General features: G+C 36.6%; 1 pseudogene; it reads left to right on the top strand.

The window, feature by feature from the left end:
- Positions 1-114,389: 114,389 nt before the first annotated feature.
- LOC150008681 (HCLS1-associated protein X-1 pseudogene) lies at positions 114,390-115,194 on the top strand (annotated as a pseudogene).
- Positions 115,195-144,179: the final 28,985 nt, after the last annotated feature.

Here is a 144,179-nt window from a genome sequence, read left to right as displayed (position 1 = left end):
ACTGATCTGTGGTCCCTGGGACTTGAAACTCTCTAATATAAGTCTTTGATCCACTTCTTGATGACAAAAGTGTTTAATAAATTTCTCTAAATCTCAGAAAATGCTTGCAAAGCTTAAACATATTACCACACATTTATTTCCTTACTATATCAACTAAATATTTTAAACAAGCCTTCAAAGAGTGCTTACTAACTTGTATAAATATTCTAGGTGCCAGGAAGATGGAGATAAAAGACACAGTCTGTGCCTTTAAGGATCACGCGGACTAGAGCTGACTGATGTGTAGCATATAATGTAATATGGAGTGATGCCGTGTGATATAGTGCAGTAAGTGCTATGATAGAGACATAAATAGGATATGATTGGTGCACAGAAGAGGAGCACTTAACTCTCTTATTGGATGTAGAAAAATATTGAGGGAAAGTAGTTTTGGGTTTTTTATTTATTATTATTAATGAAATCTAAACTGAGTCTTAAAGATGGAGAAAGCCAGGTGGACAAAGTGATGTTATTCAAGGCTTAGAGGTATGAAACTGTATGGAGTGACAAGTCATTTTATTTTGCTAGAGGAGACATATTTAGAAGCTGCTGCAGGTAAATTAAGTAGATAGCGAAAGTGAGATTATGTAGGGTCATCTCTGCTGAGTTAAGGACATTTTATTTTATCCTAAAAATTATAGAGGACCTTCAAAGGCTTTAGGGGGATGACATGAACAGACGTGCATTTTGTGGAATACATTGTGGCCAAAGCATATAGTGTGGTACAGATGTGCGTGATGAACAGCAGAAAAAATAAGTAAGTGTCTCTTTGTAGTAATTTAGATTTAGAAATAGACTAGTGACATTGGAAGAAGAGCAAGAGATAGATCTGAGATAATTAAGTAGCCTGTGACCAAGGTTTAATAATTGGAGATTGAGGGAAAGCTAGAGAAAGAGTAAAGGATTACACCCAGGTTTCTGGCTTGGGAGACTGGTTGCAAGTGCTATTGCTTTGCATTGCTTAGAATCATTACTTTTTTTTAAGCTGTCCCTCCATAAATTTGTTCCTTTAATATCACACTTCCCTTGTCCTCACCAGTAAGCAGCTGGAACTGTAAAGTGCCATGAACTATTCTACTTCATTCCAGCTAACTATGTACTTTTCACTAACACTTCACCAGTTACTACATTGAGAGACTTTTTATTTACCCGTCATTCTTAAATATAGTAACAATTTTCAACTCATAGAAAAACAAACCAGTGACAAATTGTGTTATATGGACGTATCACATTCGAACATTTTATTTAGACACACTGATTAATATAATCAAATACTGAAATATTAAAATAAGTTGTGTAATTTTCTAGAAATTCCAAATAAGCAGATTTCCAACTAACAAACTAAACTTTTTCTTCCTCATTCAGAAAACTAGAAATTTAAGATACATATTCAGTATGAACTAGAGATGCATCTCTGAAATAATTGATAAACGTTGAATATTTCACATACATTTTAGTTCCCTAAGTCTGTGTACCAAAAATTGTTATTCCTGGTTCAAATATGAAAGGACAATATTTTATCTGTAGAACTTCACCTGATTTTTTATTAAATTATTTTACCTAACAGTCTCCTATAGTATAAACCACATTATGCTCATCTATTCTATTCTATTCTATTTAGTATAGTAATATAGCTCAGTTGCTTAGGATATGGTCATTATAGTAGAGGTTGTTAATTTCTCATATTATCAATTATACTTTTTTTTTCTTTTGTAATATGCCCTTACTGAATGGTTACCCAGCTGTATTCTCCATTACCTAGCATCCTTTCTAGCTACTTGCATCTTATAATTAAGTTGTTCTCAGTAAGATATGAGTACAAATATATAAAACTTTCAGGTTTTGTCCTTATGAATAATTTGTCTTAGTCACTCTTTTGTCTTCTCCCATTGGTAGGCAAAAGTCAAGAACAGGATCTTTGTTTTGACTCAAAGGTAGAAGCTACATGGTAAAGAAAGCCATGTCAGCCCAACAGCTTGGGTCCTGGATTACCATGTTGAGTCTTCCCACACTGACCATGTTTTCCTACAGAGTTATATGAGAGAGAAAAAAAATACACACCTGTCTCTTTTAAGGCACTATGCATTTTGTCTCTGTGTTATAGAAGCTTATTCTATATCCAGACTCATAAGAGTGATAATGACAACAAGGTTTTCAGTCCCACACCCAGCGATCTTCACACACGAGCAACTGTATCAAACATGTCATAAAAGAAATAGGTTTTGCAAAGGAACTGGGCAGGGTTGAGGGCAGATGGACAAGGAATGTGCATAGATTGTAGCAAAGTGATTCTCCCAGACTTGAAAAATAATGATGAATCATTGTTCTTGTTCTAACTTTCCCCCACCAGCCACTTCCAAACTTTCTGTAACTCCAAGCTCAACAATTAGGAATTGCATATGTGCAGGGTGGGCCATCGAAACAATATTCTAACTGGAGTTGGAGATTGGCTCAAGATTCTTATTACACTGACAATGACCATGGTGAAACCACTCTATGGCTGATGAACCACTAAGTATGTATGTATTAAAAAAAAAAAACAACACTAAATTGGCATGCCTTTCTTGCACTGTGAGTGAAACTTACAAACAGGGACACAACTGGTCAGCAATCTGGACTTTCCATTCTGAAAAAAACATTCCTTACTCATTTTCACTTTTTGCCTGCCTCCTACAAAATACATTTGGATTTTACACCTCAGACTATGACATCTTACTTCTGAAAGCTAAAATGTAAAGGTTTGGGCGGTGTTATTCATCAGCTTGTTTAAAAAGTCATTTGAATTCATATTTATAGCATCATGCAAATATAAATATCATGAAATAAGAATAAATACTGCACCTTAAAGTATTTCATTCCAAGATTTTGCGGAAACCTTTAGAAGTGGGCAATAGAAAATCACGCTGCCTGATTTTATTTATGACCTAACCCTTGAGGCGTGGGCAGACCAGAACATTTGTACATTTCTTCAGAAGTCCCCTTCATCTGGGAATAGGACAAGGTGTGAAACTGAGAGTAAAGTCTCTACGTAATGTGGTTGACAGTGGAATGTGAATTAGTGTAACATAGATGATTTTTCCTTTAGCTCACAGAACCTTCAGAGCTACCAGAAAAACTCCTACTAGAACTGCTTCCAAAATCCCAGAATTAGACATTTTTGCAAAAGTTGAATGAAAGCGTGTGCTTTGAGAGGCTGATGTTGACTTTAACAAAGAAACTGTAGTAGAATATAATTGAGTAAAGCATGCAAAGAAAATTATATGACTTAAAAAAAATCATATGAGTTAATACATCTAGGTAATTTATCACAGGTTTTACTGAGCATTAAAAAAAAAAGTCTGAGAAAGAATTTCACTTTTCATAGAGGAAGAAAGCACTCATTGGTAATTCTTTACAAAGACTTGTTGGAGACTTATCTATCAATTTCAAATAAATATACTTATCATCACAAAGAAAATATTCTTGCATCACTTAAGATTTATTTAATATAAACTTTAATTTCTCCATCAGTATTTTTATTATTCTATACTGGTGTTGCTTCTTAAAAAATCACTGAGTGATTTACTTAATCTTCAGAATCTTATTAATGTTAAAATTTTTGAATTTATTTTTCTACTTTTTTATTGCAGTATAAGTGAGGTGATTAGATAAGGAGAGAAATATAGTGTACTACTATATTTAGAAAATACCTTTCGAAATGTTATTTGTTTTTCAGAACAAACATTCTTATTAAAAGGTCACCACATGCAATTATAGGGGAAGAGCTACAGGAAAAAACATAGAATTGGCTGTAGGTGTAGTTTTATTGGTCCAAAAGACTGTCAATGTAGGGGAAAATTTTTACTTTGATTTAGTTTGAATCAAGTATCAGGAATGATAAACAAATAAGCCTATTTGGCTAAAAGGACAGATAACAAAATAAATTAATATATCCAGAAACTGAGTGATAAAAATTAATGCTTTCTTGCTAGTACATTTTTTCAAAGAATCTAAGAATGTTTATAATGACCATCTTTACATGGAAACCTCTTTATCTACATGACAAAAATTCAACCTAAATTAAATATACAACATTTATATCTCTTACTTGTGGTCAAGTTTTAAATATTTTAACATAGAATCATCCTTTGTTGGCATGCAACAAAATTCAGAAAAGAAAGAGGTAAAATATAATGTTTATTATTACTATTATTATTACTATTTGCATTTTTTGGCAAAATACAGATGTACCAATATCAAATTTAAGAGTAAAATATTCTTTAAACTTATTGAGAGACACATTTAAGTCATTCAGTCCAGTAAAAGGTTTGGGGGATGAAAAAGATTAGAAAAGACCAACATTTTTCCCCTAATAAGTAAACATTTTAACATGGCCTTAGAATCTCCCGTGCCTGATAAATGAGCACAATATGACATCGATAAGAATTAAGCTATTTCAATAACTGTAAATATCATAGTACTGGAGACACATTTATTATATACTATATTTTTAAACCACATATTCCAGTTCCCATATCATCAACAAGGGACTGTTCAACTCATACATGTATACTAAGTCTTCAATTTAAAGATTATGCTTTCTTCTTACTTTATGCATTTTTATGTTAAAATGCTTTTCTTATTTAGAGTACATTATGAATGAGTATGTATGTGTCATTTAACCTTCTTACTTAGTCCAGTAAAACATTTGAAAACTTATACTACATATTTTCATTATTTTTATTCAGGTTTTATTAATGAATTTTCTGTTCTTCATTGTTAATTTTTCAGAAGGGCTTATTTGTTTTATTTTCATTTTTGTTTTGGGAAAACCAGTTTCTAGATTCTCAACTTATTTTTTTTTAATTGAGACAAAATTGACATATAACATTATTTTTAGTTTCGGGTATACACATAATGATATTTGTATGCAAAATTATCACCATAATAAGTCTAGCTACCATATATTATCATAAATAGTTACAAATTTTTTTATATTTACATTCTTAGCAATTTTTTAAACTTTACTTTTATTATTTACACTATAACAGTTGTCCCCACTTTTCCCTATTTACCTACCTCCACCCAGTCCTCACCCTCACTTTTCTCAGGCCATCACCGCACTGCTGTCTGTGTCCATGGGTTACGCGTGTATGTTCTTTGGCTAATCCCTCCACCTTCTTTCATCCAGTCCCCCCTCCCCTCTAACAGATTGACTATTATCTTAGCAACTTTTAAATATTTAATGCTGCATTATTAACTATAGTCACCATGCTGTATATTACATGGCTATGGCATAATATAGTAACAGTGCTCAAACTTAGCTGTGTAGAATAGTCCCCTGCTCTATCATTATTTTCCATCTGCCTACCTCTCCTACATTCTTCATCCTTTTCTACTTTGTCCTGTGCCCCAGAAAAATAAACTCCACAGTGTGTACTGCTCTAGGTTCCCTTGCCCACTGGTTTCTCCCAGGATTCAGCCAATGAGAGGCAATGAGAGGAAACAGGTGGACAGGAGGAGAGAGGTCAGAATATTTTTTCTGTTTGTGAATCAAATCTCTAGCAGTAGTTTTATCCTTCTGTGACTATAGCTCCTCCCAAGAGACCAAATGGATTCCAGATGTTACCAATTTCTGGGCACTTTCGCTTTAACACTGGGCTTGTTGCATTAACATTGCCCACACTTTTGCAAATTGTCCCTTCACTCAACTCTCTCTATTTGAATCATTTTTCTGGGATCCTGATCAATATATGTGAAGATATTATTTTTAAATACCAAAGCTCAGATTTCACTCCAGAGCAATAAGAACAGAAACTTTGGGTGTGGTTCCTGGGTAGACATACTTTATAAAAGCTCCTCCTGGTAGTAAAGGTCAAACATTTTCTATATTATTAAAGGTTATGTGGAATCTGATACCAATCAATCTTTCCAGCCAAGCAAATATAGAAGAAAATCTCTCACAACAAAATTTGGCTATTTACTAATTTCGCCAATAGGCTAATTTAAAGAATCATGAGCAAGAAACATAAGTAAGTATCAATAATACAAACTGGACCCACTACTTACATGCTAAAAAATGTTTCCTAAATGGAGAAATAATAAGAGTTAGGACAAGTTATTGGGACAAAAAATATGGAAAGAAGTGACGTTAGAGTTAATGAAATATATTACAAAAGGGAGATCTTTCAGTGTATCATATGCTTCTTGGCTATCTCACATACTTGAAATGTGAAGTCTCAAAACATTATTTTCATGATTTTCTAGGCAGGTATGTTTCCCTCTTCATTTAATCGGTTATTAAGAAATCTCATGTCGGACTTTAATATTCTCCAACTTGCTTTGATTATGACTCTAACAATCAGGGAATTGGACCAATAATTTGGTTGCCAGGGTGAAAGAAAGAAATACCACTCTTCTTCACTGACACAAGAACTGGGGTGTTTGGAGTGAACACATAATGGTTAGTATCATTAGTTATTTACAGACCTAGGATTCTGGGATGCTTTTAAGTCTTGATTGTTTGACAAATAACATCTTCCCTTGTGCCTGTCATAAAGATCTGTTTCAACTCTTTTGATCTTAGCGAGGTGACCACTGTTAACTGCTATTGGGAAGCATTTTCAAATCAGCAGGTCAACCCAATCTTTTGAAGAGAGAGCCATTTATTCAATAGTCAGAGCACCAACCACAAGCAACCAGAACAGCATAAATTTGATGTCTGGAGCTGGTCATTAAAACAGAGCTTTACTGGATGTGGTCTTCAGTTGAGTCAGTAACATCACTAGTAAAATGAAATGATAAATGTGCATTTGTGGCAGCTGTATAATTTATTTATTCTAGATCTATATACAAAATAGCTGCTTGGGGATTGAATGTTTGATTATAACTTGTTCTGGCACTATTGTCTGTATCTATGTTTTGTTTAGGGGTGGGGCAGGGAATAAGATGGTGATGAGAGCTCTGAGTAATTTACCTGGAGCCCAGCATCTAATATCACCATTGGTTTTTATTGTTCACAGACAGGACAGATCTAAGCTGAAGAGCTCTGTACTTTAATTTCAGTGTTTTAAAAAAAGGCAAATGGATGTCAATTTTAGTTATAAGATTTTGTCAGAAGAAATAAATTATTCCAGTTAATGAGATATTTCCTAGAGAGACCAGATCTTGCATAAAGGAAAAAAAAGATGATAACGTTTGATTAATTAGGCCTGAAATTTTTAACCTTAGCCAGTTTGGTCAAGTGTAAAAATGTAAAACACTTCTCAGAAAAAGAATTATTTTGATTCATAAAGAATCTTTTCTCTAACATGAAAATTAGTTTCCTATTCATCAGGTTTATTAATTTGTCATCATGGTCAGCCAGTGACTTTGAGGTGACGTAAATATTCTTTGATGACGTCAGTTCCTCTGGCTACAGTCAGATGTGCAAAAAACTGCATTCTCTCTCTAATCAGTTCCGTGGTCCACATTATGTAGTGTTTAAGTAAAGTTGTGTCCTGAGGAAAGATATTCCTTCATGCTAAATTTACTGTTTAATACACTGGAAGATTACAAGACCATGTAAATGAGCAGAGAAAAAAAAGCCTTTCTCAGGCAGCCAGGATGTACGTTTACACTACAGTCAAGACACTTGAGCCACCTTAGAATGAAACAAAATCTTGCAGGTATTGTGGGTCTTGGAAGGGCTTGCATGACTATGTCATTAGAAAGCTTCATATTTTTTTTCACTTGCTGAATTCTTTAAGAATAAAATGACTTCTGGCAGAGAGAAGAATAGTATGTCTTCTAAACACTAAGAAATTCTCTCAGAGGCCTTTCCAAGATGTTTTGGACGGCTTTCTGCCTCTTGCTCTCTGGCAGCACACTCTTCCATCAACGTTTGGAGAAGGTCAATAAACCCCATGCAGGCGGGCACTGTGAAGTGCATATGTGAGAAAACCTGCCGTTGTTGCGGTAAATGCAGTGTCCACACATTCATTAGGAATGCATTTGTTCCTGGAAGTGCTAGCTATTCCGGTAACTGGCTGCCGCCAATGTTTTTAACCATATTCTTTACTTTCATGCAGATGTTACAGGGCAGAAAACCAGTCTTCTGTTCTCACTGCCTGCATCAATTTGTAGTTTGTTACTTGATCGCCTAGTTTTACTTTTCGTCTAGCGAAAGGGCAGTCTGGGACACTGTAGTTATGTCTGGGCCTTCTTATTAGACTTTATGATGAAAAGGGTGTCTCTAGGGTAAGGAAAATTCTGAATCTACTTATTCGGCTCTAAAGAAAATAACGGGCGTATAAAAGAGCTGACAAATTGTAGGCAGTGTGAAAATTGGAGGAAAATAACTTCTACCTGCCAGATTTTCTCATACACACAACAGAAAAGATTGTATGTTGTAATCTCACTCACATGTTAATATTTATTTTATTAAGGACTCTTTCTTTTCTCTCTGAGAAAATGACAAAATATTTCCATTCTTTATAAGCAACACTTTTGTAAGCTAGCCCTTCTGAACATCAACAATACTAATATTCCATGGAATCTATCAGGAGAAACTGGAAAATGCAAAATGAAGTTTTATGTGAAAATGGCCAGGCATACACACCAAATCAAGTATCACTACCTTTAACCTGATCTGACTGCCAAGGTGGGAGGACAACTCGGCTCTCACTTTCTTAAAATAATGTCACCTTAAGGGGGTGACAGCATTGAACTTCCTGTGATAACAGTATCTGACGTAACATGACCTCAACTTACTTGTAACTGGCACGTTAGAACTTGTGAGACGTGCAAGGCCCTTCCATCACAAATGAAACACATCTGTCCAGGAAATACACTTCACTGTGCCAAAATGCTTTTAGTGTATCTGCCCCCCGAGTGCCCTCTCAAGCTACAATTCCCTGTCAGCAAGTACCTTGTAATTCCTTTCCTTTTATGTTGATGAAAGTCTTGATCTATTATGCCAATATTGCATACTTTCCACAGTCTCCCAGAAACTATTACTCAGTCATGTGCATAGTAGATTGGACTCTGTTACTTAGACAACCAACCTGCTAAGAGTATCAGCCCTTGTAGAAAAACAGTAGCTAGATGATCAGATTTTTAAATATGGCTGAAGTTCTGCTTTAGGAAGGAAAACAAAAGTAAAAAAAAAAAAAAGGAGAGGGGGCTGGTGGGAGGGAAAGGAAAGAAGTGAAAAGGAATGGAAAGGGAGAGAAGGGAGGGAAGGGGAAGAGGGAGGTGGGGGGGAAAAGAAAATTAGACACTAAAAAAGATGATGCACTGCTTTTAGAGTGAGTCGAGAGGAGTCAAGGAGGTATTTGACTTGCTTCATTCCCCAACCTAGCAGGTTCTAACTGTATTCAGTGAGTTCAGGTTAGGATGAATCAGAGCTGGAAGTCCCCCTGGGGTTCCACTTAACATCAGCAGTAGCAACAGAGCCTCAGAATGACCCCCATTCTTGAGAAAGTCACAGGATCTCAGGTTGCCTCTATGCTTTAAGTCACTCAGGCATTAGGAAGTGCATCATATTCATCAAACTCCTGAATTCTTAACTTTGGGAGTTTTGGGTTTGGCACAGAGAAGGTTCCCAGGAAGGGATCCAGGTTAGAGCAATTCTACCTGCATTGATGTTCACCCAGACCAAAAAGTCAGGAAAAATAAACTAGATTCAGGAGTTTAGTAAGTAGAAAATCATTTAACCCACCGTAGTTGATTCCTTTTGACAGTTTCTGGATGAATCATGGTATCATTAACTTCTGAGAATTAATTGAGTGTTTAACATGTGCCAGCCACCATGTTTGGTGCTGAGGCTAGAGAGTAAGTAATAATAAGCACATCTGACGCTGCTCATTCTAATGTTAACTCATTCAGTCTTCACAATGATCTTCAAAGAAAAGAATTACTATTATACCAATTTTGTAGGTAAGGAAACTGATTCAGAGGTTGAACAACTTGCATCAGGTTATAGAACTATCAGGTGTCAGAATAGTGATTCAAACCAGGCAGCCTTACTCTGAGTCCGTGCTTCTAACTAATCACTGTGCTCCATCAGTCCATGATCATTAAACACAAGCAGACACACTGTTGGTAAAAATGACCACTAAGGTCATAGCGCATTGATGATGAAAGCAAGAAGGCAGTCCATCCACTTCTGAATCCCTGACCACTTGTGGTCAGGCCTCTGAAATATAGCTAAAGGGGAACTGAGAAATATCCATCAGCTCTTCTACAGCCCAAGCAATCTGGGACAAAATCCAGCCCTTTGAATGTGGCTTCTTTTAGGTTAATTATTTAATCTTTTGTTCTTGAACTATTCGATGAAAACAAAACCGCATGTTCCAAATTCACTAAATTGATTTCTCAGATCCTATATTTTATATCTAAAACCCACTCAAAAGGAAGGTGATATTTTGAAGGTAGCACTAAAGTTTCATCAGCATTTTTCTTATTTCTGATAGATGGCACACTGAAGAAACCTGCCTCATTATAGAAGTCCTCAACAGTTACAAAAGTTTCAAGTCATGGTCCTCAGTGGAAGTTTCTCAATGAATAATACAGGATTTGCAATAGACCTTTTAATCTCCATATCCCAGGTGCCATGAAAGAAGGATAATAAATCCCATGGCATAGGTATAATTTAGATTTTCAACTCCATATTCATATGATTGTTTAATATTTATTGACAAGCACTATTTGTTAGAGGCCCAAGCTGGTCAAACATTTAAAGTAATTTCCCTCAGTAGAAACTTTGGTTTATAAAAATAACTTGGCAAATAATTTGCCATCTAAGGAAACGCTTAAGTTTATATACTATTTTAAAGAAAAAAAGCACAAAAGTTTTCAATACAAGTTACTATGAGACAAAATTGTATGTGGAAAAAAATCCTTAATATAATTCTTTGCTCTCAGAGAAGGAAAACTCTGATTCTAAAAAACCTCCGCTGCCTTGCAGCATACCTCTTCAGGGGAAAGGCTAAGGGAGTAAACTCCGACAGAAAATCCGGAGCCGGAGTCCCTAAGGCGGTTTGACGTTGTAGTCAACACCGGCAACTCCTGCAGCGCACCTGAAGCCAAGCTGTATTGACTCTGTCTTTCCCCTTGGATCCTTCAGCTGCGAAGAGAGGGGGGGTCTGCTGCATGGGCAACAGCTGGCCCTCCATATCACCCTGCCCAGGCTTTGTAGCTTCACTGGAGAGGACACTCCAGCGTCATCGCAAGATGTCGACTCAACACGGGAGGAGACAGATACCGGTTATAAGCTCATCCGATTGGCGAAGGAAATGAGCGCCAGGGGTCTCCTCTGACGGTGGGAGAGGTCATTGCACCTCACTGGACAGCTACCGCCCGCCTCAAGCTGGGCAGCCCCCAGCCAATTAGGTGCCGTCTCGCCATGGCTCGCCTGCCCCACTGGGTGCGTGGGGATCAGAGAGGCATCTCTCGAAAAGTGGGCCACAAAACACTCACACCAGGCAATTCCAAGCAAAAAACAAGAAAGAAGCCTCCAGCTCTTCGCCTCGCTAGCTGGAACATCAGGACCATGTGTCCCGGACTTACTGCAGACCTTCCGTGGATCAATGATGCCAGGAAAACCGCCATCATTGACAGGGAACTGGCACGACTAAACATCGACATTGCGGCTCTACAGGAGACCCAGTTGGCCAACAACGGAACTATCAGAGAAACCAACTACACCTTCTACTGGCAAGGGAAGTCTCCGGACCAACCAAGACAACACGGTGTTAGGTTCGCTGTGAAGAACACGCTTGTTAACTCCATAGAGCCACCCACAGGAGGCACAGAGAGATTACTTACCCTCCGATTGTCAACAACTTTCGGCCCAGTCAGCATTCTTAGCGCGTATGCCCCAACCCTCTGCGCCACCACCAAAGAGAAAGAACAGTTCTACCATGCACTGGACGAAGCGTTATCCAAGATCCCCAGAAGTAACGCTCTTTATCTCCTTGGAGACTTCAACGCAAGAGTAGGAGCCGACCACATGGCCTGGCCCACCTGCCTCGGAAACTTTGGGAGAGGAAAGATCAATGAGAATGGTCAGCGACTGCTTGAGCTTTCGTGTCACCACGGCCTGTGCATGACAAACACATTCTTCAAGTGCAAAGAGATCCACCAGGTGTCATGGAGGCACCCCCGCTCCCGCCACTGGCACCAGCTTGACCTCGTCATCACCAGAAGAACGGATATTGGCAGCACCCTCCTCACCCGCAGCTACCACAGTGCAGACTGCGACACGGACCATGCCCTCGTGGTAAGCAAGGTGCGCATAATGCCGAAGAGGTTGCACCACTCCAAGATGAAGGGTCGCCCACGCATCAACACCAGTTGTGCCAGCAACCCAGTTAAGACCCAGCAATTCATCAACAGGATGGAAGATGCACTCGGCGAGGGAATGGCGGAAGATGACATTATCGAATCCAATTGGTCACGTCTCCGCGACGCCATAAACAACTCCGCCATTATTGCTTACGGGAAGAAAGAGTGGAAGAACGCTGACTGGTACGAGGCTCACTGGGAAGAAATGGAACCCGTGATCGAGGCTAAGAGGAAGGCCCTACTGGCTTACAAGGCCACGCCCACTCCCAGTACACTTCAAGCTCTACGGGCTGCCAGGAACAAAGTCCAGAAGACCGCCCGCCACTGTGTCAACACCTATTGGCTAAACCTGTGCAGAAGCATCCAGGAAGCCACCGATATAGGCAATGCACGAGGAATGTATGAGGGTATCAAGAAGGCAACAGGCACAATCCCCTCCAAGATCGCCCCCCTTAAGTCCAAGACAGGTGAGGTCATCACTGACCAGGAACAGCAAATGCGGCGGTGGACCGAGCACTACCTCGAGCTGTACGCAACGAGGAACACCGTAACAGACACTGCTCTTAACGCCATCCCAGACCTACCAGTCATGGAGGAGCTAGACACCCCACCTACTGCAGCAGAGCTCAGAAAAGCCATCGACCGCCTCGCTTGTGGGAAAGCACCAGGAAGCGACGGAATCCCTCCAGAAATCCTAAAGAGCGGGAAACCAGTCCTGCTACAGCCGCTCCATCATCTACTCTGTCTCTGCTGGAAGGAGGGTTACATCCCCCAGGATATGAGAGACGCCAACATTATCACCATGTACAAGAACAAAGGAGACCGCAGCGACTGCAACAACTACCGGGGCATCTCTCTCCTCAGCGTCGTCGGCAAAGTATTCGCCCGGGTCGCTCTTGCCCGCCTGCAGACCCTTGCTTCCTGCGTCTACCCAGAGTCCCAGTGTGGCTTCAGAGCTGGCCGATCAACAGTGGACATGATCTTCTCCCTACGCCAGCTGCAGGAGAAGTGTCACGAGCAGCATAAACCACTCTACCTCGCCTTTATCGACCTCACGAAGGCGTTTGATCTAGTCAGTCGAAGCGGACTCTTCAGCTTGCTACGGAAGATTGGCTGTCCACCACATCTGCTTGCTGTGGTCATGTCCTTTCACGACAACATGCACAGCATGGTGTCCTACAACGGTGCAACTTCTGAGGCCTTCCCAGTCAGCAGTGGAGTAAAGCAGGGCTGCGTCCTCGCGCCTACGCTGTTCGGAATCTTCTTCTCCATGCTCCTCCAATACGCCTTTAAGGACTGCAGCGAGGGTGTCTTCATTCACACCAGATCCGATGGCAAGCTCTACAACCTGTCCCATCTACGAGCCAAGACCAAAGTCAAAGAGGTGCTCATCCGTGAGATGCTCTTCGCCGACGACGCAGCCTTGACATCACACTCCGAAGAGGACTTTAAGGACTGCAGCGAGGGTGTCTTCATTCACACCAGATCCGATGGCAAGCTCTACAACCTGGCCCGTCTACGAGCCAAGACCAAAGTCAAAGAGGTGCTCATCCGTGAGATGCTCTTCGCCAACGACGCAGCCTTGACATCACACTCCGAAGAGGAACTCCAGCAGTTAGTCACTTGCCTTTCCCACGCATGCAAGGAGTTCGGACTAGCCATCAGCCTGACGAAGACGAACGTTATGGCTCAAGGCACGGGACTCCCCCATGCATCACCATCGACGGATACACCCTGGAGGTTGTCAACGATTTCACTTACCTCGGGTCCACCATCTCGAGCTCTCTGTCAGTCGACTTGGAGGTCAATCGGAGAATCGCCAGGGCAGCCACAGTTATGGCCAAACTGAACCGGCGAGCGTGGAACAATTCCAGCCTCACTGAGAAAACCAGACTGCACATCTACCAAGCCTGCGTACTCAGCACTCTCCTCTATGGCAGCGAGACGTGGACCACCTACGCAAGGCACGAAAGGAAACTCAACAGCTTCCACATGAGGTGCCTGCGACGCGTCCTGCATGTCGCCTGGCAGGATAAGGTTCCCAACACCGAGGTGCTGAAGCGAGCCAACATGAGCAGTTTGCATGCAGTTCTTAGTGAGAGACGCCTCAGGTGGCTCGGCCATGTCAAAAGAATGGATGCAGGCCGTATTCCCAAAGACCTCCTCTACGGCGAGCTAGCAGAAGGCCAGAGGACGACAGGGCACCCAAAACTGCGGTTCAAAGACATCTGCAAAAAGGACATGACACAATGCTCCATCAATCTCAACACATGGGAAGTTCAAGCAGACGACCGCCTAGCCTGGAGGCTCTCGGTCAGGCAAGGTACGACACGCGCAGAGACTGCGCGCAACGAGGAGGCGGTCCAGAAAAGATCGAGGCGGAAGCAGCGTCAACAGCAGCAACAACAGCCATCTGCCTTCACCTGTACCAAGTGCGGCAGGGATTGTCACTCCCGAGTCGGACTGCACAGCCATTCTCGGCGGTGCAGATAGACTCTCAAGAAGCTACGCCATCGTCTCTCGAGAGGGACGGCTGCCGCCGCCGCCGCTGACGACGAGATATAACAAATGAAAAGCACATCTTTTAAAACATTTTACTGTGGAAGTGACTTAATTATTCATTTTGACTTCTGAATCATGTGTTCAAGCTTTGTCACTTTTTGGTTTAAAAAAGCTCCCATTTACATTGTAGTTTGAGGGCTATTTTTAATATGTAGAAAAAGGAAATAAAATGAAAAATTAAGTCACTACCTCTGTCATAAAGTAGGACGTGGCCCCTTTCTTTTTGCTGTGACTCTAACCCTTTTATATACTTAACTCAAATATGTATAAATACATATGTAACTAGAAATGCAATTATATAATCTGTAGCTATACAGACAATTACAATCCAGTATACTATTTCAAGCACTGCAGGTTGAATAAAGCATAGTCCAAGATCTTTAGACATTTATAGCTTAACAGGAAAAATATAAGATGTACAAGAGTAACTCTTATAAAAGAAGTGAGTGATAATTGACAGGTGATAATGTCAACTATATAGTATTTGAAGAATTCAAAAGAAGGAACAGGCACACCTATTTTGAGACACTGAAAAGCTTCAGGTAGACAATGCACCTGAAAAGGGCTTTGAGCAATGATGGGTAGCAGTGGGCTTGGGTAGAAGTCACAGGAAGGAGAGAAATAGGCCTAGGCATGTACATGAAAAAGAAACACCCAAAAGCAAAAAATTAAGCATGGCATCAATAGAAAAACAATGGATAGACACATTTAGCTGGAGTATAGTGCACCTAAAAAGTTTAAGTCAGGAAAAGTGAGTTAAACATCAAAATGAAGAGTTAGCTTAGACTTCCTCTCATATGGTAGAAGACCTTTTGAAGAGGGGCATTGAGTAATTGGAGTTACCCTTTATGCAAGTATGTCAGGCAGTGATTTGCCATATGGATAAATTAGAAGACTAGAAATGGTAAACCAGGAGTGTAGGGTAGGGGTGAATTGGGGTAATATGATGAACTCACAGAGCCTAGGAGGGCAAGTAAAAGAATCATGCAAGAGAGGATTTGTGATTCATTATTGAGGGAGAATTTCTAGAATCTGTCATCTGATTACATTTTCAACCTGGGTTAAGAACTTTAAATTCCTAAAACTTTTTTTTAAGCCTTGATGAGTAGGAGGAACAATCCAAGGAGAAGTATTGGTGAAAAAAAAAAAAAAAAAAAAGAGCCTAATACTCAGCATCTAATTATCAGAGGCTGCAGGTTGTTTAACATGTGTGAGTCTGTTAAGAGAACTCCTGAAACCCCCACAGGATGTTCCCAAAGTAAATCTGCAGCTTCAAATCACCAGAGCAGATGCATTTTCTATGACCAGGACTCTTACTAAAAATATCCTCCAGGTTTTTTTGTTTCAGATGAAAGTGCTACTTGGGTAAATGAAGCTTTCAAGTTAAAGGTGCTACTATTGTTGCTTAGATGTGTTCTTTTTATTTGAGTGTTACTTCCTGTGGCATGAGTGCTCCCCTGATAACAATAGCCCATTCTGCACCCCTCCCAGAGACTGGGGGCAAGAGTCTTACAGTCAACACTGACAAGGCGGGTGGCTTCCCAAGTTAAGGTCAAAGAGAGTGCAGCATTTTGTTGTGTCACTCTCCCCAAAAAGTCTCCACAGAGCAGACCATCATGGTCACTTACTGTTGTCACTTCTGAGAGATTGACAGCTGTATCACTCGGTTCTGTGTAACAATTCCAGTATGGTCTAGTGCAAATGTGGGTGACTTTGTATCCCACAAACTTGGACTTTATTTCCATTTTAATCATGTTGGTCACATACTCATTTAATCTAAGGTGGGGTAATTTCTACTCTAGAAATCTAGGCTTCATCAGTTCTACCATCGGTAGCTATTTGGTTGTATAAACTTAAATTGAATTTTTGGCCACTATTAAAATGAACATTCAAAAGTAGAGCTATGTCCTAATCTCCTTTCCCTTTTGCTATCCATCTTAATAATTAATAACAGTTAATTTCCCCCCAACATAACACATTGGTAATAGATTTGATGTTTCCACAGATTGATTCCAAAATATACTTGAGTACCTGTTGAGTTCTAAGCGATGTAGCCAGCTCTGAGGACTCGTGAAAAATATAAAGTACAGTTTACCCTCAAGTGGCTTATTATCTAGACATGAAAACAGAAAAACACAGTATTTTGAGAATCTTTTTGCCCACAACCTTTAGAAGATAACTTATCTATTCAAGTGTTTAGTGAAGCCTTAAGACAATATAGGTTGCCTTACAACAAACTCATGGATGGACTTCTTAAGTATTATTTATCTTAGTATTTTTGATAGCCTTTAGACAGACTTCTAATGGTTTATTCATTTGCTCTCAGAAATCCCCACAAAATTGAAGCATCAGTTCTTGTACAGTTTGTGGAGTTTGTGTTCTCCCATTGAAATATAGGAAGATAAATAGTAGTACAAAAAAAAAAAAAAAAAGAAAGGCAAAGCTGGTCACATATGTGTCTTAAAGATACTCTGCTTTTGGCATGGAGTGAATTAATAAAGTGGTCATAATCTCTTATTATTTTATTAGAACACAAATATAGAGCTTCTTCAGAAATAAAAATTTGTGTTCACTACTGAAATTGTGACAAGGACTCAAGACAGCTCAGCAAAAGACCTGTCATTACGCCATCTATGAGATCAAAAATAAAATGGAGCTAGACCTCTGTCAACCAATAGTCTACTTTCTGGGCTTTGTTCCTATGGCACTTTGTCCACACTTACGAACTCTGAAGATATTGCACTCAAAAGTTATATTTTTATCATTAATTATTTATCTGTAATTGACTATCTTCTAGCTAATGGGTTTGGTTTAAGCAATTATAAAATGTTCTTTTTTTTTCGCTTACTATTTTATAAGAATTAGAGCTGAGGATATTAAATTGTTCTGAGGGTACAATCAGGAAATGACTTTATTGTTCTTCAGCCATTGCCTTTTAATATACCATAATAGATCTACTTTCTTTGCTCCTGGACAACAACTTGGGCATAGTTTAGATTTCCAATCACTTTCAGTTATGAGAACACACACATTGTGGTGATAATGATGGTGATGATGATAGAGATGATAGATAAATAGGCAGATGATAGATATTGAACTTTAGAAGTCTAGCTTCTACTAAATAAAAGCATCAACTTCATGGCTCTTTTCCCCACTCCCTTAAGTATTAGATTTCCTGAAAAGATAGGGAAGATTAAGCTTCAAGTTTCTGAACTTTCAGGGGCCCATTATAAAGCCTGTACCTAATATTGGGTTAGCCACAAAGTCTGCTTAGTGTTTTCCATAAAATAAAAGACACATTTTCACCAATAATTTTATTGATTTGGATATTTTGAGTATATCAATTATCTGTTGCATGGTATAATGTTGATTGTTCTCAATTAATGTCTTGATTTTATCACTATAATTGTGGACCATCATCCTACAATAAATCTCTAGCACGAAACTTCGCAAACTACTTTCGACAAGTTCAATCAGTCACAGTACTTGATCCATATACTGCACAAAAATTTCTTTCTTGCATTTTGGTTGTGTTTTCTTTTTCTTGAAGTGATAAAGCATAATATGCTAAAAATGTTGTGTATTTTCTTCCATTTTCAATGGTAAAATGGCTATACATAAATTCACCAATTTTGATAATTTTTTAAAAAATGCACACTGACATTACAGCTGTCACAGTACAATCTAACAATTAAAAAAAAATAAAGTTAGACTACTAAGTGCTACTAGAGTTATCTCATGGGAAAAATTAACTTTTTGGCCAACCCCAAATTTTCTTTGTAATTCTGTATTTTACTTCTTAAAGAGGTTCCCTGAATTATATAAGGCCCCACAAAACCTATATTCCCCTATCCAAGGAAGTTAGCCCTGTAAGGTATGTTGAAAGAAATGAGGAAGCTAATCCACTCTTTTATTTTCCTCTTCTCCTTCACTTAACTTCTACTCTTCACTCCTCTAGACTTAGAGCAGAAGAGGGGAAGCTTAGAAGGAAGAAGCATTTAATAGCAACTGTTGGTAGTTCAGTCTTGGCTGTAGATGTCTTCTCTGAGATAAGCAAGTAGATGCTGGCTGTTTGTTGAGGTAGAGTTGCTTCACATGGGCAAAGCTCTCTCTACATGACCTCAGATGACTTTCTACAAACCACCTCTGTCCTGGTTCTTGGCCCCTAAAGTCCATACCACACTCTGTTCTCCACAGCTCTCAGACCAGCCTCCTGGGTAGGGGACCTTTAGATAACTCAAGTCTGATCACCTGTATGGTACCCCCTGACTCACAAAAATCCCCCAGACCCTTGCCTAATAGCAGCACTACAGGTTGTATGGCTGCTGCCCTCCCTCCCTCTCCTTGTCATCTCTTCGGTTGTCCTCTGTATCTACTCAGATAACATCAAGGTGCTGATCAGCCTGTTTGCTGCATAGTCAAATATCCATACAATAAATGAAATGCCAGTCTCTCCCTTTAACCCCAGTCGCAATCTCTTAAAGTCAGTTTCTTTGGTGCTCCTTTCATTTGACTGAGTGAGGAGAGAGTATGCAATTTCTTCCCAGAGTTAAAACACTTTTACTCTCACAGATTCTACTACTTCAACATTCTTCTTGTATTTTAGTCTCATCTTTATAATGCCTGGTTGATAATAGGAGGGAACATGAAGGACAAATCTGGCTGTTTTTTAGTGAGTCTTAGAGATGGTATTTGGTAGCTACTTATTTCATCCTTTAGATTATAATGTTGTTTATCAATTGTCAGCCTTGAGATTTTAACTCAAATACTGAGATAATAGGAAAAGTGTCACTCAAATGCTCATTATAAATGCCTATTTAAATAAAAATGTAATTTAAAAGTTTATAAACCTTTAAAAACATACAGCAGAGTTGGGACCATTTGGCAGAAGGCATAACGACTCACTCAGCCACTTACTGATTAGCTCCTCCATGGACACCAATGAGGGTATTCACTGTATCAGATACTTGGAGTAACACACATTTCCTTGTCCACATGGATCATCCCAAGTCCTGTCATTTCCTGCTCTCAGGTTATCAAAGTCCAGAAAGGACCTAGTTAAGTGAAACATTGTACTTTGCTGTCTGAAATGGTGTAAATGACGCCAGAAACTAAAATTAGGAATACAGAAAGAGGAGTAAGTTACAGGCGACAGTGATAATGACAATGACCAACACTCTCATGTAGAAAGATATACAAATAGAATGATTCATTCAGTCATTGAAGAAATATAGTTTATTGAACATTTTCTTTGTACCAGATACTATGCTAGATACTCATATTATTCCCTCACAGCAATTTAAAATGTTATTTATGGTTAACACAGACACGCATTACTTTTAGTATATAACAAACATCACACTTCATGTATCATCGATTGCAGGCATAAAGAACAGAACTAGACAAGTTCTGTATGTGTACCATCTGGAGATTTCACAAAGTATGTAGCATTAGGAAATTTGAACAATACAATGAACAAAAAATAGTTCAGACAACTCATTCTCTGTGGTAATTCTGATAAACAAGTCAAATGAAGTTAACTATGACCAAATAATTTTACAAGAAATTTTGTTAAGATCCTACCCAGTAAATTAGACATCAGTTTTTGAAGTATTGTAATTTGGTTCAAGTAACTGTATCTAGTTCTATCTATATTGTGTACCATTCTCCAGGCTTATACTGTTTGTGGCATATAATAGATGCTCATTAAATATTTGATGACTGAATGAATGAATGAATGAGTGAATGGAAATACCTACCCCCAATTCATTCATCATGCAGGGAAAACCTGAGTTTTTTTTTTAAGATTTTATTTATTTTTTCTTAGAGAGAGGAGAATGGAAGGGGATAGAGAAGGAGAGAAACACTGTTGTGTGAGAGATACATCGATTGGTTGCCTCTCACACACTCACACCTGGGGCATTGGCCCACAACCCAGGCATGTGCCCTGAGTGGGAATCAAACCTGTGACCTTTTGGTCTGTAGGCCAGCACTCAATCCATTAAGCCATACCAGCCAGGTCCAAATTTGAATTTTTATTGGTAAAGTAAATAGAGAGGGACTTTAACATAACCTCACAGTGGTATACTTTTTATTTCTTGGCACACTTGACCCTATGCACAGGGATTACATATATATATTTCATTTAATTCTCAGATACCTCTGAGGCTTGTGACTCTACGGGGCAATAGAGTTTTTTTTTTTCTTTCCAAGTGGATCGGTAACATTACTGGGAAAAAAAAATGTAACAGAGCAAAGAAAACTCTCTCTACTCTTAAGAAGTGAATCCCTTTCGAACATAAAAAATCTACCTACAATTACTTGTGTTTTTTATTCTTTTCTCACATGATTTGTTTCAGCACAAGTATATCAATAATAACTCAATTAAAAATTAAAAATTGGAATAGCTGCAATCTGCTCTGGAAATTAGCTCTAAGATTGAACCCACCTTCTAGCTTTCATTAGGAATTAATAATCCATTTGTTTTAAAAAACATAATAAAATTAAGCAATACTTTTACTGATTTCTGGCAGAATGTAATGATGCAAGAAAGAGAGAAATTTTTTCATCAGATTGATATCTTAATACTGTGGGATGTCCTAGATATTTTTGTAGCTTATTCTTTATCTTTTAAACAGCACAAGAATCACAGTGTTTTTAAATGGAAACTCTCAAAAATAAATCTATAGTACCACATATGTAATGCTTATGCCATTATGTCTACACTTTAAAATTATTTTTATGATGATATCACCAATATGTAAATAGAATAAGGGAAAAAATAACAAGTGGATTTCACTTGAGGACCATGCAGCTTGCTCTTTGGTAAGTAGTAGAGGTAAAACCCTTTAACCTTTTAGAACCTTTCTTTTCTTCTCATAAACTGATGAATTTTCCTAAATAAGCTACATTATTACCATAGGGCTTCTATGGCAGACTTTCCAGAGTCACCATTCAGGCCATTCTGCCTGAAATGATGACATAAATCCGTATTGTTTTCCTCCTTTCATGAACAACACCTGTCCTTTTAAGTGTGCAACATTATTTTTCATTTCAGAAGCAGCTTTGTTAGTGGCATTCCCTTTAAAATTCTACTACTGGACATGAATAAAAATCAATCAGTTTTTTGCCTTTTCACTTTATTGGGACTGCACTCGAGCCATTATTCATTTAAGTATAAAAATAAAATCTGAATATTCAAAGTGAAAGTCTTGAGTATATTTTAGAATTTTTTTAACCTCAATCAAATTGCTAAATGTATTAATTCTCCATTTTACTTAGTATTGTTTAACCTATGGAGAAGAGGGCTACTTCAAGAGAGTTTTATAGTAATGAAGGCAAGAAAAATGTATTGACAAAGAGAAGATTTCCATGTGATGAAATTTGCTAACCTCAGTAAATGCAGTGGTAACCATAGGCTTAAGGTATTTAAAAAGAAACTACAGAGTAATTTTTTTGTAAATACACAAGAGTAAACTAAAATTGTATTATCAATGAAACATTTTAGATCATGTTTTTAAGGTTTCCTGTATTTGAACTGCCTCAGGTAGTTTCCGGGAAAACGACATCCTTTGTCACCCTCTGAAGCTGGCCAGACACATAGAGCTGACTTTCTAATGGTGTGAGAAGGATTTCCCTCCTCATGACAAGTATGATTTTGAAACCAAGAAACTTTAGTTTGCCCTTCAAGAAAAGTGATTTATAGAAGTCAGTGTGAGGAGTAAAAAAGGAACCCTGCTTTACCCAAAAAGGAGACGAAAACCTTGCCCAAGGCAACATTGTGACATTGCCAATGTGAGAGGGTTGTGAAATCCTGAGTATGTTTTTGTGGTGATGTCTGAAAATACTGGTTACGGCACTGATGTCTTGCTATCATGCATCTCTATTTCGGGATCTACTTCCTTAAAACTGCTAATAAAAATGGGGCAAAAAGCAGAGCAGTGCCTAGGTCTCGGCTTTGATTTTTCTTCTGTTGTTTTCATTGATAGATGACTTCTTCTGAAAGTTCCACTTCCACTTTTAAGACAGAAAATAAATCCTATCTTTTCCTATTTAAAGAAATACACTATATTTGTTAAGATTATTTAATCTTTTGTCCTATCAACTGTCAATTTCTTCATAGGTCTAAGCCTAAGCATCCATTGAAACCTGTCTCTCATTATTAATGTTCATCTTGCAAATAATCAACAGGCTAAATCACAGTAACTGAGCAAAATCAGGACAAACCTAATAGTGGCCAAGCTCTAAATGGGACTTTAAAATAAAACTAGAACATGCAACTCAGCATACAGTACTAGTTCATTTTACAGATGTCCCCAGTCATTAGCGCAGGCTATGACACTATGACACTAATAGACGGTTAAAAATTTGGGGAGAATAATAGTTTTTTTTTCAGATGCTCTTCCTATTACCTCATATTACTTCATGTTTTACAGAATGCACAGAAACCTTTGTCTACTCATTTTTTAGTTGCCTTAATAGCAGGCTTTCAGTGAGCCTTAAATTAGTAACAGAATGACCTCTCTCTTCTAATGACATTTTAGGTTTACAAAACATATCTTAGGAAACAAGTGTCTGGTTTTAGTTACCTGCTAGCTAAGTGTTGTCACCTCATGAAACAAAATTTACCAATGATTTCTGTCATGACATACTGTGCAGAGGACCAACCCGACAGGAAAGACAGCATCTCTGTCCATGAAAGGGACACAACAGATACGCTGTCATGATATTTATATCCCACCTACTCAGAAGACCAATTGAGAAACTCCATATGGACTCCAGTTTGCTACTAGCCCACAAAATTGAAATTTTTTAACTGCATTGAACTAAGAATTTGGGGATAAGTATAAAACTTTTTAAGTATTTATTTTCATAATTCTAGACAGTTTATTCTCATATAGTTCTTCTCATTTTACCCAATCCTCCTTTAGTTGAAATATTAGGCAAAGGAAATGCATTCTTAGAAAGCTTATAAGAGAATAGAAGGCCAAGTATAATCAGAAAAAAAAATTAAAGAATGTTGATAAATAACTAAGTTGCATTAATGGGAGAAAGGGTGTCTATATCTAGTTTAAGACAAGAAAAAGAAGCTAGGCTACATGGAGGTAGATTAGCTGATTTGAATTATAATAGAGGACTGAAAGCCCCTCCTCTCACTTCTGAACATTGGCCAAATGGCAGGTGGTACAAGTCCAGTTCCCCAGTAAGTTCCTGTAAACAAAACTACTTATTTATAGACAGCTTCTCAGTACTGTTTTCAGGAGCTCAGTCAGACTGCAACTCAGTCATGTATCAATTGGAGAGAGAGAGAGAGAGAGAGAGAGAGAGAGAGAGAGAGAGAGAGAGAGAGAGAGGGAGAAAGGAAGAAAGAAAGAAAGAAAAATAAAGACATAAAATCCTGTTTTCAAAAATTTGCTTCACAGTTGGAACCAGGTAATCTGACACTCTATGTATTTAGAGGACCATCAGAATCATGACTGAGAACTGGTGTAAAAAAAATAGAAAGAACCCATGAACCTCTGCTTTGGAACAATGAGAAAATTAGGCTGACATCATGGAAACCTCCCAGCAGACCTAAGCAAAACTTGATGTATCTACTTCTCCTTTCTATTCTTTTTTCTTTCTGTTGGGCATTCACGGGAATCAGCCTTGATGGGGGAATCACTAAGCCTCAGTATATGGGTGTATCATAAAGTGAAGAATTGAGATTACTGAAATTTCAAAGGCTTCCAAGAGACACTTTACCAGATATATTTATGTCAGTCAAATTAAAATAATAATAATTCAAATAATAATGCCTTTTTTACATACATTGTTTTTCAATGCATTTTTATTTATTCTCATAATTCTCTTTAGGATATGTTCAGATGTCTACAGATTAACCCAGCATATGTTTCAGAAGGTAAAGTCTTCACTTGTTGTAATCCAGACTTGTGTTACATATAGAAAATAATAGAAAGAAGTATAGCTGCTTAGAAGGATTATCACTATGGCAGTCTTTAATGTGATGGCTAAATGAAATCACTTAACACATTCACCAGTTTTTATTCATCAACCGTCAAATTTAAGGCATCTTGTTTGTTCTGAAGTGGATATAATTGCAAAGGCACACATATAATCTTACTCTTCAGGAACTAAATTTCACCAAAGGAAATGCAAGTGTCATTAAAGCAGAGATATATTTGCTCATTGCTGGCACACAATAGACATTTATTGCATATTGAATGAATAAGTATATAAAACATAAATTCAAATAATTTCACTATAATGAAAGAATTTCAAAGGAAGGAGGAATCCTTTTGAGCTGAATAATCTGTGAAGAATTCAAGGAGTTGTACAAACTGATAAGAATTTAAATTAGGAAATAGTTCAAAATGGGGAATCAGGAAGAAATAAGAAAGAAAGTCCCAGGCAGAAAGAAAAAGGTAACTAGATCATATGTGGATGGAGCAGAACATAGCACGACAATAAATGCCATTCAGGAAATCTATCTAGTATGACTAAGTGGGGAAGTAATAAAACAAAATGGTTTACAAGACCTTTGTTGTTATATTGAGGACTTCAGGCCTTATTCTGGACCAGTGGCTGCTAGGTCTCCCAGAGTGCTAAATTTTTTGAGCACTCACCACAATATATGTATCTTATTATTAGGATTTTATAAATTAAACACATTAGATTATCTACTTATTTATTTATATACATATACACATTACAGGTAGAAACTGTTGTGTCCTGTAACTATTATACTTTTTAACAATACATTACAACTGTAATGAAATAATTATTTTGTACAGTACATATTTGCTTAATATGTCATCTCTGTGTCACCTGCTAAATTGTAATCTCTGGATCAGCAGAAAAATTGTCATTTTTGCCCTCTCTATATTGCAGGTGACTAGTACAGTATTTGGCATGATGTAGATGCTCATTAATTATTTGTTTAATGAAGGAATAAAGTGGGCACTTGACTGACTTATTAATTTATTTTAAAGTGTAAATACACTAATCTGAAATAATCAAATATGCTTCACATTTCCCACCAGAGACTGACTATTTTCTTAAGAACACAAATCTTCAGTCTTTAAGTTATCAATGACAGACACCATATTAAAAAGAAAAGATGGAAGAAACAAGACTATCTCATCTTGATGTATAACTGAAATGTTCTTAATATAATTGCACATTTCTACAAACTGAAGAAACAGCTGGTCTACCTTGGGCAGTTTTCTATTTATTTTTCCCCCACAGAAGATGAATTAACAAAAAAATACAGAATTTGATCCATAAATTCCTCATAAATACAAAGTTATTCAAAGTGGGTTCCTTGGATCCCAGGTATTCCCAGTAAGGTCTTTTGTGTTTTAAACTATGAGGGTTAGAAAGAGAAGTCAGAGTTGGGGGACTCCACGCTGTTACTACAACCAGCCATCCAAATTTTCTCTATTAAAATGGGTACTTTTTACGAGATGCTGTTTGAAAAAAGGGGTTCAGGAAATTAACACAATAATTTAAAAAACATTGATTTAAAGTTGTTCAAATTCTGTAAAAATCTAATAGATCCAATTAATTACTGTGTAAAACCCTGAATCTTAATGGTTTTGTTATATTGGTTTGATTATATTACAGTACACCTACCCTTTCCTCTAAGGTATTGCTGCTGAATCCAGAATAAAATAAATTAATAAAATTAACACTATAATAACCAAAGAGTAGCTTTACCCTTATTAGCTTTGGGTATTTTTTCTGTTCACCTTTCCAGGTATACTCCTCTCTTCTACTTCCTGCCGGTCATCAGGACTCACTTATTGTTGGCTTCTGACTGGGGGTCAACCAGAGAGATTAGAGTGTGGGAGGAGAAGCGGTCATGGTTAACTTTTTACTCCCTGCCTGCTTTAGCACTGCATCGCTGACAGTAGCTACATCTTTCTATGGCTCCCACTGGACTCTAGAAATACTGTTTCCTTCTCTTCAGTTCCAGAGGGTAAGAACTTCTCACTGTTGCTAGTCTTGAGTCCTGACCAGGTTTTGTTTGTTCCCTTAATCCTCTCACATCTCTGTAACTAATACCTTGTCTATTTATTTGAACCATCTGGTGAATTATGTTTTCTACCATGGCCTTAACTGATATAAAGCTTAAGCTTATTACATAGCAAGATCTAAAGTACAGAAAATAAAAATTTTGATTATTAAAATATTTTAATATTGACTCATCCTTCTTTATCATGTTTCCAATATATCATACCATACAATTTATTTTTGCCAAAACAATGACTACCTTATTCTTATAGACTATGAGCAAATAAAAACTATTAAAGGAGTTATTTTAATGTCACATGAATAAATGTCCAGAAAAAATGCTTACTTCATTGAAAATGAAGGTTTGGAATTTCCCACTTTCTGCCTGCATGCAAGCCAATAGGTGACAATGTCACGCAACTCATTTGACAATTCCAGGGAAAATTCAGGAAAAATCCCTGAAAAAATGCAAAGAGTAACGTTCATACCTTATATGCATTTAGTATACATTTTCTATACTGAAACAGACTGCTGTTGTCAGAGTTCTGACAGATGGCTAGTAGCAAACATTTTCGTCCAGGTGTAAGTGTCAGTACCTCTTGAATTTCAGTGAAAAGTATAGCGGTACATCTTGATAAACATATTTAGCATTTAATTCTAAAAATATTGTCTCCAGAAACCCTGAGAGAGAAAAAATCAATGACATGAACATGAAGAAACTTTAACAAGACTAAACAAATGAAGAACATAACTGTATGTTTTGAACATATTCTTGAGAAGACATCATGGAGAGAAAGTTTCCATAGAGCTTTTCTGAAAACATTGACTGGCTATTTTTATATAGCTGTAAAAAATAGCATGCTCTTTACAAAAGAATAAAGAGAAAATTCTTGTGATGAGTTTTTGAGAAAATCTTGTTTTGAGAGAAACATTCGACAGTTCACTCTATTACTTTAGGCATCTTGAATAAATAGCTACAAAAATAAAATAGATATTAAAAACAAAAATGATAAATAGGTACTTGTAGTTAAGTAATTATGGCACAGCCATCCTTGAAAATAAGAAGGGGGTCTCACCTAGGTCTACACTGGTGAATATAAAGGACATTGTTTCGGGTCAAAGAATTAAAGAAAACTAGGTTATTGGTTGCTGTCTGCCTTGAATTTACAGAATCTACAGCAAAGAATACAAAACAAAATAAAAGGTGTCCCCCTGCCCCAGACAGTTTAGGGCAATTATTTTTCTCTGTCAAGTAGAACCACAGCACTGAAATCACAGGATGGTTCTGTGTGGTTTCTTCAGCGATGCATGTGAAAATTGTCTGTGATTACAAAAAAAATCATGAAAAAGTAGCAATATCCCTACCACCACAACCTACCTAAAATAAAGGATAGAACTGGGATTAGAGGTGAACTTACCTTTCCCAAGTCTGAATGGCAGAGTGATCAGGCCACCATGACTCTATGTGTACATGAGGTGGCAAACTGCTTATCCTACATGTGTCACCAAATCCAGAAAAGCAGCAGTGGGTAATCAAGTTACCTTATAAGTCAAATTTTGTATTTGGATATTAAGAAGATTGATAAACAGAAGAAGAACTCCTACATGAATAACTAAATACTTCTTAAAACAAAATTATTTACAGAAATAAATCTCATGGGATATTAAAACCATAGAGTCTTTTTGCAATTTGATCCAGCTATGTTCTTTTAATACTGCCGTAACAGTTTTCCACATATATGATGAATTCATTAAGGTAATTTATGCTACTTCCTAATTATAACATGATCCCTAGGTATTTTAATCTGGCTATTACTATCATCAATCATTTGAAAATCCTTAGAAATGCCTTCAAATTTTCTTTGCAATATTCCACATGATTACCTCCACTTCCTTCTTATATTGTTTTCTCCATTGGGATTAATGACACAGGAGGCCTTGGTTTTCCTCCTATCTCCTCAACTATGCTTTCTCTGGCAACATTCCTCTGTTCATCCCCCAGATGTCAATACGTCTACAGAAGAGACTTTTTAATTGTAAAGTCAACTGTACATTTTGGGTGTTGAGAAGTGAGAGGAAATACTCTGCTTTACATTATCAAAACTCCATCATCAAATAATTCTTCAACTTATCATTAGGATGGTTCTTAGATTTCCTAAGTCAGTCAAAATAAAACATTGCTTATAATGTTCTTCCTTAAGAAGCATTTGGTTTGGTTTGTTGTGGAGTGTGTTTGTGTGTGCACACATGCACCCATGCATGCACACAAAAATAGTATGGGCAGACTCAGTCACACCAATCAGTTTACCAATTCAGAATATGCCTTTGTTGCATAATTCATTGTAAAATTATATACTGAGCAATAACATGGAAATTTGTTGAATATGGTAGGAATAATATTCACTTTCTAAGAGTTTTCAATTTCTTACCTGGGAAATAGTTAAGTAACAGTACAAGATTAGTGAAAGATTATGATTGTCAGAAGTTAAGAGTGCAGCAATCAAATAGCATTAATAAGAAGCCATCATTTTCAATACGCTGGCTTGTCTTGCAAGATTAAGTAGTGTAGTTTTTATGAATAATTGAGATATTAATTTGTGTATATTTCTTTTTTCACACGTAGAGGAAACATAAAATAATGTCCTAAATTACTTCACTACCCAGTTACACCTGCCATCAGCTACAAACTTGTTTACATGCTTTCAAAGTTATTATGAACCCTGGTCCTGCTTCCCCCATTCTTCACCTTGTAAGTTCGTTGGGGGATCTGAAACTCTCTATTTATTTGTCCTCCTCTGAGTTCTAGTTGCTGAGTAAACCCACCGAGTGTATGCTGTTATATAAAGTTCTATATTATTATTAGAAGGAACCAATTGATCATGAAGACATGAGCCTCTAAGAGCTCAGAAATTTGTTCAGCTCACACAGGACGTGAAAGAGTTGACTGAAGCATTGTCTCTTGACAGACAACAGGTGTAGAGCATCTTTAGCCATCATGAATTATTAAGCTAAAAAATGTCTAAAACTAAAGGGTCATGCTAAATCAGATAATAGTTTTATTTTATTCTTATATAGATAAATAGTAGCAGCAAAAATCCTTAAAAAAACATTTAATTGCAAAATAGAATATCTATTTTTCCCAGAGAATTGGGAAAAATACTAACTTTAACAGTAAACATATTAATATAGCTCGAGGAAAACTTTCTAGGGAGAAGCTTGCAAACTTCTGTGTTAGGTCACTGAGTAATAAAGCCATAGACTGTAAAATATGGCACATGGCTTATACATTATTTATCCTAACCCTTTAATTTTTCAGATGTGAAAAATGAGGCTCAGATAATTTGGGTGAATTTCCAGATTATATAATTAGATATAACAGAACCAGGATTCAAGAACATTCAGCACAATTTTCTTTACTCAACAGTATTTTCTGCCTTCCACATGGATTTTTTTTTTTCTGAAAACATCCAAAAAGTATGAAAGGTATTTTAGATTTCATGATAAAAATGTTGAAGTTCAGAATTGTCACTAATAGATACTCAATTTATTTTTTTAATGGACTTTAGTTAGTTTCCCCAATAAACTTTATTGAAAGAAAATAAAAATTGTTGCTCAGTAATGATCTTTAAAATTCAGTGACTTGAAATACTTCAGGATTTTACTAAAAATTACTTAAACAAAACTCTTTTAATAGCTTTCAAAAACACCATTTGAACAAATAATTCATTGAGCTATTATACGACCTACAGGCTAACAGTAAATATTTGGTATTCAAGAAGCAATAATTTAAGTTGAAATTATACATGTATTTTAGAAAATCTGATTTCTTGCAATTTAGTATCCATTAATTTTTTGCCATTTTTGTGTATTTCAAATGCCCCCAAATTAATGGTAGTATTCACAAACTTATTTACTTGCAGTTCTGCCTTTCCTTGAGGCATTTTTAAGTGCCCGAAACTATTAATAAGGATGAATAAATAGACACAAATGAGCTTCTTTTCAGTCATTTACAATTTAGTCCACTATGTGCTAATCCTGTGTCCTCCATTAATCTACCCCAAAAAACAAGTCTTCCATTGTGCTCAGTAGAGATGAAGCGTATGTGGTGGAATTCAGTCAAAATATTACTTTAGACATTTGAGAACCATCACCTTCTTGGGAAAACTATCAGGTAAAATACAGTCATTTTCAGCCAAGTTAAATTCCCATGTCCATGAATTGCACAACCCTGTTAAAGTCAGTAAGTGTCAAAGTCTGAGCTATGGACTAGACAACATTGCCCAATAACCACAATTAGGGTTTCCTGAATCTGCTGTTCCTCTTTTAAAAATCTGAATTCTTCTTCCTATGCTATCTCTAATGTACATTATTCATGCTGATGTTGAAATACCGACAATTTATGGGGAGAGTTCAGGAGTTTTGTGCAGCACTGAAAACCACTGCCCAAATAACAGAAGGAAAACTTACCTCAGGAAATGAGCTCATAAACATTCTTAAAACCCCATTTTATCATGACGTGCTTTTTAAAAAAATTATACAATAGTATTTTGTTAAATATTTGGTTTGTTCTGAACTCTAAACCTAGACTTGAATCCTGAGTGTCACATTCTTTCACTGACTCTCCCTGATTTTACTTCTCTTTTTCCCTCTCTCCATATTTGTCCTTTACTCAGTTGTCTACCTACATTGCAATCATCTATCTTACTCTTCACCTTCATTCATACTTACACTTGAAATAGTTTACCAGTATTCAGAACCATCATTTCCCCCTCATTCACAGAACTCTTAAGATACAAAATTTTAATATAGTTTATATTTGAAGGCAATTATTATTATTTACACAAATCCACTCTATATTCTTCAGGAAAATTAATTCATTTTCTCCTTTGCTTTTTATAATGTTAAGAGTGTGTGTGTGAGAGAGAGAGAACCCAGTGAGATTCAAAAAGGGGAACTGAAACAAAAATTTTATAATATTTCTATTTATTAAGAACATCTGTTTGGTTTTGATGGAAATCTGAGTTTTTATAAAACTAAACATTATGGTTTTGAGCAATACAATGTCTTCTCTGATTTAAGAATCAATCAGATTTTTGGGTTACCAAGAAGAAAATTAGACGTGGAAAAGGCCAATTTTGCAGAGCAAATTGAAGCTTGGAGCAGAATAGATTTTTGAAAATTAAGGAAACATGATATAATTATTTATTTACATTATACATTCAATTAATATTTTAAAATATGCAAAACTCTTTTTAGAAGAGATAGAAAGTTCAGGTACAGATTATCATTTTTTAGTTAACTATTGTGCATACATCTTTCATCACTCTTAATAAAAGACAAATTATCCAATGGGCAACCCAACATCTATGGCTGAACCAAAGTGTCTCCATAATGCATTTTCTTGAGGCTTTTAGCAAATGAACTTTTGACTTGAGGGAGAAGTTGAGTTGTTGATTCACTGATTTATTTCTAAAGCTAACTACCAGGGAATCTCTAAAAATAGTTTAGCATAAACTTAGCAAAGTTTAGAAAGCATTCTAACGTTTTCATTCACTCCTTCTATGCAGACCACATTTGTTTTCTGCATAATCCTTTTCCCCTCTCAACAACAGCTGTAGCACTGCTTAGCGCCCATTAGTCTAATGCTATTCTTAACTAAAACTTATAAATTGCTTCTAAGGGAAACATTAGGAGGGGGCCAAAGTGTACATCATGTAGGCTGTTCCATTGGCCTGCCAAACATTTTATCCATCCACTGCTTTCTATAATACACATACTTAGAGTAATCAATCAGATAATCAACCAACCTGAAAGATCATTGATAATCTACTATATAAAAGGCATTGTAGGAGACAATATTTTGAGATTACAAAGAAATATGTCATTGATAGGATTTAACATTACTACTTTGACTACCCTCAAGCAATAGTCAGGGATTCATGACATGCAGCAATTTGTAATTTTGCTGAGGCATGAAATTGGATTACATGTGGCAAGAGACAGGTCTCTAATAGGAATCCTTTAATGAGAGTGAGCCTGAATGGACTGGCCCACATATCTTCTCACAGTGGTTTAGATATTCTCTACTTGTGGTCAAGTTACTATGTAGTAATTCTCATGACATGATAAAAACCTGTTTTCTTTGTGAATACTTTCCCTGAAAATAAAAGTCAGCTGCTAGTGCTGGTGCATGAAAGTAAAGTGGAAACAAAACTATCCAAGAAAGTGATGGTTCTAATCCAGAAAGTAGAAATTTTATGGATACAATTACATGCTGATATTCATAAATTTGGGAGTGTGGTATCCCTCACGAATATTGAGGGTCTGCCATATAAAATAAAGTTCTTATCATCAAGGAACATTTAGAAAAACATAAAATCCATTGTCATAGTTACCTTCTTAGATGCCACACTGTCTTTAGATCATTGCAGACACAAGTTCCATTTTAATTACATTTTAGATCACGGCATCCACGTTATTTATAGCTTCTTAATATGGTGCACAAAATCAGCACAGTGTCTACTGTTCCACTACACAAAATCTGAGGTATAACCAAAACTACAGTTGTTATTTTTGAGGAGTTTTGAAGTGTTTTGTGTTTTTGTTTTCTTGTTTTTTTTTTGTGTGTGTATGTGTGTGGTTTTGTTTGTTTGTTTGTTTTAGTCTTAGGTACTAGTTAATATAGCTTAGGTTAAAATAAAGCTAAGAATCAGAGATGCCTATTCCAATTAATTGCAGCAACAGAATAAGACTGGAAATAGTTTTTGAAGCCCAGAACATGGCGATGATAACATGATGTTGCACAATGGAAGTATGTGGCATATCTTGGCCACCTGTCCTTGATGAAGATCAAGGTCCATCATTTCAGCTATGGCAGCTGTTTTTTTACATCCTCCTTTTCTCCTGCTGCTGGTTGTATATCCAGTCTTCCAGGGTCTCCTAAACTTAGGCTGCTACTGTTTGTGGTTCTTGCCCTTGCTGTTTTCACTTTATTTAGGCTGTTTCTATCTAAGTTGTAAGAATCGTGCTCCTAATAAGGATTGAAAATCCAACTCTTGACTTCTTGAATGTAAAGCTTTCTTTTTCCCTGGACAAGCACACAACAGAATGGGGAGCAATGGAGACAAGGAAAATAGGACAGAAACCAGTTATTTATCTCTTCAAGTTTGCAAAGTACTTTTTGAAGATGAGAATTCTTTGTATTTTTAAAATCCTCTCCACCCATTAGCCTCAACACTACATTGCTGCTATACTTACACCTCGCTCATTATGTATTTACTTTTTATATAACTAAGCAGCACCCTGTCATAAATGAAATATTCATGCAGAAAAAACCTGCTCAAAATGCATTTATAAAAAGAACACATAAAAACTACCATCTGCTCCCACTCTTTGCAAGCCCTTAGATACCCAAGTGTAAGCCCTCTGATTCCACAGAGAAGTAAGGTAACATGTCCATGATGTATTCCTGAAAGCCAAAGCTTCAGACTTTTTATTAAGACAGATCTATGAGCTCTGGCCATCAAAATGCTTAGATCAACATTGATGGGCTTAGATATTGCACATAATGAATTCACGTGCTAGCATATTGTAATGGGTAGTCATACCCAGTCAAGTTGTGCTGAAATGAGCTGAAATTCTTCTGGGAAGTTGCGAAAGCATTTTGTAGTCAGTTGATAACATAGTACTTTGTGATGTGCTTTCCTTTAAAGAACGTTGTCCAGACATTCTAGGACTCCAAGCTAAAGTGTGGGCACTTGGATACTGTATTGTTTTTAATTCAGCTAAGAAAGCTAGGGATACTTCTGATACGCACAGGGCATTTTACTGCTTACCCTTGGAGTATCATCATTACTACACATAATAAGATACATAATTTTCTCAGTAGTTTAACATGTTCCAAGCAGTAAATCGCATCTTTATAAGTTCTATGAACACTATAAAGAAATTCTCCCTTTCTGTATCCTTCCCTTCCCAACACATTCCAAACTTTCCTCGATGTTCAGTGTGTCAACCTATGGTTGTTGACACCAACTGATTGCCAACAAGAATCCAAATTTGGGGTGTGGTGAGTGAAAACTTTATTTAGTACAAAAGAATTCAATTATGATACAGCACATCTGTAAGACAGCCCTGTGCACTTGGGCCAAACCATTCTCTGACTAGGCAGCTCTGTCCTCCTTCTCACTGGTCTGCTCTGCTCTGGTGAGACACCTTTGGTATTGCAGCTCAGCCAGGTAAACACAATCTTCGGTGGAAAGGAAGAGTGCACTCCCAGGGCCAAAGGAGAGCCAGCTTACATGGACAGAAGTTCCAGCCCCTGCTTCCTAATTGGTCTGTCCTCATGCAGATGAGGACTCCAAATACTCATAATTTGATTGGTGCAATTAGCACTGTTCTGATTGGACAGAATAAAGTTACTCTGGTTGGTTGGAACTGTGCAGCTTCTATTGGATGAGGGAAACCTCAGTCCTATTGATTAAAACAGCATTCCAGAAACCACTTTATAAGGGCTAGATCAGATGGTAGAAACACAGTGTGAGTAGGCAATTCAGTGCAGAGGCAGATAGTTCAGTGCAGACTTCTCCATGAAGTGCAGTTTGTGTAAAAGGCCCTTGTGCAGAAATAGCTGCTAACCTCTGTTTTGTTGTTCTTCCATTTTTTTTGTTTGTTCGTTTGTTTTTATTTGAGTTCAGTTAATCACCCGGAGCCCTTCTTAGTAGGTATCTTCTATCTCAGGGTCCACAAGTACTATCCACTCTTAACTCTGTATATGAAAATGTCATTATTTTTCCTGAGTTAATGAGAATTTTTTGCTTACAAGTGACCCTAAAGCAAAATAACAATGGATTAAAAAGAAAAAAGTTCATTTTCTCTCATTCGGAAAATATCAAGAGGTAAGAAGTCTATAACGAACATAGTGGTTCCAGAATTATCAGGAAACAAAGCTTTGTTCTGTGGCTATTCCACTACCTTTGTGCATTAACTTGTGGTTAAAGACGACTTTAGTTCCAGTCATTTTATTCATTCCACATAGCAAGAAGAAGAATGTTCTGCTCCCTTTTGTCTTAATAAGACTTCTGGGAAGTACCACACACTTTGAATATAACTTTTTTGACCATAGCTTAGTCACACAATTCACTCAAAATATTGGGTTGGCCAAAAACTCTGCATGGTTTTTTTCCATAAAAGAAAAGATATTTTTCATTTTCGCCAATAATTTTATTGATTTGGATATTTTGAGTATGTCAGCTATCTTCTGTGTGGCAAAATGTTGATTGTTCTCAATGTCTCAATTTGATTGCTATTAACTTCAAGTGGTCTACCTGACAGTGGAGCATCATCCAGTAAGAATTTTCTAGCACCAAACTTTGCAAACCACTTTTGACACCTTTTATCAGTCACAGGACCTTCTCCATACACTGCACACAACTTTTTTTGTTTGTTTGTTTGTTTGTTTTCTTGCATTTCAGTTGCTTTTTTTACCTTTCTAGTAAAGCATAATATGCTGAAATTGTTGCATATTTTCTTCTATCTTCAATATTAAAAGGGCTACAAAAATATTCACCTATTTTGATGGTTTTTTTAATGCATGCTGACATGACAGCTGTCACAATACAATCTAATAAAATTCTTTTGAATGAATTTAGAGACAAGTAAGCACTACTAGAACCATCTTACAGAAAAAAAAAAGCAAATGAGCTTTTTGATCAACTCAATATATTCAGAGTTCTTGCACTAAAAGGAGAGGGGAAGAATAAATGTTGAGACAGCCAGCCCATAATCTTGGCTTCACCAAATCAGTCATAACTTGCTGTTAAATATCATTTGTACAGGTTTAAATTTATAATTGTCTTAACTGGTTAAATTAAATGATTCAAATGCTCATTAGTCAATAATCAAATTATAGATAAAATAAAAATAGAGAAAAATTCCGAGGTACTGCAGTAAGACACTTGGCTCATTACACTTTGTTTTTGTGTAAAGAAAGTTCTAAGGTTATCTTGAAATAACTGATTATATTTCGTTACCTAAATGAATATAGATTCAGGCCTATAATTCCATGGCTTTTCTCATCAGTAAAATGAGCATATATTTTATGAACCAAATGAGAACACTTTTGAGGGCATGAAATGGGAGGTTATTAATAATTATATTGGAACATCAAGAGTAAATCAGGATTGTCCAGAGAAAACTGGAGTGTATGATTGGTTACCCAACTCCTCTTTCATACTGGATCCCTTCACAGACCTTGTATAGGTATTAATTTACTATTACTAATTTACCAGTCATTTCTCCCTAGAAATGAAGAACACGTGGCAGAATTCGACTATTAGCATACAGATCATATCTCTGAATTTGATATTGAAGAGAAGAAACCCTAATTAAAGAGTCCAGATTAACTGAGAAATAATGTTAATGAACTATTTCCAGATATTCATGGTACTGTAAAACAAAATTATTCCAGGAAATAGATATGAGAGATGAACTGTTATTGGTCTCTCTGAATTTGTATTATTTTTATCCACCATTCTGAATACTTGGATACTTTAATCTATAACCTGTGACAGTTGACAGCTGTTTGTTGGGAGGTTTTGCTCTGTCTAAAGTCTAACCATAAAGAATAAGGCTGAATGTGAGAGCCCCAGCTGACAAAGTACTCCAGCTTTTTTCATGGGCAATAACATAATCTTCTTAAAAATTGCCTTTGTCTGTGACAAAATCTAATACCAGATCCTACCTTTTTCATTATTTTCATATATTTTGTATAATTTTTCTGAATCATAGTTCTACCTAAAAAAAAAAAAAATTACTATTAATTTGCATCTTATTGTTCTGGAAACTTCCAAAAATGCTTAATGGTTAACTAAGGAAAAATAAAGCCACTTGGTGAATTTGGATTAGTAATAATTATTAGGAATATTTGTAAGTATCTACAATCTACATTATACTTTCATGCTAGTTCAAAACATAGATATTTGAGTCAAACTTCTGAAGTTAAAATATCTGCCATGCTGTTTCTTAACTGTGTAACTCTGAATATACTACTATTTGTAAAATGAAGACAATATTAGTAATTAGTTCATGGTTGCTGGAATATTTTTTGAGTTAATAATAATGTTTAAAGTGCTCGGAGTAGTGCCTGGCATAAATTAAGTGTTTTAGGTGTTTGCTGTTTACAACCTAAAGAGGGACCAAGATAATAAACTTGTCTCTGTATATAAATCCAATCAAACTCAAGGAGTTCACAATTCAAATCAACCTCCATAAAAACACATGCCTGTTCATGGCATATCAATATTTGTTAAGGTTATCACTTTCTTTCATTCACCTGGTTTCTAAATCTTAGTCTTCATTCTTCCTTCCCTTTCTCTTCTCCCTCACATCAGAAAGTATTGACTTCTCCTCCCAAAATTTGTTATTATTTTTCTCATCTGTTATTGTCTTAATTTAGACTCTCTTTATTTATTGCCCAAATAAATTCAATAATTTTCTTAAATTGTCTTTGTACCTCCAGGCTAATCCCTTCAAAACCGTTTTCATATAGTTTATAGAATATCTGTGTTAAAAATCCTCTTGCTCAAAATAATCTCTCACTTACCCATCATAACACTTAACAACTTTACCATAAGGTTCCAACATAGTTTTCTATTCTCATCTTTCTGCACCCTCATGCCCCAGATAAACCAGAGAATTAACTGTGCATTTTGGCACCCTAATATTTTTTCCCACATCCTTCCAACTAACCAGAATGTTCTTGTGATCTCCATTTTCTAAATAGTAAAACCTTACCTACTTTAAAAGTCTAACAGAGATGCAAATTTCTACCTAAAAGTTTTTTCCTGAGTTATAAGTACTCTTTCCTTCCTTGGAAGTTCTGTGACTTGTAAATTCATGGTAGTTCTTTGAATTGCTCTACAGGTTATAGTTTCTTATTAATACTTCCTTTAAGTCTTAATCCATGTGTCTTTCATCTTTATACCTCTTAGTAGAGTCCTTCTTACTCACTGAACACTCCCAGACCACTGAATATGATTGTGAAATTTTTACACTGTTCTAAGGAGTGGGCCTAACCCAGAGATGTCCAAAAGTGCTGCCTCATTCTTTCTACTTCCTGCAATAGGCAGGCCATACATCCTCTAAGAGGAGCATCTTTTTTTAAACAGGAGCAGTTTCAACTAGCAGCACCCCTGGACACTCATAGCAGGTCCTTAAAGAAACAAAGCAAGATCGTCACAGACTTGTGACAGAAGATGTTAGTGAAGCTATAGCAGGAAACTAAAACCTCACAGACTCAAACTCCTCTACTGCAGACATCCTCCTTCACCAAGTAGATCACCTCGGATAGTGATGATTAACAAGAAGGTGGCATGATCATGCAAGCAACTGCATCTCATGGTTGTAAAGTCCCTGAGTTAGTTACGACAGTACTGCATAGAGTAGCAAAAAGACTCAACACCATATAATGGCTCAAATATGAAAGAAGTTTATCTCTAGCTCACATAATATTCCAAAGAGGGTGCTGTTGGTTGGCAGGCAACTCTCCCCCACATGGTGATTCTGAGACAAATTTGCAAGGTTTAGAGAATTTCAAATAGTTTCATCTGGCTAGTATGCTAGAAGCATGAGGGAGTGCGGCAGGAGTTGAAGTTAGCAAGACAGGCAGGGTCCAGAATGTGAATGTGTTTGAAAGTCCTGTAAAAAATTGGACTTTGTCCTTCAAGTGATAGGAAGACACTGGAGTTAGTTTCTTGCTTTGTTGTTGTTGACATTATTGTTTTTTTGTTATTTAGATAGTTATTGTAATTTGATAGAAAATGTTAGAAAATTAGCACTGTCCTTAGTGTGTAAGCTGACTTGGATCGCTGTGAACAGAAAGACAGAATCTCCACAGCCAAAATGACATTCCAGAAAAGATGATGAAAGCTCACAGTAAGGCAGTGGCAGTGGTGATGGAGCAGAAGGGAGAAGCAAAAGAGCAATTTAGGAGGTGAGTCAGAGTAAGCTTGCTGATTATTTAAAATTCAGGAGATTAGAAAGAAAAAGTTGAGTATACCCCAGCTTTCTGGCTGAATTGAAGTCTGCTTGTGCTTACTAAAATCAAGTTTTTCATTTCTGCTTTAACACTGAATTTAGTTGTGCTATTTAATAAGATTTTTTTTTCTTTTTTGGTCACTAGTAAACAAATTGAATGAAAATAAATGTCTTTTGTACCACTAATCCCTCTGGAGGCCATGTGGATAAGACCTTTCAAGGTAGAATGTAAGAATCCATCACATTGTCATCATAAAGTGTCCAGGATTCCTGTTGGTTAAGTAGGAAAATAACTGGCAAGAACTGACTGTAGCCTTTTAACAATGGGAGATTGACCTAAACATCACAAACAAGGAAAAGAAAAAAAAGAAAAAGAAAAGGAAAAAAAGCTCCACATATGGAAACCTCAAAATAGAGTTATCTTTGTCTATTCTGAAGTTGTTATTCATTACGCATTGTCTTACTTTGTTTTTAAAAGATATGGAATGTGAAAATTTGCAGTCCTCAATAACAATCAACACATATTAGAAGATTACTTGCCGCTTATAGTTGTTGTGCATTATAAAGCATAGAAGCAATCATGGAGACTTGAGCTTGCTACTTTGTTTTCCCAGCAATGTGGAAAAGCATACTGGCCTCTTGAATCCATCTCCCAGGGATTAAAGAAAATTGGAAATGGTTTGACTCTTCACTAAATCTTACTGCCATGTAAAGCTGGCTGGGTGAACACGACATTCTGAGTTAAATTGGCACAGCTCTGCAATATTGGAATGGTATCTTTGACAGGGTTGGATGGCATATGTAGTTTTGTGTATTGTTCTGGTGCTTCTTAAATCAAGTTGCCCAATTTAAGTCAAACAAATGTTCTCCATTTCCACTGTCCCTTCAGATGATACCAGTTTCTTTGCTTGGTCAAATCATAGCTCCCCAACTATGATCTGCAAATTTCCCATGGTGCTGAAAAAGGACTTTCATTATAATAAACATTGATAAAATAATACACTCAAGTGTACTTTAAATGATATAATATTTTATTTTAACTTATCGTTTCTATAATAACTGTTTACATTTTTTGTGAGTAAAAGCTTATAAACCTGTGTAAAATAAATGACTACAATTGAAAATAAAAATCGTTCTCAGATCTTAAATAAGTTTCCAGATTGCTTTAATTTTTGAAGATAGTTTACCTGCATTGTTATATTCAATGTTTAGAAGACTTCAGTCAGGATGAAGGCATAGGTAAAGACAGCTCACCTCAAACACTGCAAAAATTACAATTAGACTACAAAACAAATATCACCAAGAATTGTCAGAAAATTAAGCTGTATGGAAGTCTGACAACCAAGGAATTAAAGAAGTCACATTCATTCAGACAGGTAGGAGTGGCAGAGACTCAGAGATGTGCATAGAGGCACAGAGGTGTAGAGATGCAGAACAGGTGATCCCACACCCATGTTTGGTGGATAAAAATTGGGAGAGATACCCCAGGAGAGAGGGATCCCAGCCCCATACAAGACTATTCAGCCCAGGGTTCCAGTGCCAGATAAGTCCCCATAACTATTGGCATAAAAACCAGTGGGGGTTGGGGTGGCAGAAGAAACTGTGGAATTCTCAGGAATCTCCTCTTAAGGGGCCCATGATGGTCTTAGGACTTGTGCAGACTCACTCCTGGGCTTCAGCACCAGGTCGGCAGTGGCATACAGGGAGAAACTGAAGTCTCTGGCATCAGGGCAAGTGCCAGGGAACAGCTTCCTTCTGAAAAAAAATTCCAGAGACCAGGCAGCATCATTGTCCTTTTTCTGAGTCCTCCCCTACACAGCCACAGTGTGGCAACACCATATCAGAGACTACATCAACCTGGTTCACATGGGTTGCCCTGCCCTGGCAATTACCTAAGGCCCCACCCCATCCAACTTACCAGTGTGCTTTTCTATGATAGACCACACTACTAAGACAGGGAGTCAAAGCAGCTCTACTTAATACATAGAAACACACACAGGGAGGCCGCCAAAATGAGAAGACAAAGAAATGTGGCCCACATAAAAGAACAGAACAGAACTCCAGAAAAAGAACTAAACAAAATGGAGATAAGCAATCAATCAGAGGCAGAGTTCAAAACACTGGTTATTAGGATGCTCAAGGAACTCATTGGGTACTTCAACAGCATAAAAAAGACCCAGGCAGAAATGAAGGTTATACTAAGTGAAATATAGAAGACTACAGGGAACCAACAGTGGAGTAGATGAAGCTGAGAATCAAATCAATGATTTGGAACATAAGCAAGAAAAAAAAAAAATCAGCTAGAACAGCAAGAAAAAATAATCCAAAAACAGAAGAGTAAAGATTGTCAGCTGATTTCTCAAAAGAAGCTTTGTAGGCTAGAAGGGACTGGCCAGAAATATTCAAAGTGATGAAAAACAAGGACTTACAACCTAGATTACTCTATTCAGCAAAGCTATCATTTAGAATGGAAGGGCAGATAAAGTGCTCCTCAAACAAGGTAAATCTAAAGGAGTTCATCAATACCAAGCCATTATTATATAAAATGTTAAAGGGATTTATTTAAGAAAAGGAAGAAGATCAAAAATATTAACATTAAAATGGTAATAAATTTACAACTATCAACAATTGGATCTAAAAAAACAAACTAAGCTAATAAGCAAAACATGAACAGAATTATAAATATGGAGATCACCTGGAGGATTACCAGTTGGGAGGGGGAAGAGCAAGAATGGGGGTAAAGGTACAGGATTAAAAAGTACAAATTGGTAGGTACAAAATAGACAAGGGGGTGAGTTTAAGAACAGTATAGGAAATAGAGTAGCCAAAGAACTTATATACATGACCCATGGACATGAACTGAGTGGGGAGCAATTGCTGCATGGAATGGAATATACTGGGCAGAGGGACACAAAGGGGGAAAATTGGGACAACTGTGGTTGCATAATAAATAAATATATTTTTAAAAATTTATATCCAACATTTAATCAAAGAATATCTATGTCATCACTGAATTTTGTGTTAAGAGACGAACTTGAAAAGAACACTGAGTGTAGGGTGTTTCCTGCAATACGATGAGTAGGCAGCACCTAAAATTTCTTTTGGGTTATTCTTTATTGAAATCAGATTTACAAATTTGAGGATGATATGGATACATTTGTCTTATAATTTTAATCTTTTATCTCATAAAGGTACATAATGATTATCATTACTGATCCATATACATTCTAAGATTTTCCACCAATCACTCAAATGCATGTCCATGGTTATGCCTTATTTCTCCTGTGTTCCTGGACCTCAGTCCCCCAGGCCTACCAGGAAAATTTGGGGGAAAATTTTTTGGAAAAATTTGGCTCATGGCTGATAATTCGTAGTGACAACAAAGGAAATAGCTGCATAGATAGTGACATGGGGTGACTTATGCAAGTTACTGACATCTCTCAATCAGACAAGCTGGGTGACATCTAAGGGTACTTGAAGTCATGCAGGAAGGCAAAACATGCAATGTAAAGAATACCTGGTGTATAACAAATTTTAACGGGTAATCTAGATGTCTGTAGAGTTTCAATATGTGGAAAAGTAAAGTTCTGATTGAGGAATTAAAACTTAATGAAATGGTTAAAGCTGGTGTATACAGTGAATGTTTGTGCCCTTCCTTCAAATTCTAACCCCTAATGCGATGGTATTAGAAAATGGGCCTTTGGGAGGTAATTAGGTCACTGGTGAAGCCCATGAATGGGATTAGCACTCATTAAAAAAAGACCCCAGAGAGCTCTCTTGCCCCTTCAGCCATGTGAGGGCACAGTGAGAAGACAACTAGTTGTCTATGAAGCAGGAAAAGAGTCTTTATCAGACACCAAATGTGCTATAGTCTTGATCTTGGACCTCCAAGCCTCTAGAACCATGAGAAATAAATGTTTGTTGTTTAAGCCACCCTGCCTATAGCATTGTTGTTATAGCAACCTGAACAGACCAAGTTACTGTTAAAACCCCGGGAAACACCCGAGCTGGAGTCCTCTCCCTGAGAGTCCATGGCTTGTTTTCCTTTCCCTGGACATTTAGGGAGGTTTCTATTATAAAGCCCAAGATTCGGACTTCAAGGCCTTCAACTACTTATATTTTCTGGTGCAGACCCACCCCAGCTGTACCATCACACCACCACATGTTCCGGATCTCTAGCAATTGCTCAGCAGATCTTTACCCCGTACCAGGATAAACTGGGCTTAAGGACTATTTACGTAGACAAAGCTCTGTCTCTTCTTATCATAATGCTTGCTGCCGCTTTCTGGCCTCCAGAAGTTTGCTTCAAGTAATTCTTGATGTCACGTTCCTTTTTTCAGGTCTCCCTCTGAGCCCTGACCCTTGGACTGTTTGGAGAACATTAGCCTCCTTCCATCCTGTTTTAATATGTGCTCTCTTTCCAGCTCCTTAGGTCATCAAGAGAAGTAGGTGGGGGAAGGAAGAGGCTTGTTTGTTTTTCATTGCAGGCCCCTGGTCCGGTTCCTTTGGAAACAGATGAAAATTCTTCACAGTCACTGGATCAGCTTGCTTGGCCTCAGATAAACCTCCTTGCATCTGAGAAACAAGCCTTTTCTTCATTAAAAAAAAAAAAAAAAAGTTTCGTTTCCTTTTCTGTGGTCAGTGTTGTTTAGCTTCATTTTCTTCTCTTTATTCCTCTCTTTGCTTTTATTCCTTCTCTGTAGCTCTGCTGCCAACCCCTGTCCCTACAGCCAGTTTAACCCTCTGAGCCAATGGTGTCAAAACAGAATGCATAGGGGTACTGTCAATCTTACATGGTGCGATTCAGAATTAATTTCTGATGCCTACCACATATTTAACCCATGAGCAGAGTAAAATTTGGGTGGCCCTGCAGTCTCTAAATTAAAGTGCTCTCTCCTTAACTCTGCATTCTCTTCCTTGCTATTTTAGCTGATCTCGGGGTCAGCCTAGAGCGTGCCTTCGGCCTTTTTCCCAGCTTGTTACCTAGCTGTCTTCTAGGTCCTGGGCCCACCCGTGCATTCCAGCCTCACTTTTTCTCAGCTCCTGCTAACCCCTTGCTTCCTATTCCCTCAGTCACTATTTACTCTGGCCCAGACCTAAACCAGAGACTATCTTCAAACCCCAACGCAGCAGTCATGTCAGAAAGTTCTCCAGCGTTCCCTGTGCACACCATGACTGGCTCTCATATCCTCTGGGACCCAACATGAGCTTGGACAATATCCTCTAAACACTGCATTTACCCTAGCCAGATGCTCAAGCCAACCTAGCCAGTGCCCTTTGTTCTCATGAATGAGACTGTGTGATTCAAGCTCATTCTCCCCACAGATGACCCTCAGATTAATCCCTCAGGCCAAAGCCCATGTCATATCCCTGCATTCAATCTAGATCTTATGTGTTCTCTCAGTTGATTTCACTTTTCTCTAGATATTAGCTGGCAACCTGTTTATTTCTGCTTTACTCCTAATCTCTTTTTGAAATGCATCTTCCCAGCTCCCCTTACAACACAACACAGTCCAGCTCAGTAGAGAACATATTAAAGAAACCTTTATTTTCTTGTTGTTGAAAAACTAGTTAGCTAGCTTTTTAATTGTATTACTATGACTTTGGAAGATGTTGATGTTTCGTCTCCTTAGAGCTCAAACCAGACTTAAATACAATTAATATTTATTGACAACTCACTATTTGCTAGCCACTGGCCTCATAATTCAGTACTTGTTTAACCTTTGCCAACGTCTGTATGAGGAAGATATCATTTTAACTCCAAATTCTCTAGAAGAGCAGTAGACTTGGAGAGATTAAGTAATTTTCCTTGGGTCTGCCAGATAATCAGTGATAGAGTTGAGATTTGGACACAGAGTTCTTGCTTTCATCCAGTGTTACACTCACTACTGTGAGCTCTGAAATGCCTGCTCCTTATCCTTTACAGCCTTTTAAGTTCCATTTAGGTAACAGTTTCCCAGGAGAAAATTATTTTACTCATTCACCAAAGATTTTCTGAGCACTTAGTAAGTGGCAATGACTGTACCAAGCCCTGGGAACATGTGAATTAACTAAAGAGGAGGAGCCACTCAGAAACAGCTGTGCTCAGGGATAGATGTGCCTGTCCTAGTTTAAGAAGAACCATGTCCCCCCAAAGGAGCTGTTCAGTGCCTGCAGAAAGGTTAGGCCCCTCCAAGGTAGGCTCCAAACACAGATGGCTATATTGTTGTTCTTTGTGACTAGAGCATTCAACACAATTTCTACATTTGTTCACGAATGGAGCATTTTAAGTTAACCCACTGAGACTATGGAATGTCAGAATGAGAAAGAACAATTGAGGTCATCTGATTTAATGGTCTTGCTGTAGAAATGAAAAACAAATAAATAACATGCTGAGAAGTTAACTTTTTCAAGATGACATGGATGTGTAGTGAAAGGATCATTTCTTAAATACAGTTGTCCCAATTCTCCATCCAGTGCACTCATGTAGTCTCCCAAGGAATGGGTAGGGTACTTGTTGAAACCAAAATTTACCATGGCTTCAGGCAAAAATCTCGCAACTGTGGATCAATTTCTCAGAACAAAGACCCTTCATTTAAGTCATTGCCCATGAAACATTTCTAGAGTTGTTCTTTTTCTTAAAGTGGTATCTAAAAATTAGGCAATGGTGGCTATGTAGATTTGTAGGACTAGCACATACTACTACTGATTATATGTAATGGTGTGTGGTCTTAGTGCTGTCTCATGCTAGATGTGGGAAAAACCAGAAAACTTAGAGAACTCCATCATTCTTATGGAACCTGTTTATTAATCAACATCACCACTAGTTTCTGTCTTTTCTCCAGACCCATTCATCCATACTGGTCTAGGGTACATTCTTTGGTTTTCTTTGCCACTGAGGATATTGGGTTAGTATGACTCAGTTCTATATACTCGCCACATACTACTCTTATCAGTTTACCACCTTTGCAGTTTATCCTTACATTTAAGGGTATAATCTCCTTGTCTCCACCACCCCTACCCTTGCAGTGTGAAGTTAGTTGTTTTTTTTTTTTTCCCCCTTCTGACACACTTGCTTTGTGCTATATTTAATTCCGGAACCTTAGCATTAATATCCAGCCACACAAGTGAAGTTGCTGCTGTATATTACTTTCACCAGGTACAGTAGGGGTTTATTCTGCTAATTCATTTTGGGGATAGGAAAACAGATGCAAACACAATAAGAAAAGGGCTGAAACTTCTCTCAGTATATTGAATACAAGTCTCTATAAGGAGTTTATGTGCATGATTTTGTTCTTTTGCTTTTTACCTACTTTTTGCCTTTGGCTAGCACACAAAGCAACTTACAAAAAGAGAGGCTGACAAAATAAAAGAATATTCCCCTGGAACGGGCTTGCTTTTAACATAAAAAGAAACATAGAAGATCAGCAACATAAAGTATTTTTATAAAATTCTCAACTGCTTAGAACAATGCCTAGTACATAGTGGATACTCAAAAAATAATAAACAGATGCGATTTCTTCCCTTCTACCTAATCTCGCTTTGGCTGGATAGGAATTTAACTTATGATGTCCAATTTCTTTTTCCTTTTCTTCCTTTTTAACTTTTCTTCTATGAAGTTGTCTTCTCCCTCTCTGCTTTTCTCTTAATATTAGTCTCTCCTTTGATTTTCCTTTTTTAGTTGTTTAAGCACTTAGGTCACATTAGGGTTTTCTTTTTTATTTAAAATTCAGTAAATCACTGCTCCTTTAGAACAACAAAAAAGAAGTATTGAAGGTTTGTTAGCTAAATAAAAAAGCCGCCTTTTGTCATGGTTTAACTGTTTTTGTGAGAAAGAGACTCAAAAAGCAATATTTGATTGCACCTTGGTCTTCCAGCTAAAATCAAGTAAAAAAGCAATATTTATTTGATTCTTAGGTGATAAAAATTTATTTAATGAATGTATTAAATATGTAAAATTACAATTATGTTCAATTAATAAAGTGGGGACCATTTGTGGGAGAGGCAGAAACACTGAAAAATAACAGAAAAAAGTGAGAAAAAAAGACAAGTAGAATGACAGGAAAGTGGGCTTGAGACTTAAAAATTCATGTAAAGCTAATGGCTTAAAAAGAGAGGAGCTCTGTGTATCCCTAAAGGTCTTTCTGCAGAAATTTCATGGGGAGAGCAGGACAAATGTGGAGTGTGGTATTCCTATCTGAATCACATCCGCTGGGAACACAGGGGCTGTTTTCGTCTTCTTTTTTTTTAAGCATATTTTATTATGTTGTTACAGTAGTTCCAATTTTTTCCCCCTTTGCTCCCCCCTTCCCAGTACCCCCCTTCCCTCCAGCAATTCTACCCCCCTTAGTTCATGTCCACGGGTCGTGCATATAAGATCTTTGGCTTCACCCTTTCCTATATTATTCTTAACATCCCCCTGTCTATTTTGTACCAACTGATTATGCTGATTATGCTTCTTAGTCCCTGCATCGTTTCCCCATTTCTCCCCCTCCCCACTCCGAGCTGATAACCCTCCAAATGATCCCCATACCTATGATTCTGTTCCTATTCTGGTTTGCTTAGTTGGATTTTGTTCTTACTTTTTAGATTCAGTTGTTGATAGTTGTGAGTTTGTTGTCATTTTAGTGTTCATAGTTTTGATCTTCTTTTTCTTAAGTCCTCTTGCCATTTCATATAATAATGGCTTGGTGATGATGAACTCCTTTAGTTTTACCTTGTCTGGGAAGCACTTCATCTGCCCTTTCATTCTAAATGATAGCTTTGTTGGATAGAGTAATCTTGGTTGTACACTGCCTTTTATCACATTGAATACTGCTTGCCAGTCCCTTTCTGCCAGCAAAATGTCCTCTGAGAAATCAGCTGATAGTCCTATAGGCATCCCCCCTGTAGGCAACTCTCCACCTCTCTCTTGCTGCCCCCAGGACTCTGTCTTTATCTTTCACCTTTGGCATCTCAGTCATTATGCATCCTGGTGTGGTCCCTTCAGGGTCCAGCCTGCCTGGGACCCTCCGTGCTTCCTGTACCGGTATGTCCATCTTCTTCGCAAAATTTGGGAAGTTTTCCTCATTTTTTTTCAATTCTTGCTTCCTCATTCTGCACTGGTTGACTGTTGTTTTCTTCCTTATGTTCCAAATAATTTATTTGAACCCCAGTTTCCTTTCATTCATCTTTGGTTTTGTGTAGATTTTCCTTTGTTTCACTTAGCATAGCCTTCACTTCTTCTCTTATGCATTTGCTGTACTCAAGCATATATGTCAAGCCTGTGAGCATCTTTATCACCAGTGTTTTGAATTCTACATCTGTTAGGTTGTCTATCTCCTTGTCGCTTAGTTCTCTCACTGGAACCTTTATCTGCTTCCCCTTTTGGGCCACACTTCTCCATCTCTTCATTCTGGCAGGCTCCTGTGTTTGTTTGCCTCCGTGTCCCAGGTAGAGCTGTTGTTCTTGTTATGTTTAAGGGGCGGAGCCTTAGGGATTCGTCAGTACAGGGAGACTTGTTTCACCACATGTGGAACTGTATGTTGGGAAGGGGTCTGAGAGGGAACAATGCCACCTGCCCAGCACTTGTCCCCTTTTCAGGCACCTCTACCACTTCTGTGCCAGACTGGTGCCCCTCTAGCTGCTGTCCTTGCCGTCATTCCCAGAGTGGATGTGTCTGTGGACGTTCCAGGACTGTGGGGCCCTTTAAATAAGTGGACTCTGCTGAGACTGGCAATTCCTGCTTCCACCCAACCCCCACTGGTTTGCACAGTCAGAAGCAATGAGGCTTGATTTTCCCCGGTGCTGGCACAGTGAGCTGAGAGGTCCAGTGAGGAGCTGGGAATGCTCCCCACGTGTCCCTCCTGACTTTTTAAAATGTGTGACTGTGCTTTCTGCTGGCCTGCCGCTGCTGCTGCTGCTGTCTCCACTGCTGCCGCCACCACACCACGTCCTCTCCACCCTTCCTACCTGTCTGGATGAATATTTCTTCTTTATATCTTTGTTTACTGGACTTCCATGCAGTTTGATTTCCTGGAATTTCTGGTTGTTTTTAGTTTTGAGGCAGTTGTATTCCTTCTTAGTTATGGAGGGAGATGCAGCGTGTCTGTCTACACCTCCATCTTGGCCAGAAGTCCAGGGGCTATTTTCTTCTTAATGACCCAGATCCCATCTATGAATCTTATTTGATACTCTTAGTCCTTCATCTGCTTTAAACAAGAAGTCGACTAGAGCTGGATCTAAGAGATTTCTAAGATGATGCCCAAAGTCAGAGAATTCTTGTAGAAGCCCTTCTGCCTAGTGTAGATGAGAGGTCACTCAACTGAAGGGGCTTCAAGGTAATAAAATACCTATCCCCTAAAGAAAAGTCCAACTGGAATCAATAGTCTGCATGTACAGTGACACCCAGCCCATGCTCATTCTAATTGGTCAATGCTATTGCTTTGTGTATAAATATCTGAGTATCACTAGGTGCCTTGGGATAACAACTGAAGAAAATGAAGATATTATTTTAGATTGCACGAAGCTCTAATTCTTTTAAATACATCAGTGTAAGCAAGTTAGCATCATTCATCCATCAAATGTTTATTGAGTGCTTACTCTTGTCAGGCAACTTGCTAAGCAATGGGAAATAAGTTTTGAGATAAAATTAGTAGCTTGATTTAGGTTACTTGTAGGTCATTCTTAGAAAATTGTATTTTGTTCTGTTTTTAATATGGGGCCAATGAAAAATTTTAGACAGAGGAGTACTATAATCAGATTTCTACTCAGAAATATCAGTCTGATAATCCAAATGTAGTTAAAAACTAGTCAAAATACTGTGCAATAATATAGGCAAAATTGATTATCACTAATTAAACCTGCAACAGAAATACATACTTAGAAATGAAAACAACTGAACATGGAAATACTTTTAGTGATGAGAATTAGAAGAGCAGAGGCAAGTAGGAAGATTTCTCAGATTCCTGAATGGGGCATGTGGAATATGTGGGTTTGCTCCAGAAGAAGTGATCTTGTCGAGGAGGAGAGATGGCCATGAGAGTAGGGGAGAAGAGTAGCATGTTGAAGGGAGAATTATAAGAAATAGAAAGAATATAGAAGGAAGCTTAAGATGTGCAGCAGGAGAGAATGAAAATGTTAGGAAGAGAATCTGGGGAATACAATGAAGTTTTGAGTAATTAAAAGTGGAGACTGAAAGTGGATACTTCATTTTTAAGATATTGAAATAGGAGACAAGATGATATGATATGAAAGGGTATGGAGTTCAACTGATGTAAAATTAAAACAGCTGTCAGTCATTTACTTGCTCTAAGATTTTGGGCACATTACTTAATAATTCCCGAATTCTTTTTAACCTCTAAAATCAAGATGATATCTTGTACATACAACTGTACTGAGTTTTGAAGTTTATAATATGTTTACTGTCCAACACTATGCCAGAAGATTCCTTCACTGACCCTTTTCCCTTTAGTTTTACCTCCAGGCCATCAACTTCTAAACTCAGTCTCAAAAAAGTGGTTGGATTAGAACAGCACCCTGCTTATCATCCCTCATGGTATGCTTTTACCTGCAGAATAGGGCCATGGGTAGTCTCTTTGTGGTCTGATTCCTGCTTACCCATTTACCCTGTCTCTCATCACTTCAGCCACTTCACTCTAGCTATACCATATTGAATGCTCTATCATACCTTCAAGTCTTTAAACAAACAGCTTCCTCTTCATAAGGTTGTTCTCACCTACTTTGACTGCATAACTCTTAACCAACTTTTCACAACATTAGTTCAAGGATCTAATTCTTCATGTAGATGTCCTTAGCCTGCCCCAAACTCTGCACTAATCCCCAGCATCACCCACACTAAAATTTTTTTCCTTGCTGCCATATTTTTTGTAGGCTCTTCCAATCATTTATTTTGTTTGATTGTTAAGCAACATTTTAACCATTTGTGTGTTTATGTTTCCCCCACCCAATGGACAGATATATCCATGAAAGTCAAATGGTTTCTTATTGTATCCTTAGTAATTTTACATAATAGACCCTCAATAAATGTCTATTTAATGAATACATGGTTTTGGTTTAAGGCTGCCAGTTCCACAGATTAAGTATGCACTACATTAAACACTTGAAAGTCACATAAACAAAGAATACTTTTAGCACAATACTTTCTTGGGGGTCTTGTGGTCAGTTGCTTACTTTAGGACTAGATTTAGATTTGAGATTCAATAGATCATTCCTGTATTGGCATGATCCAAGCCCTAAAATCACATTATCCTAAAGGTTTGTTCTCATCCCTGAGTTTTAATCCAGTCTCGAAATGATAGGTAGTTTGAGAGAGAGCAGACATAGTGTGGTGATTATGAACATGAATGCTGGAGTAGGACCGCCCAAATTCAAATCCCTTTCACTGGTCATTACTAACTGAGTCATCTGGGCTATTTACTTAGCCTCTCCATTACTCAGCTTCTTCATTTATAAACCAGTGCTGATAACAATGGGACATACCTCTGAAAGATGTTATGGGAATTGAGTGAGCTAATACAAATGAGAATATTAGAACAGTGCTTGCCCCATAATGATAAATCTTAGCATCTATGATGTGACTTCTTCTAAGGATGTTAGTAACTGAAGTTATACATGTCATAAATCACTTGTGCATATACTCAGTTAGCAGAATATGCACCATAGGCCAACACAATTTCATGAAGGAAAGGGAGATCCAGATGCTATACTGGCACTGAAATAGACATGTTCTTCTTATCATCTTCTGTCTGAGCTGCTTCTCCACCAAACTGCCCTTTTGCAACAAGTACTAAGAAAGAATAAAGGCATGGCAGAATGATCTAGGATGAAGCTTTGTTTTTAAACAAAAAAAAATTTGAGAAGAATATATACTGATATAAATCAACAAATATTTTTTAAATACCTACTATAGTTGAGGCATTTTTTTAGGTACAATGAGGCCAATCTCTTTTACTCGGGGCTATTTAAAAGACCTCTAAAGTCCTGGAGAGGTCTTATGATTTTTATAAAAGATTCTTATACTAGAACAAGGAAAAACCTGAGGTTGTTCTTTTCCCCTGCATTGTGCTTTTTATTTTTTTCTAAAATAGCACTCTTACCAATGTTTGTAGGTACTATGATGATAGCTGCTGTATAAGTCCAAGAATAACAAAGAAGAGAGGAAGGAGAGGTAATTAATTCAATTGTATAATGCTTTCTTTAAGAAACAGAAGAAAGGTTCTCCATAATTTTATTCCTATTTCCAAAGAGGCAGAAGAGGGTATTATGAGAGAGAGAGATGTCCTCACACTCAGCCCTAAAGCACAATGCTCTCTCCAAGATAGAGTCCACTTGATTTTTCCACCTGACTGTGCAAAGCAATCCAATTTATCTGCTGCTTTTTCCCTTCTATGTAAATGCTTCTTTATAAATGGGAAAGTGGAGAGCAAGTCTTTCAAACAGTTGTCATAAATTAGAATAAATTGAATTAATTCAAAATGTAAAAGTAGAAGAGCAGGAGAACATGCAACATATTTTCCCCAAATAACGCTGTGAACAAGCACAAGTGTATACTTTGGGCATATGTATATCTTTCCTCTGACTGACAGCCTGAAGGGTAGTCCATGTGATTTTTGTATTGCTGAGGTAGAAACAATCTTTATTTGGATTGAATAGCAGAGTAAACAGGAATGAATAAGAGACACAAAAGTTGACAGTACAGATGGTTTTCTGATTCGTTTTGTAAAATGTATGCCTTATCAAATAAAGGTACACTTGCTTTTTGTTCTAGTCAACTGTCCTAGAGTCTTCTCATAGTTTTACAACAGAGAAATTAGAGGTGATTAGTGCATTTTTTCCTGGATTAAATAATGTCAAACAGACTATATGTAGCAGTAAAAGTTTGTCTTCTCTATTTTTTATCTGTAAAAATTAAGACATATTATAATTTATTTATGTAAGTTATTAAGAAAAGTAAAAACCTCAGTGATAAAAAAATTAAATGAGGATACATATATATTCACACACACACACACACACATTTATTGGGCGGGGAAAAGGTAAAAGATTTAGATGATTCAAGCAAAAAACTAAATGGTGTGCCAACGTTGGTCTCCAGAAACAAAGAAAACATCGATTAAACAATAATTACACCTACCTGTATGCAGGATACACCTGTGTACCTAAGCGCCTTCTTCCTGAAATTATAAGAACATTTCCTTCCCACAGAGTCATTTGGTTCTGTTATTCAAATGAATTGCCTGCAGTAGTGTGAGGAAGGGAGGACATAAACATCCATTTTCTGTCAACAAGACCCCCTTACCCATTCAGGGAAGCACAGGCTATTTGTGATAGAATTATTCACAACTTTATGACCATAATGTCAAAATGTAAAATAAAAAAGCACTGGCTAAATATTTTCCCAGAATTTTTAATTTAATATGATTATGACATAGAATCATAATTTGGCTTTTAATCTGTGTCAAATAGTGCCTTTATTCCCAACATTTTATACCACAGATGTAGGGCAGTTAAAAGATCTAATTGAGGGGCTCCTGAGAGATGAGTAGACAAACATACACGTTTAACTTCCAGGCTCGTCCTTGATTCTGCTGGCTCTTCTCACTGCCTTGAAAAGGCCAGTTATGGCTCTCGGGGGTGCTCTAATCTGGAACAATTCCCATGAAACAATCAATGGTGTATCATCATTTCTTTCCCTTTCCAAGAGAACAGGATGCACAGAAAATAATGCACATGTAGTAAAGAGTTTGAAAGCCTAATGCACATAGGAAACTTGCTCCCTCTCCAAATCAGCACATCAGGCCACCAGATACCAGTCTCAGGCAGGAGTTAGTCATCATTTTCTTACACAAGCCATGCTCTTCTCCCAGGATTGATGCATCTTCTTCCCTTCTACATAAAGAATTAGCTGAATAAAGTAAAAATAAGTGGACGCTGGGGCTGCAGATGGCTGACCAGCTGTTTCTGGGTGACTCCCCATGAATCAGTGCCTCATCTGAGCTTTAGTGCTTCCATGTTTTGGGGGCAAAATATTCTGCATTTTGGAAACTAGTTCATGGAAAATAATACAGCAAACTAACATTTATAGAAAACCACAGTAATCTTGCAACAAATGTCCTAAATTATGTATTCAAAAGCAGATCCAATTTTATCCAAGGTTCTCTGTCTTCAGAGTCTGTAGGACACTTTTTGTTGTTTATAATTCTGGCTCCTCCCAACCTAAATGCCTGTTTTTTAATGATATGCCACTTTATATACCTCACAGAAGACAAAATTTCATTTTGGAGAAAAGACAAGGGGGTGGAGCTGGAATATTCAACTTCACTTTTCTGTCCCCTTTGGCATTTCATCATGTATATTTTCCTTTAGTTTGATGGTAAGATTAATGCTTCTTTTGAAAGCCTCCTGATTCCCTTTTGAACAATATTCATTTTTCACTGGTTAAGTGCAATGTTGCGGGTATTGACAAAATAAAAGTAGAATGGAACTTTATATTTCAACATCTCCCACACTCTTGCAAGACTGAAGTTCCTAGCAAGACAAGAGTTTCACTGGTTGTCCCTTCCATTATAAATTATTGTTTGATGTGAATCTATCTAAGAAGATATATTTTAATACACAGAGGAACAGAGATACCTCCAAATGTCTATTATCAGGGGCAGGGGGAAAGGCATTTAACATGATAGGAGACTGAGAAAGCTTCTGTGATCATTTTTATTCAATGAAAGCCATTCTTTTAGGTGGGAGAGTCAAATGCTATTAACCACACATGCTGCATGCATACCAGCACGAGCCAGAGGAATGCAGATTTCTGTATCTGAGAGCAGCTGCTAAGTGAAATGGAACGTCCAACAGATGGCTACATTGTCATTGTTGGGGGAGGATGAGAGGGAAGGTGTGTGTGTGTGTGTGTGTGTGTGTGCGTGTGTGTGCGTGTGTGTGCGTGTGTGTGCGTGTGTGTGCGTGTGTGTGTGTGTGTTTAATAAGATGTGTTCCCCATTACCTGGATCTCTATGCTGTTATTAAGGGCTTTTATTCACCTGGAATCTTTGAACTAAAGCAAGCCTTAGAGATCATTTGGTCATTTGACATGTATTTGAGAGGGAGATCAAGGACGCACGGTTTTAATATTAGAGCCAAGACCAGAGCTCTTTCATCAGTCCATACTACATAGAAGTCACACATTCAATTTACTTGAGTATTGGGATTTAACACCAATACCAAAGCTCAAGAAAAGGAAACACTATAGCAATTGCAGTTCCATAGTTTGAAAAATACATGTATATTGTTTTTCTTTAAACTTTGTGATGGAATTGCTTGTAATTCTCATGTTGGAAGACAGAACTAAGACACTCAAGCAAAGTTATATTGGGTCTCTATTATATATTAGATTTTTGGAAAAGTAGGCCCAAATCAAAATAACATGCTATGGAATATTAAGATTTTATAGCAGTTTCATATTTCAGAACAAGGAGTTAAACTTATAAGTCAAAGCTTTCAAAGGCCATGGTTAAGAGGCAAACAGAAAAGTGTTGGGGTCCCATCATGACCTATGTGCAAAAGGTCTTTACCCCTTCTGAAGGGAGCTTTGGGTCAGTTGTACAGTCACATGGCTCACCCATTGGTTCAGGTTTTTTTTTTTTTTTCCAGAAATAGAATCAATAGAGAACAGACAAACCCACAGTTGCCAGTTTGCACAGTCTTGTGGTTTCTGTCAGGGGCTACGGACTCGAGCAGGTCTACCCGATAATGAAGGCAAACTATTTCAGTTCCTGTGGGTCCAGAGTGCCACAGCAGAGTTCTGGTTTTAAACAAATGAATAACAAATTAAAAGGTAGAGTAAAATAAAGGGTGGTTAAAATATATTAAATAAAATCAATGGAAGAGAATCGTAGTTAAAACCCCGCATTCTCAGCAATAGTTGGTGATGTAGTTTGTTAATCTCTTAAAATTTATGTTAAAAGCCTTTCAACAGAAAGTCAATATATTTGGCTGGTTGAGCAAGTATATCATCCTGTCCTGGGTGTTGCATTAAATATGACACAGAGGCTCCATTCCCTGTAAGAAATGAACAGAGGTCCATCCAACGGAAGTCCTGCCTCAGGAGGACCAGACGTTTTTCCCAAAACAGCCTGTGGAACCAAGCTGAGTCTCATGCTTTCCCCCTCTGTTTAGGTTCCCCGCTGACGTCAGTGAGAGTCCTGGAAATGAAGCAAGATCAGAATACCAGAAGCAGAGCCTAATAATAGAGCAAAAATGGGGAGCAGATGGAAAATAAAGCATCTCGATAAAGTGTGACCTAATGTCATAAATTTGTTCAGGGAAAGAAAACAAAAGCAGCAAAGCAAAAAAGCCTGTGAGCAGACTTATGGGCGCTAAAATTCTAGAATATGGCTACTAGAAAAACACCTAGATACTTGGAAACCTTCCAGAAAAAGACTGAACAATAAACAGGAGAACAAGAAAAATCAACTTTTGGATGAGTTCAAAAAACCACTAGTTAGTGTGCCTGGGGGTAAAATTCACAGAAAACCAGCAGTAGAAAACTAGAAACAGATTATTAGCAGCTTCCTTTACTCATGATTTGTGCAAAATTTTATCTATTGTATCTTCGTCCTTCCTGAAACAATCTGCTGTCCACATGGCTAAGGAATGCTGGGAGAACACAGGTATAAACATTGAGCATGGTGGTGAGAGCGAGTGGAAATACTGAGCCCAAAGTGAACGTTTTAGCATAAGGGACTTGTCACAGGCACATCTCTAAGATATACTCTTACGATATACCCTGCATTTCCATTGTGTTTGAGTGTGTCTGTGTGTGTACCTGCGTATGTATGTGGTCAAAGCCACAAGAGCTACTTTTATTTCTTAGTATGGCTATGACATATTGAAACAAACACTCCACTTACTTTTCTGGGATGAGCGGCAAAGTCTTGAAACAAACTTATTCTGAATTTTTATTAACTGCGTAAACATTTTGTCAAAAAAAGAAACAGATTTTGAGATCCACTTAATAATTACACTTATAAACATACTATTTTTGATATGGAAAAAGAAGGCACAAAGATGTTGAGATTGAGACATTAAGAAAAATCTCCATTTCAATCTCTAAATATTTGTTCTATCTAGAAACCATCAAGTTGTTCTATTTAATAAATACCCTGCATTTTCAAAGCATGAGCTACTGATTGGGAAAAAATGATGAGGTAAACTTTTACAATAGAGATACATTTTCTTTTCATTTTTGTTGTTCAACCACTGATGCAATTTAAAAAGCCCCTTTCTTAAAAAATTTCCCTTCTTTGGTTTATCACCCTAGTGGTTCTTGGGCTCTGTCTCTGGCACCCATAAAAAGCAATCTTGTGTCTCCAGGTAATATCCTAGCTTCTGCCTCTTCAACCTCTTTACTCTATCTAGCCAACATTTTTCTCTGAGCCTGAGTCTCACTTTGCCTGATCTTTTGAATTTGATATATCAGACCCTCCCTCATTCTCGGGGGAGACCCTTCACCTGAGACTTCAAGTTAAGCCTCCCTCTGCTCCTCACTACGTGGCTGAGGGTGAGCCCAGTCCATTCATTTCCAGGCATCTACATACCCAGCCTGGCAGAGCCACATGCCTCCTGCTACCACCTACCTCCTACTCCAGGAGAAAATATTGGACACCCCTCTCTGCTTGGAAGGTCTTCAGCTGGATAGATCACAGGGAACTATTCTAAATAACTCATGCTACATAAATGCATGAGATTAGAGGCATAAGATTCATGAAATTTTACACATAGAAGACACCTAGAGATCATTTATTTTATAGTAGAAAAAATTGGTACTCACCCAGTCAATAATCCAGAGTTCCTGTAAGTAGTGAGTGATATAATGTACATAAAATGTCTTATAAGCTATATAGCACTATACTGTGTGCATTAAAAAGTCAGTGTTTGTCTTCTAGGTAGTATGTTAGAGAGTCATTCTAGAAATGCTGCCATTACTCAAAATGTTTTAAATCTCTTTTTGTAAAATGTCATTTCAAGCAGTTAAGATTGCCACCATATAGTCACATCTTGCTTTTATCTTTAAAGGTATTATCCAAGACTCAGACATTCATCTCAGATATGATCTTAAATGTCTTTAAAGGCAGAGCCCATATCTGTCTTGCTCCTGTACTCTGCCTGCCACTTAGTAAGCACATAATAATTATTTGTTCAATGAATTTTAAAAATATATCAAACCCACCCTTAGAGAATGATGACTTGCTTCAATTGAAAGACAAAGGCTCTAAAGACATTTTCAAAAGATAATTTTCCAAATAAAATTATTTTTGAGCTATAACATTGTTTTTAGAATAAGTTCAAGGCTATTAATTAAGAAGGGATAATATTCATTGTATTTACACATCTGTGTTCTGGCTGACCTATTTACATGGTGGAATTTATTTACATTTCACTTTTCAAAAAAAACAACAAGGCAGATTGAAACAACAAAAATAAACTCATAATAAAAATAATATTAATAAAAAGTACATTACTATAATCATGTCTTGGTTATGCACAGCCAAAAGCAGCCCACAGAGTAGGTTCCGTGTGTGTGGTTAGTTAAGGAGTGACAGTAAGTAACAAGAAATAGAGAACAAATGAGACTCACCCAGTCTCAAGCACATGTCTGCCTGCCATCTGGCCCTTCTTCCCTGTTGAGTAAAAGAGTTACTTACAGCTAGTAAGAATGCAGTCATAAGGAAACATTCTAGGGTAACTGGGGTGACAAGATTCCCAGTTGATAAGTGCCCATGAAGAAAGGCATCTGCAGGTGTCATGATAAGTGGTCATCAGTGTTGTTAGCACTAACAGGTAAAGTCAGTTTTGAGGATTCTGTGTGACACATAAAAGTGAGAACAGTCCCTCTCCAGTGGGCTGATATTTAAATTTTTTCTAAAGAGGAAAGAACGAGCAGAATACTGATAGGTAAGGCATAGTAATCACAAGACAAAACTGTTTACCTTTTTCACACGTGAGTTACCCTCAGAGAGTGTCCGTGTAGTGGTTTTATAATTGTTTTAAAATGCATTAGGCACATACACAAAAATCTTATTCATACCACAAAAGCAGTGAACTTTCTTCCATATTTCAACTAGTTCCAGTCTAAAGCATCCTGACCAGGCAAGGGCCCAAGGCCCACATTAGTAAATTGCTCAGTGAATATATTTATTTGTTCTTTGTACTGCCTCTGAAACATCAGATTAAGAAACTTCAAGTAGGTCTAGCTAAAAGCAAAGCAAAATATGGTACTTCATAAAAATGAAACCAAGGAGTGTTCAGAAGAAGTAAAGAATACTGAATTTCTCACCAGGCCACCGGCTTGCTCATTTTGAGGCCACTCTGGTTTTGATGAGAACCAGAGCATGGATGTCATTGGTGATGTGTGGCATCCACAAAAAAAAAAAAAAAAAAAAAAAAAAAAAAAAAAAAAAAAAGAACAACAACAAAAAAACTTACTTTTTTCTTCTTCTATAAATAAATGCCGTAATTAAAATAAGAAAGGAGTACTTGAATTCTGAAGTGGCTATAAATTTGAGCTGTGTCCTTTAACTAGGGAGGTAATATCAAAGGCAGCTTCCAGAAAGAATTTATGGTCCAGCATCACTCTCTGAAATTTCATTCCAAACCCTAAACCCAAGATTGGGCTCCAGAATAACCTCCCCAGAGCATCGAGAGTAAATAGCAAATTTCTAAACTGCAAAGCTGATTCTGTAACTACACAGGTTAAAGTTTTTGTTACTTATAGACTAAAGTTCAAATTGTAAGCTTAACATATAAAGATTTTTAAGGAACTGGCTTTCTTTTTCTTTTTTTTCCAACCTCATCTTCTACCACTTGTCCATGTACATCTTAAACTCCAGGCATAGTGAAATAACTAATGTCCAGAATCCAAGATTTCAACATGTTCACTTATACCTCTGTTCTCTCTGAGGAACATGCACTTTCTTTTTGCCATAATTGTCACTTTCGCCCCCTAACCATGAAGACTCAAGTACTGCTATATGCAATTCTAAGAAGTACAGAATGTCTTCAATCATTTTGACTTTGAGAGCATTTTGACCCCACTGGTATGATAACCTTGAGTTTCATTTTCAAAAGGACAAAACACATGAGCATATATCCAATTTATCTATATCTCCATGGCTGTTTTCTATCCACCCCACAAGCTGCTTGAATAAGATTGGGTTTTAATCAGTGTATTAGCCAGCTCTGGCTGGGTGGCTTAAACAACAAAAATGTATTTCCTCATAGTTCTGAAGACTAGAAGTCCATGTTCAATGTGCCAGGTGATTTACTTTCTGGAGAGGCTCTCTTTCTAACTGACAGACAGCTGCCCCCTTGTTGTGTCCTCATTTGGCCTTTCCTTAGGACATGCACACAGGAGAGAGAGAGAAATGGGAGGTTGAGGGAAAGAGTGCTAGACTAGCTCTCTGGTGTTTCCCTTTCTAAGGACAGTAATCCTACCAGTTCGGCATCCCACCCTTATGACCTCATTTAACTTTAATTACTTCTTTAGAGCCATGCTTTGGTGGGGAGGGGAACACAGATATTTGGTTTATAACAATCACCTTGTGTCTCCAATATCCAACACAGTCCTTGCAATATCCGTAAACATTAGTGATACAGTTAAATGCCACATCATATAAAAGGAGAATGAGTAAAACTGGTTAACTCGTTAATCAACCAAAAGTACTCATTTAGTGTGTACTATGTGCAAACCTTTGTTATAAAACATGTCACTGTTCTTAAGGAATTCACAATCAAATTATGTCAGTGAGTATTTAAACACAAATAAGTGCCAGATAAGTAATTCAAAGAATAAGCAACCATAAAGTAAAGCAAAGAGCACTAGGTTTGAAGTCAGAAAACATGGGTTTAAGATCCAGTGCTGCCACTTACCATCTACATGGACTTGAAGCAAGCAGCTAATTTCTCCAAGTTTCAGTGTCCCTACCTACTACATGGAGACATAATACCTAAACGAAGAAACAAGAGAGAGAGAGAGAGAGAGAGAGAGAGAGAGAGAGAGAGAGCAGATAAGAGCACTTTGAAAATGCTAACACCATATCATAAGGAAACAAAGATGTGGGCAAGCCCTCACAGACGGCTCCTTTGACAGGATCCTTGATGCATTCCTTCTTTCCAAGTGGGAAGGGCAGCTTCTCTGCAAGCACTGCCTCCCTATAAGGCAGGCCCTGCTGCATTAACCACATTTGTGCATGCCTAGTTATCATCACTCTCAAAACTCAGTGTGTTATGCTAGTGCCCCACCAGAAAACAAAGAACTCCTGCTTATTTTCTACATTTGTTTTCTTGCATAAAAGAGAACCAGAATGCTTTAATTCTGAATCATAGAGAAGTTGTGGTAAAAAGCAGAATGAGAAATTCTTCACAAGCAAATGCCACATGTGTTACTTCAAGGCTCCATGCACTCTCGCTGAAACATTCAAGTGATAACAATGTTAAAGCTAAGGCTGAAATGGCCAAGAGTTATTTAAACATGGAAGCCACCAGTCAGTGAAAGTTCTTATTAAAAATCTATGAAATATGTTATCATGTCCTATCAGCGGGTAAAGAATGGTCTGTCAACAATGAAACATTCACTTTGTGGTCAGTGTCAGGAGGGAAGATTGACCTTGACCAATTGCTAATTATTGCCTCACCTTCTAATCAACAACTATCAGATCACATTTCTAAATCTTGAATAAGAGTGTGATATTTGCCGAGTTTGTAAAAGCAAATGGAGTCCAGGTGGAGCTGCATAGGAAAAAGAAGAAAAATGGCTCCTCACCAGAAACAAGAGATGAGCAGAGGAGGACAGATTCAGACACCCCAGGCTCCCAAAACCCCTGTGGAGAAGTAGATTGTGTGTGTGCACAGGCACACATACGCGTGCGCGCACACACACACACACACACTAGCACCCATTATTTATTTATTTTTAAACAGCCTCACTTCCTACTGATGCTGGCAATGCTCTTCATTTCCACTGCATGTCAAATAAAAGAATTAAGGAGTGGAAAGAAAGAAACTGTAAGAAAGATTGCTCTGGTTCATTTAAAGCTAGGCTCCAGAACTGACTTTGTATTCATTCTTTAATATCTATCAAAAGCAACAAAACACCACAGCTAAAGAAATAGACACTACAAATGAAACTCAAGCATCACAGAGTGACAAATACAGCTTTTAATGCATAGTTTATTTATTTTTATCAAGCGTAAAAGTGTCAATGCATATAAAGGCTCCTTATCAAGTGTAAAGGTGCCAATGCATATAAAAAATATTCGCTTGAGTTACTAACAAAATACTAAAGCAAAAGCAGGAAGGAGCATACCCAGCTACAGGAAATGTAAGTCACTTGTCCATTTACTGAGCAGTCAGGGCATGCTTTACAAATCTCTTATATATCAGCCCCGAAGCTTTCCACCCAGAAGTTCACACAGGCAGAGAGATTTTTTTTTCTTCTTAATCACGTACCTTTTAAGATTCATAATTTGGGATGAGCAAAAGGCTCGGCAGGAGGTGGGGATGAATTAAAAACCATAAAATTGATGCTATCACTCTGATTGACATACCAGTAGTGCAGCATACATTTCCTGTTTGTCGGGAATGAAAGGTGTTCACATTCTGTAATAATACCTAATAATGTTTTGGAAAGACAAACTGCTGTCTGACTACATTTTAGTAAGAGGGATTTTTTCCCCCTTTCTGTCAGCACTGAAATCAAAAGCTCGATTATATACTACAACCCTGTAGAAAGGATGACCTAGATATTTAATAGCTGCAGCTATTCCAGTCCACTACCTGGACCTCCCTAGGTCTCTGATGCTATATTCTACCTTGCCCCGAAATCACCATTACACCTTAAGACTAATTCAAGAGAGTGTCCTGGGAGCTAGCTGTCCAGGACTACACTAATAAACTTAAGTGAAGAAAGCATCCTTTGCTACCTCTAGCTGTCTTATCACAAAATTGGTCAACTCTCTACTTAGAGGTTTGTCTAATCTGACAATTAACATTTTGTGCAGGGTAGTAAAGAGAATCATGTACATAGGGATCAGGAGACCTGGATCCCTCCAGCTGTCATGTCACTCTGTAACCATAAGCAAGCCATTTAACTGGTCCTCATTTCAATGTCATCATATTTAAACTGAGATGCTTCCATTTGCCTTGACTACCTGAAGGGGTTGTTGCAAACACAGAAGTAAAATAGCAGTTTTTTAACTGGCAGGTATCCACTGTCATGTAGATTCTAAATATGAGTTTATGTTAGTTAAACAAAGGATTTGGGGAGCGTTGAAAGTAATTTATTTCTGGGGTGGCTATTTAGCAAAAAAAAAAAATGAGGAAGTATCAGTGAAGTACTAGATCTTATATGACAGGACAACATCAGAAAAAAATCAGATATAGTCATTCGTTTTTGCATTTAATCTCTGGGATTTTGTTATGGCGAATTTTGAGCCAAAGATGTAGTCCTCTCCTTCCTGTCCTCTTACTACTATTTATATTTTTACTGAGTATCGCTTCTAGGAACTAATTACCTCAGGGTTTAAAATGTTAAAAGTATTATTTGAGGGAAAGGAGAATAAAAGAAAATGATTAAATAAATCAGAAAATTTCAGGAGGGAAACAGAACAGGAATGTTTGTATTAAGTATCATAATGACATATTTTTGCATTTTAATCTCTGGGATTTTGTTATTTCCACATAAACTTTCAAGAAAATAAAAATGTAAAATCGGTGCTATAATCATTGTCTAATAATACCAAGCTGCAATATTCAGGCACTAGAGTCTGAACAATCCTTTGTCTCCAGAAATGTAAACACAGATTTGGATGCTTTGGGAAGCCTGAAAAAATTAACCCAAATGAAAACGGTGGGGGGAGAGTGTTATGTAGACACTGCTCTTGGTAATAATACTGTAGCACAGGGATCAAAAGTGCTTTTGAATACATTTTATTGCTGTTGTTTTTGCTAAGTCAAATAAAGGCTTTAAACAAAAACAGGTTTCAAGCCTTCTGCTTATAATTGCACTTCATGTGACTTGACAATGCTGATTTCTGTGTGATTTTTTAAAATCCTTGTTTGGTAAAAAGCAAAGGCTTTTCTACTAGTTCTTCAAAGTTGCTGCTGATAAATTCAGCTCGTTTGTGCACATGCTAACAGACACAGTGCAAATGAAATTGTCAAAGACTCAGCAAAGTCACTTCCACTATACCCAATTGATTCCTTCTAACCCTGCAGGAGTTATGATGCAAGTCTTTCAGGATTTCAGTGCGTTTAAATCCTGGCCTGAATTAATTTTACATTCACTGAAAATAAAGTTAAACACAATGCATAGATCATGCTCTCAATTTTCAACTGGCAGTCGCCAGACTGCTCTTTCTTCAGTTGGGTTGACGAAAACTTGAAGAAAAGCATTAGCAAAAGGGATCTTGAATGCCATCAGTTGAAATCTACCTAAGCCCCACAGCAAAGCATAATCTTGAAGAAATAGGAGCTTCTTTTTGTTTCTAGTCAATAACTTGAACATTAGGTTATGCAATATCTATCCCTCTACTTGCTAAGTTCCCCAAATGTGGCTAAAAACAAAACAAAACAAAAAGACCAAAAAAAAAAAAAAAAAAAAGTTAAATATTCAGGCCAGAGATATTTATCAAAAGAATGTAATTTATATGGCCATATACCTCATGGCAAGCCTCAACTGGAAATATACGTACAAATATGCACAAGTTGTATTTATATACTTCTTATAAAATTAGACTGGCATTAATTAAATGGCAGAAAAGGCAATGAGAGCATTGTTTGGAGAGTAGCTTATTCCAAGTTCTGATTATAACTTGCTTCCCAAAGAAGGAGCCACCCACAAGCATAGAAGACAGATGAAAAGATCATCAGCACAGATTTGCTGTGAACAGCTCGGTTCAGCTCGGTCCTTGCCAGACTTGGGGCCACATACACACTCCCAAGATGCTAGAGAAGACTTACAAAAAGAGCACGCACTCTTGCTCCAGTTTTGGCAAAGACAGAGGGTGGTTTTGTCTCTGGATAACTTGAAACCTGCCTGTAGAGCTGAGAACTGCCCTCAAGAGCAAAATTGTCATCATCATTATTATACCTAACATTTACTAAACGCTTACTATGTAGCAGGCACAAAAATGCTTCAGTTAGCTCATCTTGTGTTCACAATAATCCTATGAAGTAAATACTATAATTATCCAAATTTTAGAGAGGAAAAAACTGAGGCAAAAATTTGCACACACTTACAGAGATGGTGCGTGCATAATAGGACTTAAATTGAGACAACCTCACTTTTATAGAATCTTTACTTCTTGTAACCCTTAGAGTAGCTTAATCAACTGACAAAAGGAATTTTAAAAACTATGGATTAGACTTTTTAAAACTCCACCCTTATTTCAACCCTCTTCTTATTTATTTATTAATTTTATACATATATTTGTTTAGCCCTTGAAGAGAACCAGGAACAGTTTGAAGCACTAAGAATTCAGCAGTGAACAAAACAAATTTTCTACCTGTGCAGTGCTTATATTTTATATTCCACATGCATAGCCTCATTTATTCCCTAATATAAGCACACAAGTCTTGGGCCAGTAGTGTCATCCAATTTTTAGATAAGGGAGCCATTGCTCAGAGAAGTGAAGTAACTTAGCTGAGGCCACAAAGCTGGTAAATAGAAGAACCAGGGTTTTCCTCCTGGCCTCTGGCCATTAATTCTACATTCTTATAAAAAAATAAGTCCTGGGTATGTAATATCCAGCAGCATAGGGAATCCAGTCATTATAACTATGTATGGTGACAGATTAGTACTAAATGTATTACAGTGATCAATTTGTAAGGAATATAAATGTTGAATCACTATGTTGTGCACCTGAAACTATTGTAGCCCTGTTACCCATTCCAAGATGGTTTTCAATAGCAAGGCAGAATGTTAGTAGTGCCAGGAGAGGAAACCAGACCTCCTCTTCTTAATTTTTGGCTCTCTATACTTATTGCTCCTTATTTCTGTCATGCTTGAGGCACCCACTGTCTTCTGGTTATCCATGGTCCCCAACTTCTGTACATCCCACCTCCACCAAGCCTGTTCTGCTTCTATTCCATTGCCTTATATACCCCGCTTCGGTCCTCCACTCTCCACATCCAAACCTCAGGGCTAATTGTAGCTCCCACTTTTCACTTTAGAGAGTAAGCCTGACATTTTGTGAATAATGATCAAAATGGGAGCCCCTTCTATCATTATATTAGGAAAACCTGTCCCTAGTAAGTCACAAATATTATTTTCTCAGAATTTCTTGATTAAGTTTTCCCACAGAAACATTCTCCCATGTGGTAGTTATTGCAGGTACATCTGGGCTAAATATGTTCCTAAGGGCTGGCTAGCAAAGTTTAATGGTGGGTAATATGCTTTGAATTCCAATCAACCCAACTACAAGTGACCTCTGGCAGAGACTTCCTCAGTAATGCATTCCCTGTCTTCACTATCACTCACAAAAAAGAATGAAAAGTAGTAAAAAATAAATTTTAAAAATAAATGTTTTCTTAGAATTAGAGAGATAGGACCAAAGGGTTTAAACCCAATGTAGAAAAATAAATGATTTAAAGTTACAGGTGGCAGTAGTGGAGGTTGTAGGAGGTAAAAGATAATGTTTCCGGCTTTAGAGAAGTTCAGGTCTACAGAGAAACCTGCAAATGACACACAAGAACCTCTTCAATCCGATCCTAATTTTTCCATTAGCTTTGAGTCCCATGAGAGTAAAGATCACATCTGATTTTGCTCAACATTATATCAGCAGCACTTAGCATAGGGCCTGAGACATAGTAGGCACTTGATAAATGATTACTGAATGAAGGAATGTCATCCTAGACATCCCCCTTCACCCCCCACTATCTGCTTCCCAACCAGCACAGCTCTCTGTTGACTTGCATTCCCTAAAAAAGACTGGGTTTTCAAATTGAGCTTTTCCTTCAGGCAGTAGCCTCTATCTGTATTGGCTTTCCCCTCTTCCAGACCTATAGAAATGAGATTCTTTAAGACTAAAGTCAAAAATTTTTTCTGTTAAAATTCTCCTACTCTGGGTTCCAGGTGACCTGAATGCAACAGCTATGTTAGGCCTGCCTGCAATGTCTCAGGATGAGGGAAGTGGGTGCCTGACAGAGGTTGGGAGGGGGTTTCTTGTCCATCTCAGACCAAGGGGTCAGAGCATGTCACAACATAAAGGGCATGATCCCTTGGGAGTCACCCACTAGCTGGTGAAAAAGGGAAACTGACTCCCCCATCCTGTTGGACCCTTGTATTATCAATTCACTCTGGGGCCCTGAAAATTAGTAGCTAGTCCTGGACATGTGGAGGAAACCATTCTGTTTTCTTTGAAGCACATGTTGAAACTTTCCCTATAGTTGTTAAAAAATTCTCTAAGAACAAAGGTATCTGTACTAGTCATCTTAATCTTGGCATTGCCTTGAGAAAAGGAAAATATTTTATTTCACCCAAAAAGGTAGATAATCACAAATCTAAGTTTACCTGGACAAATCAGAAAATAGACTACATAACACCAATTTATTTTCTCCTTCTTCTTTCTTCTTCTTCTTCTTCTTCTTCTTCTTCTTCTTCTTCTTCTTCTTCTTCTTCTTCTTCTTCTTCTTCTTCTTCTTCTTCTTCTTCTTCTTCTTCTTCTTCTTCTTCTTCTTCTTCTTCTCCTTCTTCTTCTTCTTCTTCTTCTCCTTCTTCTCCTCCTTCTCCTTCTCCTTCTCCTTCTCCTTCTCCTTCTCCTTCTTCTTCTTCTTCTTCTTCTTCTTCTTCTTCTTCTTCTTCTTCTTCTTCTTCTTCTTCTTCTTCTTCTTCTTTTAGATTGTCATGCATTTTATTCAAGGAAAAAAAATTTACAGATTTACCATGCTACTGTTATCTCTGCCAGATTAGTAGAAAACCTTTAGAATCTGGATTTATAAACTCATTCTGGGATATTGTCTTCTGCAAAGGAGTGGGTACTGTTTAAATATAATGATGATTAAACCATTCATATTCATACTTACTATGTGCAAAGTATAATAGCAGATATGTATCACTAAAAGCTGATTTCACACGTTAGGCCTCAAGTTGGCCCTGCCTGAGACCACTGTAGACAGTTGCTCACCTGCAGAGGCATATGAGAGCTGAAGTTCAGCCTCTGCTATTTGAAAAACCTGGCCTGGGATCTGTTGTGTACAGTCAGGGGAAGTGGCACCTTTTTCCTAATTCTCATAACATGTTTTATTGGCCCTTCCCGTTTTCCCACATACACATCCTAAGCTGCATTGGGCCATTTATAATTTCTTTTCCTTTTCCAGAGTCACCATGGTCCAGCAGAACATCCCCGTGGTTGCATAAAAATGCTGAAATACAGGAAAAAGAACACACTGTGTAATTTCCCAAGGGCCAATATTTCCCAAGAGATGGTTCTGGCTAAAGGGACATAAAAACGAACAGTCTAACTCCAACAAATATCCTGTCCAAATTCTCTTTTCATAGCACAATGTAGCTGTATTCAATACAAAACAAGTAGAGTGAGAATTGAATGTGAATACCGAGCAGAATTTTAGTCATGAAATATGAGTTAAATAGGAAAAAAAAAATCAAGACCCCTTCCTTTATTTCATCATCAACAGTTTTACCAAATAGATCATTTATTTGGAAAAAGGTGGTACCTCTTTGAAATTAGCTTTCAACTTCTCATAAAAGTTCAAATTGTTCCTACCCTCCTAATCAACTAATAGAGATTATTTTCATTGCTACAAGCAATCCATGTAGGTTTTTGATAACATGTCATTAATATGGTTAAATTGTATAATCTAAAAAAATAACTAATACCTGTAAAAATGCTTTAAAAATGTTTACCAACCAGTAAAAGCTTGTGTGGATTTCCTATAAAACCAGTGATTGGAAATGATAAAATTTATATTTTATCCTTATAAGAATCTTCATAGGTTCACCTAAAGGAGAGGAATAAAGTCAATTACTTTGCTATTTCACATGGATTTTTGCCTTTAGCAATCGTACAAATCATAATGGAATTGAACCTTTGAGCTTTTTAATTGTGACAACTCTGAGACATTACTTGATAAAGCAGAGCATGCTGCTCCCATTACCTCTCCAATCTGTTCTCAAATGAAATCATACTCATGTTTTCAAGGCAAAGATAGCACGAAGAGTTGATCTTCTGTCAGCGCCTGCTATGGACTAAATTTTGTCCCCCCAAATTAATGTTTTCAAGCCCTAACCCACAATGTGGCTGTATCTGGTAATAGGGCTTTTGAGAAAGTAATTAAAGTTAAATAAGGTTATAAGGGTGGAACCCTGATCCAATAGAACTGGTGCCCTTATAACAAGAGGAAGAGACATCAGAGCTCTTTGTCATCTGTAAGCCAGGATGAGAATTTTCAGGCAAACTTGACCATGCTGGCACTGTGATCTTGTACTTCTAGCCTCCAAAACTGTGAGAAAAGCCACCTAGCCTATGACATTTGTTATGGCAGCCTAAACTGACTAATACAGTGCCGTTAGCAGCTTAACTAAACCTAATAATTATTATTAATTTTTCAGCAAATAAAAAGAAATATTTTAGAAGATTCTTCAAATTCTTATAATTTTTATACAAAAAGTTTGAATGAAAACTCTTTAAAAATTTAGTTCTTTTTATTGATTTATAATAAACTTTCTAAGTACATTTGGTGTTATTGCTATGCAAGAAGCTTCAGCAGAAATGTCCACGCTTCTGTCTATAGGATAGCTGCTCTAGAATTCCTCTTATTTGGATATCCCAGAGCCACCACTGCCAAACTCCCAACACCAATGCTGCTGACTCTCTTACACTTTCCCCATTTCCTGCTCTATCTTCCTCTTCTACTTTACCACAATACTTAATTTTAAAATGTCAATGTTATTTATCATATTGTCTTGTAATTCCATGACTTGTGCACATGCCTATCTCCTCACTAGAAGATACACATACTAAGAACAAGGTTCATGCTTTCTTTTGAATTTCCATAATGTTCGTTACAACCTTTAGTCAGTGGTGAGTATATATACAGTAAATGTATGAAAGAATGAATGAACTATTGATAGATGGATAAATGAATAAAGAAATGAATTAATTTATTAATGAATAAGTTAATGTGTTTACCATTTTGCTTCGTCAATTTTCCATGGCATCCAGGAGAAATAGGGTCCTGCCATAATGCCATACTTATGAATGAAAGAATTAATAAAAAGGGAAAATGGAGTAGTTCTTAGTCACAATGCCTTCTATTGGCTAGACATAGTACCCTTGTTATCTTTAATCTTTACTACTGTGGAAGTTAAGTTTTACTATACCCATTTTTCTGACAAGAAAACTGAGGATCTGTGAGGTTAGTTAATGTTTCCATACCCATACAGCTGCTAAAAAAGCAATGGTACAATTTAAAAGTAACACTAAAATCCAGGCTCAATCACACATATTATATTACCTTTCTTTCTCTGTGGTCTTCTCTTAACTTCTTGCTTTAGCTTTTTGGTCAAAAGAGAGGTAAAAATATTTTCTGAAGCCACTTAACATGGCCATTTTACTGTGCCCCACATGGAGGATGAGGTGGGGTGTTCACTATTTCCCATCATTTTTCACTTTCCTGCCACCGTGAGACAATAACAACTTCAGGGTTTCCTCTGTAAGAAATACCCTAACTACCTTAGTTACAGTACCATGCATACCCATTAGATTTTGACATATCAAAGGGCTCCGGAGATGCAAAACAAAGGAGCCAGGTTCCTTCCAACATGATCTCATCCATATTGCTACTCCCCAAAGTATGTTATGTCTGGGTAAACTTGAGTTACAATCTAGTTCTGTCATTCATTGCCTATGTATATTTAAATAATCTGTCTCGGTTTCTCTAGTAAATAATGTTCTTGAACTCAGGCATATCTGAACATAAGGCAAAGGATGAGAAGACAGACCTATTAAGGATTAAGTTACACGAGGGATGGATAAAAACCCCTTGGTCAATGTGGTCTACTGGCTAAAAGCTTACAATCATACTACTTCCTCCTGGACAGTCAGGAAACTACATTTCCCAGCATCCTTGGCAATTAAACAGGTGCCACATCAGAGAAGTAATGTTCAGCACTTCCAGTTATGGACATAAATTGCATCATGTGATCTTACTCTCCTCTCTTTGCCACTCAACCAGCTAAATGCAGATGGTAAAGCAATGGACTCTGAAGAGGCCTGAGAAGGTAACCCCACCACAAAATATAAGAACTGGGGTTCCAGAATCATGGAGTGTGAAGCTGCCTGCCACACAGAATGTGATATTAGCCAGAAAAGAAACCTTTACTGGGTAACTCCAGGGTTGTTTGTTATAGCACCTGGTAGTAATTACCTGATTCATACGGTTTCTCAAAAGTCAGCAAATTCAAGTCTAGGGCAAAAAAAAAAGTGGGGGGAAAAGTCATCAAAAAAAATTAAAAAGGATGATTTGTGTTATTCTGTGACTGATAAGCATTGCTCAGCATATTCTCAGAGCTGCTTCCCTTACTTCCCAACCTCCTGCCCCCACACTTCAACTGGTACTAAGACCACACTATCAGAGTGGGGTTATCAGGAAGATACTTCTCATTAGAGTCTCCAAAGGACACTGAAAATGCAAAGCAGTATTGCTTTGTGGTCTGCACAATAGAAGGAAGGTGGGGAGTATTTCCCCACTTCGCTTAGAAAATGGTTGGAGAGCAGACAGAGCATAACATGTCAGAGGCAGAAAATTTCACACTAGTCACCTAGAGTGCAAGCAGCCCAGTCAGAAGTGAGAGGAGACCACCGAAAATTGAGACCTCAAGAAAGGTTCAGCATCTCCTACAGACACCTCCATAGTTAGGTAGGACAGAATTAAAATGAAAGATCTCAGGTTTTAGTACCCATTTTTTCCCTTTTCCTTGTTTCCCTTTCATGAGAACTGCTCTCATTAAAAGCATCCCAACTTTCTGATTAATGTCTTTGCATTGCACAAAGATTTTACACTTCCCTGTAAAGAAGATTGGTATTATTCATTGAGGGAGGGACATGCTGAGAGTTGCTGTCCATCCTCCAGTGAACTGCAGGATAATCCTGTTAACCTTCCTAACAGGAGGTCATTAAACAATTTTGAAAGCTGTTTCCTTTCACATCAGAACTGCATGCGAAATCTGATCTAGTGTTTTTAATATAAGCTGTCCTCCTGTATAGACAGCTCTTCACATGTTTTAGGTGGGCTTTTGTCATTCTTTGCTTGGCTACTGAGGGCTTTAAGCCTTTCTGTCAGTTTAGGTGTGGTCCTGTGGTTTTTATTCCCATGATTTTAACATCTAACACATTTTCTTCCAATAGGATAGCCCCTTTTTCTCTTATTCCTCTTGATGCTTTGTTTACCCTTTGTGTCAAGCCATGTTTCATTCATTTCAATGTATCACTTTCCCGTGCATGTGTTTTAAAATTTCTTGTACTTGATATTTTATTCTTATTGCTGCTTAGCTCTTTTCATGAAACTATTCACTTCCATTAAACGTAATTTATTTCTGTATATCACTCATAGTTCCTTCCTTCCTTCCTTCCTTCCTTCCTTCCTTCCTTCCTTCCTTTCTTTCCTTCCTTTCCTTTTTCTCTTTTATTTTTATTTTTCAGTAAAGTATGCTAACAGCCACATGATGTCAGAACTTGTGCCTGAATACATTTTCAAGAATAAACAAGTTTTCCATTTTCATCTTCTTGGTCATGTAGTCCTTTCATTCAGTTTGAAAGCTTGATATTCTTTCTCTAGAAGTACTAATTTTTTACCTCCAGAACAGAGAAAACTTACATTTTTAACCACATTTAAGAAATTGGGTAAAACTAAAATGTGCTTCTCGTGGTTTAAATAACACAAAATGGATTCCTCATCGCTGGGAAAGATTCCATAATAAAACCTAGTCACTGAATCAGCAATGCAAAGATCAAGAAAGTTAGTTTTCAGGAGTGTCAGGTTAGGGACTTGACTTTTTAAAGAAATGTCTTTGCAAAACATGGGCCTAGTTATCATTGGATGAAGGACACTGATTTAATCTCCAGAGGTGACTGAACCCCATGTCTGGGGTTTTTCCAAACATTTAAAGTCATTTCCAAATGTTTTTGATGCAGCACAACCCAAAAAGGATTTTGGCAAGTGTGTTTTCCCTTCATTTTAAAACCCATGCGTATTTCAAGGGAAATGCGATCCATATGTCTTTGATTCATTTACACTTAAATCATCTAAATGCCATTGTGCAAGAGCTATTTGATGTACAAGAAGCTTGTGAGCCTGTTTTATAAGCCTTTTTAAGCCTTATTTCTTTGAATCAGAAAGTCATGTTTTGCCGGCCCTAAACAGAACTTGAACTGGGAAAGGCTCAAGTTCACTTCTAAACTGAAAACCCGCAAAGTTTTGCGTGGCTTCTGTACTTAGCAATATGTTTCCCTTTGCCCGAACCTCACAAACACCCAGCATTTCTCTTCTGTCTCACATGTAGTGAGAACAGGGTAAATCAATTTTTGAATCACATTTTACTTGTAAAATTCACATTTTGAACCTCAGTTCTCTCCCAGGCACTGCCAGAAGTTAAAATAGCAACACTTGAAAATTAGGCTTTTGCTCTAAAAGGGCAAAACAGTCTATAAAGTACATAAATTACTGCTTCTGTACATTTATTTGTTTGACAGGTTTAAGATATAAGTGTGGCTTACATATGGATTTTCAGGATGCCAGATTGGATGCTCCATGAGCTACAGTCACAAATGTAACCTCTTTTTTTAAGACTTATGTTTGGGAGAATAGAATTGGAACAATCTTGCTGTTCTGCACAAATCTAATTGCTGTGTCAAAACAGCAATGGAATATGATGAACATTTGCATTTTTCTCATTTACTGGCCTTTTCTATGGCTTTAAGCACACTTGTATCCATGGTCAAGAAGAGAGTGTGTTAAACTATTTTCTCTCTCGCTTTCTAACATATTAAAAATTTCTGATGAGTTACAAACTAATTAATACTTTGGAGGCTAAAAATGTGAACTTTTGATCAGGTGTTTGGAGATACCCAAAATGATTAACACGGATTGTTATGGACATAGAAACATGTCTTGAGAATGGATAAATCTTTCTCAAGCAAAAGTACCAATTATCTTCAAATGTGTGAGTCCTTTGTTTTTATTTAGACACACCTTAGAGGTTGCTCTTCAGTGAGAAGGAAGAAATAATGATGGTTGTGCTTGTCTGAAGAGAAGCAATATTGTAAATTTGCATTCAAATCTTAGGGAGTGGAGATGAATATAAAGAGAAAGAAATCCAGGTGAACCTAATTATTCCTTATGTGTTCTCTGTAGTTCACATATATGATAGACTATCATGTTTATGTAATCAAAAGGATTATAAAATTTCAGTTTGGAAAAAGGAATTTGTGCATTAAACCTAGCAAACAATTATGCTGAGATAATTAGATAGCAGAAAGTGTTAGATTTAGCTCTTTTTCATAGTTTTCATTAACGATCAAGTCTTCATGATTCTCTGCAGGCAGAAATTATTAGAATTCTATTCTTAGAAGAATGGTGCACAACTACCAAAGAATTAAACTTTCAAAGAGCATGATAGAAGCCTTTATGTTGACCTATCCACATATTTTCTATTTAAAATATGTAGTTTCTTTTCTGTTAAAATGTTTATATAACAAAGTTTTAATATCTAAATTACATTCAGAAAATACATTAATTGAAAGGTTTAGCAGACAATCATCATGCAATCATATTTTTTTAAGTATCAAATTAAAACACAAAGCAAAGAAGTTGAGATTTTATTATTTTGCTGCCAAAATCACCAAATTGAACTAGAGGGTATTAAGACTGCAATAGGTTAATAACTCTGATTTTAGTCAAAAATACTAGTGTTATATTGTAGAATTCCCGCCAGTGTTTATGATATCTAACTTGAGTTCAGGTGAACATTTAAAAACTTAAAGAAACAAAGGTCAGTAGTATTTCCTTCCTCTGACCTGTTGTTCTACATTCTCATCTCTTCTTGCTCTAGCTAAATTCACCTCCACCTATAAATACAAAGGCTTTGTCAAACCTCATCTGTCACCTTAGAATGATTTGCTCACTGTCTTGAGAACTCGTCTGATGTAAGGCATTATTTACCTCACTTAGTGGGTGATACTGGCCAGCTCTCTGTTAATGCAAAAGAATTTTCAAACCCAAAAGAAACACAGCCTGCAGAGAGTGGAATATAATTAGAACATTTGTAGTTATAAGAAGACACTACTGGCTGCAAATCTCATTAGAGTAAATTCTAACTTTGAAAATTATAGTTTTTATTATAAATAGATAGGGAAATATCTTTATAATGCCCCCTTGACACATATTTACCCACCGCAAACACACATTTACATAAACCCAATACACACACATATATACACACACAAATGCAAACACAAGCAGTTCAATTCATATTTTTCTATAAGAATTATTTTGGTCCAAATAAAAAATTAAGTCTCAAATATACCCAACTGCTGAAAGCTTGGGTGGCAGGGTTCCTTATAAAGACAACCATAAAAAATTATGGAACATTTTGTATAAAGGACCAAATTGGTTCTTATTTTATCTAAATTCATTTGTTGACTCCTCACTTAAAGAACTATACTATATTAGATAATGAGTAAGAGTCAACGGTATAAAATGAAGCAGATAATCTTGGGCAGTGTTTTAAGATTCAAACATAAACATTATAAAATCTTAAAGTCAAACTTTTCAATCATTCTCCTTTAAAATATTTGGTTGTGAGAAAAAAATTAAAAATTTAACTTACTAATATTTACCTTTATACCAGAAGAGTTTGATCTTCAAAATTCGCATTCAATACTATGGTAGACAGAATAATTGCTACCAAAGAGTTTCACATCCTAATTTCAGGAATCTGTGAATATGTTAATTTACATGGCAAAATGAATTTTACAGATATAATTAAGGATCTTGCAAGAGGGAGATTATTCTGAACTGTGTAGGTGAGCCAATATAAGCAGAAGAGTTCTTATTGGGGTCAAAATTATAGAGAGATGTGAGAATGGGAGCAGAGGCTGGGGTGATGGGCTTTAAAGGGCCATGAACCAAAGACAGATTGCTTCAATGCGCTGGAGAAAGCAAGGAAGTAAATTTGCCCCTTCAGCTTCCAGAAGGTACACAGCTCTGCTAAAACCTTAATGTCAGCCTGTAAGACCCATTTTAGGTTTTTGACCTCTAGAACTGTAAAAAAAATAAGTCAATTTTTAAACCACTAACTGTGTAATAATTTGTTACAACAGCAATAAGAACAATTACAAATACTATGTTCTTCCTATTTTGAATGTACTTTTACAATCACTTGATATCCATGTATTAATTTAAAACATTGCTATGTACCTTGCTTTAAACAAATAATACACACAAGTTTCATCTTGCAAATGGATACTTCATAGGATTCCCAGAACTAAACAGTCTTCCCAATCCATATAACAATCTACATAATTGGCCCTGGTCAGGTAGCTCATTTGGTTAGAGTGTTGTCCCCAATATGCCAAGGTTGCTGGTTTAATCGACAGTCAGAACACATACAAAAATCAACCAATGAATTCATAAATAAGTAGAACAACAATTGATGTTTCTCTCTGTCTTTCTCTGTCTCTCTTTTCTTTTCATTCTCTCTCTAAAAACCAATAAATAATTTTTTTAAATGCTACACAATCAATTTTTCATAAAATATGACATATCACAATACACAAATTTTCATGACAATTTTTAGGAACATGTAAATTTGATTGAAGAATATAGTGATATAGTGCTAATTACAACACTTTCCCCCATAATTATCTTCCATTTTTCTAAAGACTAAAGTTCAGACATCCTTGTTTATTAATTAGCATCATATTTTCCTTGGTTAATATGATTTAGCATTCATATTTTATAATACTTAGTACTAAAAAGTCCCTGTAGATTTCTACTCATCTTTTGCCCCTAAAGTTCTGGCATTAGAATAACTGGGCCCTGAAGTTTGGAAGTTTAGGGTCAGTCAATTACTTTCAGGCCACCCATTCCTACAATTAACTATCATCACTCAAGCTTTTTGCTCCATTCTCTCTGCTGTGAAAAGTTTAAGAATTTGCAACTTGATCAAGAAAGAGGCAGGACCATGGGAAGCAGTGATACATAAGCTCCTACAGCTGATGTTTGGACAGAATTGTATGAGGGAGACATTTCCCATCAAGAGATCTTCCAGAGTCAATGCCAGGAGTTCACAATCCAGAAGGGGAAATGAGCAAGAGACACCCTGGAAGAGTGGGAGAAACTAGAAAGGGGTTGCATGTCAACGTTAGGTCATGCAGCACCAGTGAGGAATCTCTGGGTCAAAGAGCTCTGAGGAGCAGAGACAGTTTTGGGTTCTTTATAGCTTCAGGGTTTGTCTTATCTATGGTTAGTAGACTTTGGGTACAGTTTCACAAGATATGTAAAGTAGACAGGTTCTAAATGGCTAAAAATATGCTTATATGGGCTGTATTTAAGGCAATCAGATGTGTAAAAATTTGGAGTTTGATGCCAGCAAGCTTTGGACTAATGCTCTTAACCTGCTCCAAAGAAATAAACAACATGGAAGCCACAGGGGCCATCTTTGGCCATTTATATGACATCTGCTCTGTTCTTTCTCCCACCTTCTCAACTCCTCTTCATTTTCAAACTAATCTCAGGACATACATACTACATATTCAACCTCTTTGTGGAGCACAAGATGTTTCTTCCACTTCTTTTCTCCAATTGAAATTGGCTTTTCTCCACCTGTAGTACTTTTCCTTCAGCACTCTTGAATAAAGACCTTTCATTCTCTTGCACCTCAGTACCACGCAAATGGGAAAGTGGAAGAAGAGCTGCCTCCAACCCCCTTCTTAATTTTACCCTTCTGTCCAAGAAGGTTTAGGTTTTTCCTATGAGGCTTCTTAATGCTTACACTCAAGTTCAAAAAAAAAAAAAAAAAAAAAAAAAACTACACCGAAGATCAGTTTACTTGTTCACAAAATACACCCACTTTTTATATGTCACCGGTTGGCCTCCAGGTTACACCCCCATATTCACTGAGGTTGTCACCTGGATCACAGCTTCTTTCTGCATGAGTGCTTCAATGTCCATATGGAAGAACTCTCCAATACCTTCCCACGTCCATCAATAATACCTTCAATTCCAGAGGGCTTGGCCTCCACTGTTCTCCCCTTCACTTTTTTATGTCTCCTCCTGGATCTTCATAGGAACTAAGACTTACCCTAACTTCAGAAATCGGGAATTCTTCTCTTCTATTCTTTGATTACACCTTGCCTTTCTGCTTTCCTTCTGGAACCACTTTATTTATAACTGCCTGTCTACATTGTAGAGTAGTTAGAACAACCTGTGATTCCATGTTATTACTCAATTGTCTCATTTACTTCCCTACCTAGATTCACAAAAGCCCTCAGCTGTTTTGCAAATATATGCTTTTGTAAAGTACCTTAACCAAGGTCAATCATATATGTTGTTGATCCTTGTACCCTGAGTCAGAGTTAAGTTGAAAAAAGTAATGTAATTCTGCAAATTGGAGCTATTAAATGTTTATACCCTCCAATTTCAGCTTGCCTTTGTCCATTGTTCGAAAGGTTTTCAGGATTTTTAAAAATGTTTATTTATTTATTTTTTAAAGAGAGGGTAAGGGAGGGAGAAAGAGAGGGAGAGAAACATCGATGTGTGATTGCCTCTTGCATGTCCCCAACTGGGGACCTGGCCCGCAACCCAGGCATGTGCCCTGACTGGGAATTGAACCAGATACTCTTTGGTTAGCAGGCTGGCACTCAATCCACTGAGCAACACAGCCAGGGCCATAAAGGTTTTTTATGTGTCTTCTTTTAGTTTCCACTCCCATTTCCCTCAGGAACAATTCAAAATATTTGTCAGTACACTCAAAACCCCTAACAAAATCCTGTTTTTATTCTCCACAGTAAATGTCAATCCTTTCTTCAAAGAGACAAAAAGAAAACTGGGGTTTCCAATTTAACTAAGTCTACTTCAAAACCCGCTTTCCCTCCTGTCCTGTTGATCTCCATTTGTGTTCTTTAGACATTCATTCATCCCAGTCAGAAAACTAAATGAGATTTTCAATATCTTCATCTCCCTTGCCCACTATAAGCAGGCTATCACCATATATTTTTCTCCTTTTTTCTCCTAAATGTCATCATTTTTAATCTAAATGTCTATTTTATTTCTTTGTATCTTTTCCTTGTTACTTCCCAAATCACCCCATGTACCTTACCATAGTACCAGATGCAGGACAAGGGTCCAGAAAATTTGGGTTAAAAAAAAAAGGAAGGAAAGAAGGACAAAATGTCAAAATTTTACTACTTTAACTTTCTTCTTGTCAATTTTTTGTGGACTTTCTTTAAAATATTTTACTTATAAAACTCTCTAGATATATAAGTATACATATATCATACTTTAAAATCTAACTTTTTTTCTTAAGCCTTAGAGATATCCTCTAATAGTGCTAGGTTAAACTTCAGAAATCAAGGAAGACTTTCCAGAGTATAAAACATCCCATGCTGAGATTTACAATGTGGGTGGACATTGCCAAGGTGTATAGTCAGGGAAATAGTGATTTCCAGGTCAGTTACTGAAGGGAGATTGTATGCATTATTCCTCCTTCTGACTCTGAAAGCCCTTCAAGATGGAGTCTGTGCCTAGCCCAACATTGTATTTACCATAGTACCAGATACAGAACAAGTGTCCAGTACATTTTCTTAAAGAAAAGAGAAAAAAAGGATGAAATGATAGGATTTTACTATTTTAACTCTCTTCTTGTCAATTTCTTTAAAATATTTTACTTATAAAATATCTCTAGATTATCTAATCACTGCTACCAAAGGGGAGTGGTCAGACATACCATTTGTCAAAAAACAGAAGTAAAAGAGTTATAATAGCAGTGACAGCAATTTCAGAGTGAGAATGAGGCAGATTCATAATCAATTTAGTATCTAGGATCTACTAACTATATGTATATAGACAAAAGATATACAAATATACATATATCATATGTGTAAATTATATATATACATACATATATAGTCCCCAATCTTATGCAGAATGTAAATATTAAAACACATCAGCCATAAATAAGTAATAATAGAAACTAGTAAAAAAAAATGTATCTCCAAGTGATTAGAATATACTCTGATTTGGTTTATGTATTAATTGATTTTTAAAAATCATGTGTCAAAGGTTAATAAAACATGCATCCTAACCTCTAGGGTCTAAATGCACAGAAACAGAGAACAAAAGTTATCTCAGAATAAAGAGCTATGGGGAATTACAGCAGAGGGAGAATATCTTCCTAGAAAGATCAGAAAACAATTAATTGCAGAGATGATAGCTGTGCTGGGAATGAAAGATAAGCAGGATCTCAACAAAGGAAGAAGAGAAAGACAAACATTTGAAGTTTCATAAACAATAGTCCATAGGGGAAAATAATGGAAATGGCAATTGAGAACTGTGGTATTCATTACTGCTGTTCACCAATATCTAATTTTCTTCTCCTTGTGCCACATGGTAGCCTTGCATTTCCTAAATTCTTCTATCATTTTTGGAGCCAAATGACTAATTCTGGCCAGTGGATTTGAGAAGTGACATCTGTTACTTCTGTGCCATAATATTTAATTGACAGTTTAAGATCCTCTATAGGTTTCCCATGGCAGGAAGATCAGCAGCATTTAAATGGCAGCCACTCCCTTAGGCTGGGTCTTTGAGCAATGAACGAAGAGCATTCTTGCTGATTTGAAATGACTGCATAATGTGTGAAATATAAATCTTTGTTAGTTTCAGACACTAAGATTTTAGAATATTTTGTTACCACACTTTAGACCACACAATTACAGAAATGACACTGTTTGATAAGCATATGTAGCGTATTAAATGGAGAATGATAAGTAAGTTTAAAGGGATAAACAAGTCAATTTATGAAGAAGCATGAATTCCAGTTTAGAGTTTGGACTTTATTTTATAGGCAAGTAGAGCTATTAAAAGCTCTAAAACAAGAAAATGTTCTGAACAGAATTGTGCTTTAGAAAAATTAATCAAGCAGGATAGGGGGTGCCTAGGAAGCAGAAAGATACTTAGAAGGAGGGAAACAAGTTATGCTATTGTGAAAAGCCTGGAAGTCTTGGGGTTTAAACGAGGGTAGTGGCACTGGGAACCAATTTGGCAGAATGAATAGAACAGTAATTCTCAGGTCCTGGCAACTGATGAGGCCCAAGGGACTTATACATCATTCCAAGATTTTGAGCCTGAATGATTGCCATTACCACTGAAATAGTAAGCAGAGAAGAAACAGGAATAAATTTGAGAGGAAAAAGTGCAAATTTAGGTCAAGCATGAAACCCAGCTGGCAATGTCCAACAGACAGACAACTGGAAATGAACTGAATATATATTTGAGACTCGTTTGGGAAGTGAAGCCATATAGGAATGAAAATGTCAATGTAGAAACGAAACCAAGGACAGGCCTTTGTGGAACACCTATGTTTAGACAACAAAGAGGGAGAGGCACAAGGACATCAAGACAGGTATTTTTTTACAAAATCAGGATGAGGGAATTTCAAGAAAAATGGGTCAATTACAGCACCAACTGTAAGAATGGATATATAATACTGTTATTTTTTTTAAAAAAAACTATTAGATTTGGTTAGTTTTAAGAGAGTAGTTTTAGGTAATAATTATAAGAATAAGAAAATAGTCAAAAGACTGAGAAGTGAGTAGTGAAAAACAAATTGAAGTTGTGGTTTCTTCATATAGCATAAAAATACTTAGAAGTTAAAATAAATAAACTAAATTCTTACATAAGAAAACATGATATATCTCAAAAAATGATGAGTAAAATAGCAAATTGAAAAATTATACATACTATATGATCAAACCTATAAACATAAAGAAAGCATGTGTTGTTAATAAGTACATAGTTGTTATTCATAAAACAAACACACAAAATTAAAGATAGTAATTACATCTGGGGAAAGTTGGAGAAAGGATGGAGAAGACTGAGCAGTACTGTTTCTTAAAAAAAATAATGACGAAAGCATAAGTTAAGAAGTGATGGAAATGGAAAATGTAGTTTGTTTTTTTAAACATGATCAATAGTGGAAAAATAAAAAATGAAAGAGTAGCTTGAGAGAAAAGAAACACAGTGTAAATGTATACATTTATTTTCTCAAGATACTGGGGAACTAGACAGTATTTGTAAGATGATGTAATGTGTCTGTCAGTAAAGACATACATTGAAAATATGAAAGTGAACACAGATATCAGAATCCAGAAAGGGTGTGACTGCACCATCATATGTGTAAAGGTTAGGCACTGGGGATGACAGCAATGCTTTTTAGTCTAACCTCATTTGCCCTTATTTTTCTCTACACATTTTGTGCTCCAGATAATATGGACTTATTTCTACTGCTCCTGTAAGCCTGGTTTTCTCACCTCTTTGCCTTCTCATGTCCATCTTTTAATATTCTACTCCAAGGTCAGCTAAGTCACTATGTCATTAATCCTAATTATCTTGTCATATTCTGCATTTCTATAACACTTTAGATTGTTTCCAGCTCTTGCCATAATTGGTTATTATAGTTTAATTTTTCCTAACTCTGTGCATCTTACCACCTTAAATTTGTCAGTTCTTATGTACAGGCATCAAAAAACACTTTACCTAACTTGAGTAGAAAATGGATTTATTGAAGGCTGTTAGATGGCTCACAAGACTGACAAAAAATTTCACTCCTATCTCAAAAGGGGGCCAAGCACCTAGGGAAAGGAGCCAACTGGAATCATGGCCAAATCTGAAAGAGGGACGCAATCTGGGTATGAGTCCACAAGTGACAGCACTGCCCCTGGATTCTCAGCCCTAGAGGTTAGACTTTATCAAGCCCTCCTTGAGCAGTTTTTCAACCGCTCCTTGATTTTTACATCATAGTCTCAGTATACTAGTTCTGGGGACAGAGCCTTGACCACACACCCCTGGGCTCCAACAGCCTAGGGGAGGGAGAAAAGGGGGTTTCTTCAGCGCTGGTAATCAGAGGCAAAACAGAGATTTCTGCTAGGATTTATGTAGTGAGGATTTTCCTGAAATAAAAAGGATGTTCAGAATTTAGGCAGCAAGAAGTACCAAAAACTACCACTTATTTCCCATATTAGACTGTCTTTTTATCTTTTTTTTTGTTTTTGATTTTCTAACATTTACAAAATAAATAAAATAACTAATAAAGTAGGTATACAGTTAATTCCAAAGAAAAAAATTTCTATTAATAAACATTTTCTGATGATATGTTGCCACAGATAGATTTCTGATTTTGGAGCTATATAAATTTATTCTATGACCTTAAGGAAATTATGACCCTCTTAGCTTTAGTTTCTTATTTGTAGAAGGGAAGATAATTCCCATGTCCAAAAATTTATGTAAGGACCAGAAATGACATAAGTTACTCACTTAATATGGTGTCTGGTGCATAGAAAGTAATCAATTAAAAGGTAGCTATTATTTGCATGTGTCCCATTAAAAATGAAGAAGAGAGAGATAATGATATTGTCCTCCCTGTATGCTTGACCACTAGAGAGGAAGTGCATTACCAAAGAGAGAGAGAGGTGGAGGAGGTAGAAAAGGGTAAAGGGAATAAATGATGATGGAACGGGACTTGACTTGGGGTGGTGAAAACACAATGCACTATATCGATGATGTATTATAAAATTATACACCTGAAACCTCTATAATTTTATTAACCAATGTCACCCCAATAAATTCAATGAAAACAAAAAAGGAAGTGCAATATTGTGATCAAGTGCAAGTAAAAGAAAGCCAGAATTCCTGGATTTAAATCATAGCTATAACACATATCAACAAATTAGCTGGGTGATCATGGGCAATTTAGTTAGCCTTACCATAACTCCACTTATTCATTTATAAAACGGAGATGATGAAACTGATAATAATAATTATATTGATAATGATGGTGATGATGGTACGTATAATCCTGATAACAGAATCTCCTTCAGGATCATTGTGAAATTTTAGTTAATGAATACAAACTACTTTAAACAATATTAGTATTGATACATATTAAGAAACTCATATATTTTTTAGACTGTACACGTATGTCAGCTTTCTCATTACTATCAATTGTATTTTTTTTAATTGTAGAGTTTTGGTGATGTTTTTATTTTTATTTAATTTTTTTTACCTCAGTGGGTTTAGTTCTTCTCATAACAAGCCATAGACTTAATGTGTGACTCCTTGTAGGATAGCTAAGCACAGACTCTGTGATCATGCAACAGTTCAAATTATACTTGCTCAGATAAGCCCATCTACATTAGCACAATGATGAAACTGCAAATGATACTATCTCATGCACTAAAAATAGAGATAAACTATTAAGTACTTACTAAATGTGCCGGACACTGTTTCAGGCCTTCAGGATATAGCAATGAAAATAACTGACAATGCCTTGTTCTCATGGAGTTTCCATTTCTTGCACACTTGTTCACTCAACAAATTATATGCTACATTTTGGCATAAATAAACATTTCAGACTGTGTTTTTAAAAACATATGACTTAGATATAAATTAAATTAAATTAAAATCCCCATAGTTTCAAAACTGAGTACATTTTCTTAAGCTAAAACTCAGCACAGGTGACCACATCTCTCATCTTGAATCACATTTTTTTCATTTGACTTTCTTGCTGTTACTACTCTTATTGACATTTAACATTTTTCTGGCTTGTATTCTTGGTGTATTTCAAGGTTTCAACCCACTCTTTCTCTCTGTTTATAATCACTCCTTAGTTTTTCTCATCCAATCTGTGACTCTCAAATTTATATTTTCAATTTTAACCTCTTTCCTGAAAGTCAGATTTTTCATCAACTGCCAACTCAATATTTCCATTGGATACCTCTAGCTTCTTAAATGTAGCATAACTAAAGCAGAACTCTCAGTCCATCTCCTCAATCTGTTCTTACCACTATTTCTCAGTATCATAAGTGGCATTATACTTTGTACTGTTACATAAAAAAAGCCTAGATATCATTATTGAAAACTGTATTTCTGCTTTTCCTTATCCCATTTTCACTTCAAAATATAACCTAAGTTCAATCTCATCTTACCACCTCCACTGTTACCACTTTATTCCAAGTCACCTTTATCTCCCTTCTAAACTGCTGTAGACTCATAACTTACCTCAGAGCTTCTACTCTCCCCCACACAGTAACCAAAGAGAAATTTTAAAATCTCAATCATACTACACTTTATTATTAACCTATCTAAACTCTCTCCATGGTTTTTTAACATAATTAAATTACAATTTCCAATCTTTGCCTTCATCATCTAGCTATTGTCTATTTTTTCCGATCTCATTTCCTATTATTGAACAGTATGTTCCCTTCCTTATTATATACTACAATTTGTCCGTGTCCTTATTACATTTCCTTGCATACATCAAATCTTATACCTGCCTCTGTACCTTGATGCTTCCCATTCTCTTTGGGTAGAACAAACGCTTGATGTTCCAAGAGCTTGCTCATTCATTTTATTCATGTATGTATTCAAAGGTCATGAATTAGAAAGTCTTTTCCTGACCAATGTCTTTAATAGCTCCCCTTTCATTTTTAATTCCTTCACATTAATCTACTCTTCTTAATTTATAACTAAGAGGAATTACATTAAATACTTTGCTAATTTGGTTTTTATTTCTGTCTCTTTCACTGGTATGTAAGGTCATCCAGGCTGGAACTCAGTGCCTAGAACATTTCTAGCACTTTGTAAGCTTTTAATCGATTATTTTAAACTGGTAATTCAATTCATGACTTCTATAAAAAAAATGCTCTTTTGTCCAGTCAGAGAAAGACAAATAACATGCTTTCACTTATGTGGAATATAATGAACAAAATAAACTGATGCCCAAACCAAAAAAGAGACATGGACGCATGGAACCGAGTGACAGTTGTCAGAGGGGAGAGGGCAGGACTGGATGGAATAAAGTGAAGGAATTAGCCAAAGAATATAGATGCATAACCCATATATATAGACAACAGTGTAGTGATTGTCATAAAAGAAGGGGAGCTGGTGGATGGGTGGAGACAGGCAAAAGGGATAATGAGCATAATTGTATTAGTGTCAAAAATAAGAGTAAAGGGAAAAATATCCAGACATTTCAAATTTAAAAATTTATTTCCCTTTTGGAGTTAAATTTTGTCTTAATAATGCCTTTTTTTTTTTTCATTTTATATGGTAGATGTGGACATAGTTAAAATTATTTTGTAAATAACTCCAATCATTTCAGTTTTAAAAACATAAAGATCATAAGTAAACACTGAGGATCAAAGGCAGTACATAAATTGAAGCTTCTAAGTAGATGTTTTTACTTTAACACAGTCCTTGCAAAGCACAAAATAATCCTAGCTATTCAATATTGTGCAATACTATTTAGAGTTGCTACTAAGAGTTAAATAAAATTTCACTGAATTCAGCAAGAGAGAGAAATTTGAATAGTCTAGTGTCACAAAGTCAACAGACTTTCAAGAATACCTATTGTATGCTAAGAACTTGTGCTGGGCATTCTGTGTTATATGTGGAATACAGAAGATGTGGAATAAAGTTCTTTACAACTAGAATTTATAATTCACTTGCTTCTATAAAACACGTGCACAAGGACAATCCTTAAAAACATATCTAAAACACATACAAATGAGAACCCACTTATAAAGAACTAGCGAAGTACATTAGGAGGAAGGAGGGATAAAACCAGCAAGTTATTTATTTATGTATGTTTTTATGTAGTTATTTATTCTTCACCTGAGGATAGGTTTTCATTGATTTGCGAGAGAGAAGAAGAGAGGAAAGGAGAGAGAGATATGAGAAATATTGATTGGTTGCCTCCCGTACACACCCAGATATGGATTAAACCTGCATCCTTTTGGTGCATGGGACAATGCTCCAACCTACTGAGCCACCTGTCCAGAGCCAACAAATTAATTTTTAGAGGGGTCAGTTTAATCATATAAATATAAATTCTTTTATTATTTATTTATTTATTTATTTAGTTGTCAAATGAATACAGCAGTGAAGAAAGTGGAAGCAGCAGAAATAGGTGTGATTTTTCCATAAGAGAGGATGATAAAGTCATGTGGTAACAAATAATCAGATCATCTAACTTAAAGAGAATTCCAAAATTGTGCTGGTTAGATGGCAAATAGAAATCTTGGCAAGACCTTGATACAGAAAAAAAGAGTTCTGGTTTAATCCAATTTTCACTCCATTTTCAAAATCAGCAAGAAGTTTCCAAAGCAGTAAATAAGATTTGAATATCTATGGAGGCTCTCTATAGTTATAAGGATTCCCAGTAGGTAGAGGTCAAAATAACTAAATAATTCAGACCCCCTTAATGATGGCAACTAGAAAATCTGGATAAAATTATTGTTATTTTAATTGAAAATAAAAGTGTCTTTGAAAGCCTAGAAATTTAACCAAATAGGGGAAGATTTCAAAGCCATGATGCCAGACAGGACAGACATCTGAGATGAGCCCAGCAGTCAGGGTTGATTTACCTCTAGAGATGGCTGTTGTTCCTTAAGAAGCCACTGAGATACTGAGGGATACTTTTACTCCCACGTATGCTAAGGTGTATAAAGTACACTAATCCTAAAGTCAATGATTTTAACATATGTATATACCTGTTTAAGCACCACTCAGATTAAGACACAATATTTCCTCACCACATGAGCTTTCTCTTATATCTTTTCTTATTCGTGTAACTGCTATTGTGTCTTTTATCCAAATCAATTAGTTTTACTTTACATGAAATCTTTACAGAGTAATGAAATTATAATGAGGTCATTAGGTTGGCCTCTAATCTGATATGAACTAGATGGCGACATTATTGGAGTGATGCATCTTCAAACGAAGGAAACCTAAAGATTTCCAGCAAATACCAGAAGATAGATGTGTCTTAGTAGAATTCTCCTATACAGCTATTATAGAAGACATAGCCTCGGTAACATCTAAATTCCAAAAATATGAGATAATGAATTTCTGTTGTCTTAAACCACCTAATTTTTGGTACTTCAATCAAGATGAGAGAATGAAGACTAAGATAGCTGTTCAGGCATAAATTATATAAATACAGAGAAAGGGATGGATATTAAAGCACTAAAATTACTTGAAAACAATCTATTCGGATAAATAGAAGTGGAAAACTAAACAATGATTAAATAAGGATTAGTAATAGATCTAAACAATCATTTTTCTTCTACCACTAAAATATATTACTTCATAACAAACATTCTTTTTGAAAATTTTGGGCAAGTGATCCTAAAATCCATACTTTTCTTGTCAAAATCAACCAATTTCAATCATACAGGAAAGCGCAAAGCTTTATATCATGAAAAATTGAACACATTCTTAAATAATGAATATTAATAAAATATAATATTTTATTATATTTTATAAAGTACATTATAAAATATTGCTAAAACATTTTTAATTGTACGATAGTTAAAAATATTTTATATACCACATTACTGGCAAGCCAATTATTTGTCTATTGAGAGACTGAGCTACCTATTTTGACTCAAATTGTTTGACCTTAGAAAGAAAAGGAAGAAAAGGAAGGGAGAATAAGTCACCTTTCATGCCAGAAATGAATTATATTCCTCTCCTCCTAACTAACAAAGAAACCAAGTTTGAGTTATTTTCTTCAATTACCATCTTCCAGAAAGATTTCAATCATGTTTTACAATAAATTTTATGTTTTCTCTCTTTCCAGCAATAGAAAATCAACATTAAAATTTCAGAAAACAAAGACTAATTTAATTAAGAAAACAAAATCACCCATAATTTCATATCCAATGATAATTGCTGTTAGCTTTTGTGTGTATTTTCTGCTACCTTTAACAAATGTATCAATCATACTAATTCATTAGACAATGCTTGTCCTACTTTTTTTCTTTACATGAATTATATATTTTAAAAAGCATTTCCCAATGCTGTAAATCTCACTTTAATGAATTACATTGCATTATGCAGACATGCCATAATTTATTTACTATTTTTCTAGTTTTGTTCCCAATTTTTCATTATTGCATTATTTGAAACTGGATTTCAGTGAAATTATCGACTTGGGATCCATAAATTTAAGAGGTAGTGTTTTTCTTTTTATTACCCTTAACGACAAATTAAATGATAAAGCTGGTTCTGCCTTGAGATTTATGTTTAAATAATCTATTTTTTAATTTACTTTAATTTCTAAAGCCTTTCTAATTTTTTTCTTTAAACATGAAAGTTAGCATCTAGACACACTGTTTTGCAATATTTTTTCCACTTAACAATATATGCCTGTTGGACTATTTCCATTTCAACATTTCAGTATATAGAATGTTTTGCCTTCCATTTTCTTTACAAATGCCTGTAATTGCATTGTATAAATTTATCATAATGTATTTAGCTTTTGTCTTATTGATTAAAATTGTTTTGTCCAAGATTTTATTTATTTATTTATTGTTTTTTTGATACAACAATCAATTACACTATAAATAATGTGCAAATCATATTAATGTGCACAAATATGTCTGTAGGAGAGATTTCTAGAAATATGGTTTCTCAGTAAGTGTTATTACATTTCTAACATGTATTCACATCTTGAATTTGTATTAAAACACACACATGTACACACACACACACACACCCTTGATGAAATATACAAAAACAGAAAGTGATTCACTTGTGTGGAGTGAAGACATGGGCTCAGTGGATAGGAAATAGCATGGGATTAAATTTTGCATATTTTACATTTTTATTTTTATTGTGAACCTTGTATATCAATTCTTTCAGAAAGTAAATTTTAAATACCTACCTGTCAACACCACCCATTAGACCTAACTCTTTATTCTAGCAGCAGAGATATTTAAAGACTGTTACAGAAACCAAACTGGACACATTTGCAGTCCCTGTGCTCTAATTCGCTGAGTTGTGTGACATCTACATATGTAAAAGGGCATCACCAGTTCAGACAATATGGAAACGGCAAGACTGAACTAAAGAAAGTCCTGGAACACTAATTCCAAGACTTAGCCCACATACAGCCCTCAGTTGTTACAACATATTTCTAAAAAGAAGTCATCGGTGAGAAATTCTTTTTCCAATGGAACCTGTCCCTGTGAGAATATTCAACAATATAATGTGAGAGATGGTTCTCCAACCTCTCAAGTATGAGATATAATCATTTTTAAATAACTCATCACTTTATAGTTTAGGACACTCTAAACAGAGCATCAGGTGTTTCCCACAGAGAAAACAGTGGTCTTTCTAGGAAAAACGTCCTCCACAGGGTAATCCCTCTGCATTAATAACAAATTGGAGGGATGCAAAATTTAAAAATAATAATAACAATAAGGATCAGGGAGTAATTTTGTTACCATGAGATTAAGCTTCTCTCTCTCTATCTCATTATTAACCTTTGCCCAACTCAGACATAAAAAGAATTAGAGAAAACACGTGAGAAAACCATTATTTAACTGTGCAGTTTGACAACTTAATGACTTCTAAATCTGCTTTTTTTTCTTTCCTTTTTTTTCTCTCTGTTTTGAGCCATGTGTGCACATATTAGATCCAGCAGAGTGAAAGAAAGCTACAAATTGACTTAAGAAAAATATCCTAGGGAGAAAAAAACTGGTTTGAAATTGAAAATTAAATTTTGTCCAAATAGGTATCTTAAAACAGGTAAGTGGCACGTATTAAAGACAATGGCTCAGAAAGCTTGCAGAATTCTGAGGGGGAAAAAATTTAGTACACCGTTCCAAAGCTCTCTCACTTTGCAACACTTTGAAGAGGGAATCCAAAAGGTGAAGCCAGTTTCAGTGTCATTGCCACACTCACTTTTTAGAGACAAAAAATTCTACATTAACAAGAAGTGGTTCATGCTACTTTAGAAGAAGTAGATGGCAATTTGGTAATTCTATAAAGGTGTTGATTTTGTCTTGTCAATTAGATGTGTCATGAAAAATTCTCTTCCCTGCTACATATCAAGGTAATCGTCATCGGTACTACTATAAAATTGGTCAAAAGTAGCCCTACCCTCATGGTTTTTCATACACCTTTAGAGGCATGCTGGTAACTGTTTATCAACTGCAACCCTGGAGAAAATAAGCACACACACACATACTTATACATATACACATATATATTACAAATAAATTTTACCAATATAAAGGTTATGTAGCATACAATTTACAAATAATAATGAGTAAAGTAAAAGTGATACAGTAAAAACATATATTGGAATGTTACTTGTCAATGACATTTGTGAGTAACTTTTTTGCTGAATTGTATCATAGTTTTTAGATATTGAGAACAATTCTTCAATGTTTGTGCTATTCACAATATAATGAAGACATAGAGGCACTTGAATTAAATTTGCATTGTTAACATTTTCTTCATAAGTTTTTAAGCTTTGTACAATAAACAAAACAATAATTCAATCCTCGACTATTAGCATTTGGGGATTTTCATGGTATAAACACTTCCACTATGTCCGATTTCAAGCTATCAATGTGACATCAAAGAACGGGGAGTTGGGAAGGAAGGCCCAGTAAATACACCATTGTATAATATTTCCACTGGTAAAAACAGTAGCTATAAAAACATCGAAAAAAGATAATAAGTACACTGCAGTAAATTAACTAGGAAATGATGTTTGTATTTATTATATTTATTTTAATATAATTTAATTTTAAGCCTGCATATTTTAATTTCTAATAATGGCCTATTGAATGCCAATTTGCAAAATTAATGAAAATTTAACAATTGGCTCTCATAAACTGATAAAAGCTGGCTCTAGCATATCTTTGAATATTCTTATAGGCTATTCCCAACAAAGTTTAATTCGTTGACATTTTTATTCTGATTTGATTGCTTAGACCTCATAACCTCTTTTACCTGTGAAACTATATCATTGATCATGGTTACATGAAAACAAGTCCTAAATGAAACTATGTATTTGTAATAATACAAAGACTAGTAACAACAGAAAAAAAAAAGAGTGATACCATTTTAGTAAGTGAAACATTTAAACTTGAAATCCATTTAATTATAAAATAAAGGTGAAGGTAGAAGTTTGTGGTGGTTCCAAAGGTGACTTCTGAACTTATCCCCACACTTTTCAAGTTGATGTCACTTCTCCTTTATTAAGTCTAATTACCCTGGAGGAGTAGATATGGGACAGGAAAGGAGGAGGTTGTGTGGTAGAAAATATATACAAGTCTCCTTCTCAAATTGGAGAAGTATATTCAATATTTGTTCAGTTACCAAATATTCCTGTTAAGACTATCCACATCAGTGGGTGTCTTCTTTCCTGTTAGGCTCCCTTAAAGCAGAACTCTCTCGTATTAATCTGTTATTAGCATTTTGACAGGCGGTTTTTTATGTCCATGTTTATTGACAACACTAGAGTAAATAGGATCATTTTCTGTACAGGGTTAAGAATTTTATCATTCTTTACTAAATACATTTTTCATACCAATACCTACCCAAATCAAAAGACAAACAATGTGAAATAGCCTTTAATGGCTATCTAAGTTGGGTCCTCAATCATAAGGCTTTAGCTCAGCATGAGCTTTTAGTTTACACTGAAGGAAGAAAGGAAGTTTTACTTTTTGCAGCTTATGTATTTCTAGTACTACTTTCTGATTTTATAGCCAATTCAGTCTTCATGCTTCCTTAGTCTTGAAGCTCTTTCAAAGGCAACATACTGTGCCAAATGTACAGTGATTATGTAATGTGGACAAAAATCCAGTGGGAAATGTACAGAGCAGATCAAAATCATTCCACTTAAGACCTCTTACAGTCATTTGATCTAATGATGTTCACTAAGGCTTGATGTACTAAAAGGCAGCCACTGTGAGAACATACAGTTTGCATCAACATGTGACTTTTCAGTGAAACTGGGATCAGTGTGGTCTCTTGAAGACTGGTTTACATAGAAAATAATAATATCTATACAAAAACAAATCCCATGACAGAACTTTCTGAATCACTAAATTTTATGTTACTTCTTATGAAAAATCTCTTTCTTTTGTCAAATGGACATCAAAGTAGTACCTTACATGAATGCAAAGTGAAATAGAGAAACCCATTGATTACCCATATTGCAAGTATGGCTCATTTGAATTTTTTGAAAAATAATAAATCTTCATCTGGTTTACTACACATATTTTCGTATTTAAGTTATAAAATATTTCCTTATTCCTTTTTGATTTCTAGTCTTCAGTTGCTTTTTTCAAGATTTATCAATATTGTATATTTTAGTATTTAAAAATACATGTAAGATTTTTAGTTTCAACTCAGACATGGAAAAAGTCTGGAAGTATGGGGATTCAGGACAAGCCAACCCAGAATGTGTCTCAGTGGTACACAGACTGCTTTTAGCTAAAGGTAATTTTATTTATTTTTTATTTTATTTGTTGATTTGAGAGAAAGAGAGATCTATTTGTTGTCCCACTTATCTATGTACTCATTGGTTGACTCTTTTGATTCTTGTATGTGCTGTAACCAGGGATCAAACCCACAACTTTGGCGTATCAGGACAACGCTTTAACCAACTGAGCTACCTGGCCAAGGCTAAAGGTAATTTTAGCTTGGGTTTAAGAGAAACTTCAGCCCATCCCCTTAATTTAGGGACATTGCTTCTAAGAGATTATCAGAGATAACTTCTTTTCACTTATCTATAGAGAGAGCAAGGCAAACTTCTATTTACTGAATGTTTGCTCTTCTTATCATCCTGCAATGACCCTTAGGAGTTCCCATGGGGCATTACCTCATCCCCAGTGGAGAGTGCCTTATTTACCTCATTCCCCCTTTCTATCTTTGAACCACCCATATATGTGGGGTCTCTCTCATGTATGTGGGGTTCCCATATATATGTACATATTAAATTTTATTATTTTTTTTCTTGCTAATCTGTCTCAAGTCTATTTAATTATTAAACCAGACAGAAGAACCATGAGGGAAAAAGAAAGTTCGTTCTTCCACAGAAGTTATTACTCATGTCCTTTCAACAATAAAAAGCTGAATAAACAAAAGCAGTGACTTCTTGGATCACAGAATCGTCAGGGGGCAAGGCAAACTGTCACCCAGGAATCCAGAGACACAGGCAAATCCAGAGTCTTGGCCAGGATCTGCCCATCTGGAGCAGAAGCCAGTAGAGCAATAAACTGGTAGAAACACTTAAATAGTAATTTTGACACATTGCTGGAGGTTGACTGGACTAGTGTGAAAATAAGGAACTCTAAGGGGCCACGGACTTTGGGAGTTCCATTCTTCTGTGGTTTTATCTCTAGGAACCCCACCAGGTTCTCATTATAAGGATCCAAGAAAGATCCCTCAAGGTTTTGGCAAGAACAAGGGGAGAATAATTGTGAAACCCATTCAGATCTCTCTTCATAACAAAAGCCTACAGTCCAGGGAAAATAAGTTTCCTGCAGCTCATCTTAGGTGAGGAAAGGAAATTCCTTCATCTTCAGCACTCTTCAGTGTTCCAGTTCTACCTAAAAAAACAAAAGCCAGGAAAGAGGAGTCAGAGATTCAAGACAGTAAATTAGGAATGCTGCAGCCAGAGACAGGGACTGGGGGCCAGAGGGCCAGGCAGCAAACCCACATCATTGGAGAAGCACGTGGAAAAGGTAACAGCTTAAAACACGAGCTGACTAAAAGACGTAGATTTAATTATAAGATTATAGAAGCCTTCTATTCTCTACATCAACAGGACTACAGGGTAAAACCAGTGGATTACCACTGAAAGAATTATAAAATGCTGACTCTTTCTGGGGAGTACTTAGGGAAGCCCAAAGGCACAGGGTAAAGAACAAGAACTCTGGAGAAATATGAAGTTGCTGGCACCCAACCTGCAGCAAACTTATACACAGATCAACTTTTAACAAGATTAAGATAAATCTTCATATTATAGGTGTATTTACCTCAGTTCCTATTACCCAATATATCATGTTCGGTTTTCAACAAAAAGTTATAAGTCATGCTAAAAGACAAGAAAACACACAGTCTAAAAAGACAAAGCAAGCATCAGTACCAGACTCAGATACAATACACACGTTGTAATTATTAGATAAAGAATTTAAAAGAACTATGATTAATATGTTAATATGTTTCTAATAGAAAAAGTAGACAACATACAAAAATAGATGGATAACAAAGAGAGGGAAATTCCAAGAAAAGAAACCAAAGATAAATACCAGAAATCAAAAAGAGTAACAAAAACAAAGAATATTTTTCATAGATAAAGGAGACCAAAGTTTTTCCACCCCCAAACTGTGCTTTTTGGAATACTAATTTTAATTAGTTTATTAAGAGACAGGAGACTCAAAAATAACTTTTGGTCTTCCCCCTTTTCTGCCTGAAAATTTCAGATGAAAAGGCTTGCTTCATGAAGGGAATCTTAATATATTCACCTCAACATTAAACAAGAAGGTTAATCATGATATCTACTTTACGGAGTTGTGATAAGGATAAAATGTTTATACACAGAGTGGGGCAAAATTAAGATTATAGTAGTTCCTATGGAAAATAATGTAATAATTAATAAATAATAATACAAGAATAAACTCTTTGTTTTGCACACTAAAAACCATAAAACTACTTTTGCCCTATCCTGTATGTAAAGTGCATAGAATATTGCTCAATAAATGCTTTATTTATCCATGTTGAGGATTAATGACTTTATTTTATTAACCTTTTCCTAGTCTTAGATATCAGAAATATTAAATGTGTATTCTCTGGAAAAAATATATCTAAATCTAGCCAATTACTCTAATTCCATATTTTACATTAAATCTTCTGTATATTTGCATTTAAAATAGCATTGAATTTAAACAAGTTCAACAAGGCTACAGGATAAGAGACCAATATAAAAAAATCAATTGCACTTCTGTACATTAACAATGAACAATGTGAAAATAAATTTAAGAAAATAATTCCATTTATATTAGCTTTAAAAAGTAAAATATTTAAGAATAGGTGTAATCAAAAAAGTGCAAGTCTTATACAGTGAAAACTACATAAAATTTTTCAAAGAAATTAGAAACCTAACTATATGAGGAGACATCCCTGTGTTCATAGATTGGAAGATGTACTATTTCATATACTAGAGGCAATACTACATTAATATACAGATTTAACACAATCCCTATAGAAATTTCATGTGTTTTTGATGCTGTTTTGTTTTGTTTTGTTTCAGAATTGGACAAGGTGATGCTAAAGTTCATATGGAATTGCAAGGAACCAGAACAGCCAAAACAAACATTTAAAAAAGGTGACTTCATGATTTTTTTATTTCAAAACCTATCATACAGCTACAGTAATCCAGATAAATTGAACCCACGCATCTAAGGATATTTGATTTTTGCAAAGTTTTTGAAGACCACTCAATAGGAAAAGAACAATCTTTTTAACAAATCCTGCTGGGACAATGGGATATATACATGCAAAATAATAAATGCTCACCATTGTTTTACACTACCACATGCAAAAAATAGCTCAAAATAGATCAAAGACCTAACTGTAGGACTAAAAACTAATAAACTCTAAGAGGAAAACCTAGCTGTAAATCTCTATGACCTTAGATTAAGCAATGACAACAAAAGCACAAGCAAACAAAAATAAATAAATAAATGAGACCATCAAAACTGAAAGCTTTTGGGTGTCAAAGATACTACCAAGGAAGTAAAAAAAAAAAAAAAAAAAAAAAAAACCTGGAGAATGGGAGAAAATCCAACAATAAAAAGGTAATTCTTGCACTTAATAAAAAACAGATAACCCAATTAAAAATTATCAAAGGATTTGAATAGACATTTAACCCAAAAAAATTATACAAATAGCTGATAAGTACATGAAAGTATGCTCAATATCATTAGTTATCAGGAAAAAGCAAAATAAATCCACAATGAGATACTACTTCACACCCTCTAGGATGCCTATAATTAAAAAAAATGGAAAATAACAAGTGATGGCAAGGATGTGAAGAAATTGTAATCTTCACACATTACTGGTAAAATGTATAATTCCACCACTATAGAAAATGGTTTGGAAGCTTCACAAAAAAAGTTAAACATAAAGTTAATCTATGATCCAGCAATTCCATTCCTAAATGTATACAGAAGATAATTGAAAATATGTGTTTGTACAAAAACTTGTGCATGAATGTTCATAGCAGCATTATTCATAGTAGATAAAAAGTGGAAAAAACCTAAATAGTCACCATCCAATGAATAAACGAGTGGTATATCCATGCAATGAAGTATCATTAGGTCAAAAAGAAATAAAGCACTGATACATGCTACAACGTGGATGAACCTTGAAACATGGTGGTTAATGAAAAAATAATCAAAGAGGTGACATATCACATGGTTCCTTTTATATGAAGTATCCAGGATACAGATAGAAAGTAGGTGTGGTTGCCAGGAAGTGGGGGCAAAAAGGACAGAAGAGTGCCTGCTAATGGTTACAAGTTTTCCTTTTAGGATGATGAGAGTGTTTTAAAATTATATAGTGGTGGATGCACAGTCTTGCAAATATGCTAAAACCCACTAACCTGCACACTTTAAAATGGTGAATTTTACGGTATGTGAATTATCTCTCTCCTATGTTAGTCAAAGACATGGCAGAAAGTAGACTATATGCTCAGATGGTTTAATGAAAGAGAATTTAATGAAGGAACTATTTGTAAATATAACAGGAATAAAGAGTAAAAAGAAGGATGTTGAAGTGTTTTGTAGTTAGCAACAGTGGGGAAGCATTATCACCCCTGGGACTGAAGGAACATGAAAAAAAGAGGCATTTCCAGGCCTTGGAAAGAGCTGTATAAGAGGGCCACATAATAGGAGCTAGGACTTTAGTAGAGGTTCGCTGACTGACACTGCCAAATGGTGCCTAGGAAGGGAGGGTCCTTGGAGATAAATAGCCCCAACTTCTTTCTTCTCCCCTCCCCACCACTGATCTACTACTGGTGCCTCCCCAACTGATCAATCTCAATAGAAACTAGGAAGTAGGGAAGCCCATGAAATGCAGTCAACAGAAGCCGGCGCCCTGGAGCACAGAGCTGGAGGGAGAAGGGTACTGATTACACCCTGAGTGGGCTAAGAGAAGGTACTGATAGTGTAATCCTTCTAATTACTGTTTGAAGAATGAGTGCTAGGGGAAATGAAAGCAAGAGTAGTACAGCAGGAGCCATAGGAAGTGCCCTGGCTGGGCTGGCTCAGTAGACTGAGTGCCAGTCTGTGAATCAAAAGGTCGTTGGTTTGATTCCCAGTCAGGACACATGCCTGGGTAGTGGGCCAGGTCCCCAATTGGGGACATGCAAGAGGCAACTGAACAATGTATCTCTCGCACCGACTTGAATTGAAATGACAGTATTAATGTGAAAGGCAAAGAGAAGCCTTAGATGTCTTTCTGATTTTTAAGACAATATCTAGGAACAAAACATGTGGTAAGTTCTAAATCATAGGACAGAAATGTCAAATGACCTAATTTTCCAATATTTAGACCAGTATTTAAGTTCAGTCAGGTTATTTGAAGCCCTAGGTCACTGTCCTTCAAAGTAAAAAAAAAAAAATACCTCATGGGCAGATGAGGCCCCAGAGAACTGGCTACTTTTTTTAAAAAAAAAGTCATCAGCCAAGGATATTTTTATTCATTTTAGAGAGAGAGGAAGGAAGAGAGAGAGAGAGAGATGTGAGACAGAAGCACCGATTGGTTGCCTCCTCAGGGGATCAAACCCTCAATCTGAGTATGTTTCCTGATGGGAAATCAAACCCATAATCTTTTGGGATAATGTTCCAACTAACTGAGCCACTCTGCCAGGGACAAATCTGGGACTACAGTCTTGAAGTTGAGAAAAACAAAGTGATTTATCTGAAGGACTTTTTCTCATAGATTTTGGAACAGAAAGTAGCTTTCCAATAACTTAGTCTAGCTCTAATGTAAAATGAGGAAACTGAGGCCTAGTGAATTGGCTTGCCCGGCCCATCCAAGGTTATTTAGTAAGCAAATAGCACAGCTGGCCCTGAATCCTAGTTGGGCGTGTTGCTGGGCTGAAGTGCTTTCAGTTGTATTTTCTAACTGGGAGGCACTTCCAAATAAAATGCTTTGTCTTTCAACAACCTCTTTGTTATAAAGGTGATCCCAACTACAACAGTGTTCTTTTGGTCTTTAATCCTGCTATATTGGAACAGAAAAGGAGGGTATACAGTTAAAAGTTAGATTAATAGTGAAAGGATTTCCAAAATAATATCAGTGGCATAACTTAGTGGTTAAGAATGATGTTTTTTGGTGTCATTTTAAGGAGCAATATGTTTGTTTTGCACCCAATTATGAATCAGCATGTCAGATTGTATTACTCGTGTACTTTTACCTTCTGATATCACAGTTATTACTCAATATAGTAAATGCAGACTTCTCGAGGGAAAAGGCAGCTTTTGATTTAACTTTGCTTTCACATATGGAGTCCACATTGTGTATCAGTGCAAAAGAAAACGAGTGAAGAAAATGATGAATCCTCCAGAGAAATATGAGCCTGACTTCCTTAGTGGCCAAAACTGAAAGTGCCACCTGAAAAATGCATCCTAGCAGATTGCTCTACTTGTGGTTTGTATCATGACTTAGCCTATCTCACCTGGTGGTCAGGAGCACCTCGAGAATCCAAGATCACATCAAAAACCTCCAAGAAGAGAGTTACTTCTCATCCCCACTCCGTTTTTGTCACAAAAATGGTAAATTTATAGATTATTTGTGTCATTTTGAGGTATTTAAAATATATATATGTATCAATGGTCAAGATAGACAGAACCTCTCTTAGGGTGTTCATTCCACCCCCTGTCTGTATAAACAACATGAATTTCTCAAATCAACTGTGTCAGCACTGTTCTGGCAGTTCCACATCACCAGACTCTGAAAAAGAAGTTCTAATCTGGACAGTAGGAGTGATCCGTTTGCCAGGCCTGCCTCCTGGAACCAGCTTGTCTAGGGGCCCCAGGAAGACCTCCTACATTAGTACTTTCAGAGCTACTCCAGCATCTGGACAGATTTGGAGAGTTCCCAAAGAGCTGAAACAGGGACAAAGTCCATTCACATTCCATTTCAGGTTTGAGTCTGGGCAGGTGCCAGATAGCAAAGTGGGGCTTGTAAATACCAAAGAAGACCCTTCAAAGGCATAGTCTTCTGAGGTTACAGTCAGGCCAGGGCCTTGCTTTCCAGATCCTAAAAGAAGTCCTGAGGATGGACTTGGTGTCAAGGACTTCATCACGTCATAGACTTTACTGTCTAAGGGACAAGGCAGACTTTGCCCAAGTTTATTCAAGTGAAATGATTATTATTAAAGATAATGTTAATATGCTCTGGGGATCCCTAACTCAGGCTTGAAGAAAATAAACATTTTCCTTGAGGAACTATCCTTAGATGAGATGCAAGTGAGTGCATGAGCTACCTGATAAGTGGACACATAATGTATGTGGGGGGTGGGGTCTGTTTGTTTGTTTATTTTTTCAGAGAACATGTATGAGGGCCCTGAGCTGGGGTACCAGCATGTTCACCAGGAACTGAAAATCCTGAATCCCTGGAAAGCGCAGAGTCAGGCAAGACAACCACTACTGAGCAAAAATAAATTAAGGTAATTTCTTCCTGCTTGTTTCTATGTCCTTGCTACTCAAAAAAGGTGAAAAATGGTGCAGTGGCATTAGCATCCCCTGAAAGCTTGCTAGAAATGCAGAGTCTCAGATCCCATGCCAGAGTTATAGAATCAGAAGTTGCATTTAACAAGTTCCCACAGTGATCCGTATAGATATTAAAATTTGAGAAGCACTGGTTCAGGCTATCCCATTCCCTAAGGCACTGTAACATAATTAGGAAGTTAGTAGCCAAACCATCTTCGCCACACTTCACTGCCACAAGGAGTAAGCTCATCATAGTTTTAAGACAATGTAAAATCTGTTTGGAAGCTCTGATTCTCATGGGGCAATATATGAGTCCACATTTATATAAACCACATTAGAATTAAAAGTTATAATTCCCTGGAAAGACAAGCTCTTCTTCACCTTGGACTGGAGTAGTGATAGTGGAGATGAGCTGATCTTCCTTGACCTCTCAAACATTGCCCAGAAATTTGAAATTTAGTACTTAATTCATGTGTACCTCCCATTCAACATTATACATGTATTTAAAACAAAGTGTTACTCTCTTAAGGTTAATATGTTATGTCAACATTATTTTAAGGAGAACTCCTCCAGGAGCCAATATATTTTTTACAAAAATGTCTTAGTTAACTAAGCAAATTTATATAGCTATGTTTTGTAAAACAGAAAAATAAATGTATCTATGTGCACAGAAATGCCACAAAAGTATATATACTTTCTATTAATTCCAGGAGAAAATTCTATGTGGAATGTAGTACCAGAAAATAAGAGGAGTTACAATTCTTAAAAATGAAAATACTTAAAAAGAGAGACAACGGATGTTATATTAAAAAGTCAGGCTTTTTACTTTTATTCATATAACAAAAAAGTCTAGTTCAAAAAAGTAATTTAACACAAACTTTATGCTTATTATTTTTGCAAAACCATCTAAGAAACAACAAAATCAATGTATTTTAATGTTGATTTTTAAATAGTAAAAATATATAAAAATCAAGAATTAAAAAAATCTCTAAAACTCATGCAAGATTCCTCTTGATGATAAAATTAGTAACTTATTTCTTCAAGAAAATATTTTCTTTAGACAACTGTTTCCTTAACTCCGTACTTAATGTGTAAAATACAAACACAAAACACAAGTACACACAAAGAAAAAACTCACAAAATAATGACAGAGGGGAAAGTTTAAGGGCCCAATGATTTCTATGGAGAATTTAGGGTTATATCTAAGTGAGAGCTAATAATTTAAAATTTTTATATATACTATTAAGCATACATGTTATTTTAAAAATATTTTATTTTATGAAAGTTTAATAATTTTTCTAAGATAAACTGATTCTTGCTTGAAAAAGACTATGAGATAATGCACAAAACATAATTATAATACAACAAACAGTACCTGACAAAATAAACACTCAGTAAATGTTAGCTATATTATTATTATCTTACTTTGTCAATATAATTTAACTAAAATGACCAATTATCAACAAAAGAGATATTAAGTTCTGTTCCCTATTCAGTCTTTGAATATCTTCATGTCATTCCACCCATTCAAGAATTTTCTGATTTCTTGGCCCGATCAAAATTCAAGATATATATATATATATATATATATATATATATGTAATGTTCTTGCCACTGTGCTTCTTGCTGGATAAACTTTCAGGTTTTCTATTTTATCTTTTAATCTTTTCCCTAACAAATGATCAATTGTTAATTTAAGAAAATAATTGTCACTATAGTTTTAATGGATGACAATAACAGTAGCCTGTGTCTTTCATGGTATATAAGCTTTTAAATAGAGATCAAGGTAGTCACCTTGTTAAAATTATAGATCTATGGCTCTGAAAAAGTGCCATTTAATTGTTCTTCCCATTTTGCTATGACTGGTCCTGGAGCTACCCATGTTATACAGAACTTATATTACAAAATGCAGATCACATTTGAGTGCTTCTTCTTCTTAAATGCTTAATGGGAAACAGAAAACCACTGTAATTCTACACTAACTTATAAGGGCTGTGGCTCCACTCACAGAAATCAGCCCAGCTTCCAGCTGGCACGGAGCCTACAGCTCAAACTACATCCCAGATAGAGAAACCCTGAAAGGCAAAAAAAAAAAAAAAAGAGTGACAGAGGAGTTCAAATACCTTTCCTTTAATCTACTGAGTTACATGAAGTGTGTCATGCTTAAGGATTCTTCAAGGAAAAGATTCTGTGTAAAGATTGTCATTAAATAAAGTACTGACAGTTGTAAAGAACTGAGTGACCCTAAAGCATAATATTGAAAGACAATGGAATAATAATGATACCAATTGAGGAGAAAATTGATACAAGAAAATGGTCTAATAGACAAGAAATAAGTGCAAAATTATAATAAATTTTCATTGCTGTGGGTCTGAGAAGCTTCTAACACAACCTGGTCATATAGAGCTAAGTAGTATTTATATTACTCCTCCTCAGAATTCGTTCTACAATCCTCAAAAAGGCAAGATTTTTAAGATTATGTAAAACACATAGATAGCAAAAAGTAATGCACTAGTACAACTGCCAATGCTAATGAATTTTAAGTTGCTGCTCAAAGCATGTTGTTAAGAAGACCAAGGTCAGCTCAGTGAGAAAAGGAGGACTATGATTCATTAGTGTTTGTTATCACGGACTAAGGAAGAATGGGACTAAAGGGCCCATTATAATCCATTATAGCATTGTAATGTCTAACATTGTGATAGATGGAGCCTTGCTGAGACAATCTAGAGCCTGTACAAATATTAATCAATTTGAGATTTTACAAAACAAAATTTTTTTCAAAATTAAAATTTTATTTTGAAATTGACAACTTATTTTTGACAGATACTTTACATTTCCTACGTAACCCGCTTCAATCTATTTTCTTCCTTTTTCCATTTCAAAGAATACTTCCAGTTAGTACACCATCAAATTCATTGGCCTTTTCTTAAGATTTAGTGTTCGGCATTGCTGAGATTTTTGGTAACTTTGAAATAGATTACACGGAACTATCTCATCCTTAATCCTTCTGTGGCTTAATCCCCTTGGTTTTCTTTTGTCTCAGCTTTGAAATAGTTATTTTCTCTCTAGTAATTCAGGCTACATACAATCTCTCTGTTTCTAGCTGTCTTATTCCATCTGTTGCATTGATCTTATTAAAACATTTATCTCATCCTGCTGGCTTTTTACTCAAAAACCTGTTACTTTTATGATATAAAGGTCAGACACCTTAGCCTGGACCATTAGGTTCTTCTATAAGCAGGCTCCTATAACAATCCTTTCAGTGGCGTAACCCAATAGAAATGTATTGTTCACACATGTAAATTCCAATTGAAAGTATAGAAGAGAGAGCCTCTGCTCCATGTCCTTTAGGAACACAGACAGATAGGAGTACTGTGATTTTCTACTTGGACCCAAAGTCAAATCAGCAAATGGGAAAGAGAAAAAGTGTAGGATTACACCAGAGGTTTTTGTGAATCAGGCTTCCCATCCACATTCCATTGGCCAGAATCAGTCATATGGCTAAAATATCTGCAAAGGAGTTTGGGAAATGTGCTCAGCAGCAAAACAAAATGGATTTATTGACTAGCTATGCAGTAATTATCACAATTCTACACCATCTGTTAGAAACTAATTTCCAAAATTTTTCAAGTTTCTATAAAATACAGCCAACCATATTGATTCATTTTTTCCTGATTATCTTCTACCTATTTATATTGCTTTTTAGCAAATAAGGCTAACCTTCACTTTAACTGGTCTCCTCCTTCTCTGCACATCTAAACTATATACCTTTTAGAGTTTGGTTTAAGTTTCACATGATATAAAGCTTTCCTAACTTCTCAGTAACCTCTGCATACTCAAAGTAGATAGCACTATTTTATTTTTTTATTGGCAGATGATTCTTCAAATATTAGGAGGCATGGTGCCAAGACCACATGTCCATGCCAAATTCATGGCATGAACTGCAGGATTACCTGAACCAAGAGGTGTTTGCACACACTACTGCACGCAAAAGAAGACTGGCTTGTTCCAAAGCAAGAGCCAAATGTATACATTGCTTGTGCGTTTTGTAGAAGTCCACACTGCACTGAATATGTGACTCCACAACCTTTGGAGTATCTGTCATTTTCTGATCTCACAGTTCCTCGTTCTCTGGAAACTCCTTTCAATTGACAGTGGTGTACCCCAACTCTCACTTTAGTACAAGGTTACCTGCTTCTTCCTTTTCTAAAACTTTTGGATGCTAAGCTATTTTAAATAGGTTAGATAATAGACAAAGGGTAAATTTTTGCAAAGTATTAAAGCAAGTCTTTAACGTTACTGTTATTATTGAGTCTCTGGGAAGTGTTCAGGGGTCCTTAATAGACATCGTCATGGGTAGTTTCAACCAAAATTCAGTGGTTATCAGGCCTGGTAGATCTAGAGCTCTTGCAACTGTTATTTTTCCTCACTAGAGACATAGAAATTATAACTTTTATTAACTTCCAAGTGAGGTTTTTATCAGAGTAATTTCAAATGCTAAGTGTAAATTGAGTTTTTATCTTTGGAAAAGTAATACTTCTTCAGTTAGCTCAATGCTTCTCAGGTTGGGATGACAAGCAATAATTATTTAAGAATGAAAACTTCTTAATTCTGTTTTTCAATTTACTGTGATAATTAATATGTGAAAGTGAAAAAAAGGACATCTCCATTTTCATATGTTAGTTAGAAATAGCAATATTGACAAGATCAAGTAACTGTTTTGATCATTAAATAATTACAGATGCTATAGAATTTTGTAATGGAATAAAATACAAGTAAATGCCAAAATTCTGTGTTAGTAAGCCACCGCCTTAAACATATGGAAATTTAATTTAAGACAAATGCCTAAGAAGCATCTAATCATAGAAACAATACTAATATCTAATGTATAAACAGTAGTAGGCAGAAAAAGAACAAAAACATACATAATGCTTAACTTTGTATTACATGAATAAAAATAAATATCTTTGACTTTTAAAGAAATTTTGTATTTTCTGAGAAGTCTGCAGAAGTGCCAATTGCTAGTTCAAAGAAGGAAATAGTGATTACAATTCTGTGGAAAAATTAATGTCATAAGTATTTATATAGTCTCTAAGGATGTAATAAAACATGCCTCACTAAGTTTGCATCTTCCTCTCCAGTTGGGAGGACAAAATAGTGTAGTAAACATGTTGAAGAGTTCTTTAAAAAAAAAGAAAACTCACATCTAATATCCTCGTACTGTTAGTTACATGTACAGGCAAGAGCAAACCTCAAAGTCATTGAATAATACAACTGTGTTGTTCTGGCCAGTGTAACTCAGTTGGTTAAAGCATAATCTCATAACTGAAAGGTTGTGGGTTTGGTTTTTGGTCTGGATGCAAACCTGGGTTGTGGGTCCGATTCCCAGTCTGGGTACATGCAATCCCTGGTCTGGGAGTATAAGGACGCAACCAATCAATGTTTATTTCACACATTGATGTTTCTCTCCCTTCCTATCTCTCTACAATCAATCAAAAAAAAAAAAAAAAAAAAAGAGTCCTCAGGTGAGGAAATAAATAAATTCAGTAATTATTTCAACAAACATCTGTTGACCACCACTTCTGGGCTATATGTAAGATACTATAGGTTCTACGGCAAATTAAATGATCTCAGAAAGATTTAGAAACTCAAACCTTATTTCACTATGGATAATTAGGACAGCTGCCAAAAAAGAAGGAAAAAAAAAAAAAGTAATACAGGCTCCCAGGTATCCCAATGTAAAACCTACTTTTAGCCTCCAAACACCATCCAGGACACAACCTCTTGTTTTTCAACAGAATCGTGCAAATGAAGAGGAAGAAAATTCAACTCACATATAAAAAGCATGCTTTATCATAATGGCACCATCTGTTTCTCTATCTTCACTATTTCAATTCCAACTTTTCCAATAAGCTCATCTGATATGAAAATTACTCTCCCAAGGTCTACCTATGGCTCAAACCATACTGAAATAATGTGGACTAGCTCTTGTCAGAAAATGCTTGTCATGGTGAAAATTAACAACTATGGAACAAAACAAGACATAAACAAGTGGAAAGATTTTAAAAAGCTGGCTGAGGGGGAAACGTAGTTTGAGATTTTTTTTTAATTTAAATTACAGTACCAAACAAATAATATGTCATCAATATATTATAATAGATACATTAAAATGTAACAGAAAGTCTTCCTGTAGAATAGGACTCAACAAACTATACCCCAAAAGGCCAGTCTGGCACTGTGCCTCTCAGAATATTTATAAATAAAGTTTTATTGGAATACAGTCATGCTCATTTGTTTAAATAATATATGCTGCATTTGAGCTAAAGTGGTAGAGCTGAGTTGTTACTACCAGGACCAAATGATCAACAAAATTTAAAATAGCACATTTTTTAAAGTTCGTTAAGCCTGATACAGAGTTGAAAACTCTCATCCTCGTTGCCAAACCTACCAGTGTTCCCTCCCACTCCAATCAATTTTTCTTAATTATTCCGAGCTTGGGATTACCTTTGAGCACTATGGTGTCAGGGTGACTGCGACCAGGATCCCTGCCTCCACGCACATGTATTTTCATCTTCCTAGGTCCCCCTTACCTAAGAGAATTTTTGAGTATGTAAGTGTTATGCTATCACACAGCTCTAGTTGGCCACATGCCACCTTTGTTAACTTCATGTATATGTATAAGCGCCTATTGTTCACATGGCGCAGATGATTTTAGCTTCTGTGACTCCTGTATGTCTTCGCAGATCCTGTTGTTCCTGTCCCCACCCGCTGCTGCAAGACTGAAGGCAGATGATCTTTTGGCCCCTGTTCTCACTTGCCACCATGAGAACTGAAAGGCAGATGTGATTGCTGTTCTCACCCATTGCCACAGAAGGAACTTGGTGTGAGTTCCCTCTCCAATGCTCTGCTGTCATTTTTCAGTCTCACTGAATCCAAAGTGAGCCTGCCTGGAGCTGGGCTCCTGTGCTAGAAGTACTCTCTGCTTTCTGATAGGCCCTGGCCACCTGAAATTTATTCTATATTAGGCCCAGCAGGGAGTCTGGAGAAAACCAATTATTTTATGCTTTCTGAAATGAATTTATGGAATTGTTACCTTCTCCTGAAGTAAAAGTTTGTACTGGAGAAATTTCTTGTAAGGATTATGTGGAAGCAATAGATGCAATGGTGTATCACATGCACAGTAAAATAAGGAACGTGAGATTTCCCAGAATCTCCAGGTCTTTGACGGAGCTGAAAAAGAAGAAAGGAATATAAATATACGTATAAACTTAAGATTTAAAACAAAAGTAAGACACCTATGATCATTAAGATGGATCTGGTCCTGTGCTTGAGATATAATAAAAAACTTCAGTAAATATATAAGTAAATTTACTTGAAGTTTAATCTCTCTATAAGTTATAGTGCACAGATATCATACTAATGCAAGGATGTTCTAAATGTGTCCATTATTAAAGGGAGCATACTTAGAAGAGAGTTAGAAAAGCATGAATAAATAAAAATATTGCTTAGTTATAGGGGGCACACACATTTAATCAGGTAATTATTTTTCAACTATTAATTATAAGATTATTTAATACTTATTTTGCCAATATATAGAAGATTGAGTAAATAAGAATGGGGTTATATGCTTTACAAACATTAACTAAATATAAACTACATTCATAAAAGTCTAATAGTTGTTAAATATAAAAAGCTCAATTCTTACCTTTAGATTTTTTAGAGCAAATAACCACCCCTCCCTACCCCAAATTGAGTTCTATCATAACAGAGATCAAAGTCTATCTGCTTCTACTAAGGACACACACAACATTCCCTTCTCACAGACTCAACTTAAAGCAACATTTCCATCAGGCACACTATATAATAATTGACAGATATTGTCAGGCACTGTGCTAGTGTTTTTGCTGCTGTTGTCTTTGCATTAACTCAATCTTTGGCAGAACTCTGTAAAGGTTTTATGATTATTGTACTTCATCACAATATTAGTTGTTAGGTGTGCCTTTATATCATGTACCACCAAGGGGGGAAAAGTATTACCAGTTAAATCATGGCATTCCATCAATTGCAAGGCTCAACCTGACTTCAGAAAAGTTAATTGTAAAAATTTATACTGCTTAGACTCAATGATGGTATTAACCTCATATTTCAGGTGGGAAAACCAGAGCACCAATAGGTAATTTTCTTGCCTAAGGTCACTTAGCTAAGAAGTCGCTAAATAGTCTGAGTACTGGATCCATGACCTTAAACACTGAGCTCTACTGCATATGGTATAAAACTAGATGTAACATATTGAATTTCTCAAGAAACATAAAGGTGTTGGTTGCAGACACTAATAGCAGGAAGCAAAGTCACAGGAAATATAGTAGCTGCCACAAAGAAGTCTTTTTCTTCATGTGCCCTGTGAATTCTTTCTGTATAAACTCCTGTTATTTCGATGGTATTTGGGTTATTCATACCTTCATTTTATTGCATTATAATCATGACTTCAGAGATCAAATGAGAGCAAGAGGGCAAAACCAGTCCATAAATATGTGTTAATTTAAAACACATCGGGAAAATATTAGTAAGTACCATGTATACAGGATTTCCACATGGCAAAAGCCTGTATTGATATATGTTAATAGTAAAATTTATGTTTTAAGTACTGAGGTATATATTGACATGTTTGCACTATAGAAAGTATAGACTTATAAATTATATATTTTAATGTAGATAAGATTTTGTTTGCAAAAGCATTTTGGAAACAGAATGCTAAGTAAAGTAGGGAACACCTGTGTATGTCCCAATGACTTAGGCTGTTACCTGCAGGGAAGAATAAGAACGGCAAAGCTGGGAACTGCCTAAGGGACAAGACTGTATGTGTCTAGGACTTACAACAGTACCTGCTACAACAGTCAATAATGATGTTTTTTTAAAAAACAACTTCCTGACTCTTATACATTTGTTACAAAAGCAAACTATTTGTTCATTTAGCAAGTTCTGAGTTTTGGTGAAAGATGATATATGTCTCACTGAATCCAAAGTAAACCTGCCTAAAGCTGGGCTCCTGTGCTAGAAGTACTCTCTACTTTCTTATAGGCCCTGGCCACCTGAAATTTATTCTATATTAGGTCCAGTAGGGCATCTGGAGTATGGATGATATATGTCATCTTTTACCAAAACACACACACATACATACACACGCATATATATATATATATATTATATATACATATATAATATATATATATATATATATCACTTATATGGTGTTGGCTGAGTATGACTTCTCAATATGAAATACATGATTTCAGGTTTTTCTGTGTGTGAAATTGAAGTAAATTTTCAGCTGTTTATCACTTCAATGGGTTGGGAAATGGAGAGAACATTTATGTATTCCAGACAACTTTAGTGATCAAAGCGTAGGCTGTGTGCTTTGTAAATTTGTTCTTGAGACAATGGAACAAAAGATAGTACTTTGTAATTTATGATTATTTGCTACTGACCCTCACTTGGTCATTAGTAACCATGCCTCCTGAAGTGAGGTTTGACGTTATTTTTTTAAGATCTACTTTGTGTGACACCAAGGCCACTCTAGATCATATGTTTTGACTTACTCAGACCCAAAAAACCTGAACCCAAAATGAAGCCTCCTTGCCTTGCATCATGTTCAAACTGAATTTTCCTTTCTAAAGCCAGATTTCATTTCATTCTAATTGCAGTTATTTTGTCCTATCTCATCTCCTATAATCAAAGTATCATTGTAAAATGTTAAAAAAAAAAAACACGATAGATGTCAGGAGTAATTAGAAATGATACAAAATGTAACAATTATCTTTCATGAGTTAGTCTTCATATCAAAATATAAACTAAAAAGGGATTTTATATCTGGCATATTCTGGATGTAGTGCTAGCAAAGAACTGGAACGAGAGAAAAAAAGTGGCAAAGGGCAGAAGGAGAAAAATTAAAAGTCTGTGTAGAACAATGACTGTTTACTTTAAATGCAAGGGATATTCTTTTGAAGTGAATATTGTGCTAAGTGTTAAGCCAAAACCAAAATTATATGAATGGAAAGAAAGTAAAGGCTTTGAGTTCCCAATGGATTTTTAAAATTCCTGTGGAAAGTTTGATGGGCTGTCTTTCTTCTTATAAATAAACTCTTGTGGTTTGAAGACAGGTCTTGCGTCTTAGTTTATTTAATTCTGAATAGCAGAAAGAAAGAGTCACTTGGTGGGTAATACACAATATATTGGCATTCAGAGTAAATACAACAGATCATGTTTAAATTTAAAAAGGGTCTGCCTCAAAATGAAAGCCAAAAGGCAGTATAAAAAAGGCATTGTGGTTGTGAAGAAAATCCCAGCTTTATAAAAATAATCTGAACTAAATTATGGCAAAAGAAATTCCTCATTGAGCAGATGAACTCAACCTAGTCAGTTTGATTTCAGTTATTAAACATTTTCTGTTATCCTGGAAGGCAGAACGTACAGTCAATTTTTTTTAATTATTAGTAGGGAATGAGTTGTTGGATGTGTATTACCAACTAATTCACAAATTTCAAAATTTTCCTCATAATTTTACTGACTTATATCCAAAGAATCTGTGATAAAATTGGCTAAGAATAGGTATAATGTATGCTTTTTAAACATATTTAGAAAAACACATTCTGATTTTATAGTTATAGAGCTTTTGGCTATATTTTAATTGTAAATAAATCTTTATACCAATGGTCCTTGGAAAAAGAGATATTTGAGAAAATTTTTCCAGTGACCTTAGTTTGACCACACCTGAGCAATCTGATTATATATATACAGTGCTTTATACAATGCAGAATCTAGACATCTCTATTGGATTATAACTAGGTGTTCCTCCTATACATGCTCAGTATTCCCTCACTTACCACAGGTATTACATTCCAGACTCCCCGTGAAGTAGGAACCTTACATTTATTCTATAGTCTTAAACCTACATAACTTTAACAACATATGTATACAGTACCACAAAATCCCATGATATAGCGAAATTTCCACGATAAATAATTAAATATAATATTTTTAAAAATCCCGCGGTACAGTGAGGCCGCAATAAGTGAACCATGATATAGCAAGGGACTACTGTAATTCTTTCCTTATGGGGTCATAGTCCTCTATTCACTATAATAATTGGGGGAGGAGGAAGAATGACAAGAATAAATAGGAGAGAAATATCACATCCACACACAGAAAAAAAACTAGGCCATCATCCAATAGTTTTAAGTTTCTTTGGATGAAAAGGTACAATATTTACATTTATAACTAATTTACAGCAACTATCCTGAACAAACATATTCAACTTTTGTTTTCTCTCTCCTGTATTTTACAAGGTCAATAACTTAGAAATAATTTGCCCCCATATAAGAAATCATTCTGTTTTATATTTTTAAGAGTTTGAAGTCACAGTCCTTCAATATTTTCTAGTGTTGGAAATTCAACATATTCATGTCTACAATATGCCAACCTACTTTTTTCTGACATTTTCACACATTCACTCCAGCAGGAATTTCCCAAATGTGTGCTCAGGAGAACTACCTGCATTAGAATCAATGGGGTACATTTTGAAAAAAATAGATTCTGGGGCTGCAGCCCAACCCTGCAGTCAGAACCTCGGCAAATGGGATCTGGAAATCTACATGTTTTATAAGTACTCCACCTGATTCTTTTGGATACTCCATTTTGAGACTCACTTGTAACAATCATTCAGAGATCATTGAAAGTGAGAAAATAAAGAGAAACAAAGGATAATTTTGTAAATATTTATAACAGAACAATAAAAAGAGTATACAAAAATTATTCAAAGTAGTAGAGAGGAAATAAATCAAGGCTAACCGATGCAGTATTCGACTTCAGCTTAGAGATAGAATATAGATAGATACATAAGATGCATGCATACATACATACATACATACATAGAGAGATACATAGATAGACATTCCTCATCGATCAAGGCTAGGCTAGTATATAATGAAGGAAAAAGACATTTCATAAACTAGGATGCATTATCTCTTCCAATGAATTGCTTATAAAGTATGCACATTATTTTCATTCTCATTATCTTGTAGATATTGTGGGACCTTGTCATAAGAACTGTTAACTTTGTTAAGACAAACTTCTTTGTGTTTTATGTACTGATTTGAGCACTGGATTATAAATTCTGTTTTTAATACAGAGATTTACTGGGAACTCCATGGTCATAGGATAATTTTGAGATATTGGATGAAATAAGAAATCACTCCTTAAATTTTCCTGACCTAAAAACCCAATAGTTAAACCTCTTTCCAGTGAGCTTATAATGAGCTGAAATAACAAAGAGGCACCATAAAACTAAGATTCATATAGAATATTAGTAATAAAATTACAGGCTTACCTTTGGACATATTCAGCAAAAATTTAGTAATTTAATTCAAAATGTTATATTTCAAGCTATATTTGAAAATAATTTTCATCAAGTAAGAAAAATTTAAATTACACATATAACGTGTTCGAAAATCATATTTGTATGAACTAAGGAGCTAATGAATGGCTAGGAAACACACATTAATTCATGCAAATTTAACATCCTTTTTTGGAGGGATGACTTGAGGTAAAGATGGGGATGATGAGGAAGAAGAGGAAGAAGCCACATGGGGCCATGGGGGCTCAAGGTTTGAGGGTCCTCAGCCACCTGAGGAATTTGGCTTCGGCTTCAGCTTCAGCCCTGGAGGAGGGGAGGAGGGATGCGTTTTCACAATAACTTCAGCTTTGATGACCTAATACGAGATTTTAATAACATCTTCAGTGAGATGGGGGTCTGGACCTTGCCTTCTCGTCCTCCTGAACTTCCAGGTCCTGAGTCAAAGACACCTGGTGAGAGATTGCAGTAGGGGCAGGCACTTCGGGACTCAATGCTTAAGTATCCAGATAGTCACCAGCCCAGGATCTTTGGAGGGGTTTTGGAGAGTGATGCAAAAACTGACTCCCCAAAACCAGCAGCAGACTGGGGCTCCCAGAGACCTTTTCATAAGTTTGATGATATGTGACCTGTGACCCCTGATTCTAGAGCCAAAGAGGGCAAGGATCTTGATTCCCTGGTTTCCCAGGAGGGCCTTGGCCCAGTTCTGCAGCCCCAGCCCAAACCCTATTTCAAGAGCATCTCTGTGACCAAGATCACTAGGCCAGAAGGGACAGTAGAGGAATGCTGGATTGTGGTGGACAGTGAGGGCCAGACAGAGATCACAGTAACCCATCAAGAAGCAGACGACAGTCCTAGAGATGATCCAAAATCACCAACACCTTCAGTCCTGGATGATGCCTTTTCCATCCTGGATTTATTCCTAGGCCATTGGTTTCGGTTCCGGTAGCCTTGTTAACCCTCAGAGGCCTTCAGGTTCTTCCCACCTTCCACCCCTTTCTCTCCATCAATGGGCTTAACTTCTCCTCCTGCCACACCTCAGGGTCTTGGGTGTGTGGAACAGTGAATTGGGGGCACGTCAGTATGTCACTCACCCAAACTGAACAATAAAACCTTTATTTATGCTAAAAAAAAAAAAAAGAAAGAAGGAAAAGAAAATACCCCTAATAATCTCCTTTAAATTTTATGCATCAATAGAGTTAGTCTTCAGAGATTTCGTGGAAACTACATTTTCTAGTAATTTGCCACTACTTATCCCTATGCCAAGGTTATCAATACTCTCAACATAAAAATATATATATAAAACAGTTTGGCTGCAGACGTGGTGGGATCCTGAAGACATAGGCTCTAGCAGCGTACTGCCTGAGCTGTAAGCCTGACTCTCTACTTCACTGTGTGATGTAGAGAAATGGATTTGCTTGGCTAGGCCCATTGCCTTTTCTGTAAAACAGAAATGATGGTGGTAACAGTAACTGCCTCTTACAATAATGTGGAGCTCCAAAGAGATAATTCACTCCCCGGTGCATCATAGCACATCCCAATAACTTTGTTATAGTTGTTTGTCTATCCAATTTTTATTTTCATTATAGCAAGCTTACTTTTCTCATTGTGCCTTCAAAATAATTTAATTAGAAATTAGAAATTATAATTATAGTAATACACTGTTTTTCACTGGTATATATGTGTGTGTGAATATATATATATATATGATATGTTACATATTTTTGTGTGTATGTATGTGTGTGGATGGATGGATAGATAGATAGATAGATAGATAGATAGATAGATAGATAGATAAATAGATGCTGCAATACAAGATTGACTGAATAAAAAAGTCTAGCTGTTAAATAAAGTTTGAAAACCAACATAATATTATTTACCACAATTAAGAATTTTTAAAAAGACAATTCAAAGTGTACCTATCCATTTACATATATTACCTAATATTTCTTATAGTAAGCCTGTAAATTATGCTTTATTATTTTTATTCCCATTTTACAGGTGAAAAATGTGAGTCTCAAAGAACTTGCCCACAGAGCAGAAAAGGGAAAATCTAGGATTAAAAATATTTGGCTACAACCCTTATGGTTTTTACATTATAAACATTGATTTATCCCAGTGCAAGATTTTTAGTAGCTAAGACATTTAAACAACCTAAATTTAGGACAGGTAATGAGTAAACCAATGAAGGGTGTTAAGGAATACCAGTGGAGAGGACAGGGACTAAGCTGATGAATGGCTGGGATCTTCATTTTCAGGCCAAACTGACCCTCTACTCTCCATTGCATTCTAAGATGATTTCACCATGGTGTCCAGTTCCTTAAATGACTGCTGTCTGCAGCTACTTAAATTCATCCCGTAGTCATCCTGGAGAAGAATGCCTGAAATGAAACAGCTGCAAGGGTTCAGATGACCCTGTCAATATCATTTGTCATCTTCCATCAAAACCATCTTGGTCTGATGGGTATTCTTAGTTCAAACCTACTTAGTTGGCTGAATCACTGTGACCTTTCTTTTTATGGCAATCTATTCAAACGGCTTCTCCTGCCCCATGCCTCCCATTCACACTGTTCTACAGCCCCTATTTCAGATAGCCCTGTAGGAGAGGTTTTCTGAAGAGTGTCCTACAAATAAATGCAGTTCTCTTATTTTTTCAAATGAACTACAAAAATATATGTGACCAATAGTAATTCGTGATGGTCAACTATTTGCAAGTCTCATCCAGAGAGAAGTTTGAATTACTATGGTCGATGGCTGGTGTGAAAATTATAATTATATTGTGTTATTTATGAATACATAGTCAGTGCTAGCATAGGAAGCTTAGAAACTCCCTTTACTTGGTTGAGTGTACAAGTATTTCTACCATTTCTGATTTAGTTTTTTTACTGCCTACCACAGGAAGCTAAAATTGCAGCAATTTCCAGGGTCAGATGGGGAGAGAAGTCCTGGATGAAATTTAGAAAGAACCACATACTTCCCTTCCCCAAACCCCCCAAGATGTGGCCCCTGGAAAAGGCCTTTCATAAAGAGGACCTATCAGTTAAACGTCTCCTTTGTGGGCAGATCTGGCTCCGGCTATGTCTAAAGGTGTATAAAGAGAGTGGAAGTTTTTACAGCAATTGCCCAAAATTGTGTTTTAATTTCCATACACACATTTGGAATGTTGTGTTATTTTTAGTTTTTGCCATCACTGTTCAAACAAAGCAGCAGGTTAAAACTTTTTTCTCAAATCATATGAAAACCTCATATAACAAAAGTCCGCTTCTATTTTAGACCAAGTAAATACAGACAAGCAGACCTTAGACCTCCTCTTGTCTTTTGGCTCTGCTTCAGTTTGAACTAAGAGAAGTCTTTCTGGGGAAAAAAATGAAAATTATAATTCTTAAAACGAGACTAAATTTAGGAAACCTAACAAGCAAAGGTTCTGCATACAGTTGTTTTAAAGTCCAGAAAGAAAAACTTTTAAAATACAAGACATAAGGTACCATGTCCTTTTGAATTGTTTTCATTTTTAGGACAGTGCATATGGGTGTGTATTCTGACAGCCTGTTTTGAAATAATAACCATAGAGGCTAATTATGTCCTTTATTCACATAATCAGCAAACATTTATTAAATGTGCACTATGTGTAGAGCCCTAGGCTGAATTGGGAGGAAAACAATGTCTTCACCAAGACCTGGCCCTCCATGAGTCACACAGTCTAGAGGGAGATCAAACTATAAACAAATCATTGCAACACAATGTGGAAAGTATTGACAAGGGTATGCATGAAGTGCAGAGAGTACACTGGAGAATGAGCATCGAGCTGGGAGGGGAAATACAAGAAAAGGAATGAAGAAACTCTTTACCAGAGACGCGGTATTTTAGCTGAGTTCTTTGGTCAGAAATGGGTCAGAGTATTCCAGAAGATAAACAAACAAAGGCCCTAAGAGAATAAAGCATATATTACATTCAGACAGCCAGTGCAATTTATGGTATATTTCAGGATGAATTTTCAAAGTAGAAGAGGGCCAGAGTTTCCTGGTGACTTCTGAAGAATTTGAGCATTATCCTGAAAGCAGTGAAAGCTTCCAAAAAAAATTAAGTTTTTGAGTAAATTAGAATTAAAGAGACTTTATATTAACAGAAGGACCCCAATTAAGCCAGTAGAAATGGAGAGAAAGAGATAAAAACAGGAGTAGCTGGGAGAAAGAATCAGAAGGCTGGAGCACCTGATGAGTTGAGAAAGCAGAGGGAATAAATGGGTTCAGAGTTAAATTAAATAACCTCATAGGAGGCTTTTAGCTGAGGGATGGAATACCTAGCTCAAAATAGCAAAAATAATGAGTCTCATAGAAGTTAAGTGTGCAGAGGTGGGAAGAGCCACACAGAGAGATTTACCAGGGCAGGTCTGCTTCTTTGCAACTTCCTTAAAGTGCTCACTTCCACCTGTTGGGCTTTTTACTCAACTGGCCCTCCTGATGGCGAGGAGAATGCTGCCAACCCTACCTGGGCTACATGCCAACCTGTTAACATATAGAAGAGAGAGAGAGTGTCTCCTACAACCCAAGCTTTGTTATCATTGGACTAGCTTGGGTCTTCTGCCCACCTTAATCAGTATTTGTGGCAGTGAGGTCTCATCTGCTAACTGGTTTGGCCAACCTTTCCAGAAGCAATCTCAATGTCAAGGAAGACAAAATTATCCTCATTTAGACTTGTCTGGTCCCACCTATGGGGCTTGTGATCAGATCAATTCCATTGAAAAGACATGTCTGGTACACAATTTAATTGAGTGGAATATATGAGGTGGCACCCAAAGAAACCACAATTTATATATAAAAAAGTGTATTTATTCTTGCATGTTTAAACTTCAGTCATCTTCAAAGTACTCTCCATCTTATGCAATACACCTATCGAGATATTTCTTCCATTGCTCAGAACAGTTTTTGAACTCATTAATTTTATGCCTTTTAGTGCCTCTGCCATTTTTTGTTTCACCTCTTCCACGTTTCCCTTTGAGGCCTGTTTTTATCAGAAAAAGAAAGTCTCTCTGGGCAAGATTGGGTGATTACAGCAGTGGAACATGGGGGTCATGTCATTTTGGTCAAAAACTGCTGAACACTAAGCCTAGTGTGGGCCGGTGCATTGTGTTCACAAATCACCCATCATGAAATGAGCCAACGTGTTGAAAGAGGCTTCAAAAATAATTCACTGAAGCTGAGTGCAGCCTCTCACAACAATACCAGCTGGTAGACTGAGAGGTGAATCTTCCTAGAGCACTCCACTTTCTTAGTGAGGGAAGCCTGGACTGCAAGGGGCCTGCCCTATAGAAGATAATTCCATTTTTTGGAGGTCCTCCTCTGTTTGTATGTAAGGGAGACACTACAATGCCCACTAATATGCTGAACAAAATCATTCTTTAGACATATTGCTATGTAAGCAAGTGGTCAAGACTGATTTCTTCAAGTAATTTCCAGACTGAAGAATGAACTGCTTTTATTTCTTCACTGTTCCTACAGAATAACACTATAGAGTAACTGGAAGGCTCCTTTCTGAGAGAGCCAAAGACAGATATTTAGATTTATAATATTTCTTTAAAATGTGAAATCTTGGACTATCATCTGAGAATTGTATAATTTGGATAAGGTCTGCATTTCCTCCTACTATTCATAGCTATTTAGGAATCAACCAATTAACAATTTCAATTTTTAAGAATGCCCTAATATGTGTGCCTAGCACAGTGAACAAGAAAAGTTTCCTACTATTTCACATTTATATTTTTGTAGACTTATAATTAACTTTCAGACTTCTATTGAAATTATACTTACCCAGAGTATACACTAAAAAGTTTGCCATTATAAAAACACATAATATGTTTAAAATTCTTACTTAAAATTTATGGCAAGAAAAACAATTTAGTAACTCTGTATGGGGTTGTGTTGACCAGACTTGTTATGGTGATCATTTCACAATGTATGTAAGTTTTGATTAATTATGTTGTACATCTGAAGCTAATATGTTATATGGCAATCATACCTCAATTTAAAAAAAATAGGAAAAATAATATATATGAATCTGCTATTATTTAGTATAAGCAGAAATGCTGATATTAGCTACTGTGTTAATTTTTTAAGGATGTGTCCATGCTAATTTATCAAGAAGGTATCAAAATTCATTCATAAACAAGACTCAAACCTATTTGTTCGTTTGGTACTTTCTAAACTAGTATTTAGATGATTCAATAGAGAATGATATGTGGGGTCAGCCAGATGGGGCAAAACCCAGTTATGTCATTTCCTAAACATATGACTTTAAATATATCAAATATGTTACTTATATCTTTGGATATCAGTGTCATCTACTATAAAATGAATTTAATAATATGCAGCTCAAAACACAAGAATAAATATTAGAGGTTATAATAAACATAATGGGCCTGGCCCATAAAGTGGTTGAAATCTTCATTTACTGGTTGACAACTATACAACAAACACAAGTATACTTGAAGAACAGTATACAAAGTAAAAGTGTAGTAAACACCATTTTATGTTTTGCAAGATAAAAATAGTAAGGTTTCTAAAAACATCTTCTATGGCTTATTAAAGGAACTGTAAATGTCTAGCACGGTTTCATAGGTTAGACTCTCGCTCATTTTCTCATATAATAGACAGAAATAACAGCCACTCTACCTTCTTCACTATTCTTATGAATAAAGTCTTAAGATTCAAGTTTGATTTTTAGAATCAGGTTTATCTTCCTGTTGCTTATTATAAAGAAACTATGAATTGGTTTGAAATTAAATATATTGCCCTGGAAATTAGAAACATATGCGAACTTTTCAGAATATTAAAAGTTTTCAACCAAAGGAAGTAGTAAAAGTCTTGCTTAAGTAATTTTTAATATTTCCTTTGCTATCTGAGGAAGACTACACACACATTTTGAATTGTGTAAAGGAGGGAATGTAGTTTTAAAATGTGATTTACTTTACTATGGAATTTAACAGCACCTGCTTTGTTTTCATTGGAATCCTTTCAAGCACCTTCTCAAGTAAGCATTAAATTTGCCTAAAGGGAGCTGAATATCCATGAGTTTAGCTGAATGTAACCGTAAAAATGAAAAAAAAAATGTTTTACCACATACTGTGTGTTGTACTGTATGTTATCAGTGTTTAACGAATGTATTGAAGGATAATCAGCCCTTTCAGTTACAACAATATCAATGTGAATTGATGTTTGATTGCCTTTTTGCCACAATAAAATGCACAAAATTGTCTCTAAAGATCCTTCAAATTATTTTTTAAATAATTTTATTTTAAAATATTGGTTTCCATTAAATTAAGGGAAGTACATACATATGTATACACATAAATATATCCACATTTGTGTGTGTAACTGAGCCATGTTTTTTGTTTTTTAATTAATTTTTATTGTATTTTTTTCCATCATGGTTTTTCAATCCCACTTTTCTCTAGAATCTTATTTGTCTACACTGCACCAAAAGCTATACAGATCTAGGTAAAGACCATAGATTAGTTACAGATCACAGAAGTGTTGATTTTCTAGTCTTACTGATCTAGACGTAGACTAGTCTATGTCTGCCTTGTTAAATTTATCGTAGAACATTTTATAATACACAAAACTAGGGGTTTCAGTCCCTGGTGGATTTACAGAATGCCCCCAAATGATACCATTGTATAAACCTCAACTTGTAAAGATGAAGCTGCAGACGAAGTATTTGACCCAAGAGCTCCTGAAGCATCACCTTTTTTTCTTGGTGCATCCCTTCTCCTGGTTTCTGTGACACTATCCTTGTGTGTTTTTATGATTTTCTTACCAATTCCCTGTATGCTTTTGTTCTGTCTCTTTAATTACTTCCCTTTCCTCATTCAGAACTTAAATATTGATGTTCCACAGGGTCTTGGGAAACATACTTTGCTCTTCATTAATACCTATCTACCAATAATTACATTTTAAGCTCTGGTCCAGGCAAAAGAGTATAGATCCAATGGAGGAAATGGGAAGTCAGTGTCAGCATAGACTGTGCTCAAGGTGAGGTTGCAATATGGTTCATCCAAATAGATACAGTTCATCCAAGGTTCTTATCGTATCAGAATCTTTAAACTTATTTGCCCATCTGAGTTATATAGAAAGACTATGTGTAACTCAAGACTGTATTTCACTATGTAGTTAAGATATCTTAGGAATATATACCATAAAATCTAATCATGCAGTTCTCTGTCGCTTTGCAGATTCAGTTATGTACACTGCCTGTGATGTCTAGAGCATTTTTTATTTCATCATAAAACACTTTAGGTAGGTGGAAAGCAACATTTTAAGACATAGAGCTTGGAATTTTGGATGTAAACACATTTGGGCTTTATACATAACCCCCTTTTTGTTTTTTACAAATAAGTGAGTTTGACTTTTTTTTTTTTTTTACATTTTTGAGAAATAACAGGTATGTAAGTTGCCAGTTTTAATATCTGAAAAAGATTAGACTTTTTTAAGTTACATCTTGACTATTTGCAGTACTTGTACACTATATGGCATCAACACAATTTTAGGCACATATATACACAGATCATAAAGCATTATAATAATTATGTTTATTTTTAATTAAAATATGAATGTTAGTGCCTGAATTGGTAATTTTCTAATCTTATCTATGTAGGACCCATATCTTTGTGTACCAAATAAAACAAATTATTTGAGTTCTTTAAATTAGAAAAAAAAATACCTGTGATTTATAATTATGGACTATTTTAATGGCTTAATTTAGATGTTAGTTTTCTTTAGTAACATTATAATTGTCAAGCAGAAACAAACCATGGATAAATGTTAAATAATTCTTTTTAGTTGATAACATCTGAGGAGGGTAATATATTCTAATTGGTACACAAAAGTATGCAGTTCTGTCATCAATACTCAAGTATTCTTACAGTCATACTACCGTATACTAGAAAAAAAAGCAGAAAACCTCTGAATATTATAACATAACAATTTCAAACATAACATAATTTTACGTAATTATACATACTCTATTTTGTTCTCTATTAATTTTCAGGTAAAATAAGATGCACACAAATATATATACACATATGTATGTGTATATATAAGTTTTTCCACAGAGTATCCAGCCATGTAATATGAAAAACTGAAACATTTATTGAAGAAGATAAAAGATACAAGGAATAGTGTACACAAGACAGTGACACCTCAGTCCCCTTCACTGCGGACTCCTTGGGACCTCACACAGTTCTCTCAAATGCCATCAGCTGCCCCATCCTTCGTATTTTCCTGAATCCCATCAATGATCTGAAATATCTTCCCTCACAAAGGTAATTTTAGTTTTGAGAAAAGCCAGAAGTCACATGGCACCAAATCTGGGCTGTAGGAGGGCTGAGTCACCTGGGTAATTTGATGTTTCACCAAAAAACTCTTCAGGAGACATGATACGTGAGCGGGCAAGGTGTTGTGATGAGACTGCCAATACTAGATGCCAATAGTTGTGGCCTTCTGAAACATCCGAATAGTTTCTGTGGAGAAATGTTTAAGCTTAATGCAAAATTTGATGCAGGGTCATTGCTCTAGATGCTCAGTCATTTTGAATGCAATGACCACACAATACACATGCTCACTCAACAGGTCTACTGTCCCCACTGTCTAGTACAATGAAATCGTCATTGTTGACCCATGTGCATTCCTGTCCACTCTTTTTGGCTGCCAGGTTACATAGATGTCATGCAAACTGTTCTCATTATAGTAACAATGGTTGGACTTTTTCTGGACAGACCTCATATATGTGTGTGTGTGTGTGTGTGTGTGTGTGCATATATAAAATAGCTTATAACATAAAGTTAATAAATTATAGGTGCTATTGCACCCAACTAGAGTTTATAAAACTCTCTAGTTCCAAATAATATACAGACAAAATGAGTATTGAGAATGTCATCAATTTAGGATGGTAATTTTAAGACAGAGATTAAATGGGAAAACATATTTGTTCAGAAATCATATTTTTAGTAAATTTTTTCTCCATCCACTATAGATTTGAAAATCTAAATTATTATTAGATAGCTAGTTGCTTTTGCTGTTTTTTTTTCAGCATTTGATATGACATACCTTGCAAGCAATATATGTATATGATTTGCTAATAATGAAATAATAATTTAAGGCATTAAATGTAACTCAAGTGTTTTACTGAATATGGGATCAATATCAAGATTCTGTCATATGATTATAGTGAATTAAGTTTTCTCACCTTGGTGCTAATGATAGTTTGGATCATATAAATTTTTGTTTTAGGGGTATGTCCTGTGTATTTCTCGATATTTAGCAGCATACTTGGCCATTCCCAGTATATTTCCATAGCTCACACATACTCCCACCCCGTCATGTCAACTAAAAATGTCTCCAGACATTGCCAAATGTCTCCTGTGGGCAAAATCACCTCAGGCTGAGAATCACGGTGCTAGATACCTTAAGTAGTGTAAAAATTCTAAATGCCTAAACCAGTTTTACTAAGGCAAAAATTATATTGGGAGGGGGGTGGGAATGATACACTTAAACCAATACAAACAAATTGGAAATGTAGCATTTTAAAACTCCTTTCTTCTTCCTCAATCCAGACAAAAGCCACACCAGAAGTTAAAGCAAAACATCCTGATTAGATTAGCACCAACTTCTCTGGTGGCCAGAAATTGCTTCTCTAACAGGGTGTGGCAAGAAATGAAAGTTTCTTCTCTTCAGGGGCTGCCTGCCTGCAAGAGTTTTTATTTTAGCGGTAGCCTGAAGCAACCCATCTTTTTATTGGAACCACGAGTGATGCAAGTTTATTGTTTTCCTTTGTGGAACCCAGAAGGACACAATGTTTATTGTTCATTTCCTCTACACAGTGTCTGTCTATGCAGTCTAAGTAATGCAGTGTCCAAACTTGGGTTTGGCAACTACTAGCCTCCAAGATCAATCCCCTAGAGATAATACTGGTGAATGCCAGGCGTGGCTTAACATTTAAGAATTCCTTTTGCGAAATAACATAGCATGCATGGCTATTCCAGATGTTGGGAGTTAGTCTCAGAGAACCAATCGTTCTCTAGATTGGAGAAAAAATATAACCACAAATTTACCCTTTCTCATGTTCTTCAAGGTCTTGCCCTCAACATGTTGGCACTGTATCAAGTACTCTGTATTCGGGATCCTTAAAGTTGTATGCTGTCCTGAAACAATGACCTTGTCTAACTTAAATCAGATGCTCCAGAAGCATATGGTGACTTGACTTTTGTCACAAGCAGATACTACACTGTCAGTGTCCCACTAAAACATGCCATGTCTACTTTTTGAGTCTTCTCAAATATTTTGAGTAAAATATAATGACCACCCACATCACACCCTTTCCCTGCTATTTTTATATGATAAATAAGTTGGTAAAATTCCCATCTACGCAGGTCATACGCAGCCTCTAAATTTCCCTGTGAGCCATAAGTATCCATGGTAAGGAAATGCAGATGAGCTCTTCTAAGCTTCACTATCTTTAAAACTTCTGAGCCCTTCTCTTAATCTATCCACTCCATTCCAGACCCTTCTACATTTTTGCCAAACTCTGAAGTTGGGTTATTCAGGCAATGGAGAATAAGAAAGTCAGGTCATGAACATGCTCTATGTTTGTGCCAGGGCCGTGGAACCACTCCAATGGCCATGCTGAGGAATGTGAGTTCCTAGTACCATCCCATGTGTCTGGCTCTAGGGTCCAAAATACCATCAGCAACAAGCATCCAGTTGGCAACTGCATCTTTCAGGCTTGCTCATAAACATACACCTATATATATCCACATATCACATTTCCTTGTCCAATGAGGTAATGATGACTTTTTTTGCCTTGAGTTTCTAGTAATAACCTAAACTATGATGGGTTAAAATGTCATACTGCTTATGAACATATCCACAAGTACTTTCTTAAGAGGTTTCCTGACACCACAGCTTCCAATTTTGGTATTTTTAAATTCACTTGCACATTAAAATCCCCATACCTCTGGTATTAAAAAGCAAGTACGCAGATAAAACAGAAACACACTCTGCCCATGAACAAGAAGATTGTTGAGCTTGTTTCAGTGTCAAAATGTCATCTCTGCTGGTAATTGGCTTTTTTTTTTTTTTTTTTTTTTAATTCTCTGAAAAAAAAAAAGCTTCTCTTCATCTGTTAAAAATTGAAAGTGAATTGAAAACTCTTTGGGACTGCAATCCCTGTGTGATTGACAGTGACAAGCACACATACCTTGAAAGATCCACTGTAATGTTTATACTTAATAAAAACAAATACTGTGGCATCTCAGAGTAGCCTAGTCAGCCATGAAACCTTCTACCTGGCGTCTTATAAATTAATCTGGGTGTTTATGCTGTAGATCATTCGTGATGAACATATTGCTATAGCAACATACATTTCTCTCATTTTTTTTCCTGCTAATTACACTAGCATCACCATCAGCTACTAAATCTTTGAATTACTAATGAATGTATGTGAAAAGCAATGTCTTGACAACACTTTCAATGTGTTCTCAGCTAAAAGTAAGAAAAAATATATGTAATTTGATTATTTTCAATTTATTGTTAAATGTTGTCAGTATAAAGTTAATTCATGTTCACATTTAAACATGTTGAAGGATTTGGGAGGTATTCTCTAAATAAAAACATACATCTCAAAGAGAGAGAATGGGTGATCCCAATAGAGTTCTTTCCTCCACACCATCTTTATCATTTGTGTCTACATTAAGTTAACATTTGACCACAAAAAAAGTACTATTTAAACCTATAAACTTCTCAGGCTCTTAACTTTCTGTAACTCTAATACCAAAATTATAGGTATTCAGATTAATTTTAATTAAGCTTTTGGTTGCATATCTAATGAAAGACTGCAGAGATTTCAGTTGACATGTAGCACATAGGTAAAAAACACTTCTGGAAAATTTATGTTCATCAACACTCTAAGGATAAAGAAATACTCATCCTAAGTAATTTTCCAAATCATTACATCTTGAATAGGCTCTGTTTAGTATTCATCTCAGTTGCACATTTAGTGTGTTGGGAAAAGCTTTCACTCTTTCAGGCCATCAAAGTTCTATATAGATCACAGAAACAGATATTTCCTAGTCATCTATTAATGTAAATTATTAGTGCTTACACTAAATATGTCTAAACACAGCCAAGTTGTTTAGGCCCTAAAGCCTGGCTCAAATCATTAGTAAAGATGAAAATTTCTGACATGGTTCAAATAGGGTAAAATAGAGGTTTTCACCTACTCAGTAAATATTGAATGGGAAATACAGACCAGCAGCAAAGATGGTGAGAATGATAGCTGGATTCGCCTAGCTCAATAAACTATACCAATAAAACCTGACGATAATTTGGTGGCTGTTTCAGCCAGATATTCCTTATGAGAATGATGAATATGTATAATTATTTCCATGTCTTTCAATGTTCATGTATAAGAATGAGAAGAGAATTTTTGTCATGCAGCAATAGAAAACTAATACAATAAATTAACTATCAAAGAAATAGTCATTCAGATCATCAAAGCAATTATTATTTATTTGTTGAAGTCAGTGTTATTGTTTCTTTTGCTATTTATTCCAGAATCAGTAAAATGATACTGAAAAATTTGCAAAGATTAGCTCATCAATCATGTGTGCTCTCCAGCAAGACTTTCCTCAATTAAGTGCTGTAATATCTCCTTCTACTCACAAAATCAGGAGGAGAATCAAAAAAAGATCTCTCTCTTGAGATTAGATCATTCAATGATTGTTACTTTGGGGACATGGAGTTTAGCAGAAACCTTTGAAGTTAGAATGAAGGACATAGTGAGTCTCAGCTGTCTTTTTGTGCAGGAGAATGGGGTATTCAGAATCAGTTTGTTGCTGCTAGTGTTACTATGCATCTATCACAGACCCCACCAGCCCTCAGGATGTCCCCACCAGGACACAAAAAAGCTGGTATAAGTGTGAATATATCTGATAGAAATTACTTGAGGGTAAATAATTGAAAATAGCAGGCCATTGTTTTAATATTCAACAACTCTAAATTTACAATGCATATAAGTTTCTTATAAAACAGCTAGTCTTTGTAGTTTTTATTTCCTATCTTGCATTGAATGAAGTACATTCCATGGTGGAACTGTATGTTAAAATGAATGCAAATAAACCTAATAAAAATTATTATTAAGCTGTACACTTTATAAATAAAGTCCCCAAATACATCTGTAAGATTCTTTATTTAAAAGATAGTTTGAACAAATATGGTCTTTTTATTGTGAAACAAAAACAAAAAAGAAAAATCCCACATTTTCAGCAAGAACTGTGACAAACATTAGAAAAATAGTCTGTTTTTTCTTTCATGTACAAAAATAAATCTTCTTCAAAAACAACATGGCTGCTTGTGTTCTAACATTACATGAACATTAATAATGGTTTCTTTGCTTCTTCTTTTTATAATGATAAAAATTACCTTTTTTAGCTGGATAAAAATTTCAAAAGTTATTGGTAGGACCTATTAACTTCTGGGAATCACTCAAATAGTATATAAGAGAATATCATAATAGCAGAAGACCGAAAACATCAAGTTAAAAGTCAGTGGGTATAGATAAAATTATTCTATTTCAGTATTTTTTTTTTATTCCTTCAGGAAAACTGAATACTTTTGGTAAAAAATATAATTTAGTAAAAGAATAATTTTCATGCTATTAGTGCCTGGTGAACAAATGAAAACAAATGATGAAAAAATTAATACAGTGATTGAGGAAAAATACAATAAAAATGGTTTAAAAAAACAATATAGTGATGGAGAAAGATGCTAAAAGAAAATAGAAGTTTTTGTCCCAATTCTACTTATTAATCTTTAAATAAAACCCTATTTTGCCATTTCAAGTTACTTGTTTTCCTTTTTACCTTTTTTGTATGATCTAACATTTTTCATATTTCATCAAGACTTCTTTGCTACACCATTTTGCAAGTATAAAATTGAATACAGAACACTCAAATGACTTTAAAAGATAAAATAGTAAATTTGTGATAAAGTTGTCAATGCAGTAGACTTCCAGTATCAAAATTTTCATTCCCTTCTCAGACCACTGTATTGCTCTATTCAGAGAGAGAAAGATGACTTTAAAGCTGGTACACTAGTTGTAAAGCAAAATACATTTCTTCATTATTATTATTGCTTTATCCTCACTTGAGGACATTTTTTCGTTGTTTAGAGAGTGAAAAAGAAAAACATCGATTGGTTGCCTTCTTGTACACACACTGACTAAGGTATGCACCCCAACCAGTAATGGAACCAGCAATCTAGTTATGTGCCTTGACCAAGAATAGAATCTTCAGTGTTTTGGTCTACCAAACAATGCTCCAACCACCTGAGCCACACTGACCAGGGCATGGAGAGAAAACATTTAAATTATACTTCATGGAATCTTATTGTTTCTCCACTAAAAGATCAATTTGTGAAAGAAATGTTTAGATTTACTGTTCAAAATATGGGAAATTAAAGTGTAAATGATGAAATGTTATTTTATAGAAACTATTTATTTTGAATTTCCCAGAACTCAAATATGATTAACATATAGTCACTGGCATTCCTTGCTACTTTAGACAAATGTCAACAGAGTGGAGAAGATCAACTGATAAGCAAATAGATGAGTAGGAAAGAAAAGAGGTAGTTTAACTAACTCAAGAAAATATTTAAAATTTAAGTGAGTGTTCTAAACTTTTATCATCAAGGATTTCCTCTTTTAAATATTCTCCACCAAGGAACCTACTTCTTGAAAGATCTATTTCATGCCTCAAATCACACTTAGTAAGTTTTTAATAAAGATGAGTTAAGTCTTATTATGTACTGAGTTGATATAACTCCAACCAAAAGCCAAGTCCCTGATTATCCTTCATGGTCTTATCAAGGGTTTATATATACTTTTTCTTGGGTGTATTGAAGCAGTAAAAATGCTCAGCCTAGGATTTCTAAGGATTAATATTGTTAACTATTACATTAAGGAACCTAGTTTTTTCTCCACACCCCAATGTCTATAACTCCCTCTTATTTTGAATACTCATGACATAAAGAGTTATGATGAATTTATCTATTATATTCTTTGTCACTCACCTATCAGGAGTACTATTGAATCTACCTCCATAGAATATCTCCAATTTTTTAAATTTCTCTCTGTTTCATCTTCTACCTTTCCTATTCAAGGTACCTTCACCTTCTTTTCATGATCCACTGTAAAAGCTTCAAACCAGGGTTTCCTGCTCGCCTCTTCCTCTCCCTAAAATTTATTCTCTACAAAGAATTTAGAGGGTTTTCTTTTTGATGTATCAACCAGATCATGTTGCCCACTTATTTAAAGTTCTTCAATGATTTCTTATTGCATTTAAAATAAAATCCAGACTCCTTCCCATGACCTACAAGATGTTATAATGATCTGACCCATTGCTTCTTCTCCAACTTTACTTTAAAATCACTCCTTTCCTAGGCGCTGGTCATCAGCTTCATTATATTGCTATACTTTCCTCAAATGTGTCACATGCATTCCTTGTACTTGTTGTCGCCACCCCCTGAAATTCCCTTTTCTCTGATCTTCCCATGGCTAGATCCTTTTCACCATTCAGATCTCACTTCAAAAGGCACTTATTCATAGGAGCCTTCACAATTCTTTCACACATCTCGTCATCGGCAGCCGTCCGTCTCGAGAGATGATGGCGTAGCTTCTTGAGAGTCTATCTGCACCGCCGAGAATGGCTGTGCAGTCCGACTCGGGAGTGACAATCCCTGCCGCACTTGTTACAGGTGAAGGCAGATGGCTGTTGTTGCTGCTGTTGACGCTGCTTCCGCCTCGATCTTTTCTGGACCGTCTCCTCGTTGCGCGCAGCCTCTGCGCGTGACGTACCTTGTCTGACCGTGAGCCTCCAGGCTAGGCGGTCGTCTGCTTGAACTTCCCATGTGTTGAGATTGATGGAGCATTGTGTCATGTCCTTTTTGCAGATGTCTTTGAACCACAGTTTTGGGCGCCCTGTCATCCTCTGGCCTTCTGCTAGCTCGCCGTAGAGGAGGTCTTTGGGAATATGGCCTGCATCCATTCTTTTGACATGGCCGAGCCACCTGAGGCGTCTCTCACTAAGAACTGCATGCAAACTGCTCATGTTGGCTCACTTCAGCACCTCGGTGTTGGGAACCTTATCCTGCCAGGCGACATGCAGGACTCGTCGCAGGCACCTCATGTGGAAGCTGTTGAGTTTCCTTTCGTGCCTTGCGTAGGTGGTCCACGTCTCGCTGCCATAGAGGAGAGTGCTGAGTACACAGGCTTGGTAGATGCGCAGTCTGGTTTTCTCAGTGAGGCTGGAATTGTTCCACACTCGCCGGTTCAGTTTGGCCATAACTGTGGCTGCCCTGGCGATTCTCCGGTTGACCTCCAAGTCAACTGACAGAGAGCTCGAGATGGTGGACCCGAGGTAAGTAAAGTCGTTGACAACCTCCAGGGTGTATCCGTCGATGGTGATGCATGGGGGAGTCCCCGTGCCTTGAGCCATAACGTTCGTCTTCGTCAGGCTGATGGCTAGTCCCAACTCCTTGCATGCTTGGGAAAGGCAAGTGACTAGCTGCTGGAGTCCCTCTTCGGAGTGTGATGTCAAGGCTGCGTCGTCGGCGAAGAGCATCTCACGGATGAGCACCTCTTTGACCTTGGTCTTGGCTCGTAGACGGGCCAGGTTGTAGAGCTTGCCATTGGATCTGGTGTGAATGAAGACACCCTCGCTGCAGTCCTTAAAGGCGTATTGGAGGAGCATGGAGAAGAAGATTCCGAACAGCGTAGGCGCGAGGACGCAGCCCTGCTTTACTCCGCTGCTGACTGGGAAGGCCTCAGAGGTTGCGCCGTTGTAGGACACCATGCTGTGCATGTTGTCATGAAAGGACATGACCACAGCAAGCAGATGTGGTGGACAGCCAATCTTCCGTAGCAAGCTGAAGAGTCCGCTTCGACTGACCAGATCAAACACCTTCGTGAGGTCGATAAAGGCGAGGTAGAGTGGTTTATGCTGCTCGTGACACTTCTCCTGCAGCTGGCGTAGGGAGAAGATCATGTCCACTGTTGATCGGCCAGCTCTGAAGCCACACTGGGACTCTGGGTAGACGCGGGAAGCAAGGGTCTGCAGGTGGGCAAGAGCGACCCGGGCGAATACTTTGCCGACGACGCTGAGGAGAGAGATGCCCCGGTAGTTGTTGCAGTCGCTGCGGTCTCCTTTGTTCTTGTACATGGTGATAATGTTGGTGTCTCTCATATCCTGGGGGATGTAACCCTCCTTCCAGCAGAGACAGAGTAGATGGTGGAGCGGCTGTAGCAGGACTGGTTTCCCGCTCTTTAGGATTTCTGGAGGGATTCCGTCGCTTCCTGGTGCTTTCCCGCAAGCAAGGCGGTCGATGGCTTTGCCGAGCTCTGCCGCAGTAGGTGGGGTGTCTAGCTCCTCCATGACTGGTAGGTCTGGGATGGCGTTAAGAGCAGTGCCTGTTACGGTGTTCCTCGTCGCATACAACTCGAGATAGCGCTCGGTCCACCGCCGCATTTGCTGTTCCTGGTCAGTGATGACCTCACCTGTCTTGGACTTAAGGGGGGCGATCTTGGAGGGGATTGGGCCTGTTGCCTTCTTGATACCCTCATACATTCCTTGTGCATTGCCTATATCGGCGGCTTCCTGGATGGTTCTGCACAGGTTTAGCCAATAGGTGTTGACACAGTGGCGGGCGGTCTTCTGGACTTTGTTCCTGGCAGCCCGTAGAGCTCGAAGTGTACTGGGAGTGGGCGTGGCCTTGTAAGCCAGTAGGGCCTTCCTCTTAGCCTCGATCACGGGTTCCATTTCTTCCCAGTGAGCCTCGTACCAGTCAGCGTTCTTCCGCTCTTTCTTCCCGTAAGCAATAATGGCGGAGTTGTATATGGCGTCGCGGAGACGTGGCCAATTGGATTCGATAATGTTGTCTGCCACCATTCCCTTGCCGAGTGCATCTTCCATCCTGTTGATGAATTGCTGGGTCTTAACTGGGTTGCTGGCACAACTGGTGTTGATGCGTGAGCGACCCTTCTTCTTGGAATGGTGCAACCTCTTCGGCATTATGCGCACCTTGCTTACCACGAGGGCATGGTCCGTGTCGCAGTCTGCACTGTGGTAGCTGCGGGTGAGGAGGGTGCTGCCAATATCCGTTCTTCTGGTGATGACGAGGTCAAGCTGGTGCCAGTGGCGGGAGCGGGGGTGCCTCCATGACACCTGGTGGATCTCTTTGCACTTGAAGAATGTGTTTGTCACGCACAGGCCGTGGTGACACAAAAGCTCAAGCAGTCGCTGATCATTCTCATTGATCTTTCCTCTCCCAAAGTTTCCGAGGCAGGTGGGCCAGGCCATGTGGTCGGCTCCTACTCTTGCGTTGAAGTCTCCAAGGAGATAAAGAGCGTTACTTCTGGGGATCTTGGATAACGCTTCGTCCAGTGCATGGTAGAACTGTTCTTTCTCTTTGGTGGTGGCGCAGAGGGTTGGGGCATACGCGCTAAGAATGCTGACTGGGCCGAAAGTTGTTGACAATCGGAGGGTAAGTAATCTCTCTGTGCCTCCTGTGGGTGGCTCTATGGAGCTAACAAGCATGTTCTTCACAGCGAACCCAACACCGTGCTGTCTTGGTTGGTCCGGAGACTTCCCTTGCCAGTAGAAGGTGTAGTTGGTTTCTCTGATAGTTCCGTTGTTGGCCAACCGGGTCTCCTGTAGAGCCGCAATGTCGATGTTTAGTCGCGCCAGTTCCCTGTCGATGACGGCGGTTTTCCTGGCACCATTGATCCACGGAAGGTCTGCAGTAAGTCCGGGACACATGGTCCTGATGTTCCAGCTAGCGAGGCGAAGAACTGGAGGCTTCTTTCTTGTTGTTTGCTTGGAATTGCCTGGTGCGAGTGTTTTGTGGCCCACTTTTCAAGAGACGCCTCTCTGATCCCCACGCACCCAGTGGGGCAGGTGAGCCATGGCGAGACGGCACCTAATTGGCTGGGGGCTGCCCAGCTTGAGGCGGGCGGTAGCTGTCCAGAGAGGTGCGATGACCTCTCCCACCGTCAGAGGAGACCCCTGGCGCTCGTTTCCTTCGCCAATCGGATGAGCTTATAACCGGTAACTGTCTCCTCCCGTGTTAAGTCGACATCTTGCGATGACGCTGGAGTGTCCTCTCCAGTGAAGCTACAAAGCCTGGGCAGGGTGATATGGAGGGCCAGCTGTTGCCCATGCAGCAGACCCCCCCTCTCTTCGCAGCTGAAGGATCCAAGGGGAAAGACAGAGTCAATACAGCTTGGCTTCAGGTGTGCCGCAGGAGTTGCCGGTGTTGTCTACAACGTCAAACCGCCTTAGGGACTCCGGCTCCGGATTTTCTGTCGGGGTTTACTCCCTTAGCCTTTCCCCTGAGGAGGTATGCCGCAAGGCAGCGGAGGTTTGGAGTCAGAGTTTCCCTTCTCCTTAGCCTTTCCCCTGAAGAGGTATGCCGCAAGGCAGCGGAGGTTTTTTGGAATCAGAGTTTTCCTTCTCTGTTTCACACATCTAACACATTACATTCTTTTACTTTTTTAATAGCACTTTTATCACTATCTGAATTTCTCATATTTATTAATCTGTCTCCTTGTAAGTATCTCCCAAATGAACTCTAAGTTCTTTGACAATTAGGACTGGCACATAGTAAGCATTCAATAAATAGCTGTTGAATAGAAGAATGAATGTTATAAGCTATTTCTTTTAACTGAACCTATTTGGGAATATGCTTCATCTTCTCTAGTAAACATACTCCTGGATATTCACCTTTGTTCTTTTTTCCTGCACATAGTAGGTAATTAATCAATTCACTGAGTGAATGAATGAAAAAATCCATCTAAGTCAATTTAGTTCTAGCAGAGATTTCTGTCCTAGGACACAATGATACACTCTGTGTAATTATAAAGAGCAAATTTTATAAGTGCAGGCCTAAGAAGGAAACTGAGAATCAATCTTTGTCTTTTACCTGAAGAAACACATGGAAACAATAAACTATAACACAATATACAATGAAATCAGTACATCTAGATGATGGGAATTAAGATCAGAGGAGAAGACTGTTTGGGAGGAGGGGCTAGAGTGCAAGGTATGTAAAGATAAACCCAAAAATAAAACTGAAGATGGGGAAGATTTGAGTGGCATCTTTATTTTGCAGGAATAAGAAACGCTTAAAAAGAGGAATCAATTATGCTTTTGCACTCTGTTTGGATGTAATTTCTTTTATAAGGTTTTCTCCTTACCTCAAAGAATTTATTAAGACACCCAACAGTACCTTTTGCTTCCCAATTTTAGAGAATCTATTCTATTAAATCATAATTGTCAGTTTACCAGTTTAATTTCTCCATTGTCTCTAAGCTCCAGAAAGACAGTCGTGTGGCTATCTTACTCACCATTATATCCCCAGCTTCTACCAAAGTACTTAAATGATGAAAAAGGCTCAAGAAAAAAAAATTTTTAAAGTAAGGAAGGGGAGAAGACAGGAGGAAGGTAAGAGAAAGAGAGGGAGGGTGTATGCAAGCCAACCTCCTTCCTGCTCTGTACCACTCCTCCGCACACGGCAGCAAGGTGAGCAGCATCTTCTATGCTGCCCGCAACTTAAAAACCTGGATATGGTTCATCAAGTGAATGTAGTTGGCAAATAAATCATTAACGCATCAAATACATCATATTCATAGTAACAAAAAATAAAGCCAGTTCCAACAGTTGTATTTATAAGTTATATCTGTTCCAGGCTGTAATTGAAGAAACATTTTAAACATTTATCCAGATTTCAAAACCATGTATTAGTCATTGATTTTAATATATTCTCATACATGTGTTCAATATTTAGGCAATTTACTATTTTTATCTTAATTAAGATTTGTCTTTTTTAACTTGCAGCAAGCTAAATCATATGTATTGCCATTCACAGTCAGACCTCTAAACTTTACAAACTTCATTTGTTTGACTAGGCGGGTCCTTATTAGAAAAGTCAATCTATAGGGAGGGCATTTGAAAATGTATATGATACTTTATTTTAAATCATCCATATATATAATGCTTGAAAAAGGGTACGAGAGACGTTTCAAATGCATCTTCTGTGTATTTCAGTCTACTATTTTGCTTTGGGACAAGGTCACTCAGAAAAACTAAATTGAGTTCATACATGAAATAGGCTGCCTGTGCTTCTTTAACAGGGTACTGTCCTTCAATTTCACAATTTGTTTTGGAAGAACTATACAGCACAGCAAAAACGCCTCTTTTGACAACACAAGAATGGGCAACTGCAGTTTTAAACCCAGATCTATAAAAGGCTTCCTATTCAACAAAGCAATAACTTTGTTAATATCAGTTTCTCTACTTATATTTGACATTAGCATATTTAATTTTAAATGATACTTTTAATTTCGAGTAATGTGAAGCACATTGCCAATTTAACGCATTTTTGCAAAAAAATTTATCACAAGCCACTTAAGAATTTTTTAAACAAAAGTAAGCTGTTAATTGCCCTCACAATTATTTTCAAAGAGGTCTCAGAATATATCCAGATATAGTGAAGTGGGTATAAGCCATTCAATATTTAGACCCAATGAATATTGAGATTCAATTTATATCTACAAAAATATAGCCAGTCACCTAGATCTATACTATACATTCTGCTTCTTTATAAAATAAATTAATCTTGAGAGCTGTTGTTTACCCACTCCGTTTCTGCATGGGAGAGGAAACACAGCAGTATGGAAAATAGTGAGCACAGAATTTTGAATCAGAGCTCCCAGCTTTGAGTCCTGGGGCCATTCTTCGCTACCTGTGCGACCTTGGGAGACTCATTTCCTCTCGCTGAGGTCTTGAAACCCTCAGTTCCTTTGTCAGTGCATAAGGATAAGAATTACTATAACTTAACTGATTGCAGTGAAAATATTATCTAAGGAGCAATGTGTAGAGAGCTGTATAAATGTTCATTGTTACATTTTCATAATATTTTAAACCTTCCAACTGAAACTAGGTATGTATTTTTAACATATTCTGATCTGGATTTAGGGTATCTGCATGAAGTTGAATGCTCCCAGAGTTAAACAAAGTCATATTGCATAGATTCCTTATGCTATGTTCCTTGACACTGACAAATCTCTGGTTGCCAACGTGTGCAGAAGATTAATGCACTTGGGCAAAATAAGAACATAATCAAAGCACCTCACTTTGGATGGTGCCTGGCAGGCCTTCAGTACAATGGGTGAATGAATCTTATCTATGGATAAGATGAAGGTCTTTTTGGTCAATGCTTTCTTGGGAAGACAATGTATCAATCAATTTCCCCCAAGTTGATTTTTAATCTCATTTCCCTGACTACATTCTAACTAATAAGAATAGTTTTCTGTAATATCCCTAAAGCCTCATATCAAGCAAGATTTTGCAATGCAATCAGCTATTATGGGCCAAATTTTCCCCATAATAGTCAATTTGTCTGTGTATATTGGTACTACTAGATATCTGTTTAGTTACTTTGCTAACCAGTTAAAACATGGAGTAGTCTTTTATGTATCTTTATAACAACATGGAAAAAAATCATGTCTGTGAGATAAAGCATTGAGCATATTTGCTCCAAGTAGATTTTGGAGTTGTCCTAAAATAATAACATGAAGAGCCATGGAAGATGCTTGAGATAACTAGCACACCAGAGCTGGCACTAGTGAATGCCAGCTAATACAATTTTTATAGAGCAAATATATTCTTTTGCTGTTTTGGAAATGAATTGCAGAAACTGAAATATAATTCCTTTTTAGGCAATTTTGTAACTCCAGTGGATTTTTAAAGACAAGAAGACCAAAAGGTAAAGCTCTCTGACATGTGGGATTTCCCTACGTTACTCTCACCAGGATCTGCTGCTCTACCCTTCCTGATCACATGCTTCTTATTTGCTCTGGTGTCTGAGATCTGCCTTTTTTCTGCTTAAAAATTATGTCAGCTTCCCCACTTTCATTGTGTCTCTACCACCATTAGTCTCTGCCTTACATAGTTCTGTGTTTTTATGGTTCTAGCAGTTGTGTGTATTTCTTACTCAGATTGTTAAAAAGGAAGAGAGGTTTAGCAAACTGTAGCAATGGGGAAAGAGCCTGAAAATTACAAGGGCAGAAGTTGAAAAACACCATGTTGTTTTTATGAAAATACAAATTGCTGAAAACAACTTGTAAAATACAGATATATCTTAAACAGAGAAGTCCTAACATTGTAATATTAAATTTTGGCAGTTATATATGGTTCATTATAACTTTAACATTCAATCATATTAATGGTAAGTCATTTTCATATTCATTAGATTCCATATGTAGTCTTAAATACCTGTACATATGGAAAAATGGAAATAAATTTTCCTAGCTGTTGGCAAGAAATAGATAGTATTTTGTTCTGGTGGTGTTATTATTGTCATTGTTCGTGTTGGTGGTGATGGTGAGGTAATTTTTGTTTCTGTTTTTTCATTAGACATGATGTACAGCAGAATTAGATGAATTCCAAACATACTCTTGGATTGAAATAAGTTCTTGGTTATCTGTCTAGATTTTTACTTATGTAAATATACCATTGACTCTTTAAATAATCTGAAAATTGAAATAAATATAGTAAAGTCAATACAAAAGGCAAAATATACAGACAAGATATATTAAAATGTTTTGTGTTTCTTTGCAGAATAAGCCATAGAAATACGGATATCATTTATATGACACAATATTTGTGTGATTCCCACAGAAACATCATCAATCATACAAAAGAATAAAGTTTCAAATAAATCAGTTGTCCTAAAAAATTTTTTTTTGTTTAAGTGGCTGGATGCAAGGCTAGATGACTGAATGTCTCCCAGTAAGAAATGGAAGTTCAGGAAATTGACTTGTCAGAGATGGCACATTAATACATTTTAAGGTCCTGGCCTTGAACACAGGTATTTTGACTCTAATTTCATTGTGCTTTTGACTTCCCTATTATTCTTTTTCCAACAACTGACATTGACTTTCATCTCATTTTCTCTTCTGCTGTGGATCTCAGCTATTCTGGATAGGTAAAGTTTGATGCCATTTTCAAGCTTATTAACCATATATGGCTATTAATTCATAACATTTACTCTTTGACCTCTGGACAAAACTGGACAGTGAGAAATATCATGGGGAAGAGATGCATAGAGACTTGTGCATATAAATCAAAGTTAGAATAGAGGTAAATAAGGAGTACTTTCTGATTTAAGAGCGAAATTTAAAAAATACTGTATTCACCTTCAGTTCATACTGGAGAGTCCACTAAAAGTGATGATATAATTAGCAATTCTGGTTTTCCCTTTTAAAAACAGAAAATCTTTGGACCTGTTCTTGGTGCAGAGTTCTCACCCAGAAAGCTGTTTATTTGGGGTGGGGGTAGTAAATAACATGTCAAATTGCATTTAATTATTATTAAATATTATAAACTTAAGTTTACAAATAATTTAACTTAAGTAAAAATTAGTGTCAATTCAAGCTTATGCTTACAATAAAACTACCCTTCACGCACATCTCAATATTGCTTCTCAACACTTACAGATTAAGTGGAATAACCATTGAAACTCTGTAAATTGCTTAGAATCCAAAGTTTATCTGAGTATGTCTGTGAGAAGGTTGAAGGCTTGAAAATACTCTTCCAGACAGTTGAATCTAACTGCTGAAACATTGTGTACATATTTCCCAAAAGCTGTAAAAATAGTAGTCAGACATTCACAAGAGCCATTGATTTTTCAAATGATGAGACGATGGGAAAGAAGAGGGTACTACTAGGCAGAAGGGAACAAAGGGAGAAGAAATTGGGACAACTGTCACAGCATAATCAATAAAATATACTTAAAAAAAATGAAAAAGCAAAATAAATAAATAAATGAACGTAGTTGCTTTGGACAACTAACCCAATGGACCAAAAGGAATTATTCTTATATAATTATCTTGCCAGATATTGACTGAAATTTAAGAGTAAATGTAAGTGACTGGGAAATATCACACTGTGTATGAGTTTCAAGTTATATTAATTTCATCTTTGTCAGTGTTCCTTCGTCGTCGGCAGCCGTCCGTCTCGAGAGACGATGGTGTAGCTTCTTAAGAGTCTATCTGCACCGCCGAGAATGGCTGTGCAGTCCGACTCGGGAGTGACACGGTATCTGTCTCCTCCCGTGTTGAATCGACATCTTGTGATGACGCTGGAGTGTCCTCTCCAGCGAAGCTGAAGCTACAGAGCCTGGGCAGGGTGATATGGAGGGTCCGCTGTTGCCCATGCAGCAGACCCCCCCTCTCTTCGCAGCTGAAGGGTCCAAGGGAAAGACGGAGTCAATACAGCTTGGCTTCAGGTGCGCCGCAGGAGTTGCCGGTGTTGACTACAACGTCAAACCGCCTTAGGGACTCCGGCTCCAGATTTTCTGTCGGGGTTTACTCCCTTAGCCTTTCCCCTGAAGAGGTATGCCGCAAGGCAGCGGAGGTTTTTTGGAGTCAGAGTTTTCGTTCTCTGATGTGCCCTGACTGGAAGATCGAACCAGCGACACTTAGCTCGCAGGCCGACGCTCAATCCACTGAGCCAAACCAGCCAGGGGTGACAGTGTTCCTTAGGCATGTTCAAAGAATGATGGCATTTTCTTTTGTAGTCAAATAAAGAAAGGTTTTTCTTAGACAAGAAATTCCATCATTTCTGAACTTTACAAGTGTGTTCTTTACCTATCATTTTCATATGCTTCCTTAACCAGCAAATGATGTGGTAAAATTGTGGGTAGCAGCAGCATGAAGAACAGAGCCATTTTAATTTCTCCCATCTGGCATATTAGCATTAATAAAAGATGTTTAAAAAGAGAAGTCTTGAAAGGCTTTCACCTCTTGATTTAACAAGATAATAAGGAAAGCTTGCAATCTGCCACTAAATATAAACGATTAGAAAAAGAGTGAATATAATGTGATGATCACCAAGATTAACCTTTGAGACAATTTTTAAAACCCTGCTGATTACAATACAATCATGTTAAGACTAGGACTGAAACTGTTGTTGTTGCTTTTTAGTACAAATGTAATAGAAAATTTTCCATTTTATATAATAAAGATACATAGATTAATAGAATCAAAATTAAGATACCTATAGTTGCCTTATCTATCAAACTGACCATTAAAGATCTCCCACTCTATGAAGTTAGTGTCTTAGTATTATTACTGAATCATTGCACTACTGGTTTAGAATACATACAGAATAATGCTGATTGTCTATTTCTATATTTATCTGTTTTACCCAGTTTTGTGGTTTTTACACTATCATTCCATTTGCTAATACTTCGTTAATATTTTCCCCTTTACCTTGGGCTTTTGATTGTACAAGCAGGAAGAAATTTCTTACCCTGGCACTTTCTCAATTAAAATGGGATTTGGGGATCATATCCATCCTAATTGGAAAATTACCTGAGTAGTTTGTTCAAGTTTGCATAGCTCTGTTGGCTAATCTTTTTGACCATAACTACAGTTCAGAAGAACGTGACAAATGACAACTAAATGGAGTAATAAAATGAATTGCTTACAAAGGGGTTTAGCAAATGTGATCTCAGTTCGTTTCTTCATGTCACCCTTGACTGTGCATTAGATGAGGTATTTCAGATAGTAATCTTACATGATAAGAAACCAGACTGGGAATAAGATTTTGTTTATAAATATGCTTGTTTCTACAAAAACAAATTTATAATAAAGTCAGCAAGATAATCTGCTCATTCTGGTATAAAGAAGCACATAGAAAAACAATGATAGGCCTGGTTACATAAGCCATACTCATGTTAATCACTCTCTTGAGTAAATGCAGAGTTTTGTTTCACTTTTTTGTTTGTTTGTTTTATTTTGTTTGTTTATTCAAGGCAAAATTTAGTGGTGTGAGCTTAGAACTGAGTAATAGAGGATGTTCTTAAGATATCTTTAATGCAAATTATAAGTACCTGTAGGTCAGGAAACTTATTTACATAAAGATCCATGAGCACATAAGGAGTGTATAAAGACTTGTTAGTTTAGTTTGGACACATATGGCATCCAATCCTAAAAGCCACCTTTGTGTTACAATTAAAGAAAGTACAAAATATAGAAAGGCAGGAATGAAGGAAGGAGGAGGAAAGGAAGGAAGGAAGGAAAGAAGGGGGGAAAGAGGGAAAAAAAGGGAGACCTGGCATTCTTGGAGAAATGGCTGATTCTAGCGCTGAAGTGAGAAAAATACAAGAGAGCCTGTAACATCTTCTAGTACTAGAACAAAAAACAAATGATTGGAGGGTTTGCCCAAAGCACATAGAAGCCAACTTTAAAGAGCCCCCAAAGGTCAAAGCAGAAACAATTTGATCAATAAAATAATGGAGTATTGTAGTATAGCCCAGAATACTAAAAAATACCTACATTTCACATATATAAATAAATCGTTGAATAAAGTCATTCAATGTAAATAAGAGACAAATCCTTAAAAAATAATTACAAATAATATATGTAGATTTTCTCCTCCAAAAGGTAAAGCTTCATTCCCCTTCTCTTGAGTAGGGATTAAAATTAGTGCTCATTCCTAATGAAAAGAATATGGAATAAGAAAAACAATAACCTTGCAATGAAGAAACCCAGCAAACACTACTTTAATACAATGAAGATTAACATCATCAGTGATGTCATGTGGTTATAATGTGTCTTTTGATATCATGATAAAAACATCAGACAAACCCAGATTGGGGACATTCAATAGCCCTTACACATCATGGTTCTCAAGGTTATGAAAAACGAAGAAAGATTGAGAAACTATCTAGATTAGAGAAGACTGGGGAAACAAGGTAACTAGATGCAGTGTGTTATTCCGCATCAGATCCTGGACCACTAATGGAAAAACTGGTGAAATCTGAGTAGTATGAAGTTTAGCTAATAGGTTTTTTTCATTTTGAGAAATATATTACAGTAATATAAGATGTTAACAATAGGGAAAACAAGGCGAGGGATATATAGGATCTCTCTGTGCTGCCTTTCTAACTATTCTGTAAATCTAAAATTATTCCCTAAATAAAAAGTTCACTTGAAAGTAATTGTCTGAGTAGGGGGCAGGGCATATATGGAAAAGCTCTCTTATTTCCCCCTCAATTTTTCAGTGAACATTAAACTGCTCTAAAAAAATTAAGTCTTAATTTAAAAAGTATTATTCACTTACAGAAAAAAGTAATTTTCATAAAAAAAGAGCCCAGAAATAAACCCTTCATGCATAGTCAATGATTTTCAAAAAGGGTACCAAGACCATTCAATAGGGAGAAAACATAATTTCAGCAAGTGAAAAAGAGAAAACTGGATATATACATGAATAAAGTTGGACCCTGACTTATACACAAAAGTTAATTTTAAATGGATAAAATAAGTAAACATAAGAGATAGAACTATAAACCTCCTAGAAGAAAACAAAGGGAAAAACTATTTAACATAGGACTTGGCAATAATTTCTTTGCTACAACACCAAATGCACAGGCAACCAAAAGAAAAAAAAAAGAAAGATAAGTTGTACTCTATTAAAATGTTTTACAAAATTTTCAACAAAGTGAAAAAAATCCACAGAATAAGAGAAAATACTGCTACCATATATCTAATAAGGGACTGTCATGTGCCCTGGCTGGGAATCAAGCCGGCGACGCTTGGCTCGCGGGCCAGCGCTCAATCCACTGAGCCACAGCAGCCAGGGTTTGTCCAGCAAGTTTTACATTTAAAAATAATTTTTACATTCTTATCAATGTTATTTATATACAATATTTACAAGAATAACCCTGGCTGGTTTGGCTCAGTGGATTAAGCGTCAGCCTGCGGGCTGGGTGTCGCTGGTTCGATCTTCCAGTCAGGGCACATCAGAGAAGGAAAACTCTGACTCCAAAAACCCTCCGCTGCCTTGCGGCATACCTCTT

Source organism: Furipterus horrens, unplaced genomic scaffold, assembly GCF_987537825.1.
Source record: "Furipterus horrens unplaced genomic scaffold, mFurHor1.1.pri manual_scaffold_5, whole genome shotgun sequence".
NCBI lineage: Eukaryota > Metazoa > Chordata > Mammalia > Chiroptera > Furipteridae > Furipterus > Furipterus horrens.
This window is presented reverse-complemented; position numbering and strand designations above follow the sequence as displayed.